The sequence below is a fragment of the Zootoca vivipara genome, chromosome 1 (assembly GCF_963506605.1).
Source record: "Zootoca vivipara chromosome 1, rZooViv1.1, whole genome shotgun sequence".
In the NCBI taxonomy this organism is placed as follows: domain Eukaryota; kingdom Metazoa; phylum Chordata; class Lepidosauria; order Squamata; family Lacertidae; genus Zootoca; species Zootoca vivipara.
In genome coordinates, this window is record NC_083276.1 from 52,442,986 (window position 1) to 52,587,164 (window position 144,179).

Consider the following 144,179-nt stretch of genomic DNA (forward strand, 5'->3'; position numbering starts at 1 on the left):
TCCATTAATGTTGCATACAAAAATCTGAATGTAAAGAATCAGGTAGCAAGATCAAATGTATTTGTGGTTATAACAGAAGGAACACGAAACACACGGCAAAGCAGATACGTCAAGGCTGGCTTTCCTGGGCAAGAAAGAGTTAATCCCTGTGGGGTTTTCATGTACGTCAGAGCAGGTTCCTGTCTGTGCAGCGCTCAGCTTGGATTGAGAGCTTTGTTCCTTGTTATTTTTCATGATTTCTTTGCATTTAGTGGTGTGGGTTCCCCTCCCTTCCTTTTTTATAAGAACCACACTTTAAAGCATGGCAACAGAGGTTAGATTTACGGCTGTCTTCTTTTTCCAATGAGCAGGTACTTAGTATACATAGGGAAGGCAGGGCACCACCAGCCTTGGTTCTCCACTGCTTACACCTTATGCATTACAGTGTTATCAGCACAGCCTGCAGAAAAGACCACACCTTTCCCTCCCATTTACATTTTATTTTAACTAAAAAGAGAAAAACGAACATTTTTTTTAAAATAAATGAACCAATGTATTCCATATCAGAAAAAAAACTAAAGTGACAGAATCATGGCATTTGTAATCTTCAGAGCGACTGAAAAAGTAACTAATATTGTATCGCAGAATAGAGGAAACTTTATTATCCTTATAACAAGGTTCTATAGTTTCTATACCAGTTGACTGCAAAGGGTGACCATTGAATGGCATTTCAGTCTTGGTGTTGCTCCAGATGATCCCTCACGTTCACTTACACTTCTTCCAAACGTCCAAAGCAATATTTAGATGTTGATACAACACACAGTTGTATCAACATCTGAAGGAAATCAACCCTGAGTGCTCCCTGGAAGGACAGATCGTGAAGCTGAGGCTCCAATACTTTGGCCACCTCATGAGAAGAGAAGAATCCTTGGAAAAGACCTGATGTTGGGAAAGATTGAGGGCACTAGGAGAAGGGGACGACAGAGGATGAGATGGTTGGACAGTGTTCTCGAAGCTACGAACATGAGTTTGACCAAACTGCGGGAGACAGTGCAAGACAGGAGTGCCTGGCGTGCTCTGGTCCATGGGGTCACGAAGAGTCAGACACGACTAAACGACTAAACAACAACAAACAACAACACACAGTGCAGAGATACATGGGCTAAGGAGATTTAGGGTCATTCCTCACATTAGGCTTTTAAGGCATACTGCACATCTAAGTTTTATGTATATACCTAATCATATAACGTGTGTGCATGACAGGTGTCTTTTTTTCAGCTGAGAGGGTGATGGGTGAACTTTGGCCACCTCATGAGAAGAGAAGAATCCTTAGAAAAGACCCTGATGTTGGGAAAGATTGAGGGCTGGAAGTGACTGCAACTCCACACCTTGTGTAGACAACAGTGGAAAACACACACTTGCTGCTATGTAATGTGTGAAAAAGCCTATCTGTTTCAATTGTTTCATTCAATGCAGAAATACCTGCCGTTGTAGCTAGCTGTGTAGCTTAGCTTCCATTAATGCCTAGTCACCTTGGTACCAGGTGTGAAATGGGGGGTAATTGGGTGTGGTGGCACTGTGGGTTAAACCACAAAGCCTAGGGCTTGCTGATCAGAAGGTCGGCAGTTCGAATCCCTGCGACAGAGTGAGCTCCCGTTGCTCGGTCCCAGCTCCTGCCAACCTAGCAGTTCGAAAGCACGTCAAAGTGCAAGTAGATAAATAGGTACCGCTACAGCGGGAAGGTTCCTGCCAACCTAGCAGTTCGAAAGCACGTCAAAATGCAAGTAGATAAATAGGAACCGCTACAGCGGGAAGGTAAACGGCGTTTCCATGTGCTGCTCTGGTTTGCCAGAAGCGGCTTTGTCATGCTGGCCACATGACCTGGAAGCTACACGCCGGCTCCCTCGGCCAATAATGCGAGATGAGCGCGCAACCCCAGAGTCGGTCACGACTGGACCTAATGGTCAGGGGTCTCTTTACCTTCTTTACAGCGGGAAGGTAAACGGCATTTCCGTGCACTGCTCTGATTTGCCAGAAGTGGCTTTGTCATGCTGGCCATATGACCTGGAAGCTCCCTCGGCAAATAACGCGAGATGAGCGCCACAACCCCAGAGTTGGTCACAACTGGACCTAATGGTCAGGGGTCCCTTTACCTTTATGTATAGAGTCTAGCATAGCTACGAACAGCAAAGCAACACGTTGTTTCAAGGACAGGAATCATTAGTTTGGGATAGCCAATGCAATGCCCTCTTGACGTTGTTGGATCCCAGCTTCCATCAGTGCCAGCTGGCATGGCCAATGATCAGGGATTGTGGTGGGCACCATATTCACTACCTGAACTGTAGCTGAAAACTATTAACAGGGACAAAGGGCAGAAGACCAGCTGGTAAATGTGGGCATGGAAGGGGTGAAATCCACAGGCAATTGCCTGAGGAATATATTGCATAGGAGGACAGACCTTTCCCGACCAGATCTCTTTAATTAATGTTTCCATTACTAAATTGTATGACTCAGTGGCGTCGGGGAGATTTTCACTGCAACCAGATCGTTCTGATTGCTTAAGCCTCTGGAAGGATTGAGTGTGTGTTTTAAACTTCAGCCTTTTCCCTCTTGGACTTGGTTGCACGAATCTTTCTCGTCTTGGGTACATGGGAAATAAGGAGCTCCTTAATATTCACTGGGCTGTTGTCTTCATCGGAGTTATGTCTTCTGTTCCGATAGAGCCAAAGCAGTCCTTTTAGAATGCTGCCCTCTTGCGCCAAAAAAAGCAACTCTTTGTGCAGCTAGGAACATAAATGCTCTATCAGATTATTCAAAACTTCCACATTCCCCACTTACCTTTTCTTACTGTTTTTTATGCATCAGATGCCCACAACACAAGACCGAATCATGCTGCCAAGAGTTGAATAAAAAAAAAAACCATTTTTTTTTAAAAGCATGAATTAAATGAGGTGAGATGGGAGGTTGTTGCTTGGGAACCAGGGAAGGAAGAGGTGGTGGTGAGCACTTTTAGGTTTCTTATAAGCAAGCTGAACAATCCTCTCTCACACTGACTCCCAACAAATGGGCAACAACTTCAACTATGAATGTTTTAGGAAAAAATGGTCACCTTTGACGCCTGTAAGATGTCTTTCATTCTTTATCAGTGAGATGAGGATGGAGGGTGGGAAATCCCTTTTCAGGCCACCTTCAACTAGATATGGCAGAGGAAGCCCAAACTTCAACCCCCTTTTTTTTGAAAAAGACCAACCTCCCCCCCCCCCCACCTTCCTGGTGTCTTTAACTGTAATCTTTCTACAGAGAGCAAAGAAGGGCAAAGCCAAAAACAAAATCTACACATTAGAATTTATCCACATTGCTAACGACCTTTCCCTGGCTTGGATTCTTTTTTATATATATAAAAAATGTTATTCCTCATGGGCTTAACGCTTGCAGGTGAGTAGAGGTGCTCGGTCCAGCTTTTAGATATGAGTATTTGTCTTTTCTGCTTAGATCACAGCTGCACTTAAAATATGATCCAGCCGCCACCTGGAGGATTCCAGAAGTGTTGACTACATTTTCCCTTCACCACTTTTGGCTGCTCTGCAGCCTCATAGTTTAATGTGGGGTTGGTGTGTGTTGGGGAGGAATTCTTCACATTTCTAGAAATCTGCAAGCGTTGGATTTTCCAAGATAGGGAGGCACTATGTATCCCTGGAGTCCTATATTGTTATGTGCTCCTGGCTTCTCTGAACTTTCGGGGTTTGTCCTATGGCATTTCTGTAATATTTATTTATAAATATACAAAGGTAGTGACCAGTAACAGCAAATCATTAGATCCTCAGAGAAGCAGCTTTGTGCCCCCAGTTAGGGTGGCTATTCATTAGTCATGGAAATCTAGTATAAAAGATTGACAACCCATACAGCCCTTGTGAAATGGCCACTTTCTACTTCTGTTATTTCCATCAAGGGTCCTTCAAGTTATCAAAATTCAGGAAGATGATGCTATTGTGTGGTCAAGAGTGTTTAAACTCAGATGCTCAGAGAAGGAGACTGTGTCGGATAGTATCTCTCACGTGTAAAAGAAACCCTTTCAATGGGAAGATCAAGTTTCTTCCCGTGGAAGGGGCATAAAGAAAAGATGAGGTATCTGTTTTTATGAGTCACTTATTAGGTTTGATAATAGAGTTCTGAAAAAGTGAACAGACCTTATTTTCCTGGAAAAATGAGCACTTTCAAATTCTTGAGTTTTATTACTTTCACTCCAATCTGTGGATGGTAACCATTTTATCAATAGATATACAACATGTCTATATATTGTTACACACTATCCCAATCTTCTCAGCAGTGAGATATTCCAGGGTCTGTGTTTCCATTTGGGAAAATGAGGCACAGCAGAGATTGTGGTGTCTTTATGATACAGTATATGGTTTATTTACACAGATATATAACCTGAGCTTTCGATGGAGAGGTTCCCAGTACCACACACTAGGAGCGTCTTGCTTCTTCCCAAGATGTAGTCCTGGATTCAAGTTGTCCTCAGGCATCTCTCTGCCTCCTGCTTGTCACATTACTCCTACCCTCTAAGCTTTTGGCCCACATTGCTTCCTCTTACTCTTCTCTTAAGCTTTTGGTTTTATCTCCTAAGTGAAAGGGGCCCCACCTCTCGGCCATCTCTCACGGTTTCTTTGATGCTTTGTAGTCCTAATGGCCCATCCCTCATGTGACTACACCAACACAGGAAGCTTAAAAAGGTAAAGGGACCCCTGACCATTAGGTCCAGTCATGACCGGCTCTGGGGTTACGGTGCTCATCTCGCTTTATTGGCCGAGGGAGCCGGCGTACAGCTTCTGGGTCATGTGGTCAGCATGACTAAGCCGCTTCTGGCGAACCAGAGCAGCGCACAGAAATGCCATTTACCTTCCCGCTGGAGCGGTACCTATTTACTTACTTGCACTTTCGAACTGCTAGGTTGGCAGGAGCAGGGACCGAGCAATGGGAGCTCACCCCGTTGTGCGGATTCGAACCGCTGACCTTCTGATCGGCAAGCCCTAGGTTCTGTGGTTTAGACCACAGCGCCACCCGCGTCCCTAATACATGCGAATTCCAGGGGATTTAGAAGTGTCCAATACACAGGACACATGCAGTTCGAAAGCACGTCAAAGTGCAAGTAGATAAATAGGTACTGCTCTGGCAGGAAGGTAAAAGGCGTTTCCGTGTGCTGCAACCCCAGTCATCCGCAACTGGACCTAATGGTCAAGGGTCCCTTTACCTTTAATACACAGGCTTAAATACACATAGGTGTAGCAGTTTTAACACTAAGCGTTAATTAGATTCTAACACCCACTGAACCCAGTAATTTAGGGTGTTTAGCACCCACAAACTCATAATGATATCTGAAGAAGTGTGCATGCACACGAAAGCTCACACCAATAACAAACTTAGTTGGTCTTTAAGGTGCTACTGGAATGAATTTTTTTAATTTTGTTTCGACTACGGCAGACCAACATGGCTACCTACCTGTAACTACTCATGATATTGTAACCTGATGCCTATCTTTGATTAAATTCTACAGTAGCCCCATACAGCATCAAGTAGTATGGAATCAAATCTCATGGACTCATAATATTCCTTAATGGCAGATGTTGTAGGCATGGGCAGACTTGATGCTTGTGGGATTTGTTTTTATTAAAACTCTTGAGATCCACCAAGCAGCGCTAGGTACAAGGTAGTGGCCGGCACAGGCAGAAAAATGGCTTCTCAAGTGGTGGAAGCAAGTGCAATGGGAACAGGAACCAGGGGCAAGAAAGCTGACCTCCAGACCATTTTCCAGAGAAGGAGCAATGACCTGATCTGCCAGAATGCCGTGATTGACCTTTCCTGCTCTTCAGGTGAAAGAGACTGAAAGCTTCTTAGTTATTTGGCAAAATATCATTTCAGTATTTCTCTCTGCTACATACAAATCAGCAATATGCTTCGTATCTGAAGAAGTGTGCATGCACACAAAAGCTCATACCAAAATATAAACTTAGTTGGTCTTTAAGGTGCTACTGAAGGAATTTTTTTATTTTGCTTCGACTCAGACCAACACGGCTACCTACCTGTAACTAGCAATATGCAAGTTAGGGATTTAGAAAAAAGGTGAAGGCACACAACCCCGAGTTTTACTGGTTACTTATCTAGCGATGCAATAGTGTGCATATCTCAATGAAAATGGAACTTGGTTCTTACTATTTCTATTTACAGGTTATGTTGCGGGACACTCTGGAGAGAGGGTGCCTCCCACTATACTTGGTAGGCAGGGTCTCCAGGGAGAAGAGTGGCACCCGAGACCAAACCAGCAGAGCCAAAATAAGCTCCTCAACCCCATGATGAACATGTCTACCCCACCCCTGGAATCCCAGGAACCATGTGGAAAATTCTAACAAGGTGTGGGGTGAAGAAAACAACCTCTGGACAAGCAAAGGCACTAAATATCATGTGCTATATGAAAAATAACCAAGGCAAAGAATCAGAAAAACATTCTAGTAGGTAGCAGAGGACAACAAGCTAGAGAAGGGGAGATAACATAAGGAAAAAAGAACAGCGATAAGTTGCAGGAAAGGCTGAGTCAGATAGATCCCCGATCCCAAGACAAGAAAGAAAAGGGTAAGTCTGGAGGGAAGGACAATTCCACCTGGAAAAGGACTTGAATAGCTTGAATTGGAAGGGACCACGAGGATCATTTAGTCCACCCAATGTGGGGCTCCAACCCACAACCCTGAGATTAAGAGTCTCATGCTCTACCAACTGAGCTATAGATGAACAGTTCCAATGACCCTCCCTACCAAGTCCAATGGGAAGGATCATCCTCACTACAGAATGTCCTCTGACCTAATCTGGCAAAAATGTAATACTACTAGTCCTCAATGCTTTGCGATCCAGCAATGGTAATAAGTGTTGGAGCAGATTTCCATGTGTGCTTATCTTGCTGAAGCTGAAGCTGCCGGCTGGATGTGCAAGGTATGTATGGTGATGCACCTGCCTACCATATTTAAAGGAACTTGTGAGCCTCTGTTTTGGACCATCAGTTGAGACCTACATGTACGTCTAAGCTCAGTGGGAGCCATTGTCATTTACGATTTCAAGCCTTCAGCAGTAACTAGGGTCTGGCATGCCTGATCTCCAAGTTGACATTAGGCATGCCAAAAAAGATTTTGCAATACATTGTTTGCTAAGGAGAAAAAGGTCTGAGGAGGAAAGTCTGCTCTAGGGGTATAAGCTTTCCCTGTGCCTTAAAGTTCAGACTGTGCTGCATTCTAATTTGCAGCACGCGGACAAGTGTGATCCTATTCTCCCCCTCAATGCAACTGGAAATGTGTGGAGTCAAATGCCCAGAGAGTCACATATAGAACACAATCCAAAGACCGCTTGTACTCCAGTGCAAAGCTGAACCTGTTCCCTATTGTACATTCAATACAACTTAAGGTAACTGCACCACGTTTGTTGTGAAAGACATTTGATTATATAAAAGGAGAGGCCAGCATTCTCTTCATTAACATAATTCTTTATTTTTGTTCCAAGTTATGTGCCCTTGTTGATTCAACAATGAGACATGGAGCTTCAAGTCCTTCACTGATCAAGGTGGGTACTGATTTGGAAACAGACTGTTTGCCTTGTTTGCTAAAATGCTCTCACTTTCTCTAACTTGTAGAGTCACAGAGCATGTGGACAAATGCCTTTAACATTTGCATCTTACACTCAGCTGGGTAAAACAAATAATTAGTAAAGACAGGCTAAGGGCTGCAGAGGGTTTCACATATATATGGATATAAAATCTCTTAAATAATGTTTTGTCTTATTTCCCTTTTCTTCAGGTAACCAAAATAAAAATGCTTTTACAACTAGATGTTGTGCTTGCCGTTTCTCCTCCCCCCCTTAAAAACAGTACAAAAATGTGTCTGCAGCCACCTGCATTCTTATCTCACAATCTCTGAGCTGGCAATGCTGTAATGTGGACTGGAAGAAATGGTAAAATGTGAGTTTCGGATGGATAAAAATCTTCTTCCTACATAGAGTGTCTGGTGCAATAATGTGCTTTGCATTTTCATAGATATGCTAGACAAGAAGCAGGTTACATTCTATGCTGGCACCAATTTGTTTTACGGAAAAAATCTAAGGATGTTTGGGTAACAGGCATGTGGAAAGTTTCTGGGCTCAATATTTAATCATACAGATGTTTAGTAAAAATGTTTTTTTTCTGTAATGCTTCCAAGGATGCTTTCGTTTCTGAACAATAAAAACAACCCCCAATTCTTAGTAAAAATCCTGGTTTCCCAATTTATATTAGCACACCTCATTACAAGCATAAAAGTGAAGAATGATTCGGTTGTCTTTTAAAAACAAAAGGGAAAAAATGAAGATTGTGATCTTTAAGGAGAATGTCTTTCTTTTTTCATGAGTAAATGACACTGAATGGCACGGATCCGATTCTTCGCTGGTGCAAACTCGGGTTGGAGTTTCAATGTTGATTCATACCATCTCATGGCTTTCTCAAACTCCTCCTGTAGGGCCCAGATGCAAAATGATTAGTGGTCAAAGTACCATAAGCCCCAGCAAAGCACCTACCAAACAGGTACCATGCTATCGATAGCAGGGCTATCGTGTTGAACATCAGGCTAAATTTCACACTGCTGCTTGTTGGATCGAGCCAGGAACAAAAACAACAGCTGAATTCTGGCACCTTTCAATAAGCCATAGTTTAAGGTAAGCTTGCTGGCCATAGCAAGAAACTATGTATTTTTAAAAAAATACCGGAAATAAAATAAACTTGGAAGTAGATGCTTTGAATCTCTTGCTCGCAGCAATGCTTCAAGAGGGGAAGGGGAATGGAAGTGTGTAAGGCTGCTTCTGCTCATTTCTGCAGTGCTAAAAAATGGTTAAGGGTTATATCCGATCAGGGCCTTTGTATAAAGACATTAACTAAGGAGCCTGGGACTCGATATCTTACTTTTGTGTTACGGTAGCCACTGAAAAATGGGAGTTGTATGCACACTGTTCCACATGAGCAGCTGTTTGTGCAAGGCAATGCACTGTATGCATCACACTGCATCAGCTCAAACTACACCAGCAGTGCATGCCAAACTAAACAACGCACACAACATGACAGGCAGTATGTAACTATATAAATTCTTTTTTTAAAATTCTTTAAAATTCTTTTTAAAATACGATTCAACATATCCTATCAAAATATGTGCTTCTGTAGACAGACTTATATAAACAAAACATTAAAAATTAAAAAGAATTTTTAAAAAGAATTTATATTGTTACATGCAGTCTGTCACATTGTGTGTGTTGTTTAGTTTTGCATTTATGTGGCAAAGTGTTTGGTAGAGTTTTGTGCATAAGCAGCCAACATACAAACTGCTTCCCCTGAGGACCAGGGTGGTGTTGTTTTTTGCCAGTGTCAGTGGTAACATAGAAATTGGCCTGAAATCATGGAATTAGTTTATGGGCTCTTCAATGACTAAGCACACGTTATTTCCAGTTTAGCACTACCTTCAGGAAATGGAAATAATATGGTCACGTTTTGCTGAGTGATGCAGATTTTTGTTTTTTTTGGTGCTTTTTTTTTAAAAAAAGGCTTAGCTTTTAAATGAAAATAAAATAAGAACGGTCAAAATCAGTTTATGAAGTATATTGTGTCAGGAAGAGATGGATCATGTGGAGTTTTACATGTCAAGATGGGACAACCAGTTGCATCATATTGGAAAACTAAAAGCCATAGAATTTCACGGCATCATCAGCTAAGATCTGTTTTCCCCTTTGCTACTCCTTGCTGTTCTTATACCGGAAGAGAACTCTTCTAACCTGCTAGCATTCTCATGTCAAGATGTTCCTCACATCCAATGTAGTCATTCATGAGGTTATTGTACTCCCTGGTGACCCAAATACTCCAGACTCAAACATTAGACTGGCAGAAGGGCATGGGCAGGTCATTGGCTAATCCCACACTCCACTGAATTTTGCCCCTAATCTATGCCTTATTTGAATGCACCTTCCTACAATTAAGGCCAGAATTTTGACATTGATAACACCTTTACATTTATCAAAATGCAGAATTGCTGCCATTTCTGCAATTGCTCCTATGTTGACCTGTCTTCACACAAAAACTTCTGTCAATGTTGGTAACACATCGCTTTTGCATTATGTGAACTTGCTGCCAGCAAAACTTCATGGATAGATGTTTTCCCATCTATTCACAACTGTGTGCATACAAATATGTGTAAAGGCATTCTAAGATATATCCCTTATCCTTGTTCATAGTAAGAATGACCCTCCCAGCAGATCATCCCAGACAGAAGGAGCTTTTTATTTATATTTTTTAACAAAGCCAGCCACTGCCTCTGGTGGCTGCTGGAGAGATGGTGGTTGCCAGGGCAACAGAGAGTGACATGGGAAGAAGAAGACCATGGTGCTGTTTCCAGGTTGCCAGTGATGCAATGCTCTCTTTGATTGCCTCCCCCATCAACTGAGATGCTTCTGCAGCCTACAGTGTCCTATCAAATGCTAGCCAGGCTTCATGCCAAGGGGGAACAGGTCACGTGCTATGAGGGTGCCTAAAACTACTACAGGAAGAAAAAGGAAGAGTAGCATGGCAAAGCACAGTGCAGGACGCTGCCCCCACCCTAATGCTAGGGACTGGGGCAGGCAAGCACCACGGGCACCAAACCAGAGGGCAACTTGATCTGAATTGGGAAGTTGGAGACACCCACATGGCCTTTTGAGAATTAGCCAGATGATATCAACCGCCAGAAACCAACAAAATCAAAAGGGACGAGACTCTACCTACCAGCTACATGACTAATTGCTGTCTCCACACACAACTGTGGTTTCTCTCCTTGTTCCTAAACTCTACTTATCTGTAACACAGGAGAATCAGGGTGCTACGAAAGGAAAGGGAACTGAATCTAATGATTATTCACTTACCATTGCTACATAGACATTAGCCAACGTGAAATGATTGACAACAAAGTGTGGGGCAATTTCTACTGCCATTGTAGCCACAATGATGGCATCATTCCAAAGCTTTGCATTGTGAAAGATGTTTGCTAGGCTTATGAGTGGCACATCCTGAAAGAGAAGAAAAGTGGAACAAATCTAGTGAGAAGAGTATGTTGCTTTAGGCTGAATCAGGTCATTGGAAATGACAGCTGCTGAAAGAACCGGCTTTGCTTATTAGGGTCAGCTTCTATTTTGGGGGCTTTTCTTTTCTTTTCTTGCACTGCCAAGGCAGATTTTAATGTATAATGGCAAAATGAAATGACAACTGTTTAACTGACAGTGTGCCAACAGAATTTCCTAAACAAATAAATCATGCTGAGATTATGAACTGTCCAAAAGGCAGTGCCTTTTTGTTGTTGTTGGGAGAAAGTGTTTGGTAGCCTGATATCCTGAAAAGTCCAGGTCATCTTTTCATTAATGTGCAGGCATGCAGCTTGCTTTGTGTTCCATCATGGGAGCACAATATTAGCTAGCCTCTGTTGTGCCTACTGCAAGCATACAAAACACAGGTTGGATCCAACTGCTCTCTTGCATTTTTGTTTTTGTTTTGGGAGGTGGAAGTTTTCCCAGCTATAATCCTCTACACTGCACACTGCCCTGTAGTGTCCTCTATCCAGAACAGATTTCCAGTGGGGGAAAGAGGCTGCAGCCAAGAGCTAAAACCAGCAAGCCAATCTAATTATTGTGAGCGGAAGTGTTTCTGCCACACTTTATATCTATTTTAAAGGCAACTGGAAGGCAACTGTAGATGATTGCCCTAAAATACTTTAAGGCTGTCTTGAAACTTCTGTATTCAGTTATTTATTTATGTGGAAGATGTTCTGGAGGCGTTAGTAACAGTGAAAGCACATAAACTTAGAGACACAAACTGAAAGCTGGAAATCACAGACAGGCACACAGGTAGTACAACACATACCTTCATATGATAGGGCGTATGATGCAGAGCTTGCCGGAGGCAGTCAATTGCTTTTTTCCCTTGACCTTTTACCCTCCAGTAAAGGGCTGCCATGCTGGAGAGGACCCAAGAGGTTTGATTCTGGTGTGGCATAAAAAACACAAGATGGGGTGGGGGTGGGGACATTATCATATATTCACATTTGCACAAGGACCTTCCTCCATCCTAAGCTTATTCAAAAATTAAGACACTTAACAACTTAGTAATGCAGATCTTGTCTATGCAGACAGCATATCGAAGGGTGCTCATGGATGTCTGCAATGGGTACAATGGCTATGTGCTTTCTTACAAGAGCAGGACCTCGTATTTTGCTTAGTGCAGAAATGCTGCCACTCTTTGGTGATTTTCAGTAACTATTTTAACTACTGGTTAAGAGTTCCGTTTCCCATGAGGTGTCTCGAAGGAGTTGGATGGTCAGAGATGGGGTGGTGGGGAGAATAAGTCTGGGATGAATGCCAGCATGCCTGTTTTTCAAAAGGACCAACAAAGACCCTATAATCTCTGAAAAGGTACATTTAGGGAGACCTGAGACTCTGGTACACTGCCAAAAGGAAACAGTAAATAGGTGCCCTTTGGCAGTGTAAGCGGTTTCTGGTCTAATCTGGTGTGTTTTGCGTTTAAAAAATAAAATAATATAATACTGAGATGGACACAAAGAAACATCCAATTTACACCATTTACAATAATGTACCACTTTATAAGCAAATTTTAAACAACTATGATTGCTATTACAATCCAGAATATAATACCCACAAATAAGAAAGAGAATAATAATGATTTACTAATGTATGTTGGCTTCTGCTTTCAATTGTTTTATCACTGCCTTTCCTCAACATACTGCGGAACCTCCTCTCAGACGTCCTGCCTTTATCTCAAAGACTCATAAGGGAATATCAGTTTGATTCGGAGGCTAGGCCACTTCTTAGAGAGGAAGGACCAGACTACTCTTATGTCACCCCTTAGAATGACTACTGCAGTGGGCTTTATTTGGAACTGCCCTTGAAGATGACTCAAAAGCTTCAAGTGGTGTAGAATGCTATAGCCTGCCTCCCTGAGAATGTGAGGAAGTTGGAGCATTTTAACCAGCTTCTGGGCTCAGTTCAAGTTACCGGCTTTAACTTTTGAAGCCTCACACGCCTTCAGAGATATCTCTCCACATATGTGCCCCTTTCCCACCAGTTAAGGTTTTCAACAGGTCCTCTGCTGGCATGGAATCATTTTGGGAAGTAAGGATGACCTCCACAAGAAGCCAAGCCTTCTCAGTCACTGACCCCAAATTGTGTTACCACTCCCCAGAAGTCTGCCAGAGTAAATCACATTAGAGAAGTTGCAGGAAGGTGTTCAGTTGATAAATAACGTTCCCAATGATGGCTTTACTTTTATATTTGTTGTTGATTTTTAAAAATGTGCCTTTAAAATGGTATTGGGAGCCACTTTATAAGAATATTTCCAAGAGAATATAGCCTTCCTTGTAGTGGAATTCAATGTAGCACTCACAACTGTTCTGTCTGTCCAAGTATCCCAGCTTGCCAGACAGAATGATACCTCCTCTGTGTACACCCTGTTCTCTGTGTACGCCCTGTTCTCCCGACCAACCCAGAGCCAGTTTTGGGGTGTATGCAGGATTAGTAAGGGGCGGGGAGCAGAAGCAGAAGTCCTGATATGTATCACAGGTATTGAGGCAATACTACTGGTTACAGAGATTGCTATTAACCAGGTAAATTTAAGACAATGTGAACTTGTAAGCTCTTAGTTGTGCACACCTACCTTTTCTAGAACTTTGGCTATTCGAGTCCCAACTTGTTCTAAAGACTGTGGTGGATAATGGTCTTTCCCAAGATTCTGCAACACCTGAGGAACAAGAGAAGACAACACCTTAGGGTAATACAATCAATGCCATCTTGAAATCTGGATATTCCCTTTTGAAGATATAATCTGTTCCATTCCGACAGGCAGCGTGCTCTTGTATCTGTGTACAGTGTTACCTCAAGTTACAAACTCCTCAGGTTACAAACGCTTCAGGTTACAAACTCCGCTAACCTGGAAGAGTTACCTCGAGTTGAGAACTTTGGCCCAGGATGAGAACGGAAATTGTGTATGACAGCGGCACAGCGGCAGCAAGAGTGAAAGCATGCCTCTAGTTAAAAGTGAAAGCACGCCTCTAGTTAAGAACAGTTTCAGGTTAAGAACGGACCTCCAGAATGAATTAAGTTCATAACTAGAGGTACCACTGTATAAGCTTTCTGGCATCCTACAAATGCAGCTACATGAACCAGAAGAAAATAGTAACTTCTATTCTGAAAGTGATGAGAAGCCAGGTCAGTGTCTAAACCAGGGTGTGGTGCCTTCCAGATTTTGCTGGACTACAACTCCCATCATTCCTGGCCATTGGCCACATTGGCTGGGGCTGATGGGAACTGGAATCCAACAGCTGACGAACACCATGTTTCTTATCCCTGACCTAAGACCATTCAGTTACTGGTACTTCTGCTACCGGTAGATAGTCTATATGTGGCAGCTAGACTGGTGACTGGGGGTGGCTGCCGAGACCATATAACACCGGTCCTGAAAGATCTTCATTGGCTCCCAGTATGTTTCTGAGCACAATTCAAAGCGTTGGTGCTGACCTTTAAAGCCCTAAATGGCCTCGGCCCAGTATACCTGAAGGAGCACCTCCACCCCCATCATTCAGCCCAGACACTGAGGTCCAGCTCCAAGGGCCTTCTGGCGGTTCCCTCCCTGCGAGAAGTGAGATTACAGGGAACCAGGCAGAGGGCCTTCTTGGTAGTGGCACCCGCCCTGTGGAACACCCTCCCATCAGATGTCAAGGAAATAAACAACTATCTGACTTTTAAAAGACATCTGAAGGCAGCCCTGTTTAGGGAAGTTTTTAATGTTTAATGTTTCATCGTGTTTTAATATTTTGTTGGGAGCCACCCAGAGTGGCTGGGGAGGCCTTGCCAGATGGGCGGGGTTTAAGTAAATAATAATAATAATAATAATAATAATAATAATAATAATAATAGAACTTTTGCACAATTTTATTTGGGTTGTTGGGGAAGTCAGGTTTATGGAATTTGAACTTCTGATTCACTTGAGTCACATGGCAGGATAGCGCAACAAAGGTTCGTTCTGTACAGGCACACCGTCTCCCACCACAATTTTGTGCATTAGCACACCATTGGCATGGAAGCAATATGAGCACACTTTTCATACTGCACATCCTTTCCCCACAGGTGTCCTGCACATCTGTTTTAATGCTAAAGTACAAGCTGGAAGTACAAGAAACCTTCTGCGTTGGCACTGCCAACTGTCAACATCTGTTTCACACATGCTGCTAAACTACCACTAGCACTGGGTAGACAGCAATAGGAAATGTTACCTGCAATGTGCAAAGAAGCTTCTTTCCAGCATGCGCGTGTGTGTGTGAAGCCCACAGGTTAGCCTACCTCTTTCAGCTGACTCTCTCCCATGTAATGAAGACTAGCCCGATTGGCAACACCTTGAAGGTGATCCAAAGTATGCATGCTGGCAGGTAAGTTGGCACTGCAGAGAGGTTCCACGGCAGGTTCTTGCAGCTGGGTTGCAAAATCTATGTGTTCCGTAATACTAGAAATGAAGGGAAGGCCAAATCTCATCACAAATGAAGTATTCAGAGAAAGAGGTTGAAGGAGCAACAGTTCCAGGGCAGCAATAGCTTCTCCACAACACATTGTATGTCTGCACCCTACCAGCTGGTTTCAAGTTATTTATTTAGTGTTTTTTTTAAAAAAAATCTACAGTGACTTATAACTGAACTCCTCCCAATAGCTTATAAATAAAATTTAAAACATAAGTGAATAAGTAGCAACATAAGTAAATAAGTAGCACTAAAACCCATTCTTTAGTCTGGATGTTAATTGTATCTTAATACAGACATCTTAAGAGGCACACTCCAGGGCTGGCTAGTTGCTCCTGTACCAGCCTTATATCGGGACTGAGGACTGGCATGTTCCTTTTGCTTCTACCGTTTGCCTCTGCATTCTGGAACAACCATTTGTACTGACAAAGTGGTCAGCATACCAAATTATTATTTGTATGCTTGTGTCAAAACTTGGAACATCTCAGCCCACTGTCTCCTCCAAGTACAGCTATACTTTGAGTAGTCTGTCTGTCACTTAATAATAGATTGATATGTGCTTCTATTTCATTGCCCTGATCCTCCAAATGAAACAAGTTCAGCTAATCAGCTTTGAATGCTTGCACAAGTCTTCTCAATTTTCAATGAGATTCATCTTAAGATAGTAAAGAAAAAAAAGGAGCTTCCTTTAAAAAAAGGGGAATAGATTTGATCTTCATTTTAAACAAAGAGCTTTTATTGCAAAAAAAAAAAACCTCTTATAATAATGCTTAAGGGAGAAGCAGGGTACTCAAAACTGTTACTACCATTCATTGCAAAATCCAGAAATTACTTATGGAGCAAGAAGACAACTGGCAGCTTTCCCAATCCTAGTATGTGGATATGTAACAGCAAGCTTCCAAATCTTTCATCATGCATTCCTTTAGCATCAGGTTTCACTTTCCCACAGTGAGATGGTATAAATGCTGAAACTGCCAGTGAAACTTCACGGGAGTTAAGAAATTTGTTAATAAGCTAGACAGTAAGTTCCAGAGTCAACAGATTGTGTTAGAAGATGACATGATTCCTGTTCACTCAGCATTGTATTATATCAACCGGGCTTAGGTCCTGGCTTTAGCAACAAAATTTTCAAGCCGGCTACCTGAGAATATATTATTTAAAAAGTGGCATTCCACACTGGGCAGCAACTCACACAGCTTTCAGGTTATGTGCTTCCGTAAGAGAGCTCCAAAGATGATTTAAAAGTTGAGAGGTACATATAAAAATACTCAAGGGACATTGCTGCTTTAGTGACATGCCACCTGCACTATGGCAATGTGCTCTATGTGGGGCTGCTTTTGAAGATGGTTGACAGATTGATACTAGGGCAGAATGTGGCTGTCATAACACTGAATTTACTTTTGGATGTCACCATCTTGAACATTTATCTAATAACTTTACCTCGCTGCTCATTCCTAACTCCACATCATTTACGAACTGTTAAGTCTTTTAAGTTCTGCAGGGCAGGAGAAACTGCTAGAGGGCACTGTTAACAGATGGTGACATATTGTGCGTTAAAGGAGACAAAGGTGATTATCCTGGGATACTATGGATGACTTGATTAGGTAAAAAGGTAAAGGTAAAGGACCCCTGGACAGTTAGGTCCAGTCAAAGGCGACTGGGGTTGTGGTGCTCATCTTGCTTCAGGCCGAGAGAGCTGGTGTTTGTCCACAGACAGCTTTCCGGGTCATGTGGCCAGCATGACTAAACCGCTTCTGGCACAACGGAACACCATGACATAAGCCGGAGTGCACGGAAACGCTGTTTACCTTCCTGTAGCAGCAGTACCTATTTTGTCTACTTGCACTGGTGTGCTTTCAAACTGCTAGGTTGGCAGAAGCTGGGACATAGCCATGGGAGCTCATCCTGTTGCGCGGATTTGAATTGCCAACCTTCTGATCGGCAAGCCCAAGAGGCTCGGTGGTTTAGACCACAGTGCCACCCGCGTCCCTTTTATGACACGATTAGCCTCCGTATAACAGTGTGGCTGGAGTAGGCAGAGTTCAGTGCACCAGCCCATAATATTTTAGAACACTGATCAGTCTTCACCAGCCTGGTGACCTTTAGCTGTTTTGGATTCCAATTCCCATCAGCTCCAATCAGCACGCAGGGAGGGCGCCAAGCTCGTGAAGGGCACCACAGATTACCTGTACTGGTTTGTGCACTAACCCGGTTTGTTTTCAAGAAAAAACACTCACTCGATATTTTTAGCAGAAACAGCAAGCCATGTGCTGGCTACTGTGGTAAGTTCTACTCTGCGAAGTTTTATGCACTCATCAGGACTTGGCCAACCCAAGCTGCGGTAGTCTCGCCTTTTCCCTGGAAAGAAGCAAACAAGTTTTTAGTATTAAGTCTGAACACAGCCAAAAATGCAGTGTACAAATCAAAATAAGGGATATTGCAGCTTGCTAACTGTTATAGATAACTGCTCATGTGAGTGTTCTAATCATGTGAACAGGTCAACATCTAAAGTGGGAGACATATAGAAGATTGTGATGGATACATTTGTGTCTGAAAAAAAATCGCAAGATGCATTTTCCTATTTATTAGACACTGCAATTTTCTGTTGCATCCCCTACTTCAGTCAATAATTTATACAGGGGAAAAGAAATGGATAATTAAAATACAAGTATCAACATAATTATCAATACTAGTCCTAAGGTAAGAGGTCAAAGGAAACTCCAAGCTAAAAGAACTTTGGGATCTATATCCAGAAATTCTGCAACCATACACACAATATGAAAAGCTTCAATATTTTCTTTACACAATGGTTGAATATATTTTGCAACTTTTTGAACAGCTAATTTTTTGAACAGCTAATTGTGAATAGACTTCTGCTGCTCAGATCCATGTATGGAGACATAGGAGCCAACTCCTAGAGGGCGAGGGGATCTTCAGCCCCCCCCCCCCCAATACAATATGTGAGGGGGCTCGGCCTCCGCAAAGTGGATGGGCATTGCCATTCAAATGGTGTGTGTGCACTGCACCATGCGGTCGATTATGTGGGGTGGGGCTTGCCTCCTCCCCAATATTTTCTTCAAGTTGGTGCCCCAGTATAGAGGTGTGGCTTGGTGTGAATGTTTTTTTTTACTGTCCAGCACAGGTGGATTTAGGGGAGCATGACCGGTTCAGCTGCACTGGGTAGAGCCTTGGGGGTGCCCCAACTATTATGTAAAGTGGAAGGCAAAAGGCAGGGTTTGGGCACTGAATTTTGGCATCACACAAGGCGCCACTCAGCCCAGTCTTAGTTCATAAGACCAAAAGCCCTGGAAGTCTCTGCTGCAAGTGTAGTAGTATTACAAAAAAGGCAGCAAATAGACAACACAGGTGGAAGAAGCTGGCAGACGTCCCTTAGGAAACAACAGTCCTATCCCTGCTTCGCCATAATTCTGTACATCCCATCCCTACTCTGGGGTTTTAGGACCATCTATTTTTATGCTCTCTTGGCCTTGCTATGTTTGTTAAGTTTGGCTCAGGTGGTGCCTTGCTCCCAAGCTGCATTCAGCCATGGCATTTGGCATGGTTGCTTGGTCTTCTCTTAGTCCCAGGATGGTAACATGAATGCTTCTCCAACAAAATCACGCTACTAAAGAGAGAATGAAAGAGACGAGGGTAGCTTAGGTGGCTCAGATCAAGAAGCATTTTAAATGCCCTCACCAACATGAATACAGCCCCCACGCCTTATTATGAGGTAAGTAAAAGGAGTAAGATAACAATTCTTCTACACAGAGATACACTCAGAAAACCAAATTTGACTCTGAGCTTTACTCTGAAGTAATTTAGACAAAAGGTTAATTAAGCCCTATGCCACATTTTAACCCATAGAACCTCACAGTTTTGTTGTTTGTTTGTCCCTAATTCATGTATGATGAATATAACCTGTGGAGTCCTCAGGTCTTAAGTCACACTTTTCTTTGTGTTCATTCCGCTCGCATGACTGTGACTTTGGCTATTGGGGAATATTGTATCATTATACATCTAACACAATCTCACTGACTACAGCAAAAGGCTACACTGTTGTTCCAGGACAGAAGTGTTAACAGACTTACATTCTTTTGTAAAAAGGTTCCCCACTCCTCACCTATGTAATCATTTCTTATGCTTCACTTGAATCAATCATGAATAAAACACAACCTGAAGCTCTAAAAACAACAACACAATCCTTTAAAAATATATACCTGGTGGTCCTGGGGAGGGTATTTTTGGCCCACTGATCTCCAATGCCATTTGGTAAAGGTTATCATTTTCTCCATTTACTCCCTCCTCTCCATTTCTTCCTGCTGGCTCTTGCGGATCTAGGTTTTCTGTTTTGGGTTTCTTTACACGTTTCACTTGGAATGTTATCTGTCAAAGAAAAAAAAACATCATGAGGGTTAGCAACCAAATATATCAGGCGTGCTGTTGAGAATAAAGAGATAGCTGGCTTTCGGTGGTCTGAGTTGATTTCAAGGACAATTTCCAGACAGTTTCTCTTTTCCCTGGAACTCCTGGCCCTCCTCCTTCTGATTGCATTTCATTCATCAAAAGTATATAAAAATAATTCACTTAACACAAGGTTGGGCAACAATTCAGCACTGAGGACCACACTTGCAACAGACAATCAACACTGCATGGAGAGAGTCTCCCGGGGGAGATAGAGAAGTTTGGGGGGCCACTGGGTCTGTGGTTCGTCACCTCTGTCATAGGACTAACATGGCGAGGGTAAAGAGAACCATAGGGTCACTTAAATTTTACTCACAGAAGACCTACTGAAACTAATAGAAAACTAACACAGTCATGTTTATAACATTTTATAACAATTGACAATTACAACTGATGAACATCAATGAAAACACACATTAGTACAGCTGAGAAACACAGAATTAATATACTATATATTATATACATCAGGCAATAATAAGAGGTCTAATAAGGAATGCTATATTCAAAATACAACTTGCTCTGTGACTGACATTGGAATGCTGAAGCAAAATGATCATTGCAGACTCAGAGGAGCAAACAGGGAGGGACTGTATAATGGCCTATGTTAAGCCTTTTCTAGCCACTTGATGTAAACTACAGGAACCAATGGGCAGACAATGTAACTAATATAGAATTTGAGTAATGTGTTCTGAAGGTTTGGCCCCCTTGTCATGGACTTTGAAGAAGCACGAACTCGGGATGAAAGGAAGAAATGAGCTAAGAGGAAGCAATGTCTGGCAAATCCTCACCGTGATCAACTACCACCCAGAAACCTATGTCCCATGGGACATACCTTGTGTGAATGTTCCCTCATGTGATTATCAGGGTGCCTGAGCAAGGCTATAGATAACCCAGAGACACTGTACAAGAAATATGCAGCTTGAGCATCTTGATGGGAGTTCTTACCCATTCAGTTTCATCATCGTCATCATCTCCACAATCTCCAAAACAAGAGCTGGGAAGTCCGTCCTGAGAACCTTTCTTGAGGACACGGATCCCTTGTAAGTCCATCCGATGGCCTTTTACTTCCAGTGCCCCCTCAAAAGCTTCAAGAGGCCACGAATTTTCAAACTCGTCAACCAATGCCAACATTTCTTCGGACATCTGAGCATCTCCCAAACTCTCCACTTCTTCTGAACCATTGCTTTCGGCAATGACGGTGCCTGCAAAGGAGGAGCGACAAAATAAATCACTCGAAATCAAAAGCTGTATTATAGTTAGGCTTAGATGCCAGACAGGTTGGCACCACACTTCTGCTTTTTCTTATGACTAAACTAATCCATAACCTTTCCTTGCCATACATAACAGTCTATATACAGTGGTGCCTCGCTTAATGAATGCCCCGCTTAACGAAAGGTTTTTCTAGTGGAGGTTGCCTCGCTAGATGAATTCGTTTTATGAAAAATTCGTCTAGCGAATCGCGGTTTCCCATAGGAATGCATTGAAATTCAATTAATGCGTTCCTAAGGGCAAAAAAAAATTCAAAAAAAATTCAATGCATTCCTATTCGCTAGATGAATTTTTCGTTATAAGAAAAGACCCATGGAACGAATTAAATTCGTCTAGCGAGGCACCACTGTATGTTGAAAAGTCAAGTCACAATATCCGATACATTATGGAAGATTAAATTTTAATTACAATAATGGTGTGAAAGGCATGACTGTGTGAACCCCCCCCCCCTGTAAAACAAGAACACATAAGAGTTCTTTTGCATAAGGATCCAATGCTTAAGAACTGATTAGAACTTTCAGCACTATGATATTCTCAAACCACCCATATGCTGTTTTTGTCTGAAACCAAGACTATGGGAATCAATTTTACATACCGGTATATATATTTTTACATGATATAAATGCAGGCTGTTTCTAATAAAACCTCTAAGTGGTTTATAATAAGTGTTTTAAAATATTAATAAAAGTTTGATTTAAGTAATTAAAAACACTTAAAAGTTCATTGAAACCAACAGTAAACTAAAGAGAGATTAAAACACAGCAGCATCTTTGTGTCTGGATAGACTTGCTTAAAGAAAGATGTTTTAGCAGGTGCTGAAAAGAGTAAAGTGAAAGAGCCTGCCTGATGTCAGAAAGTGATAGATTCCAAAGTATAGGTGTTGCTACGCTGAAAGATCTATTTCTTACAACTTGTCACTTTGGATTGAAAAGCACTGATCTTTCAAAGCCCTCTCATTAAATTGTTTGTTGGTTGGAAAGCAATAATTTGAAAAGCTCTCGGCAGCGATCTTGCTTGGAAAGTTTACATTGTAAGGACAGATCTAAAATGCTTGATTGGCACAAGCATCATTTCTTTCCACTGTATTTTCCAGGAATGAGCACTTTTAGGCAATCAAAATTGCAATTTTTTCAAAACCAGATAATATTCTGGTATCTGGAAAATACCCTTTCCCATTTGGGGGTGGGGAACTATCCAACCTGAAGAGCTCAGAACCTAAAAGGTATTAAAAATGTATTCACCTCATATTTCAAGCTCTCAAGCCACCATGCAGGGGATTCCATTAAGTTCCTCTAAAAAAAAGTCTCCGGTGAAGCTATCATTCAAGAGGCAAAATACATCAAAAGCAGCTGCATGGTTCTCTTAATGAAATCTGCAAGAAGTTCCCATTAGTTGAAGGGAGCAGCAGTTCCAGAAACTGAAGCATTTCACTAAGTCATGTAAGTGGGGGGTTTACACACAGGGACTGATCACAGAAAGGCTCCTGCTGGCATGACAAGAAGGAAATTTGGTGGACTTGCTCTTCCACCGAGCAGAGAATGGTAAGGACATTGCACACTGCTTCAGTATATGATGTGGCAACTACAGAAAGTGCAAATTGCTCATTTGTACAACTGGGGAGGGGAACAGGCAGTTGCTTGGCTCTGTTCACTTGACTGAGATATGGTTTGCACCTTTTGTGCCCTGATTGGAATCAATTCCCTTTTACTATTTTTATGCTGGGATATTGACTCAGAAATAATTAGCGAGTGCGGTTTCCTATTAGAAAGACTCATGTAAAGGCAAGAGGATGAATTTGGGTAGAGGGCATCAGGCAAGCATCCTATGTACCTACCAAGGCATGATCACTAAATGGGAGTCCCCAGAGTTTACTTGCAGTATGTCTCTAAACTGCGATTGCTGAGAGCTTAACAAGAGGAGTAGGGCACTTGTTGATCTCCCAGAAGCATGTGGTATGGTGGGCTACTATTAGAAAGTGGGTGCAGGACCAGACAGACCTCTGTTCTGACTGAGGATGGATCTTCGTCTAATCTAATCAGAGCAATGTGACACCATTAGCATGTCTGACAGATGGGAAAGTACTTTAACAATGGAATTAAGCTACAATCCCATGCAATCAAGCAATATGTCTCTCCTTTCCCTAATCGTTTTGCAATCAAATTGTATGCAGCTCAGTGAAGCCTGATTTATAGATGACAAGGATGTGTTCTTTTGGTGCTCTACTATTTTTTTAAGCACTCAACAGGTGCGGTGACTTATTTTGTGGTCCAGGCAGGTATGCCATGGACAAATGAACCAGCAGATATGGCAAGCACATTTAAACGTATGCATTTCCATGCAAGGGATTTATCTGTAGCCTGCTCTGCTAAGATGGTCAAGAGCAGGCACCCCCAAACTGCAGCCCTCCAGATGTTTTGGCCTACAACTCCAATGATCCCTAGTTAACAGGACCAGTGTCAGGGATGATGGGAATTGTAGTCCAAAACATCTGGAGGGCCAAAGTTTGGGGATGCCTGGTCAAGAGTGTAGGTACAGCAGAGGTGGCCAACTTCAACATTAAGGTCCTTGTATCCTTAATGGTTGTATCAACGTGGGAAGTTTCAAATTGCTGCAGAGAAGTTGCACACAGTGAAATTCCTTCTCTCATACACTTATTAATGCCAACAGTGAAAAAGAGGGGCTTTCCAAACTTAGAAACGTAGAAAGTAACTGCTCTGAAAAAGAAGAAAAGGCTCAACCGCCCTTTACTGTGCTCACTATTCCAATATTCACTTACTTTCTAAAGTCAAAGAGGATGACTCTGTTGTGGAACTGTGAAGAAGATCTGTAGAATCATCTTCAGTCACTGCCGCAAGATTTTCTTCCATGGATATGATCTCAGAATCGGGCTTGTCAAGGTACTTCTGCTTGGTATGGCTGTTGCCTTGGCTCTTCCCGTGACAGTGGCCTGTGAAACACACAGACATGACTCCCTTAGGCCAAGCTGCTATAATCATCTGAATTATTGACACATACACACAAATGGTCTGCAAACAAGGATGATCATGTACAATGCTTTGGAAATTAATGGCAGCCATTAAGTGACACACTTTCCGAAGTATCTCTCTCACCTTGTCAATCACAAGTGGGAAGAGGAGCACTTGGATGGGCTACGGAACAGAAAATCAAAAAGTGCAAAAGGAAAAGGGAGAACGATGGCAAGAATAAAAATATGGAATGCATTTTTATTTAGAAACCAACCCTACAGACAGTGCCCTAAGTCCTACAACATGGTAGTTGAAACAGAATTGAGAGGGGGACAGAAACCATGTCCCTTGATGTGCACACACGGAAGGCAGGACAGGACACCCACCCCAAACTCTAGCCAAGATCTGAAAGCTTCCTGAATGAGACTCTGAACATACACAGAATTCATATGTTGGACTACACAGAGAGCACGAAGATTTTCCTGCTCTTTCTTTCTGCTGCAGTATGAAGGCTGGGTCCTATTCTTGAAAATCCTGTCATTTGACTCTCACTTGGTTTCTACTGGGTTGATTTTGATTGCTAGGTTCAAATACTGCACTGTCTCTCTTTCTCTTTAACTGATACAAATCTGCTCAGGAAAGCCTTACAATGCAAGTTGATAGGCTTACAATGATAGGTAAGAGTTGTGAAATACAGTGATACCTTGGTTCTCGAACTTGATCCATTCCGGGAGTCCGTTCGACTCCTAAAACCATTCGAAAACCGAGGTGCAGCTTCCGATTGGCTCCAGGAGCTTCCTGTACTCAAGCAGAAGCCGCGTCGGACGTTCGGTTTCTGACAAACATTTGCAAACCGGAACACTTACTTCCGGGTTTGCAGTGTTCGGGAGCCAAGCTGTTCGAGTACCAAGGTACCACTGTAAATATCTCCTCAAGCCACATAATCCATGGCAATGTTGAATAAAATTCACAAATCTAATAAAAAACTGAGACTTTCATCCCCAGACTTTTGCTCCTCGTTTTGCACGAGTCAAGATTAAACCAGTTTCCTGTTTCAGCAAAACCATAGTTAACGATTTTGGAACAAGTCAAGTGAACTTCAAATGGTTTAAAATTTAATAATGTTAAGAAATGAGGTGATTTTTTAAAATGTGTGTGTGTGTGTGTGTGTGTGTGTGCATATGCATGGGCAACTAGATCAGTGAAAACATTTGTGAACTAGTCATACTGGGAACATGCTCAGCTGCTAAAATGCAATTTTAGGTTTGGGTATCCATTGCTCCAAGTGAAATAGGAGAAAGTATGAAGGCTCAGGATCTCACTTAAATAAGGCCAGACTTTTGTTACTTAGGAAGAGGCCAAAACGAAACAGAGTAAGATCTAAAGAACATGCAGTCTCAGTAAAAATCTCCCTCTTTAATCTGCTGGTGAGTGGTATTGTATTCAGTAACAGAATGAAGAGGGTAACCAAAATTATTTTACAATGTAGGCTAATGACAGAGTAGCATAAGCAGCTAAACTTCACACACTTTTAAAGCATCTGCTATACAATTACATTTGTCTTTGTCATCTCTCCCTGGTCTCAGCACTGTGCCTCCCTCCCCTCCCCCAACTCATCTCACCCTCCCCATTAAAATTTAATTGGTTTCATCTTTTTAAATCTGCTTTACGCAGCCTCATGTATAATTCATCAGAGATAGTGAGCACAGGACCACAACACGGAAATGCGGCCTTTTTGGTGACATCTGATCCAGACTACATTGTGAGATGCCCTTCAGCAGAATGAACCTTGGATACTTTAGCATTCCAAAAAAAATTAATTAAGTGGATGCTATGGAAAAGCCTTATGGTGCATGCATGTGTTTATTTACACCCACACCCACTAAAAAGAACACTGTGGAGAAGAGATGAGGGAAGGACAAAATGGGAAAATAATGAAATTCTAGAATAATGTGCTTGTTAAGTTAGCACCATATTTATTATTCATTTTAAATAGATTAGGGGTGAACAACTCCCAAGAGACTGCAATCTATGCACATAGTTAAAAACTGGCAGTGATCTACCCCCTTTTTTGGGGTTCAGGTCAAAGTCTACCTGTTGGACATGCCTGGACTAGATGATGGCATGCACCATTTTTGGAAGATGAAGCCCTGCTATACTAAGAAAGCCAAAGAACCTACTTTACAGAAGTAAAGCGGTTTTACTTTTACAAAAAAAGCAGTTGGAGTATTGAAAACCAGTTGTTGTTGTTGTTTAGTCGTTTAGTTGTGTCCGACTCTTCGTGACCCCATGGACCATAGCACGCCAGGCACTCCTGTCTTCCACTGCCTCCCGCAGTTTGGTCAAACTCATGTTCGTAGCTTCGAGAACACTGTCCAACCATCTCGTCCTCTGTCGTCCCCTTCTCCTAGTGTCATAGTTTAGAACTATACACTATGTGGAAGAAGTGCTTTCTTTCATCTGTCCTGAATTCAACTACATTGGATGTCCCCCAGTTCTAGTGTTATGTGAGAGGGGGAGAAACATATCTCTAGCCACTTTTTCCAACACCCAGCATAATTTTATATACCTCTATCATGCATCCTCTTATTCACCTTTTTTCCAATACCAACCGAAGAAACTGCATACTGTAAAAAACAGAGTTGGAAAGGGCCCTGTAGGCCATCAATCCCCTGTTCAGTGCAGGAAATCCAGAACTAGACTATCTCCAAGAGATGGCTGTCCAGTGTCTACTTGAAGATCCCCCAGAGAGGGATCTCCCCCTCACATGTATAAGTGTCAAACTATTTTGACTATGAAGAAGTTTCTCTTAATGTTCAACCAAAGTATATCCTCCTGCGACTTTATGAAAGCTCAAAAAGAAGAGTCCTAATCAGGATGTCAAATGTCCATGGAGTAGGAACCCAGCTCCCTGTAATATGCACCAGTCCCCCTACTATTCTGCTATTCCTGCAATAGGGGATCTCTAGCTTGTGATTCCAATTAGGCCTGGCAGGGGTCCTAATTCATGCCATGCTACAATGGAAAAACAGATCACCTGATGTCATGATGACATCTGGTGACTGACAGTTGAGTGGTCCTGCCCTTCTGTTAAACCTGCCCATAGGGGAGCTCAAGAGACTCTAGCCATTCCCCATCCCGTTGGTATTTCTAGTCCTTGTGTACCTTTCTTCCACTCTCCCATTCAATCCCAAACAAGACATCAGTAACCTAAATCTTGGAAGCAGAATCATACAATCAGTTTAGCCAACATTGTTTTCTAATTTACTTGACCATGGCTGTTTGGCTACACTACTGTGAATGCAATAATGGAATGCAGGGCAGTTTGATTGATACTACATACTTTGATCCAATATATTATTATGCAAACAAAACTAATTTAGTTGATGCTGTAATATGTGGTTCATTATCAATATAAATTTCAACAAGCGGATGTCCTCATATATATTGATAACAAACTTGTTATATAACAAACCAGTGCACATTTGTTTTTTAACTAGGGTGTTCTCACCCCTAACATTGTACGTAAATGTAGAAACAGGTTGATCCTATTAACGTATAGGACAAACTGTAATAAAACATCTATTACTCCAATATAACTTACTTTTAAATGTTACAGTTGTGACATTTCTTTTTTTGCATTAGAAAAGCAGCAGCAGCAAGGCACACAACCCAATGTCTGACCAATTGCATAATGGGCTCTGTTCCCAGCAACGATAGTGCTAAAAATTACCCTTATGAAATATAAACCATCACTAAATAAATCATGAAAAGAAAAAAGCAGGGCGAACGTCTGTCTGCTAAATTTGAACACAATGTGGCACAAAAGGGACACACGTACACAAACCCACCTCCCCAGAGAATGGCTGGCAATCCTATAGCCCCTTTAAAAATGCACAATTGATCTATGAATAATGGGCCAGGGGGGGCAGCTACCATAAAAGCCACCATACCCTAATCATTGTCCTCCCTCTCCAATGGTTACAACGTGAATTTTCTCCCTGTGACGTGGATGGAGACCACAGCGTGTTCTCAGCCCTGTCTGGGAACGAGGCCCAACATGGAAGACGGCTTCTAAATTTAACTCTCCAACATCGTCAGCAGATAAGAAAGACTAGGAAATGCTATTTGCAATGCCTCTCAGGGTACTCTGATGCTACATATAGAGCAGCAGGCTAAGCAGTGGTGTGGCCTGAATTTCAATTAGTGCCTCAAATATAACTTGACGTCCTTTAGAAGACAGGGGAGGGTGAAATGCACAGACCGTTAGAATGGCAATGGCATGTTCTCGGAAAACTTCTTTGGTTTTTGTATTACAGCTTCTCGTATGCATTTCTGTTTTTTCTCTTTCCAGAATAAAATATTATCTATGTCCACAACCTTTCTTGTATGGAGAACCCCCATCTTCAGCCATTATCTTCCTAAATACAGGCATACCTTGGAGATATTGTAGAACACTGCAAGAAAGCGACTATCGCAAGAAAGCAAGTACTGTAACACAATATTTTTTGTTCCCCGGTGATTAAAGTTATGTTTACCCTATGCTGCAGTAGCCTATTAAGCCAAGCCCCTGGCTGCAGGGGCAGGAAGGGAAAACCAGTAGCCAGCTCTACTTCTGTGGCCAGAAGAGGGGCAGCAATGGTGGAGGGGCTTCCTTCCCCTGGAAGCGGCCGGGCTGCCTGCAGCTGCACCCGTGACGTCATAAGGAACAATATTTGTGAACTGCAATAAGGCAAAGTGCAATAAAATGAGGTGGGGCTCTATGTCTCAATATTGGCCTATTTATGTAAACCAATTCTATCTACCTACTCCTGTTTACAGCAAGCCAGAACGACAATGGCTGTAAACCATGACTTGGCCTGAGTCCAACCCAACATTGCTTATTTTTAGGGTAAAATATCTGCTCAGTACTATTTCTCTTAAAACACCCAAGCAGCACACCTGAAAATGTTCCTGAGCCGTGGCCACAGGACCAGAAAAACCTCATCTGAGAGAGAAAAAGACAACTTCTTGGAAGCTGCATTAATGGATCTCTTAGTGTTAAGGCAGGTGGGCAACCTGTTCAACAATACAGACCCACCTCTAGGAATGTCTCATGTGATGGAAGACTGCCACTAATGTGCATTATATTTATATTTTTAAAGCAATAGATTTGCCTCTCATTTTCATAAATGTAATCGATCTGGCCTGCAGCATTATTTTAGGATTGTAACACTTAGAAGTGTAAAACTTCAAATCTTGAAAAGTATTGCTAAATAGACTGAAGAGTTGAAAGCAAAGTAAATTTGATCTTCTTTCTACTTGCCTTCTTTGTGATTCAGCAGCACTTCTTGTATCTTCAAATTCATCTACGTGGCCAGGAGAGCCACATTTCATAGTGGCTCCGAGAGAAACTTTAATAGCAAATCTGATGCACAAAAGCAAAATATACTCCAAAGTTTCACAAAATTCACTGGAACTTATTCCTAAATGTCGGTAATGTAGCAACCACAGACACTTTTGTTTGTCAGATTTGGGTTTGTTACATATTTCTAACAAGAGTCCTGCTCTTGGCAAGTTCCCTTGTGGCTGACTGTGGCTGGATAGCACCTGCTGCATGGGAATCCCAGAAGCACAATTTGAGCTGGTAGGTGATCAGGTCGTTTTCCAAAAGAATGCCTATGATAGCAGATTGCTTCCACATGCTGGTTGTGTTTTTCCTACCTTCTTACTCTAAGAAAGCAACTGAAAACTCTCTCATGAAGATGCTTTTAGGGATGCCCCACTTGGCTTCTACCTATTATCTTGTCCTTTCACCATTTTCCCTTAAAGAAATGGTTTACTATTTATGATGTTATTAGTAAAGGTAAAGGGACCCCTGACCATTAGGTCCAGTCGTGACCGACTCTGGGGTTGCGCGCTCATCTCGCATTATTGGCCGAGGGAGCCGGCGTATAGCTTCCAGGTCATGTGGCCAGCATGACAAAGCCGCTTCTGGAAAACCAGAGCAGCACATGGAAACGCCGTTTACCTTCCCGCTATAGCGGTTCCTATTTATCTACTTGCATTTTTGATGTGCTTTCGAACTGCTAGGTTGGCAGGAGCTGGGACCAAGCAATGGGAGCTCACCCCGTCACAGGGATTCGAACCGCCGACCTTTTGATCAGCAAGCCCTAGGCTCAGTGGTTTAACCACAGCGCCACCTTACACTTATGTTATTATACTGTGTACCGCACTCGATACAAGCTTTAAGTAATATCTAGTAAGGTATAGATTATTATATTTTTCTGAGTAACAGAACTTCTATTCTGAGAACTCTTACTCTATATACAGTGGTACCTTGGAAGTTGAATGGAATCCGGATTCCGGTTTCCGCCGGCAGGAATGGCGGACCTGTTTTCCATCTCTCTGACCTTCGTAAGGAATTTGGCGGTTGCTAGGGGAGTAAATGGCAACCCCCTACCCTCTCCGGGGGTTACGGAGAGGGGCCGCTGGCCCGCGATGCCCCCAGACCCACTCCGACTGTTTTTGGAGTGGGGGGAGCTTGGGCTGAGCACTTACGAGGGCCAGGACTCCCGGACGCTAATCTGCATGGCGGGGATTTCCATGGTTAAAGAAGATAATTAGGCTTAAATCTATGGACATACTTCAGAAGGAGGGGAAGAAGCGCTGTTTACTGCTGAGAAATTTATGCTGCTGAGGGAGAGGAGTCAAAGGCTGTACTGCATCTGGAAGAAGGATTGATGGGGACGGAGCGATAAGGGAAGTGAGTTTTTATTTTTTCTTCATATATGTTGCCTCGTACCTTCCCGGACGCGATGTCCTGGCTTGTTTGGAGTGAAAGAGAAGCAAAAGACTGTGTGAGTTGAACTTTATAACTGTTGTTACTGAGCATATTTTTTAAAGATGTGGAGTTGCCGATGAGAAAAGCCCCCCCCTAGTCGGACGGAAGGAGTTCTGGACGCGTTCGGAGGATTTATGAGCTGTGACGCACTTTAAATTGGAGCAGCGACCTGAAGTTAAGTTCAGGTATAGGGCAAGGAGATCCATTAATTTACCAAGAGTTTATGGTTTGATGTTTGGGTCTCCTGCCTGGAAAAGCTGTAAATTCTATAAAGATCGTAAATCTTCATGGCTATGAGAGAAAACGAAAGTGATTTGAGCTTTTTAAGATGGCGCTGCTTCGAGCTGCTTCGACGCAACAGGGAGCTCCACTAAGAAGATTTATGGGGAGGCTGGACTGATTAACTCACACAGGAGAAAGAACATCTGTGAAACTTTGTTTGATATTTATCTCAGCAGCTGGGAAACAATCGGTTGAAAGTGGAAAACATCTATGTGACTGTAAGGGGAAGATCTGGATTATTATGAACTTGGAGGACGATTTGAACTTTAGAAAAAAGACGGCAGTGGACGGTTGCGAGGAATTCCCAATTTCTTGAAGCATGGGAACCCAAATAAAAAATTCTTTAGATGATTTGGCATAACATTCGGTTTGATTGATATATATATGTGTATAATTTGAAATATTGAATGTGATATAATTGGTTTTAATTGGAAAATTAATAAAAATATTTTTTTTTAAAAAAAGGAAGTTGAATGGAATCCGTTCTGAACGTCCGTTCGACTTCCAAAACATTTTGAAACCAAGGTGTGGCTTCCAATTGGCTGCAGAAAGCTCCTGTAGCCATTCAGAAGCCCCATTGGATGTTCGGGTTCCAAAGAACATTTGCAAACCGAAACACTCACTTCTGGGTTTGTGGCGTTTGGGAGCCAGCACCTAACTTTTTTTTAGACATTATTGTGTTGCTAACTGTAGATCACAATATGATCCTGTTCTTCTTGTCCAAACTGGAAAAAAACAGGATTATAAATTACAATTTCTCGCCAGAACTTTGGGAAATCTTGCTTTTCTAAAAGAATGTTTGAAGGTTCTTCAAAGCCTCATGTGTGGTGTGGGTGATGTAAAATTGATAAGATACTAGTCTAAAAGTAGCTTCCTCCCATGTAAGATCCTAGTCTACCCTATTCTAAAAGCTGGTCGATACTGTATAAATTCTCCCAGTATAGCTCTGGAGAAAACAACACCAAAAGGAAACCACCTAAGGAGCTTATTCCAAAAAGCTCAAAGATATACATACTGCTGAATGGAAATGCGATACCTTATGCCACAAGAGGGCACCAGAAAACACAGCACTTTAAGAAAGCACAGTATAGATGCTTTTAAAGAAAAGATAGGGAATGAACAGGAGCTTCATAATAAGAAAAAACCTAAGAGAAACCATAACTAGAATGCTACAGAATGAGAATCACCATGTATGGGTGCATATACACAAAGTCTAAGCCAACCTTCTTCAACCTGGTTCCCTCCAGATGTTTTGGACTGCAACTTCCTCCGTTCCTGACCGTTAGCAATGCTGGCTGGGACTGATGGGAGTTGCAATCCAAAACAACTGGAGGCGACCAAGTTGGAGAAAGCTGTCCTAAAGAATGTAGAGGAAGCCACCATCGTGGCAGATGAAAGAGGGAGGTGTGAGCATGCCACCAAAGTTAATTTTTAAAAGTCCATCTGGGACCATCCAAGGTAATCCCCCGAACAATAGTGCTTGATATTCATGTTAACAAAGGAAAGTAGGTACCTCAAGGACTGGAAGTCAGAAACAGTTACTGTGGTTGAACATTTATTTTGGCCTACCAAACCTTTCTCCAACCTGTTGTCCTCTAGATGTTTTGGAGAACACTTCTATAAACCCTGACCATTTTTTGGCCATGGCGGCTGTTGTCCAAAACACCTGGAGGGCATGAGAATTGTCTAGCTCAAGCATATTTAAGGCTCTAACCCTACAGTTGCTTTACTGGGAACAGAACTTATTTTTGAATAAGCATGCACATAATTGCATTATAAACTTTCAACAACCTTTCTGCAAAACACTTAAGTGAAAAGGAAAATTTGGCAAACACTGTGACACCTAGGATATACAGCATTTTTCGCTCCATAGGACGCACCTAGTTTTTAGAGGAGGAAAACAAGATTTTTTTTTTTTGCTTTCTTGAATTGTCCTATGCATAGCAGCCAACTCCTAGAGGCCTAGGTGCCTTTGCCCCCCCCTCCCAAATTAAATATTTGAGGAAGCTTCTTTTGCAAAGGGGGAGAGCTCCATTTTTTTGAGGATCAGCTCAAAGTTGTGCTGCTTTTTTTGCAAATGGGGAAAGCCCCTTTTTTGGGGGGGGGGTCAGCTCACAGTTGTGCTTTTTTTTGCAAAGGGGGAAAGCTCCATTTTTAGGATCAGCTCATTCTGCAGCTTCTCTAGGAAAGGGACCCATTTCTACAGTTTCCAGACAGATAATCTAATCAGCCAGTCACGTCGCTGGGGAAGCAAACAGCCTCCCACTGCAGACAACAATTGAGGCCTGGGCGGGCCGGAAAGGGAGCTAGCTCCCTTATCTCCCTCCCCGATCTCTTGCTATCAGCTGTTGAGCGGGTTCCTTTCAACACTCTCTTTCCCTCTTGTTAGCCTTTAGCTCTTTCTAAAAAAGAAAGCACGACCTGCCTTTCGCCCCTGGGCAATTCGGCTCCAGGGACCACACATTTGCTCCATAAGACGCAAAGAATTTCCTCTTACTTTTTAGGAGGAAAAAAGTGCGTCTTAAGGAGCAAAAAATACGGTATCCTAAATCCACTTGCAAGGGAGTAAGTCCCACAGAACATGGAGTTACTTGTAAGTAAATACTGTATGTATATTGACATATTTGGAGCAGTTCTGGTGACCATTAATTTTTGCCATGTAATTCTGTACCTGGGACAGGGAGTGTCTAAGGGACAAAGCACAGCCCTGTGCCTAATTGCCATTCTTATGTTATTTGATAAATAAAATTATTTATTTACCTCAGATAAAAACCACCTATTATCACACTGCTAAACCAGCATGTCAAGGGAGGAATAGGATCTATTGCTACTGAAGCCCTTTCATTCTTCCACCTTTATAGTAAGAAACCAAAAGTAATGGGAGTGTACAGGCATACCTTGGAGATATTGCGGATTTGGTTCCAGACCACCGCAATAAAGCAAGTCAGACTTTTTGTTTTGTTTCCTAGTGCATGTACAAGTTACGTTTACATGATACTGTAGTCTATTAAGCCACACACCTTGCAGCTGCAGGGGTGGGGTGGGGAAAAAAAAACTAGTTCCAGCTCCAGCCCTAGTCAGTTCTACTCCTGTGGCCAGAAGGTGGATGGCAAGGGCAGGGCAGGGCTTCCTTCCTCTGGAAGCGGCCGGACTGCTTGCAGCTGCATCCGCATCTTCGTAAGAAGCAATCATCTGTTGAATGCAATAAAGCGAGGTATGCCTGCATAACATGTCATCCCTTTTCTGCAGTATGGTCAGTTCAATTAGTAGTATGCTGAAGAGTTGTGCTCAGAGAGATGGCAATCATCAATGCAATTAACTGCCACCCCATACCTAACTGGGGCAGCAACAAGTACAATAGTAGTGATACTCAACTACTCTGGGTATTTAGTTGTGTATTATTACTGAACCTTAATCTGGATGTGTTCAAGATTACCGGACGTGTGTTCCACAAAGTCATGACTTTCCATTAAATAGGAGTTAGCACCAGTAACATGTGGAATGCAAACAAACCTACATGTAGCTTTTATTTATTTGATTATGTAGCACAACACTACGCCAATGTTGCACTATCTACTTTTTGTGTATCGGTGGAGGAGCATATGCGTTACATGCTGATATCCCAGTTTCAATCCCTGGCATTTCTAGATAGGACTGGGAAAAATCCCTGATTCAATCCCTGGAGAGCTATTGGCAGTCAAGGTAGACTGGCATTCCTCAACTGGTGCCCTTCAGATGTTTTGAACTTCATCCACCATCATCCCTGCCCCATGTTCACGCAGGCTGGGACCAACAGGAGTTGTAGCCCAAAACATCTGGGGACACAATACACAATAACAAGCTAGATGGACTCAGTCAGTTCTGGGTGTCCCTGTGCTTGAGATATGCTCAAATATGTTTCAAAGGTTTGATTCCCATAAAGAGCCCCCCCCCCTTTGAGCCTATTAAGGAAAAAGGAAAAAGAAAAGATAACACAGAACAATGATCATCAGACATCCTGGCAAATTCCTGGTTTCTTCTTTTCACTTTCCATTTTTTTCAATCCCGCAAAAAATAAAATAAAATCAAGTGTCAGAAGCTGGAGTCATTAGAATGTTTATTTCACATTCTAAAAATAACAGCAACAAAAGAAATGTCCACACCATTTCTCATGTTCAAATGTCTAATGTTCTCACATTAGCAGGGGATAGACAAGATGACCTGAAGTGTTTCCCACCTTTGTAGTCTATAAAAGAAAGGAACACAGCATATGAAGAGCAAGAGAGAGAACAATGTCAATATGGAAGCTTCCAATATTGAATCCATGTTTTGTCCACTTTCCCACTGGTAGATCTTGATTTTTTCCCCTGAGACTTATTAATAGTTATGAACAGAGGGAAGAAATATCATCCTTATGAACCCAGATTAGTGCCAAATTGGGAACGACCACATTGGGACCATCATTCTTATGAACAGAGAGAAGAAAGCTCTTTACTTCCTTCCTACAAACAGTCATGCAAGCAAAATAACTAACATAGAAGAATGAATCAGTCCTTAGAACCCGTATTTCAATAAAACCCATACTCTGTGCATAATATTGTTGCCATACTTGTTGAAAATGTAACAGAAGATTGGGATTTTACTTCAAAAGATAGATGAACATGAAAAAATTCACATATTCTAGCAGTCATGAGAATCTTAATTTACAAAGGCAGAGATTTTGGTCAATATTCTGATCCTGCGCTTTCACAGTAGATGGCCTTGAATTTAGCAATCCTAAACTACTCAGAAGTGCATTTATGTGTGATTTTTAACACTTTGTATAACCAAGGGTTGAATCACAGTCAGTAGTGAAAATCTGTAACCAGCACTGAATGTAAAGGAAAGTTTCTTCACTTGGTTACGGAAGCTCACAAACATTTTCTGAATCTTTGGGTTCTACTTGCACCCTAAGAATCTGTTTTGACAATGTCAGGTATGACAAAAAGAAGAGAAGAGAAGAATGGAGGCTGGGTATTGGAGGACAATGAAGTGGAAGCCAACAGTCTTAATAGACACCAACCAGAGAGGAGAAAAAAAGCGCACTTGTATACTACAGGAAACTCTGCCTACCCCCCTCGCTATGGGCTCAGACTGCAAGAAGTCTTGCTCAGCACCACTGTGGGTTAAGCCTTGTACAAAAGCATAGCTTTAAATTTCTCCCTTCAACTGAAACAAAAAACTTCCTTTTTGAAAGCTGAGATTCTGAGAAGTCTGATTCTAGGTTCTGCACTTATGCTAAGAATCTGGATGCACATATGCAGTCCTGTTTCTAATCCCTAATCTCTTTATGAAACATGGGAAAATAAAATATTGGCATAGAGAAGATACTTAAGTAGGGGAATGCCATGCAATTCCATCCCTTAATTCAGCGTTTCTCAACCTGTGGGTTGTGATGCTTGTGCAAATGTGTCATCGGTTGTATAAGTAAACCCAAAAGGATTATTGCTTTTAATTCTTAACTGGTATAGTACCTCAGATAACATTTTGCATTTTTTGGCATATTATAATGCTGTGTTGATACTTGTAACCAAATGCCAGAAAGGGTCAAGTTTCACATTGTAATGCTAGTGAACTGCTCTCTGGTGGCTTGCAGCAGATCTGGTGACAACTTGGCACAATGTGCTTGTAAGCACCCACAAATCAGAGGATGAGTAAATAGTTGAGCCAAGGGTGATTTGAAATGTGCTTAGTTGAAATAAGAAATACCTTTATCCTATGTATTAACTGATGTGAGGCTATGTCTGACAACCATCAAAGCCTCCATTGACCTACTTGGTAATAAAATGCAAGCTCAAGCCATCCCGCTGATACTTGATAAAATGGGCTTATCGTAAATAAAACTTTAAGATGCTCGTAGTTCATTATATCTATCACTGATTGTGTAACTATGCTTTTAGAATAAAGTTTTACAGTTTATGAGGAAATACCCTGCAATCTGATGGTTGGTGTTCTTACATTCTCACAAACAAACCAGTAATAATTTAGTAAGTACTATAAATATTTCAATAAATTAAACTCCATATTAATAGGGGTATTGTTGAATTTTGCTTCGATGCCTCAAGTGATGGTTTAAAAGTAGGCAGACTTGCAATTGAAATGTACAAAACAGACAGCTGCTGAAGACCAAAGTCCAAAAGTCATGTGACAGTAAAATGATGGGTCACCATCCTAAGTAAATTTGGACTTATAGGTCGCCATATCAAAAAGTTTGGGAACCACTGCCTTAAATAATCCTAATGTGTTAGCTCATACGGATAATTGGATAGGGATTATACTAGTTCAGTTCCAATCATATATTCAAATAAAATTTAAGTGCTATTAAGGAGCAAAAACGCACCGGAGATTTAGCAGCTATAGGTGAAGACAGAATTTGTTTAATCTTTTCACAGCTTTACTTGAACAGGAAGCTAAATCTCTTCAAATATTTACAGCAAGTTCTGAACAACAGGGAGCCTGCTTTTATATAGTGGTGCAGATGGGTTTAAAGTGACATGTTATTCCATGTTTAGGGCCATTCTCTCCCCGTCTCCCTGGTTCTTGGTATTTGCTAAGAAAACAGATGAGGTGTAAACATGGGACTATTGCAGCAGCCCTACAGCAGAGCAATGCTCTTGAAGGGCTTGAAACTATCCTAGCATTCTCTATTTAGTAAACACTGCACCCAATTTGTAAGGAGAATTAGATAGGGAATTCTGGGAAGATAGCTTTCCAAAAATTACTCTCAATTAGATCTAACTGAAAAAACCCACTGTTCCCTTTTCTAGTTGGACAGAGAGAGAGAGAGAGCGTGAGCAGATGAAAAACAGATTATCAATGAGGGAGAGAAAGAGAAGTAGTCCAGTTTCTGCAGGTAGTGATGAAGGGATAAAGTTACTAATTTGGGGACTGTTTCAGCAGCTGCTTACCACTGCAGGCAGAAGAGGTGATGTTGTACAGAAACGGATAGAACTGCAAACAGCGGATCAGCTTCAGGCTCCTCTCACACTCCAGACACTTTGTCGCAATATCCAGGGCATGCCTGAAAGCCTGCAATGCCCCACTGACGTTCTTCAGAGCCAAGCAGGCATTTCCTAAGCTCAAGAAGGTCAGAGGCTAAAAAGGCGAAAGGCAAACTTCCATCAGCACAGGCATAGGCAAAACCCAGATTTCAGTTCAGTTGTCAAAAGAACTGGAAATTTACAACAAGCATGCTCAGATCTTGGGAGTTCTGTTTCAAATATGTGTGTGTATGTACGCATATGTACTTAAAGCCGCCCTTTAAGATATCAGTATCTTTTTACATTAAGACTGATAATACAGTATTCAAACCTATAAGATACAGTATAGACTTATTGGTTTGGCTCTTAAGCAGCTAAAGTAGAAGGAAACTAATTGAAGGGGACCTTTTCATGCCCTGCCCCATCTAGTTCCCACTGTTCTACAAAAGCTTCTCTAGGTGGTATAATAAGGATCCTCCGAACAGTTAGGGGTGGATTCAAGATTCCCACTTCTCCCAATTGTTCAAGAGGTCATTTGATCCTCTAGATTTTCTTAGGAAGGGGAACAGGGTGTTGGATGGGACCCGCCCGCCCCCCCCCCGTGTGAACTTCCTTCCACTCAATGGTTTATGAACATTATTGAAGTGTTCTGAAACCCTTGTATAAATATTTCTGACTAGTTAGGAGTCCTGGGCAACCATGTCAATTAACAGCAGCTGAACAAAATGAAGACAGGGTTTAAAGAATTAATTTGTGTGAAGTTAGCAAACAAGTGCTAGGCCCCTTTGAGTAAATATATTTTTACATCAATACATTCAAGCAACTTCCCAAGATTCAAATGTAACAAACCACTTCTACTAATTCACTTCTGGACACTGAGATGGGGTATGAAAGAAATACTTCTGCTTCAATCCTACTTAAGCAAACAGAACAGAAGAGAACAGGGGAAAAATGAAGACTCACCTCAGAGCCATTGATGGCTAAAGCTTTTCGGAGAAGTTTGCTGGCATCCAGATGAAGACCATAATGAATTAGAAGGTTGGCTAGATTGACTAAAGGAATATCCTGGAATTCATGTGGGGTCAAGTTAAAGGCCTTTTGTAAGCAAGTGAAGGCAAAGGTGCCATTTCCAAATGCACGCCAGTAAAGGCCAGCCTCATTGAGAACCAACCATAAGGGATCCCTTGCCTGAAATTAACCACAAAAAAGAAAGGCTACCCTCATTAATCTCATTCTATGCTTTACCATGTTAGACTACCACTGCCCCCCTAGATGTTACAGCAACAGATGTTTGCTGAGATCACTGCCGGAGGGTCATGCATATACCAATCAGCTGCACACAGCAAAACATTGATCTAACTACGTCCCAATATTCTATCACACCCTAGTGAAATAACGAACACAGGATGTGCTGACGCAAGTGATAACAAGCTTGATTATCAAGGGCAGGGAGCATGTTTAGCCCCCATCTCACAGCTATCTAAATGCTTTCTGCAGTATTTATGGCTTGCATTAAAAGCAGCAGTAACAATAAAAGAACAGATTTGCATACCTGCAGCTTTACGAGATTATGCTCCTATATAATGTGGAAGGTGTTACTGAGGTGTTTCTAAGGCCCATGTCTAAGGTCTAAGATCTGTTTAATATCTCATCAGTTAAGTGGAATTGTGAATCAGCAGGGAATACACACACACACACACACACACACACACACACATAAACAAAAGCTACATGAGAGTCTTGCTTAGAATAAAATATGTAATTAAATTGACTAAGAGTGCTAGTATTCTGTGAATCAAACAATTCACATTACAACATGAGTATCTATGTGCATGTATTTTCTGACAAGTTATGTCTCCTTTCTGTGGGTTCAAAAGCTTTTATGCTGCTATTTTAATTCTGCTGTTGTTATATTTTACTCTTTTCTATCGTGAGCTGCCCATAGAACATATGCCATTAGGAAGCCACTATAGATAAAGCAAATACACAATTCTATAGTCTCTGGGATACCTACCCTATCCTTCTAGCATTCCTGTATGGTTAAAATGCTATAATTCAGAATATACTATTACATTTCCAACATTTACCAGAGCTAGCACTGTACATTTTCTTTCCGGAAGGCAGCAGTACTGCAGCAGAATTTCTTTCCTACAATTTCCTAGATTGCTATATTTCTTGAAATCATAGATATAGTGTACAGCAGGAATATTGGCCTGTAAATCTCCTTCAGTATTTGTCAATCCAAGGCTTCACAGCTATCAATATATTTCTTGACAAAAGGACCCTGTATGTTTTCGACCATACCAAGAATAGCTTGAAACAAATTCAATTTCTAGTCATCATTGGTACTCGTGGTATTATATTCTTTGTTTGTCCTTATTTCACTCTATGTCAATCAGTCACGGAGGCTGTAAAATCTGACCAAATCAGCACTTTTCATGCATAAAAATCAGAAACATTTCTAACAAAAATAAAGAAGTGGAATGATTTACAGTTGACTTAAGTGGAACACTCTGAATCAATTAAAGAGATAATTGCTTTTGTAGATGAGGGCCCTTTGGGATTCTGGAAAAAAATCCATATACTCTAAGAGGAAAATAAAAAGCATACATTGCAGTCATTGCAATTACCTTTACAATGGCATGATAGATGAATGATCCTATTTGCTGCTGCGTAACTGATTGATTGTTGACACGAGAGTATAATATCTGTGCAAGACAGAGAAGTGTTTAAAACCATACATTTGAACCTATCGAATGCAAGACTTTAATGCAGAAAAGTTAGTTTGGTAATTCAAATTTAATGATCTAAAGGATCAACAGGTTTTACCACAAAATGAAAACCCAAGAGAGCCTACTTTTCTATTTGGATGGTTATGGCTAAATTGCAAAGACTGGAAAAATCATTGCAATTCAACTGGAAAAATCATCAGCTCCATGTTAACTTCATAAATTAAACAAATAATGTATTATGCTTGTAGAGACAATGATGATCATAGAACTGAAAACAAGCAACCTGAACTTTGGCTAAAACCAGATGAGTCTTACGCTATCTGCATGAAGGCTTACTGTTGGTAGAGAGTTTGGAGAAAACAACATAGTCAAAATCCAACAGAAAACAAACAGAAACCGCAAGTCTAAATAGTCCAGTAATATAGCCTAAGCTGGCTTGATTTAGCTACTTCTGGTCCTTTACAGAGGGAAAGGAGGTGATAATTTTGCCCATATTGCTGGGGTGGTTCAGTGCTAAGATTGAGAGAAAGTGGCTTGCCTTAGGCCAACTAGCAAGTTCACAGCAGTGGTAAGATGCCAGTTACGGATTTCCCAATTCACAGCTCAAACTCGTAGCCACCAGCTATAACACAATGTAAAGCACCACTAATTGGAAGTGCATAAATGCTTCCTTGCACCTGTATCATGTCAACTAACCGAATAAACCAAGTTCACAGAATCTGATTGTAATGCAAAAGCAGGGTGCTGCCTTGAACATTTTGCAGGTAGGTCAATTGAAACAAACATGTTGTAATGGCTACAGGCTTCCCTTCCGTGGTGACTTGGCCATTTCCAAACTGAATTTTATGTGGGAAGACCTCTTGCTTTCAAGAAGTTGTCAAGTCTGAAAGTGGCAATTTATAGGACAGAGAAGACCATAAGTATACTAACAATCTTCAAATATAATCATAAAATCTCTTACTTGTTTGGCATGATCATCTGGCATCTTTACTCTCAGATCCAGATGACTGTCTAGTTCTTTGATCAAAAAGTGCAAAGAGTCGCTGTTATGGGCATCAGTAATGGAAGAACAATCTGGCTCATAGATCTCTGTTTGTGCATCGTCATCCCCTGGACTGCTAAGTATTGAATGGATTCTAAGAAATTTAAACAAACACCACACAGGTATAAAAATATGTTTCAGACTACAGGACTACCAAATGAATAGAAACAATCCTAGTAGAATTAAATTGCTTTATAAATTAGAGAGGCAGAACAAATGTTCATTACTGTCAGACAAAAGTAGCTTTGGTTTGGCACTCTTTACTATGCCACAGCACTAAAGGTAAACCTTAAAAAGAAAATCCCACTGAACTCATTCTGATTTACTCTAAAGGTAGCATGCAAAGGACTGCAGCCTATTTTCCAGTTTTCTAACTGAACATCACATGCAACAACTTTTAGTCTCATTGCTGTTGGTTTTTCAGTGCTAGGCATATTACATGTTTCAAAAACTGTATTTTTGTATTATACTATTATTATGCTGCTGCTGCTGTGAGCTGCTCTGGCTACATTTGCATACAAATGACATATGAATTAATTTATTAACAGTACTCACCTTTGCCCCCTGCTTTCTGGATGCAGGAAATAAGTTGGTAGTTCTCCTGGGGAGGGGATAGCTGGGTAGGTTTTTACACACTCTGATCTTTTAGGCCACAAAATATTCTGCTTCTCCTGATCACAGAGAAAATATTTCTTAAGGTATCACAAAGTGGGTTTACCAGTTATGACTCTCTGATTTTCTACTTGCTAGAGAAATCTCGCCAGAACACAAGGAACCAGAACTTCTAAATGATTCCACTTTCTTTGGTCAGTTATTCCCAGTTTATCAAGCAAAATCCATGACAAATCTCAGGTGGCTGCCCTGCAGTTTTGAACTCTGTTCACCGTGGTTTACTATCATAACATCTTTGTGGTTTGTGTGGCAGACAGAGTTGTGAATGGAGAGACAAAACCAGAGTTGGAAGGAGAGACAAAACCAGAGCGACCCAGAAGGTACCCTGGGAGGAATCTAACGTTTTGAGAGTGGACTTTCGCTCACACAATGGGACTTCACCTTGAGAAGCAAATGGGGTCGGGGATGCAGGGGGAGGAGAGGAATGAGAAGTCCTATTGGATGAGTGGAAGTCCATTCTGCTTGTGTACAGACACCACTGCCAACAAGAGGCCAAAAAGTGATTAGCTTTATTTAATGCATCTTGTTAGTTATGTACTTGTGTTTAGCAGAACACCACTAGCAAACAATGAAACTGCTAGGAGGGCTTGCATAGGGAAGAAATGTCATAGCTACCCTATCCACTTACCCTGTAAGCATCAGATTCCAGGCCCCATAATGAGAAGACAGAATGGACCAAAGGGGAAGACTCCAAGGAATGGCCAAAGTCAGTGTGGTTGGCATGAAGTTCAGAATTCATGGATGTCATACTGGAAGTGGAAGAATCACTGCCAAACTAGAAACAGAAAATGCAGAAAAAAGGTTTGGAGCATGAAATTGACACCTCAAGACTTCTTTAAGAAAAAAAGCTACTTCCTTACAAACAACATTGGGTTGCATGCAGTGCTGCTCGGAAAGCAATTCTGAGCATGTTGGAAAATGTGGGAAGTCCACTCACGAGATGCTGAGAAAACCAACAGCCCTGATATTAATAATTTTAAGCAGCAGTGCAAATCACCTCCCCAGACTTCAGAACTACAGGTGGTAGGCAGGCACAATCTCTCTTCAAAGCATTAAAAAAAACCCCTTTTGCCAGACAATACTTTCAATTTCCTTCTCTTAATGAACAGTGTGAAAGTTAGTTTTCTTTCCCCTGAAACCTATTCATCACGTATCTGGTGTCTTAGCATACCATGAAGGAGTTTTTGATGATCAGAATCCAAAGATGAGGCAGAGAGCCACAAAGCAAGTTTGTTTCAATATTTGGGTGCTTTTTTCCATCTGATGCTCAGGACAAGATACAGTAATCAGCAACCTGGAATGAATGCATGTCTGTTGTGTTTAGGAGCCAGGCAGTTTGTGCCCTCCAAGATGGAAGATGGGGCTCCAAAGGGAACCTACATATTGGATTGACTGGAACTCAGTGCACCCCAGTTTTGTTTTAAAATCCTGTGCTAGAGTAAATAGAAATAGGTATAAACGGAATAGCCTCATCTTTAGACACCTCAGATCAGGCACCCCCAAACTTGGCCCTCCAGCTGTTTGGGGACTACAATTCCCATCATCCCTGACCACTGGTCCTGTTAGCTAGGGATGATGGGAGTTGTAGTCCCAAAACAGCTGGAGGGCCGAGTTTGGGGATGCCTGCCTCAGATCATGAAGCAGGGAGAGCAATGCTCTACAGACAAACCTCAACATATTCAACATTTTCAAACATGTCACCACGGTGATAACGGACAGGTTGGTCCCACTGGCAATGCAAACTGTGCTGCTGGTTGCCCAGGCGACAAATCTGATGGTTTCCTGCAGTATATAAACATAGAATTCGAGTTAAAGGCTAACAAAATTATGGTTGACAGCATTTAGGATCAATAAGATATACCTTAACAGATCTCTTCCAAGCATCTGAAAACAAATGATTCTAAATTTCCCTTTTTTATTATGTTTCTTGATTCTGCATGGAGGAAGAGCATTTTAGATAATCAATTACTATCTATCTTGGTCCACACAGAGCTTGTGCATATTGGCTATCTTGGCCAGCACTTCAGTTTTTGCCAGAAAGAAATGCATTTGCTAACCTTGGCTCCAGACTACAGGGCTCTAAGAATCATGCATTTTTAGTACTTTGGAGCACAATGAATTTACAGGCAGAATTCAGAGGCCCATGCATGTGACACATTTCTTTTGAACAAGGAAGGTTGCTGGTTGTCCTCGCAGGCGGAAGACTCTCATGTTTAACAGAATGTTACTCCAAAAGGTCCCGTGACCTTCAAAAGTGGCTTTTTGTAGTGGAGACAAGGGGCTGCATGCTGAAATGAGAGTCTGTTTGTTAAAACAGAGCAGAACACACTAAAATGCAACGTTTTGGCATTTTTAATATGGCGCCAACTAGTGTTCTAGTCAGTGTGTTGGTTTATTCAAAAGCCCTGGTTAATTCCTTGGACAAACATACAAATTTCATTTCGGCTTTTACATTTGCCATTGAACATCTTGTTACACATCAGATACCTAGTTGTGCCTCTTTCGCCATCTGTGTTTCATGGATAATGTTCCTCAGGATCTGCTCTTCCTGAATCAGCTTGTGCTTCTCTAAGATCTCTTGCTGCCTTAAGTAATGGTCATGCTGCTTCTGATATTCCTTCAGTTCATTTAATGTTCGCTGAAGTGATCTTGAAAAATTTAACACCAAAGAAAAGGACATTTCAGTTGCTTAAAATAGCTTTTGCTTATACACTTATGTCAGTACTTACTTTCAAGGTTGGTTTTTTCTGTATACTTGTTTCTTAGGTTTTATTAAGAGATACAGTTAAGTTACAGCATGCTACCATGCAGCTGATTTTTAATGCTGCAGTGCGTGCTTTAATTTTCCTTAGATTTAAAATTATGCAGTTTTATATTTTATTTTAAGGAAGTAGGAAACAAGAAAGTAAATCTGAACAAGCCTGTGTATGAATTTTGAGGATAAATTCACTACCTGTGCTGAGCCTCCAGTTTCTGCTCAAGCTTTTGCTGACATAGGACAGCATGCTTCCTTTTAATTGCTTGTTCAAACCCTGGTTTTGCCTGTAAAGCATGATCATAACATAGTACTGAGTGGTTGTATTCCCCAAGCATCTGAAAAAAGGGATTGAGGGAAAAAAAGGACATGTTAGCAGGATTCAAACGTAATATGAACATTTAATATAACTTCTGAATTTCATATTGATTACGAGCTTCAGCATGTGACTGCTCTGGAAATAGAATCAAGTTTGATACATTATGGGTGCTTTAGTGAGGCCCTCCAAAACAACAACAAGAGCAAAAATGCAAATAAATGTTATCTGTCGGTTTAAAGATCAACTGTTCTTCAAAGATAGCCAAATTCAAAACATTCTTGTCCTGAAGATGCATGAGTCTCACTGCTCAATTTGTAAGAGAGCTAACCAATGTGGTATAATCTTTCTAGATAATTGAAAAAAATAAGATATTATTTACTGCATATATGTTTCCTAAAGTATAATAGCTGGTGAAGACGTCACTGTAATCCAGAGCTGCATGGACCACAATGGCTGCATCAGCCGAGAAGTGTGCCCTGTGTAGCACATTTGCCAGGTTTATCAGTGCAACATCTTTATTGTGCCTGAAAGAGAGAGGAAAAACAAAGCAGTCATTAAGATGATATCCTAAGGCATTTCTAAGCAACTGGCAAGCCCCAGGCCCCAGGTTTGATGTCTGGTTACTTGCGTTTAGGAAAGTGGTAAGTATTGAGAAGCTACTAGCCAAAATCTGTGCAAAAATGCAATTCCAACATAACGATAGCCCAGAGCTTCCTAAGCTACTGGTCTAATATGAAGTGTATTTTTATATCCAAAAGCGTATACATCTATCCTGCTGCCTTATACTTTTATCTATTGCTAGGCATGTCAGTAGTCTAAAAGCGCATGGGTTGACTAAGCACAAAGGCTGCTGTTTTTTTTTAATAATGAAGAGCAATTCAGCCAGTACTTCCATCAGATGACGCACAATTGTGTATAAATAGTCTTCTTCCTTATTTGGTCCAAAAACCAGAATTAACTATTGTAGTTTGGTAAGTTATAAATAGTAATAATAATTTCAACACCATTTGCTGATAAAGAATAATATTCTGAAGTGAGTTATGACTAAGTAGCTTTGGTTATGGAGCAGGGAACATGCCAAAGCTAGCCTAAGTTATTCCCACACATCTTTGTATAAGCAGTACAACATACACATACATACTATTTAGCATTCACTGTTATATAGTTCAGATAAGCCAACAGCACAAAGCAAGAGCCACCCATCCAAAGAGGCTAGTGCAAGTCAAACAAGAGATGGCGGAGTCTCCAGATATGCCTCTACAACTCCATCATATAACTGCATTGGCCTGTCAATCCTAATAGGAAGCAACTGCCACCCTTGATTAGCTGAATTTTCAAGTTATACAACAGACTGTATTATGCTGGCAATAAAAATCCATTTGCCTCACCTTGTAGAAAAATGGAGAGCCCGCATGGCACACTCCACTACTTGGTATGGCTCATTCTTTATTCGCCAGTAGAAGGAAGCCATATTATATAATACCCAAGAAGAAGAATTCTGTGAAGAACAGGAGGCACAAGAAATGTTTACTTTTTTTTTTAAAGTTACTAAACTTTTTAGCTGTTGGTGGCTGAAACTGGATTCTGAACATACACACACTATCAGAATGCCTGTGGCCCCCAAATTCAGTTACGTGAACATAAAGAATTATGCCTGAACCTTGCTGCATGGATGGCTGATTCAGATATGAACAGCCAGAGTTTGCTCACTTCCTTACTTGTTTGTGCTCCGCCGGTCAGCAGGAGTCTTTTTCGGGCAGAAGCCATGTGGGGAGGAGGGAGGGATGGAAAGAGATTGGACAAATCAGGGAGCAGGAGAGATCAGACAAATCAGTTTTTCCTTTTGCTGGTTGGCTGCAGCCATTTCAGGAAGAAACCATGGATGAAGTAGGGAGAGAGACTGGATTAGAAATGTTCCCATAGGAAAAAGAGGAAATTGCCAGCTCATTATGTGAACGCCTAATGAACGATTTTATGGGGATGCATTGCATCCAGAAGCTGGGACCTGCATGTAATCCATTTTATTCTAGTCTTCATAGTATATGAAAACTGGGAGGGCTAATGAAATAAAAACTCTAGAAGAAATTTAACATGGTGCTGTGGCAATTGTTCTGTCAGTAGAAGCTCGTGAGATACAACAACTGCCCCTTGTGCACTGCTTAGGGATTCCCCCTCCCCGGGCCAATTTCAGGGGTGGGGGTGGGGAGTCCTGCTGTGCTACGGTAGTGGAAGTCATTGTACAAACTTCCACTAATGGAACTCGTTAACTGAGTCCTGCCCACTGATTCAAACAAAAATGAGTTGGCTATATATCTCCTACAGATAGGTATAAATGTGTCTGCATCAGCCACTACTCACTGCAATTCATACAAAGAGTACATCACACATAAAATGTAACAGAACACATAAAATCCCAAATTAAAAATTATGCAAATCAAGATATTCAAAGCACTATAGTGGTCCTCATTTAAATGGCCACTGGTAGAAATTTGCAGACATTACTGTCACCAGATTGTCTTGGTTCACAGGGAGAAAAGCCACATAAAAATCAGATGAGCACTTAGGGTAAGTAAGCATCCATTGGGATGTTTTTACTTAACTAGCAGACAGAAGGCATGTGAAGATTTAAGTGCCTGCTAAATGTAAACCATATTCATGTTGCATCAAAGCTTCTATACACTCATTTTGGGGACACACACAAGGTGGTTACCTTCATGAGACCTTCATAAATGCGATGGCCTATCTCGTCTATGCTTCTTCCTAACCGTCTTGATAAGTAGGTCAATATAGGATCTTCTTTTGGTAACAAGGGTGCAGAAAGATTAACTCTTTCTTGAATACCCTAAGTGGGGGACAGAGAGGATAGAAAAAGAAAAGAGTCAGTGACTGATAAATAAAATGGGATTCTCTACTATCAAGGTGGACAGACTTCAGTCTTTTGTTGCCTGCTTTTTTTCATTTTACAAAAACTTCTGTGGTCCAGTAATGTTTTCACATTTTCATAGCAGGAGTGTGCATTCAGAATTTCTAAACAGTTAGCTAATGTGTGAATATTGAGTATGAACTTCCGCTTAAGAAAATAAGTAACTCTTTGATACGTAGGTCCATCTATTTCAGCATTCTTTACAAAAATACCCAGGAATCAGCAGGAATCACTTATGATAAGGTGGTAGAAGGTAGCCAGTAATTCCTCATGTCAAATTTACCCACAGCTCCCCAATTTAGCAAATACTGCCCAAAAATTCCAACACATAAGGCATCACTTCTGAAAAGGCAATATCAAGTTTACTGAATCCTATAGCAGTCTACTCAGAGGTAAGCCCCACAACATTTAATAGGACTTACTTTCAGATAAGCGCACAAAATTGCTGCATCTGTTATTTAGAAAATGTATTGTTCTAGTATTCCATATAAAATCATGTTTAAGTAGTGTTCCATCAATACCTTCAGTTATTTTTATCCTAAAACACCCACATACAATTTAGGCTGCAGTTAGTGGGGAATTTTGAAGAACTTCAGCTGCTTCAAGTGCTGTAGCAGAATAACCATGCTTGTTACAATCAATGCATAAGATAACCAAGCCTACTGTGTTACTTGCTACCTTTTTAGAAAAATCCAAATTCTACACCAGCAAAACTTTCCAATATTTTTCTTTTAGGAAAAAAATCTGAACATTTTCTACAAAATGAGGCATGGGGAAGAAAAATGTATTAAGTGATAGAAACTGAAGTTAGGATGCATGTGGAGGAGGCAATATGAGACAGTAGTCATTGTAGGCAAGAAAGCTGGAGAGGGAATTGCAAGCATCACCACTAGAAGCTTTGCAATGATTCCTAAGTCTTGTCCAAAATGTTCAGTAATGTGGCTACAAATATTACTAGGCTGCCTTAAGAAGAAAGTTATTCAGATTTACTTCAATTAACAGATAACATACTTTAAAGCGACCGTAAGACAAAGCAGTCCTGACTACCTGAATCTACTTGGGCATCTCAGGAAGAAAGGCAGATTAGAGGTAAAGTAACAAAAGACTACACCATTAATTACTTACCCGTAAGTGCTGGAATGCATGAATGCTATATGGAAGATCTAGAATTTTTGTGCATTCTGGCTCTTCTAAGTCTGGAGGTAAAGGAGACTTTGTGTCTATGTAGTCCTCAGGGCTAAAACCAAATAGCAATGCAAACATTAGAATATTTACAGGTAGGTAGCCGTGTTGGTCTGAGTCGAAACAAAATAAAAAAATTCCTTCAGTAGCACCTTAAAGACCAACTAAGTTTTTATTTTGGTATGAGCTTTCGTGTGCATGCACACTTCTTCAGGTATCAGGAATTTTTTTATTAGAATATATGTTTGCAGTCGAAAAGATCACAAAATACTAGCAACGGGAACTAAGTCATGTAGGAATGCTGATTAACATTACCTGTTTTAAGTCAACTAACAAATTATATATTTTTATATCTACATCAGATCAACCTGCATTAAAATGGTATCTGCTGAGTCTTCAGCTTAAGACTATAAACTAGTACGGTACTAATCTCTTTCCCCCCCAAAGCAGGCACAAAATAATTCAGTTAGGATCCTATAGTGGGTACTTTCTGAAGTGCATATCCTTGCTCAAATAAATAAAATGAACAATATTCAGAATTAAGGAACTCTTTTGGATTCTGCCATACTGACACTGAATAAAGAAGGTTAGGAATCAAGTTCTGAAATACAAGTAACACACAACTTACACAAATTTAACTTGTGCGCATAAAGCTTTATGCCACTGACATAAAAAAATTAAGGGGGCAGACATCCAGGAAAATACTTTGGCAATTCATTGAACCCAATGGGTTTTGACTATATGCATTTTTGCCTTTATGTGCTATCCCACAACGTTACCCCTGCCTAAGTTGAGTGCCACCTGTACATTTGAAATCATGCTCTGGAGAAAGCCTACTTCACCAAGAACGAATGCAACAAAGTTTAGGAATGCCTAGAAAAGACACATAAGCAAATATTGTTGAGATGACTATAAATATCTTTTTTGAGAATATTCAGGAGAGCTACCTTAGCATTCACTTATTATTTCAACCTGATTCCCCATGCCACAATCATAATCCCACCATCCGAAATTACAGGTGTTGCAAAAATTCCGTACAATTAATCATCTCGCTACCTGATCTCTTTGCTCTCCAAGGTGATGTAAGTGCCATCATAGAGATCCAAGTCCCCCAAAGGCACCTTTGCTTTAATGCAATCCGGATCTTCCTTATTATGTCTTTGTTCCAGCCCTGTGTCTCTGTCTTCATTCTCCTCTATATGGATCTTCTGAGCAACCAATTGTTTCTAGGAGAGATACAAAAAAACAAAATATTGTTCAAAACAGAAAATTACTAACAAATATTCATGAACTCATCATGCCACTCTGTATGAAGAACTCAGTGGTCTAGAAATTTACACCGAGAAGTCCAATTATAAGTTTTGTTCTCAGAAATAATTGGGCAATGAGGTAGTGACAAATGTTGATTCGATCCTTATCCAACATGAATAACTCAATTCATTGTACAGACATGCAGAATTTAACGGCTAGTATCCAGAAGGCCCCTTGTGCAAGCAGAAAGGGAAGGTAGACGGCATTTCCGTGTGCTTTGGTTTCCATCAGTGTCCCGTTGCGCCAGAAGCGGTTTAGTCATGCTGGCCACATGACCCGGAAAACTGTCTGTGGACAAACGCCGGCTCCCTCAGCCTGAAAGCGAGATGAGTGCCGCAACCCCCCCCATAGTCGCCTTTGACTGGACTTAACTGTCCAGGGGTCCTTTACCTTTAACCATGCAATTCCTTCCCTCCTTTAACTGTAGCCACCTGAATTGCATACCAAAGCATTTCAAAAGGCTTCTTGGGGAGGGTTGCAGGGGGCTACAGTGAAAGTGGGAAGGTGGGTGAGCTCTGTTGCTCATGCTTTTCAGGATACAACTCTTAAGACTTTAATTTCCCCCCATCCCAGTGTAAATATTGGACACTTCTAATATTGAGAGCCACAATTAATCACTGCCATGTGAACAAGTCTTCATAAAGGATCAAGGTTGCTACTCATTCTTTTAGTGATTAAGGTCCAAAATACAGAGATATGTACGTACGTAGGATCATCTGCACAAAACAGGGCCAAGAGTGCTCTTAGCTGTACATACGGTAGTGACTTTGATGTATTTGACTAGGATGCAAATAAATTTCTTTATGTCTGCTGCAGGGGCTGGGAATTTGTTTTTGTTTCTTTTAACCAGCAGAACCCCCAATCCTAGCTACATTATAAACTTGCTAGCTGGCTTCTGACACGGGATGCTCTTTAAGAAAGAACTAGTGTGTTTTTTCTGGCACTGCTCAAGCTTCAGACTGGTACCTCTTTTTAGATGGGAGATACGTAGAAGCTGGTGCTACTGTAGTAAAGCACGAGCTTTCCTGAGCCTGTGCTTTGGTTCAGATACCAAGATACCATGTTTGGTGTCTGGAATATCAAAATGAAAAGCATGTCAGATATGGTTTCTGAAATGCCACTCAGTTTCAAAGAAACTGTTCTTCGGGGGGGGGGGGGGGGGGAGCTTGGAGCCCTTTGGACTCAGAGAACAAATTCCATGGTTCATTGGAACCTGACCACGCTTTACAGCTCCAATAGCAAAGGAAAGCCAAAAAGCTTCAACACTTCTTTTTTTACATTGCAGGTTTTATGCATAGAGACTGAAATAATAAATATGAAGAAAAAAACTATTGATGCTAAAGCTTCCAGCATCCGTATTTATCATTCTCCAAATGCACTTCCTTTATCAGGAAATTAGCATTTCATACTTTTCAGTACCTACAAAGCAGGTTTCCAAGACCATTTCGTTACACAGCCTCACCTCCAACTCTTTGAGGTAGTTAACAGTTGTTTCTTGTCTCATTAGTATTACTAAATCGTGAGGATGTTTCAGGTTCATTGGCGAGTCGACCTAGAAGACAGTGCAAAATAGCTGCATTATTAAACATCCTTAATGTTAAGACAACTGAATATTCAGGCATTTGCTAGTAACAGGCTATAGCCCTGAGGAATTTCTGAACATTATAAATTGCCAAATGGCTACAGGCAACTTTCAGAAGCTTAGGATATAGGGAATTGAAACAGAATGTTGTTTTTATTTCTTTGATTTCTTACATTTATATTCTACTTTTCTTTCCTCATGGAACCAGCGTACTGACAAGATCCAAACATGCTAAGCTTCAGTAATTACACAAATTACATAACGTTGGTCAATTTGGTATGAGGGTTGATTAGTTAAAAACATACTCTGTGTTATAATCTAAAGTGTGTGCCAACAATTGTATAGCACCTGAACATTTACATTTTGACAATATTTGTTGGGAGATAGGGTCACCCCAACTAGTTTGTCAAATCTCTTTCTCAGACTTTTTGCACTACTGAATGTAAGATTAAAATTTTATACTTAGTAAGGACGTAGGTCTGTTAAGAGTAAAATCTCACACTTAGTATAGTAGGTTAATTGTTAATATAGTTATCTAGCTATAAAAGACAAGTTAGATCCACATTGTTAACATGCCAGTGAATTGCTTTCCCCGATATGCACATTGAGTTTGCTAGTGCTGCTGTACAGGAAAGTAGAAGTTTGACTCCCATCATTTTCTGAGGGCTATTTATGAAGGGGGAAATCACCACTTATTGTTATTATTTATTAAATTTGTATATTGACTTTCTTCTGAAGATCACAGGGTGGTTCACAACATAAAAATACAAAATGAGAACACAAAATACTTAACGAAACACACACACCCTTCCACAAACACATCTAAAAGGACATAGAATGTTAATCAGCCAAAGGCCTGGTTATGGAGAAATGTTTTAGCCTAGCCCCCAAATTTGCCATGCCAGCTTCTCTGGAGAGAGCATTCGAGAAATTGGGAGCCACTGCAGAAAAGGCCGATTCTTGCATTGCCATCCTCCACAAGACATCTTGTGGAGGGGGCACATGAAGGGTGCCAGATGATGATCACAGGGTCCTGGTTCGTTCATATGGGGAGAGGTGGTCCTTGAGGTATTGTGACCCTAAGCCATTTAGGGATTTATGGGTCAAAACCAGCACACTGAATTGGGCCTGGAAACTAATTGGCAGCCAAAGCAATCAGGCCAGGATTAGCCTTATATGCTTAAACCACCATGCCCTGGTGAGCAAGAATTTTGTTCGCCAAATTCTGCATCAGCTGAAGTTTCTGAACCACCTTCAGAGGCAGTTCCATGTGTAACATATTGCTATAATGTAACCAAAGGTTACCAGAGCATAGACGACAGAAATTAGGCTATCCCTGTCCAGGTAGGGGCATAGCTGGGCCACCAGCCAAAGCTGATGGAAAGCACTCTGTGCCACCAAGGCCACCTGAACCTCAAGTGACAGCAATGGGTCCAGGAGTACCCCCCAAGCTGCATACTTGCTCCTTCAGAGGGAGTGCAACCCCCATCAAGAGCAGGCAACCTCCCATTCTAGAGAACCACCCACTTACTGTGTGTCAGCCTTATCTCAGCTTGCTGGCTCTCATCCAGTCCATTATTGAGGAAAGACAAAGGTCCAACACACCCACTGCCACATCTGCACATGTGAAGGAGAAGCAGAGCTGTGTGTCATCAGCATATTGCTGACAACATACTCCAAATATCCCTACACAGCAATTTCATGTTGATGTTGAACAGTATATGGAATAAAACTGAACCCTGAGGAACCCCACACTGAAGGCTCCACAGGGCCAAAGCAAAATCCCCAGACCATAACTTAATTAACTAGAACTACTGCAAAGTGGTGCCACACACTCCTACCTCGGACAGCCACCCCAGAAGGATACCATGGTTGATGGTATCAAAAGCTGCTGAGCTATTAATCACTTCCCTGGCCCAGCCAGCTGCCACATCCCTGCTAGTTTTTTATCAGCTAAGGGGGAAGGGGCCCAGAGCTAGAAAGTGAAGGAAGTGAGAGTGCTGTTGCGTTCAGGTCCTGTTAGCACATTCCCATAGGCATCTGACTGGGCACTGTGAGGATGCTGGATGAGGGCCACTGGCCTGATCTAGTAGGCTCTTCTTATGTTCCTACCCTGGAGGAAATATCATGTAGGCTAGGCTATTATCACATTTTCAATGAAAGCAGATGGCACACACCTAAATGGACCCTTGCAAATAATAACAGAAATAGGGAAAGGATTCTACTTCACAGTAGGCAGCAGGGTTCAATGGACATGGAATAATGCCTTTTAGCACGAGTCCACCTTTGTACCTTAGGGCAGAAATAGAACATCTATTTTCAGAAGATAGCTGATTAATCTTGTGCACAAATGCACACATCTATCTATCTATCTATCTATCTATCTATCTATCTATCTATCTATCTATCTAAAGGTCTTCACAGATCCTCTGGTTTTGAAGAATTATAAATATATATAAGCTTCCCTTTCCTCACAAATGAGCAGGGAAGGCAATTGTTAAGCAGTTCAAGATACTCCTGCTTGAAACAGATCATTCTAAACCAATTTCAATTAGATTTTTGGATGCAGTTGGGACTGATGTTGGCTGGATGCTGCCAAGAGGTGGGGGTAGGACCATGTTGAAGCTCCTGGGTGGCTTAGCAGTTTTCTTTTGAGTATTAACAAGATCATAAAGATAAAAAATAAAATATCCCAGCCTAAATCAGAAGATAGTGTTTAGGCAATACATGAAAAATAACAACCAAATAGCACAGTAGGTTCTCATGTCAGACTACTATTAACAGTTTATGTTAACCAAAAGGTTTTATAATGTGAGGGGAGTTATCTGTTTATATAATACAGTCTACTGCAGGCATCCCCAAACTGCGGCCCTCCAGATGTTTTGGCCTACAACTTCCATGGATCCCTAGCTAACAGGACCAGTGGTCAGGGATGATGGGAATCATAGTCCAAAACATTGGGAGGGCCGAAGTTTGGGAATGCCTGGTCTACTGGGATATGCTGCTTGTTTTTAGATTATTATTTTCTGTTACTTGTTTTGCTGAATCTTTTTTGGTAAATTAGTTTATAGTCAGAGGTGCTTTTTGAAAGGCCAGTCGCATGCTTAAAAATGTTAGTTTTGAATTAGTCAAGGATCTCAGGATGACTAAACACAGGTGGAGCCTTAAGTGCCAAGTTTTCTTATGCTACACATCTATGAAGAAGCATAGGCAGCCATAACATGCCATGAAATCCAGAAGACTTTAATTGCAGAGAGGCATTGCACCCCGTGCCTTTTTATCAGTCACCTTATTGTTAACTATTCATATAACCAAGCATGTTTAATATTTCTATCCTGTCTTATCTCTATTCTGAACGGAGTGTTCGACAACTATCCAGCTTTTTCATCACAACATAAAACTGCAAAATGTTCTCCATACTCTCTTTAATAATATCAAAATGAGCATGGTGGAACAGTATTTTAAAGGAACTATTTGACAGATCTTTAAGGCTATAACCCCAAGTGCACTTACTTGAGATTAGGCCCCACTGGGTCTTACACTAAGTAAATACGAACTGGACTGTGAATTTCTACAACTATTCTTTACTTACACAAGTAAAGGAGGTCATTTCAGTGAATACAGCAACATTTATAGAATCCATGAATTACGGGGAAAGAGTAAGTTTTATGTTGTGATGAAAAAGCTGGATAGTTGTCGAACACTCCGTTCAGAATAGAGATAAGACAGGATAGAAATATTAAACATGCTTGGTTATATGAATAGAAAGACCCACACAATCTGCCCCACCCATGTAATTGCATTATTCACATCAGTCCCCAACTGTGTAAAATTACATGATGAAGAAACAATCCCTATGTGACTGTGGGTGGAGAGCATCTCTGATCCTAATTACATCTGTGCAAATGTGCACTCTTGATCTTCATGGATCCAACTTTCAACTAAGAGAATGTAGGATTTAAGCCTATAAACATTTTCTCATATGCAAGTTCCTTTGGAAATCAAAAAGGATCACTAGGACTTGGGCAAAAGGAGAACGAGCAATTAAAACCAGCACAAAGTTGCAAAATCACTGTGTCCCTTAAGCAAAAACATCAGAGCTTGCTTAATGCAGAGGTCTGAGATTGATTAGGAAATTCTGTCAACACTGGAAACACTGTACGTAGTAGACAACATCAGCTGTGGTATGAATATTGCAAGACATTTGAATAGTTACAGCTGAAGATTTTGCAGCATCTAATTAGCATAATTTGACAATTATATTATTCCGATTCTTTTGGAATCTCCCCCCCCCCCAAATGCAATATTCACTAAGCTGATCTACCAATCAGTAATATTTGCAGTCAGGAGTGGGCCCCATGTAGTCCTAAGGCTACAATCTGTCTCTCCTTCAGCAACCTGCTGAGTGGAGAGGGAGAAAAGGAGATGTTAGAAACGGGGCCCCAGTCCACCTTTGCTGCTGACACCATTCACCGCCAACTTCCTTTCTACACATGATCTAAAAAAGAAAAGAAAAAGACTGTCTACTCATTTTAGGTGATTTTAACACCACAGCCCAGCCCGGGCACTGTGATCTGCTGAACAGACCTGGTTAACTTTACCATAGCCTGAAGATGTCTATGTACAGATAAGGGCTTTCTCCAGTGGCCCCTAACTTGTGGAATGATCTCCTTATGGAGATCAGGTGCACAGCAACTCCTGGAAGCTTCCTCTAACAATTTAAAACATAGTTCTTTACCCAAAGTTTTCCCGACTGACATACACACATACATAATTTTATTTGTATGCTGCCTTTCCACAGTTCAAACCATGCTCAAGATGGCTTACAACGTGAAAAAATACATAGCAAAAGTAGTTATAAACAAATACAACATTAAAAAGACAGAACCAAACTTAACAATATTTTCACATAAGACACAAGATCTAAAATAAAGATACAAAAAATGAACAGCAACATCCCCCCCCCCCCCGCAACAAAAAACCCCAGCCCAAGAGTTAATACTCATTATTGGCATTTCTGGCTACTGCAGCTGATCCTGATGTTTTATTTCTGCTTCATTAATATTGTTTTATCATATTTTGTTATATGCTGTTTGTTTTATTGATTTATAATCACCTCAATATTTCTTTTAAATGAAAGACGGTATACACATTTTAATAAATAAGTAAATATTAATTTTTCAATTAATAGGCATCACCACACCTGAATAGCGAATACAGTATGATATCCATTGGTATTTGATAAGTTAGAAGATAAACTGTCAGCAAGATTGGGTAGGGAGTCAATTTCAATTGTCCCCTCACCCCCTGAAGCTCCCCAGAAATCTGCTCCGAAGGGTCCCCTCCAGAGCAGATTAAGGAGGGGCAGCAGGAAGAGAACACCAAGTGCCCCCCCTCCCCATACTGCTGGCTAATTCTGTCCAGCAGCAGACAAACACTTGTTGCTTACCATCTATAGTGTTTTATATCTAAAATTCATGGTCAGGCAATAGCTTTCCTAGGACCAACCAAAACCTCAGGCAACTTTGCATAGCAGGGAAGCAAGTCTAACTCTCAGACTTTGTACCCTTTAAGGAGATTGGATTAGAAGCAAAATAAATACTAGAGTCACTTTCAATATCTCGTATGGTAAATGGTATGGATATTAATTATTATAGGAAAATCAGAAAGCTAGCAAAACTGGGAAGTGATCAGCAGAGGCTCTATATTAAGAACAGTTTGTAACAAGTAAGAGAGTTATGATTAGAAAACAAATTCAGTTGCAGACCTCATACAATGAAGTTTAAGCATAGCCAAACTTTCACCATTTTAAACTTACCTACAGATTCACGCCCCCCCCCCCAGCATATGACATACATTATAAAGCACAGAAGAGAACCAACAAATCTAGGTAACAACAAAATATGGGAAAACCAGGAAGCCCTATAAAAACAGATTATTATACTGTATGTAGATAACCATTGAATTCAATCTATAAAATGGAATACCTTTTATATCAAAGCCCATCAGCTTAGAACAAAAAAACAATTCAAATTAGATAAGTCCTTTTAATTTGGTAGGAATGCTCCAAGCTGCTGGCAAAAATTTAACTTATAAAACAGGGGAATCAAGCTGCAATGATATACTTTTTTCTAAACTACATTTCTGGTGAACTGTACCTGAATAGATTTATACATGTGCACCACCTTCTATACCTTGCTTAGTCATTGCTGTCTAGTGGACTGATGTCTTCCCTTGCCATTCAAACAGAAAATCTTCCTATTGATAAATGAGCTATAGCCCAGATAATACTTAAAGCAGACATAGGCAACCTTGGCTCTCCAGATGTTTTGGAACTACAACTCCCATGATCCCTAGCTAACAGGGCCAGTGGTCAGGGATCATGGGAGTTGTAGTTCCAAAACATCTGGAGAGCCAAGGTTGTCTATGCCTGACTTAAAGCTAGGGTTTGATGGCTCTGTGGTAACTTATAAAACTCACTCAAAAGCAGTGATGTGTGAAATACAGAGCGACATGGAACTTTGTCCTTATCAGCCTCTGCCCAAGTCTCTCCATCAAGAAAGAAAGAAACAGAACAAATTGAATGAGGACAAAGGTGAAACTGACAGGGCTGCCTTTGAAATCAAGCCTGTTATAAAGGGAGCCAGAGGGGCTCTGATAAATCACAGAACCACATATCCTAATTACTGTCCTAAGTAAACTAGTAGAAAGCATTACTGAAACTAGATGGTTAAACAACATTAATTAATTAGAATGGATTCTGCAAAGGATGTTTTGTTTTTCATTCTTCGAGTGTCAACAAGCATGTAAGGAAGGGGAGATTCAGTAGTCATACTTGGACTTCCAAAAAGGCTCCTAAGTAAACAGTAGTCATGGTTGTCCTGTGAAATGGTAATTGGTTAAAGATCACGCAGAAGAGAAGAAGAAGAAGAAGAAGAAGAAGAAGAAGAAGAAGAAGAAGAAGAAGAGGAGGATTTGATACCCCACTTTATCACTACCCGAAGGAGTCTCAAAGCAGCTAACAATCTCCTTTCCCTTCCTCCTCCACAACAAACACTCTGTGAGGTGAGTGGGGCTGAGAGACTTCAAAGAAGTGTGACTAGCCCAAGGTCACCCAGCAGCTGCATGTGGAGGAGCGGGGACATGAACCCAGTTCACCAGATTACGAGTCTACTGCTCTTAACCACTACACCACACCGAAGGAATAAGCAGAACATTCTGAAAATGTTCTGAACACATGTTCTGTACTGGGTCCATTGCCATTTAACATTCCTATATGATATGGAGTTAGGGTGAGCCGTGAGAGAGCCATGTTTGCAGATGAAATTTGAAAGAGATTTTGTAGGACTCAAAAAGGGCATTTCGGATGGAAGATGACTGTGTGCCACAGAAAACCTTAAATGAAAGCTTCAACAGAAGGTGCAGCATTGTAGGGTGGGGGAGAAAAAACTAAATGGTGGGAATTATTAAAGGTAAAGGTACCCCTGACCATTACGTCCAGTCGTGACCGACTCTGGGGTTGCGCGCTCATCTCGCATTATTGGCCGAGGGAGCCAGCGTATAGCTTCCAGGTCATGTGGCCAGCATGACAAAGCCACTTCTGGCGAACCAGAGCAGCACACGGAAACGCCGTTTACCTTCCCGCTGTAGCGGTTCCTATTTATCTACTTGCATTTGGACGTACTTTCGAACTGCTAAGGTTGGCAGGAGCTGGGACCGAGCAACGGGAGCTCACCCCATCACAGGGATTCGAACCGCTGACCTTCTGATCAGCAAGCCCTAGGCTTTGTGGTTTAACCCACAGCGCCACCTGGGTCCCTAGGAAATACTGGGAATTATTAGGAAATACTTAAAACACTACAGACAAGAGCAACTAAAGTGATCAGGGAGCTGGACTTCCAAACAAGGAAAGGCTAGCTAGGACATTTGGCAGCCACTGTGGTATAGTGGTTAAGAGAGGTAGTCTTGTAATCTGGTGATTACACTTCTCCACATGCAGCTGTTGGTGACCTTGGGCTAGTCACACTTCTCTGAAGTCTCTCAGCCCCACCCACCTCACAGAGTGTTTGTTGTGGGAGAGGAAGGGAAATGAGAATGTTAGCCACTTTGAGACTCCTTCGGGTAGTGATAAAGCGGGATATCAAATCCAAACTCTTCTTCTTTAGAGAAAGATGACTATGAAGACACATGACATGTTAATAAAATCATGTGGAGAAACTGAGGAGTCTTCAGTTCACCTCTCTCATTATTCCAGAACGAAGGTTCACCCAATGAAACTGACAGGCAGCTGATAGTACATTAATCTCTCTATTACATGAAACACACGGTTACTTATGGAATTCACCGCTACATAATAGCTTAGATAAATATCACCTCACAGTGATAGCTTAGATAAATTCACAGAGGTCAACCTTTACCATAACTAAATGAGAATGTCCATAAGCAGAGGCAGTATACCACTGAAGACCAAATCGTGGGCCACCCAGAAAGTGTGTGGGCAGAAAAGCAACAAGGAAGGCCTGCTGACTCTATTCCTACACCACTCTCTTTCCTCAGAGGCACTTTGCTGCCCTAAAGGGATCCTTGCTGGGCTCTTCACACAAACGCTGATCAAAGGAAGAGCTTCGAGGAGGGCAGCAACGAGGTTGCTGGAAACGACAGGAGGGAAGCTGCTTTTGTGCTCCAACCCCGCTTGCTGGTTTCCCACAGGCAAGGGCTCAGCCAGCCCCTGCGATAACAGGACGCTGGGCTAGATGGGCCACTGGCCTGATCCTGCAGGATCTGCTCACGCAGCTCTCTAGAAAGAACCTCGCGGCCACGTGCACTTGGAGACATGAGAGGGAGGGAAGGAAACTCGAGCCAGGAAGGGAAGCAGCGCTGGAAAGTGCCCTGAGGAGGGGAGGGATGGGAAGAGGCTGCACCGCGAACTCAGAGTGTCTCTCTCTCCTTCCCAACACAGGGGACGGACCCTCCTCGGCACCGGGAGAAGAATGCAGAGGGAAGGGGGGGGGGAGGAAGCGTTTCTATGGCGACGGTTCCCACAGCGGCCAGAAGAGCCCCTCCCTCACCTGCTGCTGGATCTTGCCATCCTCGGTGACCACCCAGTGGGTGGTGGCGGCGCCAGGCTGGGCCGCAGAGCCCAGCAGCAGGAAAAGGCCCAGCAGCGCCCATCCCGGAGAGGTGCACGCCAGCCCTCGACCATCCCGCCCGGACACTCCTGCTCCTGCTGCTGCCGCCGCTGCTACCGCCATCTTCCTCAAGCCCGGCCTACCCGCGCCACCCGGAAGCGGATTGGCCTCCATCGCCATTTTGGAGAAGGAAGTGTGTGTGCGCGCTTAGAAGTACGAAAAGGTGTAGACTCGCACGAAATCCGATTTTGTTTGCTTAGATGTTTCAAGCCGCCGCCGTGCGCGGAGGGATTTTCTGCGGCAGCAGCAAAGCAGCTTTTTCTTCCCTCGTTCAACTCGCCTTGCAAATGAAGTGAGGGAAGCCAGCTCCCTGTTAAGACCACAAGTCCTGCGTGCGCGTGTCACTCTAACATTTCCCTCTTTCTATCTCTATGTGACCGGGAGAGGCCGGAGGAAGGGGAGGAGAGCGATAGGTCAAACAGATGAGGACGTCTCGCGTGGCTGCGCCCCTGAGAACGGGAGGAGGCGGAGGAAGAATGTGGCGAAAGGGGGCGTGGCCTACGAAAGGAGGGCGCCGGGAGTGGAGAGGAGGCCACGCCCTCCCACGCATCCTCCGCCACGCCCTCCCACGTGCTGCTCAGAGGCAGCAGCCAATCGCGGGCTCGCAGCCGCTGTCATCGGAAGGTGAATACGAGCCGCGCTCTTTTTGTTCCGCAAAGGGAGCAACCGCCAGCTGGCTGACCGCGTTAAAGTCCTTCGTTCGGTTGCAAAGAGGAGCGCGTGTGCCTCAGGCTGCAATCCTGTGCCCGTTTTCCCGAGAGGAAGCCCTTTTTAACGGAGGGCCAGAGTAGACAGACTGCTTCTGACATGGGACCATGTGCCCGTTTGGAGGCTGCTGCACCTGCCCGTCCGGATGGAAGAACATTTCAGGCTGCCCCCGCATCTGAAACAAACGCCCCAGCAACAACAGATATACTGACACAGGGGCTAGAACCCGTGGCAGACATAGATGCCTACCCTGTCCCCTGTGTCCACTTTTACAGGACCAAACAGAATCGGGCTCACCTGCATTCTGCACAGGGAAAAGGGGCCAGATTCCAAAGAATAAATGCCCTTAGAAATGACAATATTCAAAAAGCAGCAGGGAAACATTTCAGTCTTGCTAGATACTGCAACTAATTTTAAAAGCTGTTAATCCAAAACAAGGTTCTTCCTCAACGTACAAAGTGAGTTATACTACTCCCCCATTCTGCACCTAATCAATTTTAAACTGGCATTTTTGTACTATATATTTGAATTTGTAATTATGACTTTAGTAAGAAGGAATGGACCACCTTTCCAGTACTGTATGCATCTATTGTTAAATGTGGCTGTTTAATGTGTCCCATGTGCACAACACATCAAGTTATCTAAGGCATAAACTTCAATAGCTTGAATACAGTGGGGAAGATGGGGTCTATCACTTGACAGGATGAACACTTGCACATGCACACCCCATTAACAAATAGGACTAATTAAAGATACAAGAATTTAGGGATTTTCAAACCAGAATTCAGCAATATTCCTAACCATCCAGAGATTTATGTAAGACATTGCATCACTGGGGGGGAAAAAAGAATAATTTGTCAATCGCTGAAGAATAAATTGCAGTACCAGGAATATAGCTATGGATTATAAAATACCCTTAGAAATACATAGAATGGGTGATTGAGTCAGTGGACATTATTACATGCCCTTTACCCTCCAATCCCTGGGGCAATTACATTAAAACACAGTACAGTGGCTTAACGAACGCCCTGTAAATTTTCGCTTAAAGGATTTTTCTAGCGGAGGTTGCCTCGCTAGACAAATTCGTTTTACGAAAAATTCGTCTAGCGAATCACGGTTTCCCATAGGAATGCATTGAAATTCAATTAATGGGGGGAAAAATTCAAAAAAATTCAATGCATTCCTATGGGATTCGCTAGACGAATTTTTCGTTATAAGAATAGACCCGTGGAACGAATTAAATTCGTCTAGCGAGGCACCACTGTATTAAAAACAATTTAAAACAATGTACCATCTCAAAAATATAAGGTGGATCCTAAAAATGTACACTGCAGGTGTCAAAAGCAAGGGTACGTGTCTTCCATGATGGGGCTTCCCTTCTCCTCCTCATGCAGCCTTCTTGCAACCCCCCAAATGGCTTCAGAGGATTGCTGGCAATCAGTAGAGAGTTAGAAGCTCCAATGACTTAATTCAGTTTAAGGCAGCGTCCCAATAATGTCTACCAACATGTTCTTCAGGCATGTTCATTCCTAACTAGTAAGGAAAAGAGAGAGAGAGAACCTTCCCGCACCTTTAATACCTGTAGTTGTGTAGAAGGGAGAGTGGCTTGTCATGCAAGCTACACCTGCTGAAATCCCCTCTTCACCTCAACAAAGTGCAGGAACCCCCTCCCTCACCTGGCCATCCTATTCACAATCTGCCTATCCAAGAGCACTGTAAATTTGCTGTGAATGATTAGGAAGAGAAAGGATGTTGCTGCTGTAGGAAATTCTCTATTGCACTCTACCTTCTTTGGATGAGCATTGCTTTTTCTATGCAAAAGCAACATGCTGCAAGTGCATTATCCCTTGATGTCTGAGCTAAGTAGAGAAACACCAACACCCAACCAAGCTCTTTTAAGTGAATTAATTATATTTAACTCTCTTTTGCATCACACCCAACTCGTAAGAGCACACAAAAATGGTTTACATTTAGATTATCCCTAAAACCTAGAGATGACATATTTTGTTAAAAGTCCAGTGTGTTTTCAGGAAGCTATCATTTAAAAAAGACCAAGCAACAAGAAGTCACTAACAAAATTACAAAATGGATTTATTGCAAAGGCATAAAGGAAATTTTACAAAGAGAATGTGATTAATGGGTGTCTCCAAAAAGAAGTCACTGCAGCCACAACAAAAAGTGAAAAAGCTAGCTGTTTCTAAGGACAATCTGCACATCATTTATGAATAGAAATAGTTTTAAGTCAAATTTGTTACCTAGGAGACCCTCCCCACCTCCTGTCCAAAGTTACTTCGGCACAGTAGTAATCACTGAATGCCCATCCTTAAAAATTAGGCTTTCACATTATTAAAGGATCTCAAATTGCCATTGTAAGCAAACATACTGAATTAACCAAAAATAGTTCAAAATCCATTTTGATCAATTATTTTTACTTTGACCTGGCCAGTTTCTAAAACAAAAATCTGAACAGATGTAGATGTTTCCCCTTAATTAGAATGTTTGTGGCCACTGAAAGAAAAAATTGTTTGTACGCATCAAGGCTTCACCTGCAGTTCCATACTAGTTTAAACAACCATGGTTTGCCCCAAAGAATCCTGGGAACTGTAGTTTGTTAAAGGGTCTGAGGGTTGTTAGGAAACATCTATTCCACTCACAGAGCTGCAATTCTCAGTGGTTTAACAATCAGTTGCTTTCCCTAGGGAACTCTCATCCTGCTTTACAAATTACAGTGCCCAGGATTATTTGGCAGGGGGAGGCCATGACTGTTCAAAGTGGTATGGTACTGCTTTAAATGCATAGCACAGATGGAGCCCAAAGAATGATTAAAATGATTTATTTGTCCAGTTTATAAATTGTTTCTCTCTGATATACATGAGGCTTGCTGGAAATATGCTTTGTACAAAATGTTGGTTTTCAGTACAGGTATCAAACGCTAGAGGGGAATTGGGGGTGATGCGAAGAATGAATATGCAATTTTTAAAATAAAGCCTGATATTGGGTAACTTAAACATTCTGGCAGTGTTATAAATTTTCCTATGATCTGTTACTGATATTGACATTTTATGCTGCTCACTCTTCCTCTTCCCATGCCCAAGGATCCAACATACATTTTTAATGGGAAATATTTTTGGGGGGAGGTGAGAATCAAGTTTGCTACATCATATTATTTTAAATAAAATATCTAGAATCCTTATCACTATAATGATTCCATTATTATGTAAGATTTACCAAGATGTTTTAACTTTTTACCCAAGTGCAACTGAATAGCAGTAATTTCAAGTGCCTAATGCCATGCTTAATATTTGTAAACATAGGTATCTAACTAATTAAAACAAAAAACAAAAGAGCTTCTTCTAAGGGCTAACTGATCCAAGCTCTTTAACAGGCGTTATTACAGCATCACAAATTTGCCATTCTTGGGGTAGCATTTCTAGCAGTTTTATTCTTTTTCACTATAATTTTATGGCACATATATAAATATATATATGCACACACACATTTATAGAGAACATTTAAAAAGCCATTTGCAAAACACACATTATGTTACAATATATGGAGAAGAGCAAAATGTGTTCACGTTAACACCTGGGCTTCCCTGCTCCCTCCCACCCTTCCCAACAAGTAAATGGACTGACTTATGATAAAGAGCACATATTCTTCTGCATCCATGTTGCACACTTTAAAAATCAAGGATTCCTATCAACAATCAATGCTACCACTGGTAGCCTATACTACTTTTTCTGCAATATCATACTTTCCCACTTACTGCAAAAAAACAAAAACAAAACAATTTTGTCTGGAGAAGGGTTACCGCTGATTTCAACTTCAGTTATAACATTTCCACCTCTTATCTAGCATATGAAAATTATTGTACACTAAGGAGCCTACTTTGTAAAGCCATATTTATAGATGAATGTAACGTCAGCAGGAAAACCCATGCTTTCTTCCTGAATAAGTCTTGAAGATGCTTAAAAAACAAACCCAGACACAAACTCAAACTGCCAGCTGCTAAACATCCCAAAATACAGTTGTAGCTTCACTGTGGGCGAGTCTGCAGTCCATTAGAAAAGTAGATCATACATACAAAGGTATAAGAACATTTAAATCAGTTTTTCGCAGAAGAGAGTTCTTTAAACAATGCAGCCCTCCAGGCAATCCATCAGACTTGAAAGATGATCATGACAATGAAAACACCATTGATTTCAGTAGATTCTTCCACGAGTGCGATTACCACGGCCACCCCATCCTCTCCCTCGTCCACCACGGAAACCACCTCTCTGCTCTGAAAATAAAGAGAAATAAAAGTCTGTTTTAAAACATATGGATCTCTGATTGACTAGAAGGAAAACAGCAACTACCCCTAGTTATAATTCTAGCTTTTAAATACAAGTGTCAGTTAAACAAACATGACAGTAAGAATTGCACCATACTCTCTAATCATGTAGATGAGGAACCCAACTGTGGAAGCAAGACTAGTAAGAACCACACCAGCTCCCAGCGCGTACTGCCCAATTCGCATAAGGCTTGATCCACAAGGTCATTCTCCCAGTTACACAACCACTCAAGGGATAGGACAGTGTGAACCTGCCTTTGAATAGCTTTTCCTATGGTAAATGTATTTCAAGTCAGAACATAAACCTGCTTGCCTGTGCCTCCCAACTCTGAAACAAGGCTGAGTAAGAAATATTTAGCATGTTCATGTGTGACCCCTCCTTATCCAGGGGTCTATTGTAACATCAATTGTCTATTGTAACATCAAAGTCTCTGATACACAGAAAAAGTAGCAGTAATCCGTATAATTACTCTGTATGTGCATACATATGTATGCACATATTTTACACATACTGCATGTCTGCTGTTATCATTATTTCTTAACCACCCTTTACTCTTAAGATCACAGGCTGAGTTACATTAAAACATACAAACCTGAGATAGTGGAAGGTATAGTCAGCAATTTACTTCAGCTGAACACAAACTTGAAAATAGGTGCTCTCCAGTTTACCTATGGTAATAACTCATTCCAAGAAAGGTTTTGCAAATGGCAAGTCAACTGGCTCTCTTCACTCCTCAATTATGCTACACAGGTAGAGGTAGGATAATCATTTCTTTGTGGACTTATTTGCAGAACTGGTTATGGAGCATGTGACTACCTGTTATTATTATGTCCGTGTCATAGTTTCCAGTGTTCCTCATTATGCCTGCAGCCATTTACAACACTAGACAAGCCACTTGCAAAACTCTGGGGAACTTCCGATGAAGCACTAATTGCAGATATACACTTATAAAACTCTTTGGAACCCAGACAATGTCTTTGTTAAGTAAACAGATGACACTGATTGCATATGAAAGCCAAAGTTTGTGAATGAGTATCAAACATACCATTTTTTCAGCCCTTAATTGAATGAGAAAGCTGAAAAATGCCTTTTAAAGAGAAAAAACATTGTGGGGGAAGGGCATTAATTGAAACTGCTTATAACTGATCTCTCCAATTCTTATTTCCTTTCTCCAGCATTATATTAGGCTGCAGTCCTACCTTACTGACCAAGAGTGGCAGAGATTCATGGAACAACACGGCCATTGCCACTCCTACAGCCCTGGCTGGGAAAGAAGGTGGGAGGACAGAACAAAAAGCCTTTGTGCTGCACCAGTGCTCAGGCTGGCAAAGCAAAGAAGCCTGGATCAGGCCCGTTGCTGTCATATGAGAGCTGCAGGGTCTGCACAGTATCTGGCATGGTGAACAGGAGTTTGGATTGCTCTTTCATGAAATAATTTAGTGATAGTATGGAATACCTTCCCATAAATCTGAATGTAGAGTTTCCTACCATGTTACAACCCCCCCCCCCATTCAATGTGAATAAAACCTGACTCAAGAATTGGATGCGACAGGTTGGAATTTTATACAGGTAAATGCCAATGGGTGCACTAATAAAGATCTTGTTCTAGACCACAGACAGGAGACCTGAGGCTATCCAGATGTTGCTCGACTAACAGCTGCAGAGCATCTGCAAGAGCATCTGGAGGGGCACAGGCTTGCTACACCTGTCCAGACATTGTTCAATATGATATGTAAAGCAAAATCATGCCAAGATTGTATCTCGAAAAAGCACACACAAAATTCATGAATAGAAATACCAGTGAACATCCCCCCAAAGGCAACAGAGCCTAGCAGCTCATCTTACAACACAAAACAGAATCCTATTTCTCCCCTGCACAGAATAACACAATCTATTGCAATGCTTACCATAAGAAAAATTTCCCAGGTTACTACTGTATTTCCCACTGGGTGGATTGTATATCTGCCTGGAATCCCTTTTTGGTCCTGGTGGAGCCTTCTTTGTTGGCAAGTCTGAAGCTGCATCATCACTTGCTCGTTTTTGCCTTCAAAGAAAATAGGATAAAAAAATATTGCAGAGACAAGTAAGGCTATAAAAAATGAACCCAATATGTACAGCAATGGAAACCTTAATGAAGGCATTTTGTATAAAGTTAATTTACAGACTTGAAACATTAATAGCATAGAACAGAAATTCCTAGTATTTCAAAGCAAGAAGATTCCTATTACTTTACTCTCTAGCCCATTTGTCTGTAAAATTAAAAATCAAAATAAAATGAGAGCGCTCAGGGCAGATTTCAGCAAATACGATATCACAAAATTGGTAAAATTGAACATCACTTTAATAATCAAAGCTTCTATTTTTCTTAGAGCAGGGCTAAGTAACCAAAGTGCTCTCCACATATTGCTGGGCTACATCTCTGCATAGCCCCAGCCAGCACAGCTACGGGCCAGGGATGATGGGAGTTACAAATCAAGTAACCTCTGGAAGACACAATCTTGGAGTTTGGAAAAGCTTGCTCCTCTGCAAGAACAGGTGGGCTTTTACTCAATTTCCAGACACCAATAGCAGAAAATTGTAAAAGCAGCTGCTTATTTTTTTTTTAAGAAAAGCCCACCACCTGCTTATTCTCAAGTAAAGAAGATATTAGGTAGCCTTATGTTTTGCCTAGAGAAGAGGTGACTCCTAGATTAGGCATCTTTTTTAGGACCAGGATGCCAAGGATCCCAGGCACTGTATATGGTATTCTGCTCAGCAGCAGTAGCCTTTGAAAGGTTAAGGACTCTTTGGAGCAGCTCCTCATCAGGAATGGGTACTTCTAGAAGGAACTCAAAGATTATCAGCCTCCTATACTTCTCCTGTGTGCATGGGAACATAGAATCATAGAGTTGGAAGAGACCACAAGGGCCATCCAGTCCAACCCCCTGCCAGGCAGGAAACACCATCAAAGCATTCTTGACATATGCCTGTCACGCCTCTGCTTAAAGACCTCCAAAGAGGGAAATTCCACCACACTCCTTGGTAGCAAATTCCACTGCCGAACAGCTCTTACTGTCAGGAAGTTCTTCCTAATGTTTAGGTGGAATCTTCTTTCTTGTAGTTTGAATCCATTGCTCCGTGTCCGCTTCTCTGGAGCAGCAGAAAACAATCTTTCTCCCTCCTCCATATGACATCCTTTCATATATTTGAACATGGCTATCATATCACCCCTTAACCTTCTCTTCTCCAGGCTAAACATACCCAGCTCCCTAAGCCGTTCCTCATAAGGCATCATTTCCAGGCCTTTGACCATTTTGGTTGCCCTCCTCTGGACACATTCCAGTTTGTCAGTATCCTTCTTGAACTGTGGTGCCCAGAACTGGACACAGTACTCCAGGTGAGGTCTGACCAGAGCAGAATACAGTGGTACTATTACTTCCCTTGATCTAGATGCTATACTCCTATTGATGCAGCCCAGAATTGCATTGGCTTTTTTAGCTGCTGCATCACACTGCTGACTCATGCCAAGTTTGTGGTCTACCAAGACTCCTAGATCCTTTTCACATGTACTGCTCTCAAGCCAGGTGTCACCCATCCTGTATTTGTGCCTTTCATTTTTTCTGCCCAAGTGTAGTACCTTACATTTCTCCTTGTTAAAATTCATCTTGTTTGCTTTGGCCCAGTTGTCTAATCTGTTAAGGTCATTTTGAAGTGTGATCCTGTCCTCTGGGGTATTAGCCACCGCTCCCAATTTGGTGTCATCTGCAAACTTGCTCAGGATGCCCTCAAGCCCATCATCCAAGTCATTGATAAAGATGTTGAATAAGACTGGGCCCAAGACACAACCCTGTGGCACCCCACTAGTCACTACTCTCCAGGATGAGGAGGAGCCATTGATGAGCACCCTTTGGGTGTTGCTGAACTTCTCTGGATTCCAACCCATCTCTCTCTTTCTCTCCAGAGTAAAGTTATTACAATTGCTGAAGCGACTATTTGTTTTGCTAAATAAAGTATATCCTTTTTAAAGCAAAGGTTAGATGGCCATCTGACAAGTACGTAGGATCTAGCTGAGATTCCTGCATTGCAGGATTGGACCTGATGACCCTCGAGGTACCTTCCAACTCTACAATTCTATTATTCCTTTTAACTTAACTCTCCTTTGGATGTTCAAACACACTGATTCAACCAATGAATGTATACAAAATCATAACTTGTGCAGAATAACATTTTTGGCATAGCTTTATAGATGTTTAAATAGATTTAAAAGAAGACTCCAATATTACATTAACAGAGATCTGCTGGAGCGCAGAAAGACAAGAGAGAAATACATAAATAGTTGGAAGTCATTCACTGCTAACTTACCCAGCTTCAGATTTCTGTACTGGTTTCCATGACAGTGTAACTGTGCTCTTGTATGAAGGAGGAATGTGGAAGAGATCCTAGAGACAAAATAGGAATTATATGTTTCTGGGAATAGTACTTTAAACAAATGAAGAATAGATGTTAAAAACTAAAGTTCCCCAAATTTAAAATTTCTTGCATGATGACACGATTTCCCAGTTTTTTTTTAAATCACTCTAAAATCCACATTTGGGGAAATCCATTATTAGGATCAGCATTAAAGTATGAATTCGGCCTCTCTCTCACTCTTCTCTTTTATGTTCTTGTAAAGTATTTGATGGAATTCCATTTTTTTCTGCACTGTTTGTGAAAACAGACTAAATTTCCCTACAGGTTTGGTGTAATGCTCAAACACAACAGGGTGAGGAAAGAATCTACTACATTTAACAACAACAAACAAACAAACAAACAACAACAACAACAATAATGCTGCAACCCATCTGACTGGGCTGTGCCAGCCGCTTTGAGCAGCACCCAGCAAAAGTTATTGGAACAGTATTACTGTTTCCAGAAAGAACAGAGTTAGGGCCACAGAATTGATTGGTCAGAAATAGCTTCAGGACAAATATCTTCACCTAACCATCATTTTTAAACAAATCCAGTAATAAAATATAGAAGGGCTTACCTTGATTAAAACATTGATGTTATTTGTAATTTTCAGTGCAACCACTTTAATTTTGTTCTGCAAAAAAGGAGAAAGGCTATTTTAGAAATGTTAAAGTTAAATTGCTTTGAAGTCTATATTTAAGATGTTTCCAATGAAGCTCAGTGCCTTCTTTTCTTTTCTTTAAATGAACACCAACACGGATAACTATTTTCCATCTGAAACACTACCAGTTGCTAGTCTGGAATCGTTCATGCTTAATATCTTTAATCACAAGCACTGAACGTGTAGTTTAGTTATGGCCTTTTGGCTTATGTGGAGGATTGGTACAGAACACCCCCCCCCCCCACTCTTGCTACACTTCTAGCAACACACTGCTTTTCTGTTCTCTATGAAACAGAGTGGATGCATAAAAATAGAAGCAATACAGTGGCACTCTTCAATTAGTTCAATCCAAGGGTGCTTGCTTAAGTGGAGAGATACTTCTGCTCATGGAAAAAGACATCTCCGATTTTCATCAATTCCCCTTTTGTGCAGCTCCCATATCACATCCTGACAGTCTCACAACCCTTGGGAGCAGATTTTCAGAAGGCACAGAATTTGGAAAAACTATTTTTTGTGAGCAACACACCCAGTTACTATTGATCGAAGCCACTGTCACAAGCTTTATCCATCAACTATACTGTGATAAAATCATTATGGTAAATTCAGCTAAGGTACTGCCGTCACAGAGGACTACATACCTCTTCTGTCTTTAATGCTTCTCCTGTTTTTCCCTGGAGTGCCAAACGAAGTTGTCGGATGTAAACCTGCAGTCCTCTAGCAAAATACTGTAATCTTTAACAAAAGAGAACAGCTGAACAGTAAGTTATGCAACACACAGTGAAATCTAGAGGATAAAAAGGAAAACTGCTAGTATCTTGAAAAAAAGAAAAGCCTCAACAGAAAGACATTTGGCAAACTGAATTTGCGTAATAGACCATATGTAGAATGACCTAAATAAAGGTGTCTCCATAGAGAAATAAACATTGGGGTAGATTTATGAATCAAGACTCTTTAAATATCAAATGTAATTTAACCATCAATCAAAACCAAGAACATTTTACTGAGAGAAGCAGAACTTTGATCCGAAACCTTCACTGCCTTGAAGGATATTTCCAGGAGGAGAAAAGGCTAAGGTGTAAACCCTACAGAAACCCTGAGTGGAGTCCCTTTGACAGTTGGATAGTGCCTTGTATGTCTCCTTCCGGCATGCTTTCATGAAAAATTTCCCATAATGGAATTCTAGGTTACCATGGAAGGCAGTGGATGGAGAGCTCTGATTTATAAAGGGATTTATATGTTTATGTTTTTATTTCATTTGTATATGTAAAATAGAATATTCAAATATATATGATAAACTTCCAATAATGCCCACTTTAAATGCTGGGTAGACTCTGTGCTGCTTGGATCACTGGGCCGGGGGCGAATAGGAATCAAAGTGTCTAAGCTAGGTGTTAGTGATGGATCCTATCCCCAGGATGCCAGATGCTGTTACTGGCCATGGAGAGGATTGTTCTGATGCTGAAGAGAAGTCTGAAATAATTATGTAGTCTTTGGCGTCTAACCACTCCTTTATCAACTTTAGAAACTGATGATGGAACAAAGGCATGGAGGAAATCTCACATGGAGGTTAGCAGAAAGCCTCAGAGCAAAGCCCTAAGTTAGGGTCACCATAGGACACAAATGTTGAGATCCACTAAAATCCACTAAATAATCCTTAGACTCATTTGGGTTACTATTGGTCAAAGTGCCATTTGATCTGAGAATTCGGAACATGTGAGCCCTTTATGAGTTCTTCAAGAGCAGCTTAAATTGCAGTTCAGTATTAATATGCTACAGGTCATGAACGTAAAGGTAATTCTTTGTTGGAAGCATTACAGCTTTTACACAAGATAAGCCTTTGATGCATATTAATAAGCTAAAGGCATTTTGTTTCACTGCCTAGTAAACTATTCATTTCATTGCTATACAAGTATAGGCTAGTTTGAGTTACAGAAAGACAATATGACATATCCAACAAGTAAATTTTAATAAGAAAACTGAGAAGAATACTCTCATTAATTTTTAGAGGGCCAGAAGCAATTTTGAAATATCAGTTTGGGGCTATACAGCTATTCTGACATAGACATTTCACTATTGCCTGAAAACTAGAACAGTATCTTCAATATTTTCAGTCTGAAGTTTTAGTTAACCTTTTCTATTATTGGCTAATGCTTGCTTATTAATCATATGGTTAATTATAATTGGCAGAGGAAAGATCAGCAGAATTCTACATGACTCCATTACTGCTATTCTAACAAAGCCTGCACACCTGCACACACTTTAATACTACCGTACCTGATTTTAAAGTCTTTCACTTTCTCTGTGTTCAGCTTGGCTGTCAGGAAGTCTGGAAGTTTTCGACCTAGTTGATGAAAGCTATATAACAAACACTCCACATAGCTGAACTGCAATTTTGGCTCTTCATTGCCAGCGTTCTCCCCATTCTCTGCTTCTTCTGGAGGGAGTGGCATGTATTCCTGAGAAACAGAAACCAGAAGAATTGACACGTTACTTCATCTAGTATTTAAGATGTCATTGCCTCAACTATGTACTCGTTACCAAATCTCCTTCCAAAAGAGGTCCACAAACATGGTTGCACAGCCAAGTATGTAATCCCAGCTGTCAGAATTAGGGTGCAATCTCAAGCCACATTTGTCCTTTTAAAAACCAGAACACACAAACTGCCAACATTTTCCTTATAATTCTGTTCCTGCTCCTCCCTTCCATTTCTCTGACTGAGTGAGGATAAAGGTCCCCTGACCATTAGGTCCAGTCGTGGACTATGGGGTTGTGGCACTCATCTCGCTTTAGTGGCCGAGGGAGCCGGCGTACAGATTCCAGGTCATGTGGCCAGCATGACTTAGCCGCTTCTGGCGAACCAGCGCAGCACACGGAAACGCTGTTTACCTTCCCGCCGGAGAGGTACCTATTTATCTACTTGCACTTTGACATGCTTTCGAACTGCTAGGTTGGCAGGAGCAGGGACTGAACAACAGGAGCTCACCCCAACACGGGGATTCGAAACACCAACCTTCTGATCGGCAAGCCCTAGGCTCTGTGGTTTAATCCATAGCGCCACCCTGCTCCTCCCTTCTATTCCTCTGACTGAGTGAGAGTAGGTAGCAACATTTTAAACGTTCCCTTTTTTTCACCCAGTCAAGATTAGTCTGCTTTTTGTCTGCTGTTTTCCACTGCATCTTGACCTCTGCAGAGTCTTTATCCATTCCAATGTCCCTGCTCTCCTCCTGACACTCTCCTCAGCAGCAAGACAAAGACATAGTTATGTATTCAGATGGAATCTATTCCCATTGCCTACTACAGGGGTGTGCAGACTCTGCCCCAATTTCATGTCAGTGAAGGGAGCCCAGATGGAAACATGGGGAAAGGGAATGATTAAAGGGGGGGGGACTCCCGACAATCAGTTCAGACCACAGGACAGAGACATTTTAAAAAATTGTGTGGGGGTTATTGTTAGCTATTATGCTATATATTTTTGTGTTTTTATATTGTTAACCACCCTGTGATCTTTGGATGAAGGTCAGTATACAAAATTTTATAAATAATAAATCCTCCTCTTGCTGCCCACTTAGAAGACAGAGATGGGAAGACTACACCCAGCCCCACACATTTATGGCTCCCTTACAGATTACACCAAGGGGGGGGGGGCAACGTTGGAGGATGACAACAGTACCTCACCTACGGTTTGGTGCTCTAACTACCAAAGCTGGACACAATTTGTGAGCCCCTGCCCTTTACTACTGAAGCCAAGCATGTATTTCTTCCCGGCTGCTGTTCAAGCATCTTTCAAGGGCTGTGCTATCCACAGAGAATTGAACTTCTTCACACTTGTAAACATGTTGTGTATGAAAATTAGTCAACATCTGGTGTTCAAATCCGCTAAAGCAATTAGCTATTATAACACGGTTATCCCTCTGGAATTACTATCATTACACCAGGTGCTTTTCAATTCAAATAAAATAAAAGGCCTAATGAAATCTAATTACAAACTTTCACTCTCTCTCTTAAGACTAATAATCCTCTTACCAGTAGTTTATCAAAAAGCTTCTTCAAATTTGATTCTAGCTTTTCCATATCTCCACAAAAGGAGCTCATCTCAGCAAGCAGTTTCAACACCTACAGTGGGTGAGGAGAGAGGAAAAGAGCCATTGGAAAATTAACAGTTGCAACTTTATACCATGACAATTTTAAGTAAAAACAGATTTTAAGACAGAAAGAAAGGGCTTATTCCTGGATGTTGTTGTTGTTTAGTCGTTTAGTCGTGTCCGACTCTTCGTGACCCCATGGACCATAGCACGCCAGGCACTCCTGTCTTCCACTGCCTCCCGCAGTTTGGTCAAACTCATGTTCGTAGCTTCGAGAACACTGTCCAACCATCTTGTCCTCTGTCGTCCCCTTCTCCTAGTGCCCTCAATCTTTCCCAACATCAGGGTCTTTTCCAAGGATTCTTCTCTTCTCATGAGGTGGCCAAAGTATTGGAGCCTCAGCTTCACGATCTGTCCTTCCAGGGAGCACTCAGCGCTGATTTCCTTAAGAATGGATAGGTTTGATCTTCTTGCAGTCCATGGGACTCTCAAGAGTCTCCTCCAGCACCATAATTCAAAAGCATCAATTCTTCGGCGATCAGCCTTCTTTATGGTCCAACTCTCACTTCCATACATCACTACTGGGAAAACCATAGCTTTAACTATACGGACCTTTGTCGGCAAGGTGATGTCTCTGCTTTTTAAGATGCTGTCTAGGTTTGTCATTGCTTTTCTCCCAAGAAGCAGGCGTCTTTTAATTTCGTGACTGCTGTCACCATCTGCAGTGATCAAGGAGCCCAAGAAAGTAAAATCTCTCACTGCCTCCATTTCTTCCCCTTCTATTTGCCAGGAGGTGATGGGACCAGTGGCCATGATCTTGGTTTTTTTGATGTTGAGCTTCAGACCATATTTTGCGCTCTCCTCTTTCACCCTCATTAAAAGGTTCTTTAATTCCTCCTCGCTTTCTGCCATCAAGGTTGTGTCATCTGCATATCTGAGGTTGTTGATATTTCTTCCAGCAATCTTAATTCCGGCTTGGGATTCATCTAGTCCAGCCTTTCGCATGATGAATTCTGCATATAAGTTAAATAAGCAGGGAGACAATATACAACCTTGTCGTACTCCTTTCCCAATTTTGAACCACTCAGTTGTTCCATATCCAGTTCTAACTGTAGCTTCTTGTCCCACATAGAGATTTCTCAGGAGACAGATGAGGTGATCAGGCACTCCCATTTCTTTAAGAACTTGCCATAGTTTGCTGTAGTCGACACAGTCAAAGGCTTTTGCATAGTCAATGAAGCAGAAGTAGACGTTTTTCTGGAACTCTCTAGCTTTCTCCATAATCCAGCGCATGTTTGCTATTTGGTCTCTGGTTCCTCTGCCCCTTCGAAATCCAGCTTGCACTTCTGGGAGTTCTCGGTCCACATACTGCCTAAGCCTGCCTTGTAGAATTTTAAGCATAACCTGGAGAAGGAACTGGCAAGCCACTCCAGTATCCCTGCCAAGAAAACTCCATTATTCCTGGATATGACAGTGCAAATCAGAAAATGAGCCTAGAGGGCAGAAGGATCCTGTAGGCATAGCTGCCAAGTTTTCCCTTTTCTCACGAGGAAGCCTATTCAGCATAAGAGAAAATCCCTGTAAAAAAGGGATAACTTGGCAGCTATGCCTGTAGGATCTTAGTTGAATAGCATTCTTTCAGGCTGCAGACTATATGCATAAGTTGTTTTGTTCTGCATAGCAGCATGCATGATGATAAAAAGGCAAATCTATTTTAGGAGAGAGTATGTTGTTGTTGTTGTTGTTTAGTCGTTTAGTCGTGTCCGACTCTTCGTGACCCCATGGACCATAGCACGCCAGACACTCCTGTCTTGCACTGCCTCCCGTAGTTTGGTCAAACTCATGTTTGTAGCTTCGAGAACACTGTCCAACCATCTCGTCCTCTGTCGTCCCCTTCTCCTAGTGCCCTCAATCTTTCCCAACATCAGGGTCTTTTCCAAGGATTCTTCTCTTCTCATGAGGAGAGAGTATAAGATAAGTCAACCGGAATCAGCCTTGTCAGTGGTCCAAATTAGCAATAAATTTCTTCCTATCTTCTTTTGGCAAACCTTGGATAACTATAATTCAGGCTCCATGAGATACTTCCAGATTAGCTTACCTCTAACTGTATATCAAGGCCTTCAACTGGGGTGGTCAGGGAACTCAAGTTTGGCAGCACATGCTCACAGAAGTAAGTAACAAATCTTGTGGAGTGAACATTTTTCTGTAGAAAAACAAAATAGCAGTTGTAACAGCAACAAGTTAGCATACTACTAAGTAAACATGGCATTGTTTTCCATGACTGAAACATCTTCAAAGATTTTAGACAGCAAGTATGCTCAGATAAAACAGTGGTGCAATTTACATGCAGTGAGAGATAGGAAAGCTACAACTCAAGCAAACAGGTATCTTAAATTGCTTGGTTTCCTTTCTTTAAAGCTTTGAACTCAGCTTCTAAGGTCTTTTAATTCCACTTGGTTTTTAATCTGATTTGAATTTTGTTGTCTCCTCCCTAATTTGTTATGGTTTATTTTATTCTGCACTTGATTTTAATCTATCTTAACTAGATTTTATTGAGTGATACCAAACATTAAGCATACTCTGGCTGGTTGATCCAATGAAATTGATGGTCTTGCTTTATTTATTGGGATAGTCCTTGGGAGAGTCCTTGAGGGGTCAAAAGTAGGATACAAGCTATTTTATAAATATATATCAGCTACACATGCAACACGGGTGGCACTGTGGTCTAAACCACAGAGCCTAGGGGTGAACTCCCGTTGCTCGGTCCCAGCTCCTGCCCACCTAGCAATTCAAAAGCACATCAAAGTGCAAGTAGATAAATAGGTAGCGCTCCGGCGGGAAGGTAAATGGCGTTTTCGTGCGCTGCTCTGGTTTGCCAGAAGCGGCTTAGTCATGCTGGCCACATGACACGGAAGCTGTACACTGGCTCCCTCAGCCAATAAAGTGAGCTGAGCGCCGCAACCCCAGTCGTCCGTGACTGGACCAAACAGTCAGGGGTCCATTTTCCTTTACACATGCAACCGTCTTGCAGCTTTTCACACCCATGACTTGTATTATGGGATAGTCATTCTGACGCAGCCAATACAGCCATGCTGTGTTGACACAACAGTCACAACACTTAAATAAACCACACACCATACTGCAAATACTTACTGAGAAAAGTGGGACTGCTTGACGAGTACATTGTAAGAGTCTATCCACACAATCAGGGTCAGATGGATTGAAGGTCTGCTCAAGATCAGCTTGTTCAGCCACTAGTTCAACTAGCTGCTGCCGCCCACTCACAGTCTGCAGGCTTTTCAAGCCTGATAGTATCTTCATAAATAAGACAAACTCCTCTCCTGTCACATCCTCAAGCACCTTAAGAAAAGCAAGAGAAAGAGAGAAAAGAATGAAGAATCATATCAATGCAGGTGGGAACAGGTGCCCATGTGTTCTTTTTCCTTGCAAATTATCATTCCTCGCTTAATTTTTTTACAGGACATTTCAGAGTACAAACCATTTAAAAAACCTCTTCCTTTAGTATTAAAGCTTCCATGCATTAAGTCAGATGGAACGATCTCCCCCAATGCTTCATATCTGAGCAGAATTTGAATCTTGGTTGAACCTTCTAAATCCAACCTAACTGCTGTTGCAAATTAACTTGTTTTATTTAATACAATAGGTCTAAGGTTGCAAACCTTTGTAAATTTACCTGGGCCCAAGCCCCTACTCTACTCAATGGGACTTTTGTCTGAGCAAATATAAAATGGGATTAAGGAACAATGGCTCCTCCCCATCTTAAAATAAATGCCAGCTGTCACTTGGATGTGTCTCCAGCACTAAATGAAAAATGACCCCTATGTGGCTGTGAACAAAAGTGAATATGAAGATTATCGTCTTTTTATTAGCAAAGCCGATATTCAATTTTAGATAATGTAATATGTAAGATTCAATAGATGTTAGATAGGTAACATTATCAAGAGGCTTGACAACGTGTTTCCTACACATATGGTATGACAGGTAGTAAAAGTTATTCCTCCAATTCCAGTATCATCCTCCTAGATAGCTAACTTAGATATTCTCCAAAGCAGACAAAAATGTTTGTAGTCTTGATAGTTCATTGGCGGTGGCCAGGGTGGGAGAAAGCAACCACCCCACAGTAAAAATAGCATACCTTTGTTAGACTAAAATGTTTCAGAATCTTGAATTGGTGAAGCTACACTATTAGCTGCATTTTTCATTTACACCCGTGGGTGGTACTTAATGTGTTCTGATAGGAAGCAATTCTGTTATGAAGTCCGTAATTGAACTAAACTTATGTACTCACTTTCTTCGATTCTGTTAGTACGAGTTCTTCTACGTCTTTTGTTAACACCTCTTCAGGCAGAGTTTTGAGTTTAGTGGAGAGGAATTTGATGGCTCTTTCACGTACAATATCCTCTCCTTGAAGAATCTGACTAAATAAACCACCCAGTGTTCCTAAAATAGAAATAAATATCACATAAGCATCCCTTTACAATGGAAAGAAATATAATTTTGTTAGATATTTGAGTATTTCAAGTACAGTATATGTTATATAACCTATGTTATATGTTATAAACATCACCTCCAACTCCTCGAAAGATTTCGTCAACCGTGTCTCCAAATTTTTTTTACACATCACTTGGGATGACAGGCGAACTAACGCCAGTGTACTGGAAGAAGCAAAGATCATCAGTGTTGAAGCAATGATTCTTCAACATCAACTTTGTTGGACTGGTCATGTTGTGCAGATGCCTGATGATCGTCTTCCAAAGCAACTACTCTATTCCGAACTTAAAAATGGAAAGCGTAATGCTGGTGGTCAACAAAAGAGGTATATAAACTCTCTCAAGGCAAATATAAAAAATGTAGTAAACACTGTAAACACTGACAACTGGGAAACACTGGCTTGCGAGTGCTTCAATTGGAGAACAGCCTTTACCAAAGGTGTCATGGGTTTTGAAGACGTTCGAACTCAGGACGCAAGGGAGAAACGTGCTAAGAGGAAGGCACGCTTAGCAAACCCTCACTGTGATCACCTCCCGCCCGGAAACCTATGACGCCACTGTGGAAGGACATGGGATCCAGAACTGACCTCCACAGTCACTTACAGACTTACTGTTAAAACCGTGTTTATGGAAGACAATCTTACTCAGCTACAAGTGATTGCCAAAGAACAGCATGAGTCAGCTACATGGAAATGGCATAAATATGGCAAATGTTATATACCACATTAGTAGAAAAAAGCCTGTTGATTCTAAAAGAGCTACACCCTCCTCTGGAATAGCTATCTATTGTAATACACAAAACTATATTCTTTGTATCTTTGCAAATTGTCCTATTATTGTCAAAAAGGTATTCAGACTGGTAACTATTCCATATCTCTCAAAAGATAGTCAATTCTCATCCCAAAAGAGCCAAAAGAGTGTACAAACAATTTATAAATGTCAGGATATAATGCATGCTTTACCTTTAGCATCCATCTTAAATATGCTTAGCAAAGCATTGTTAACCAAGTTGAATTCTGCAGAATCATCTGGGGAAAAGAGAAAATTAAAGATGAAAAATATTTTTAATTCTAGCTAAATAAAGTGAAGCACTGGAAATCGACACAAACTAGAATCTCATGTGATAAGAAATTATTCAAAGAACCAGGTGAAGAATGAAAGTGGCAAAACCATTGTCTGAAAAACAGAAGGCAGATAAAAACAGAAGGCAGATAACATAGCAGTACAGTACAAATACAAAGCTGCATCTGGCTGACTTATGTTTATTTCCTTACAAGAAGCATATAAAGCATTCCCTGTAAAACACCATGCACAATGATAGCATAATAACACTGCTTATTTTTTAATAAGCTTTTAATTAGTTTTCTTACTTAACAAACACACACAAGAAATTAACAAAAATGATAAAATAATAACAAAAAACAAAAAACCATACATAAAAGCAATGCATAAAGCCTATGTTCTTACAGAAGAACTTATGCCACCATGTTCTTAATTCCCAATTCCTTATCTTCCCCAAGACTTCAGTCTTCCTGAAAGTGGGTCTGTATTATCTGTTTAATAAACTGCTTCTATAATCATTTAGTCATTTCTCCTGTTATCTGAATACTATACTTATAATCCATATTGTGGTTTAAGAAAATTAATCAATTAATCAAAGCATGTCCAGGTTTTAACCTGAGGGCACTGTTTTTTTAAATATTCTTTATAAGTTATAAATTCATAAAGAATTTATAATTTATAAATAACACTTCTTATTTTACATCAAAAACAAACAAAAGAAGCAGAACACAACAAAAACAAGCACAAAGTCAACAATTCTAGATTCAGGTAGGTAGCTCTGTTGGTCTGATACAGTCGAAATAAAAATAAAATAAAAAACTGTCCGGTAGCACCTTAGAGACCAACTAAGTTTGTTCTGGGTATAAGCTTTCGTGTGCATGCACACTGAAGAATATCTGAAGAAGTATGGATGCTCATGAAAGCTTATATCCAGAACAAACTTAGTTGGTCTCTAAGATGCTACTGGACAATTTTTTTATTTTTTTTATTAAAGACAAGAAAGTTTAATCAATGGGCAACATACAACACCACACAAGCAGACCTCCCCCTTCATTTCCACCCTCCTGCACCGGCCCCTCTGCTCCAGAGGGAATCCAATGCTTTAGGTGATTAGGGGCAGGAGAAGGAATTCTGTCTGCCAAAAGTGTACATTCCACCAGTGAATGACCACCACTGGATTTCACCCAACGTCTAGAAGCCATATACAGCTATCTATCCCACTTAACTGTGCCAAGCAAAAAGTTTCACTGCAACGTGTGAAGCAGCATTGTTTCCAACAAACCTATGCAGCTTTTAAGACCTAGAGGTTGTGGATAGTCACTTCTTCCCCAAGAAGCTAGCACGAAGAATTCCTGCACCAGCCAGAGTAGCAGTACCACCTGGTGAAAGACACGGAATGGTTGGGCTCCATCTGGTTCTGAGGCACGCAGCCTGTGCTTTTCTGCCTGCAATGGTACATTAGCACAGCCCTTTCCTGCACTATGGGCTATGCACTTTTTAGCACGAGTCAAGATTGACATGCACCTTTTAGAATGTACAGATTGCCAGCTCCCTGTACATGTTGAGTTTTCAATCAAAGGAGGTTCAGAGCGTTTAGGAATTTGAACAGTAGGTAAGACAGCAAAAGTTATGGGGTGGTGAAGACTCCTAAAATATAGAACTGCAAATATTGACATGGAAAAAAACAAGATGGTTGAGGAAGACAACCATAGCAACGAATCTATATCCTTGCTCTGATTACACCTTGTAAGAAGGTTACAAATACAAACACCAATCTCTTCTACCTGACTGAAGAAGTTGGGTGAGTATGTCTGCCACTCTGGGGAGGTTGTCACCGGTAGCAAATTGAGGTAATTCTTTGATTGCTTGGCGCCGGATCTATAAACAAAACAAAGACACACACATTCACCAACCAATGAATTAAAATTCTCTTACACAGATGATACAGCTTCAAACAAAAGGTTGGGAAAGTCAGACACAATATATTGTCTGATTTTGATGTCAGTGTTTTATGTTCAGCGTTACTTAATTGCTAAAGGCCTAAGGCTATCATGAGGCTCCGCTAAGGGATTTAGCCTGAAATCCTACATCAATCAATGTACCTGGGAGGAAGCTCCTCTGAAAATGGGACTTACTTTGTGGTAGATATGTAAATATTACATGTTTATCCGTCATTAGATCGTCACAGTACAACAGATGAACAGTCTAAAAGTAACATCAATATCTACTGTGGTTAACTCACACCCAAATAAAACTACAACACAGACAAGTTTAAAATGACAAATTTCCTCTCGCACTGTTGTGAAACATTTTAACAACTAAAACAGACATGAAGAGCTAATGTAGCCCTGCTCAAGCTACAACTCATATGGATGTAAGGATGAACCTTTTCTGTAGAACTTTCTCACTTTATGTCATTGTTTTGTAAACAGGCAAATATTATGTAGTTTCATCCTGCCTTGGGGAGTCACTCCTGTTTTGGTTTTGCTAGTTTGCATTGTTCTTTTGAAATTGGTATTTAAATTATTTTGTTAATTCATTTTAAATTTTACACCATATATGTTGGGAGCACATGTTGAAGAGAAGCTTATAAATTCATAACTAAACTATATGAAAATACTTTTTGAAAAGGGATGTCTGTGCCTAAATTAAGTCTGTATGAACCCCAACTCCTGATGAACAGGTAAAAAGGGCACCCACACTCTGATTGCTCCCAGATGATTATATGGTACAATTTTTTTTTAAAAAAAACACACTATCAACTTGCCATAATTTTGTTTCTTAAAATAATTTACCAATCAATTGACAAGCATGCCAATACTGGTTAAACAAACCAAAGATGTAATACCGGTAGCTGTTTCTCCTGGTTTAGACCTTATGATTGAAAAATGTTCTGTTCCCCCACATTTTTTTAGGGTCAATCTGATAGTGGGGTGGGGAGGAGAGGGGAAAGGATGAAATCAGAAGGAAGAAGAGGCAAGTGCTAAATGCCAAAGAAAAATTACTTACAGAAACATCTTCATCCTCACAAAGGTCCAGTTGGGCATTGATAGCTGAATCTGCCAGTTCAGGGAAATGTTTGAAGAATTTTGGAATAAATTGTGCTGCTAATCTCTTCTCCTTGGCACCTCCCTTGACACCATCCAAAATCACCTGGTAAGCATCTTTGTGCTAAGACAGAAGATAAAAACTCTCCGTTAACAAATGTTATCCACTGAAGATCTCACCACCACTACTCCTGTGCCAAACAACACCCAGAAAGTTATTTTTGGTGTCTGTTAGATAACTATAAAACCACCTTTCCTAAAAGTCTAAGGTTACAAACCAATGCACATGGACATGGGAGTAAGTTTCACTCAATTCAGTAGGCCATGTATAGGATTGCATTGCAAACATCTTCTCCGAATACTGCAATATCATCCTATTTGTCCTAGCTTTTGGAGAACATGCTTAGTCTGGGAAAGAGCTGAACACTTTTACCATTATGTTTGTAGCGTTTAATTTTAGATGGATACTTTATATCAGGCATCCCCAAACTGCGGCCCTCCAGATGTTTTGGCCTACAACTCCCATGATCCCTAGCTAACAGGACCAGTGGTCAGGGAAGATGGGAATTGTAGTCCAAAACACCTGGAGGCCTGAAGTTTGGGGATGCCTGCTTTATATGTTCTTCGTAACCTACTGCTAGGTGTCCCCAAGAAAGTGTTGGAGGAGACAGTGCCATGGATCATTGCGGGTGGCAGTATAGTGGAAAAAAGAAGGACCCCCCCCCCCGGTCTTTTACACATCAAGGTAGAACACAGCAAACACAGATGCTTACAAGAAGAAGAGTTGAGGGGGAAAACCTGTGTTTGTGAGTACAATACACCACTGGGGAAAGGGCATCCCTTGGGGCAATGGCGTTAGAAGAGGATGCATGGCACATAAGTCTCTAAGGCCACAATTCTAAAACACACACAGGAGGATTGGTAAGTAAACATGCACAGGGCTGAGCTGTAGGGATGCATACGATAACGTCAGGGTACATGTTATACAAAATGAGATGTTATATCGCATCACTTGTGACTATGTATTTATGAATGAACGCCCACGTAAACACGACTACAACCCTGCCTCTATAAGCAAGCGCAGCAGGCAGCACATGGTATGATGCTGCGGCCGCAATTCTAAGCAGGCTTACTTTTGAGGGGGGGGAACCCCCGTTGAACTAAACGCACACTGGGAGAAGCTAGCACGGGATTATTACGCTGCACGTCCCCCCCCCCCTCACAAAACAGCTTTTCTTTATCCTTTTACAACCGGATTTTTATTCATTTTATTTTTTAAGCATGCCTTTGCCAAGCTGCGAGCCTTCGGCCCACCCGTGATTTCAAGCTCCTACCGTCAGGTTGTTTAGCTAAGTAAGGAAGGGGCACCTTCTCAATGGAATATTTCTAGCGGAGGGGGAGGAGATGCCCCCAAAGGGGGGGGGTCGAATCCAGACTCATGACGGGGAGAGGGAGGTGAGCAGAGGCAGAGAGGTGGGGAGCCTGGCCCGTCCTCCCCCCCGCAATAGCCGCCTCCGCCGCATAAAGCCGCCGACGTTCCCCGGCCGCCGCCTAGGCCCAGGAGCCCCGCGCGCAGTCAGAGCCGCCCGCCCGGTCGCACCTCGGCCGCGGTCTCCTTGGCGTCGGCTAGGATTCCGTAATTACGGTACAGCTCCTCCACGGTGGGCATCGTGCCGCGGATGGTCCTCTCACGGCCGGCCTCTCTCTCTCTCAATCTCCGACTGAAGCTGCGACGAAAACAACCGCTTTCCCTTTCACGCCACCTCCAACCCGTGGACGGAAGCGAGCGGAACCGCCTAGTCAGGCCGCGCGCGGCTTCCGGCGGTGGTGGAAAGAGGGCGCATCTGCCCCCGTCCTTCCTACAGCGGCCCCTGCCGTCGCGGAGGTGTCATTGCAGCCAGCGCAGAAGCGGAGCGGGTGAGGCCAGGAGTCTCACATTCTTTCCCGGTCGCCCTTCTGATACGGTCGAATCAGGAGCTGCCTTCCCGCTAGGAATGCTGATATTCGTCATCGTCAGTCCCTTCTTACGTATAAGGTTCAGTGCTACCATTCTTCCTTATTATTATTTTAAAAAAGGTATCGGCTACTTATCCTGCATAGGCAAAACAGGAAGAGTACAGCTTGGGAGCAGGGATATCTTTTTCTCAGAGGCAAAACATTGCTCTTTGAGGGCTGGGAAAATAGCAAAAGGAGAATGATTGTGAGGAAAGCCATCCAGATCCTGCACCAAAACTGCACAGTTGTCCTTTGAAAAGGCCCCAGGGCTAATAAAAATGTTAAATAAAGGCACTGGAACTGTGGAGTGTGTGTATTCTTTAAGACCCAAAGTACATGGGTTGCAATGGCATTTGAGTTGTAACAGACACCCACAGGGGCATACCCAGGATCAAAACTAGAGGGGGGCAAGGGGCGGGGCCAAGGCATGGGAGGGGAGGGGCCACAAAGTGGGAACATGGGCGGGGCTACGGAGCCCAGGTGAAACTGGCTCCGGTCTCACCTAGGTGCCGCGATTTCAAAACTTGAGATGGCAGAGCCTTCAACCTTCTGCTTAGTGAAGTTAAGGAAGATGGTGAGACTTGGCTGTGGCCACGCCACATCGGCATTCTGGGACAGAGCTAAGGTTTTCCATCCCAGGGATGTTGATGGGATCAATGGAGGAAAAGTTTACTCAGATTCCAATCCTGCTCCAGAAGCGATGCCAACTATTAGGGTGTATCACAGGGGTCAGCAAACTTTTTCAGCAGGGGGCCGGTCCACTGTCCCTCAGACCTTGTGGGGGGCCCGGACTATATTGGGGGGGGGGTGAACGAATTCCTATGCCCCACAAATAACCCAGAGATGCATTTTAAATAAAAGGACACATTCTACTCATGTAAAAACATGCTGATTCCTGGACTGTCGCGGGCCGGATTTAGAAGACGATTGGGCCGCATCCGGCCCCCAGGCCTTAGTTTGGGGACCCTGGTGTATCAGGAGCAAGTCTGTATTGCCAGCTGCTTTAGATTCCTCTACCCTTCTTCAAAAGAGAAACCTTTCACACACACACACACACACACACACACACACACACACACAGCCAACAGGCCAGAGAGCCTCCTGGGTTCCCCCTTAAATATGTGGTATAGCTTCTCTCTCCAGCCCTGATCATAAAAAAAGGGTCACATGATGCCCATGCACTTTGGGCCAACTCAATCCTGGACACGTAGGGTTGGGAGAGGCAACAAGCCTCCCCATTCCTTATCTGTAAGCTCCGCCAAGCCCTCCCCACTTCGGCTGCACAACTGCAGCGACATGAACTGGAAGGGAGGGGAGGGAGAGAGGCTCCGCAGCAGCAGCCGCATCTCTCTCTCGCTCGGCCCGCTCTCCTCCTCCTTGCCTCGGCTGGGCGGCGCGGCGCGGCTGACGTCAGCCAGCCCAGCCTCGCCTGTGCAAGGAAAGGCAGCCCTGGCGCACTCGCCCTCCCTCCCCGCTCGCTCCCTCCTCCTCGCCTGGCTGCTGCTGCCGCGAGCTCGCGTCGCCCCTTTTTGCATTTCAATTCTTGCCATTAGTATCGGCTGAGCGATGCGATCGCTCGCAGCCTTCGCCGCCGCCATGTGGCGTGGCGGGCGAGGGCTGAGCAGAGCCAGCGGGCCTGACGACACCGTGGCGGTGGCTGCAGCGGCCGCCAAATCTTCACTTAATTTTTTAATTATTATTATTTGCTTTTGGGGGGCAGCTGCCCCCCTGCCCCGCGCTGGGTACGCCCATGGACACCCACCCACCACTATCTGTTTGTATGTGTGCGTGCGTTTAAATAAAATATGTAGTGGGAACTGGAATTAACCCCAAGTTACTTTATGCACATTTGTTTCAATGGGTCTGCTCTGAGCGTAACTAATTTTGGATACAAGCCTATGTTTTGTATTTAGGTTAAGTATCTATTATGTTACTATGTTGTAAACTGCCCTGTGGCCTTTCAATGAAGGGTGTTGTAGACATTTTTAAAATAACTAAATAATAAAATAACTTGCAGCATGAGAGTGCTTCTTTTCAGAGTTGCAACCAAATTCCCCATACCCTTAGTTTATTCGCCAAAGACTGTCTGCGTTCCATAACCACTGAGCATGCTCAGTCCTCATTGGGGATGTCCTTCTGGATTTCCCCCCTAAAGGTTTCCTAAAGATTTCTGCTGTAAATCTCAGGATTTCCTCAAGCCTGTAGATACCTCACTATTGTGAGCAGATAGTACATTATCGGATCCAAAGGAACACCAATATTAAAAAACACATGAATAACAACCTTTAAGTGTATTACAAGAAGTAATACGTACAACCACTACAACCCTATTTAAATATATAAACTTCATCGGACGGACAAGCAGAAACTGTTTTTTTAAAAAATTAGAAGGCAAAATATGTTGTTACCATTGTGCAAATGAAGTGTGAGTGACCATGGCATGATCTCAAAATGCTTTTGCCATAGACGCTGGTATAACCTGTACTTTTTGGTAGCATTTGGTAGCATTTTGACATGAATAAGCAGAAATAGGCCGAATGTAACTGATTGTCCCTAGGTGGCAGTAAGAGCCCATGGCAGTCTTCATCCACCCAAGCATTGGCACTGTATCAATTTATCTTGTGTGGAAATAATGCACTAGTGGGGAGCAAAACATTTAAATTCCTTGCCTGGTTAAAAAATCACAAAGAAACAAAAACTTGCAATGGTGGGTTCTCATGGCACTTTTGAGCTGCATTGTTGGAAACCCTCAGAAGGAAATTTCAAAGCTGCACAGATACATGTGCTGTGCCACCTTAATCAAAGGATACCTTTGATAAATTCAGTTACGGTTTATAATTTAATAAGGTTTAATTATACATTTTTATGCTAGGTTTTGACTTTTAAACAATTAGCACCTTTCCTGCTTTCTTCAGGGTAATGCAACAAAACCCTATAAGTAAGTGAATGTTCAATGTCTACCTGCAATTAATCTCCAGCTTTACTAATATAAAATAGAACTTCGTTTCTTTTTTTACTTCTGTTTGCTGCTTCACAAGGAACCTGTATTCCTTTCACTTAGAGCTGGAGATGGGTCCAAGTACTGGCTGGATTTCACATTTCCAAAAAAAATGGAGAATATGTAATGGCTATTTCTTTGTCTCTAAAACATGTTAGCAATGGAAAGGTCACAGCTCCCTGGTAGAGCACCTGCTTTGAGTGCAGAAGTTCCCAGGTTTAAATCTGGCATCCTATCTACAACGGCTGACTTCATGGCTTTAACATCATACCATCTTTCTCCTCTCTCACCACCATTTTGCTGGACACCCAGCCTGACAAAGGGTTCCAGAAAGCTTGTTCTCTGTTCTGTGCCATTACGCTTGGTCCAAATAAAGTCACTGCCCTATAGTACATTCTAGATTTTCTTCCTCTGCGCCAACACAGTTGTCTGCGTTCCCCCACAGTAATTTATGCCACGGTCCTGCCCCCAAACACTACAACAGCAACTCCTACTTGTAAGTCAGGAGGATGTCTTTGTTCAGATTTATAGTGGTACAGGCTCAGCACAAGCACAGGGCCCAGAAGTCAAGATTCAAGGTGTGTCAACTCTAGGTGTCTTCAGCCCCCTCCATGTCGAGGGGGAAGAGGAGGCCGAGCATGGAGCCAAGCACAGCTTCAATGGCTGACTCCTTCAGAGTGTTTGGCCTTTTCCAGACTACGTGACGTTGCACATGCAATCCGTGTGACATCACACACACCGTGCACCGGATCACCTCAATCTTGGGGGCAAGTTGGTGCCTCTGCAAGATTCTAAGGTTCAAGAGCAATGCAATACATTTACAGTCGTACCTTGGTTCTCAAACTTAATCCGTTCCGAGAGTCCATTCAACTCCAAGGCGCGGCTTCTGATCGGCTGCAGGAGCTTCCTGCAGTCAAGCGGAAGCCGCGTTGGAAGTTCAGCTTCCGAAAAACATTCGCAAACCAGAACACTTACTTCTGGGTTTGTGGTGTTCAGGAGCCGATTTGTTTGGCACCTAAGCCATTCAATAACCAAGGTACGACTGTATAACATTTGCTGGGTTTTATTAGAAAGGGTATAACCATTAGATGCATAAGGACCAGATTAAATCATGAACCTGATTTTCTGCAAGCTTCTAGCACATTTCTTAGGACATTTCTCCCAAATGAGACAGCATCTTATCAACTCCTAGATGATCATTGGTGATTATGCCAGCTATGAATGTATGACTGTTCATTTTAATTTTAAAAGCAGTATTTCTGGGTGAGTGCAAGACATTAAGGGAGTATTAGGCCTTTCCAAGCAAAGGCTTTTGCACACTCACTTCCAATAAACGTTTTAAAACACTCAGATAATTCTGTGCTACTGCTCTGGAGTGTGATATCAGATTCATGAGGTCGTAGGGAGATATTAAGAGATGCTCTAGGAGTGCTAACTTGCTTTACTTGTAAACAGTAACTTTATTCCTTCTTCCTCTAGTGCTTCCAATAATTGCTATTACCATTCGCTGGAAATTTGCTATTCATATTATGTCTCTTGAAGATGAAATGTTCCAGACTATATGAATTATTCAAAGCAAGGGCATAACATATGCTCACAGTAGAGTGTTATGATACTTTGCTTATTATTCCCTCACTTCTTGTTTAATACAACCAATTATTGTGTTGCTTGCCCACTGAATGAATCCCTTCATTGACTTTTCTCTAAGGATATTCCAGTCTTTGTTCCTGAAAGGCAGCTTCTATTTATTTATGAATCTATTCCATGTGCCTGCTACCAGACACGAAGCTGATTGCATGCATACTTTCTTTAAAAATAAAATATGTATTTATTGATTTTCCAGTATCGTTCCAATAGCAGCCTCATTATAACAATACCAATTTTATCCAATTAATGCAAATTATTCCAATGTCAAATTATACGATTTAATCAAACTGGCCTCCCTGCGTGCAAGATTTGATGACTTCATTCTTCTACATTTTTTCTGCATTCCAAAATCTTAATAGTTTCCATTCCATTCCGATATAATAATCCCTTATATAACAGCTACAATCTTGTGTTGGTATATTAGTTAATTTATAAAGTTTCAAGTGAGGATCTCTAACTGTAATCCCTATTCTTTCCTGAGTGTGTCAGCCCCCCCCCCCAAATGTTTTCCCGTCCATATAAGGTGTTAAATCATTCATTGCTACAACTGTTGATAGTTCCCATCATGCCTCGGGAGAAGTGGTTATCTCACAGTATCCAAAAGTCTCTGCATCACTTCGCCTGTGATTTGGCTTCCAGTAAACAAGCAGTCTAGGGACCCAGGTGGTGCTGTGGTTAAACCACTGAGCCTAGGGCTTGCTGATCAGAAGGTCGGCAGTTCGAATCCCTGTGACGGGGTGAGCTCCCGTTGCTTGGTCCCAGCTCCTGCCAACCTAGCAGTTCGAAAGCACGTCAAAATGCAAGTAGATAAATAGGAACCGCTACAGCGGGAAGGTAAACGGCGTTTCCATGTGCTGCTCTGGTTTGCCAGTAGCGGCTTTGTCATGCTGGCCACATGACCAGGAAGCTATACGCCGGCTCCCTCGGCCAATAATGCGAGATGAGTGCGCAACCCCAGAGTTGGTCACGACTGGACCTAATGGTCAGGGGTCCCTTTACCTTTACCTAAACAAGCAGTCTTCGCCATTTTTACCGCCCAGGAAGAATGGTCTGAATCCAGACTGCAAATAGGTTCTGTAATTAAGCAGGAAGAACCAGATGCACAAATATAGGATGGGGGACATCTGGCTTACTAGCAGTACATGTGAAAAGGATCTGGGGTCTTGGTGAACCACAAGCTTAACATGAGTCAACAGTGTGATGCAGCAGCAAAATAACTAATGCTATTCTAGGCTGCATAAAGAGAAGTATTGCGTGCAGATCAAGGGAAATAATAGTACCACTTTATTCTGCCTTAGTCAGGTCACACTTGGAATCCTGTGTCCAATTCTGGGCACCACAATTTAAGAATGATGTTGACAAGCTGGAACATGTGCAGAGGAGGGCAACCAAGATGACTCAGGGCCTGGAAACTAAGCCTTATAAGGAGCGCTTGAAGGAGCTGGGTACGTTTAACCTGGAAAAGAGGAGACTGAGAGGAGATACGATAGCCATCTTCTAATATCTAAAGGGCTGTCACATGGAGGAGGAAGCATGCTTGTTTTCTCCTTCTCTGGAGGACTCGAACCAATGGCTTCAAGTTGCAAGAAAGGAGATTCTGACTAAAAATTCGGAAAAACTTTCTGACAGTAAGAGCTGTTCAGCAGTGGAACAGACTCCCACGGGAGGTGATGGACTCTCGTTCCTTGGAGGTGTTTACGCAGAGGTTGGATGGCCATCTGTCATGGATGCTTTAGCTGAGATTCCTGCATTGCAGGGGGTTGGACTAAATGACCTTTGGGGTCCCTTCCAACTTTCTTCCAAGATTCTATGATTCTATGGAATAGTTAATCCAAAAGCTTCTATTCCCACAGCTGGTAGACTCCTTTCTTCCCTGCTGCTTGATTTATGGCCAATTGTCCTTATCTCAAAAGCATTCCTTTGTGGATAACCAGATTAGGCAGATTAGGGAGGACTTTGTTCCATATTTTCAAAGCATGGGGTTTCCTCCCCTTCCCTCTCAGTTCCAGTTTTGTTAAATTCTATATTTATACAGTCATACCTTGTTAAATTCTATATTAATACAGTCATACCTCGGGTTGAGTACGCTGTGGGTTGCATACTTTTGGGTTAAGAACCGCGCGGACCCGGAAGTGTTTACTTCCTGGTTCCGCTGCGCGTGCATGTGCAAAAGCGGTTTGCACACTTTGCAGATGTGCAGAAGTGGTCTGAGCACTTTGCGCATGCGCGGAAGCGCCGCCCGGGCTGCATACTTTTCGGGGTGCAAACGGCACCCCGAAACGGATTGAGTACGCAACCCGAGGTACCACTGTATTCCAATTTCTTCCTTCACTTGTACAGATTTTTTTAAATAAAAAATCTTGCATTCCAGGGATGGTTGCCATATCATAAATGTAGAGAAAAACTTTGATATAGGCAAACCATGGGCTCCCCTCCCCCTATCATCTCTTTCACCGAATGAAATCCCCTCTCAATCCAAACCTTTTAAATCCTTGTAGCTGGGTTCATTTTCGCAGTTTCTTATCTTATCATGTCTAGCACGCGCCTTTAATTTACTCTAATTTTTTTTAAAAAAACCCAATTAGCAGGATAACCTCTGCTTCCAGGAATGGGATTGGGGGTGGGGTGGGGTGTTGCAGCAGCCAGAGTGCTCCTTGCACCCAGTGCCTTTGCCTGCCCTCATGTTCCATGGGGAAAATTCCTTCAGTAGCACCTTAAAGACCAACTAAGTTTTTATTTTGGTATGAGCTTTCGTGTGCATGCACACTTCTTCAGATACTGAAGATATTCTTCAGATACTCTATTTTTTTTATTTTGCTTCGACTCAGACCAATACGGCTACCTACCTGTAACTAGTTCCATGGGGAAGTGAGTGCCAGACTTCCAGACAAACTGCCGGTGAGAGCCATGTTCCTCTTCCAACTGAAGAGGAATGCAGAAAATGCAATTTCCCCATCATATTCTGATTATCTGTCTCTCTCCATGGTGTTTGGATAGGTTTCCAACCCCTGGTGCACAGGAAACAGGACGCTGCATGCATGTTCTTGGCAGTACGTCATGCTGACTTTTTAGGTATTCCTTTATACCTGATCTTAGCTGTCTAGGGTTTTAAATCACATGGGGTGCCTACATGAGTACAAGAGGCTGCCTGGTGTGGAAGTTCAGTCCCCAGTGGCTTTAAACTAACTGTGGCCTTTTAGAAGTGGGTGGAATGTTTTAAATGTATTTCTTTTTCCTCCTGGTATTTAGGTGAGGTATGGTATTTTTTGTCTGCTTGGTTGTAAGTGGCTTTGGGTTGCCCTGGACAAGACAAAGAGACCAACAAATTCAATTACCAACAAACAACAACAACAACAACAACTACTGATGGTGAATTGCCCTGGAAAGCATGGATAATAACCGCTTGACCTAATGTTGTATAACATCCCTGCAAGCAAATCAGAATGAATGCATAAAAAGTAGTTGCTGCCATCTGATCTTCCTACAAACTTTGTGCAAATCCAACAAGACAAATGTTCAATAAACAGGTGCTCTGAACTTGACCTGGGCTGTGAAAGCGGCACAGAGTAAGATTTGGGTCCTTTCTGTTCTTGCTTATTTGCCCAGCAGGGGACACTCAATATACACATTTCCATCTCCATCCCTACTACAGACATCTCCCAAGAAATATGATACAAACCTAGAGAAAAGATTGTTCAGACTTGGAACGAACAAGCTTCTTTTTTCCTTTCTTTCCTGATCTAAGATTACCTAACAGTACAGTAACAATAACCATTACTTACCAATAGCAATATAGTAAGAGCAACATTTGCTTAATTTCTATTCCAAGAGATAAGTGAGGACGACAGTTTCAAAACTTACATTCCTTTATTGTAGGAAAGCGTCACACTCAAAATCAGACAAGGGAACCTGAAAATGAAGGTGAAAAAAGGACACACTTCTTTTTAAAACAAAGGCAGCAAAGACACACAACAATCACCTATATCCTCCTACTAAACCACTTTCTTGCCCTGTTCTCTACCCTGCCCTTCTGCTCATTACACTACATATTTTCTGCTTGAAGGCCTTCCAAAATTTTCTTATGTCATTAGAGGTGTGTCTGTTCTCTGCCTCTTGATTTTCTGTTTTGACTTATTCCCTCCTCCCTCCCCTATTTCTCAAAGCTGACTGAAGTCCCTCTGTGACAATTAACCTCCTAGGTAGTGGCTGCCTCTAGCAATTGTAATTAAGTGGCCAATCAAGGAGCCAATGGATCTTTCCTCACAGAGATGAATGAGGCGGTGAAAGGCATGGTTATTTGTGAGATTAAAAATCTGATTTTTCTTTTTTTTTAAAAAAAGTTGTTAGGAATATAGTGGCAAGCAAAGTCTTTCAGAGTTCTTTTGGGGATGACATTGACACTGCCCGGAGAACAACAACATGCAGTAAAGAAGTCTGACTGTGACAGAATATCTTGACCCTTTGCATGGGAGGCAGGCTCACACTGAAAACAGAGGGGAGAAAGGACAGAACCACCACAATTTATTCAGAACATTAATAAATATTCTATGAATCAAGAGACTTTTCTGCAACTTTACAACTTGTGGATTGCAGACTTCAATGTGTCTGGCTATTTCCAGAGGGGGAGGTTCTAACATTTCTATCCCGGAGAGTCCATATGCAGAACAATCCTAGCATACATTCATGGCGGTGTAGGGTAACAAGGAATCTGCTTGTTTCAAGACTCAAGACTACCACATCCATTGCCCTGCCATTTTGTAAGATGTAAGAAGTGGGCGTTGTCATGGCTTCCTGCGCCCTGTTTTCTCCTAGTCTGCAAGTGGAACACTGCCTGCATACCCGTCTACAATGGTGCAGCTTTCCACCAGCATGCAGGTGGTTGAGGGGCAGGGATGCGACTTCCAGCAGTGTGTTATTGTGCCAGCATACATCTGTCTCTGACAGAAGAGCAGCACTTACACCACTTCCTGTCTCCTCCTCATCTGACTTCCTGGCAGAACTTGGATTGCACCCTAAGCCTGACATCATGATTGCACTTGATAGTGATCCTATGATATATTTCAGTGAGCTTAGGTACGCCCACCTCCACAAAGGATTGTGCTGTACATTTACAATCCTATGTATCACTCTCTGGGAATAAGCCCCACTAAACTCTGTGAGATTCCCTCCTGACTGAATGCGCATAGTCTCCTGCGAACATAATTAGAAATCACATTTTATATTTTTTTACTAAAGGGCCGGACCATACATGATGTGGGAGATCTGTGAATGGCTCTATTTTTTAAAATTTAAATTATAGGCAGCTGGGATGCTGGTCCAAATTTGATCAGAGGAGCAACACTGGGAGAACCAATGTTTCATCCTTATACACATCATTTTCTTCGTCTAAATCGCCCTCCTCTAGTTGTCATTAGCCCCACAGCGAAAAATACCTTTACACAGCAGGACAATCAGCAGCTGGAAGAGGATTCAGTTCAGTGTGACTATGTGTGCAGGTAAGAAGAACATAGGAAGAGTCCTACTGGACCAGACCAAGGATCCATCTAGTCTTGCATTCTGCTTTCGCAGTGGCCCACCAGATGTCCCTGCCACACAAGCAGAACCTGAGTCTAATAGCACTCCCTCCTCTCCACCTGCTTTCCCCATAATTTCAATTAGCATTCCAAGTCAGAGGAGAACTTCTGGGGGTGGAATGGTGGCCATGATCCAGATGAGAGCATTATGAGCTGGGTAACTTTGTATTCTGACCCTGTGCTGACAAATTTCGGCATTGCAACTTTGTTCTTGCTTTGGGGTAAGCAAAGGAGCTGCATGGACTGCTGGGTGCCAGATCTCAAAATTAATAAATTATATTGCTGAACTTGTCCCTTTCTTCTGCATTATGGAGAACATCTCAGCAGATGGGGGTCACCTGAAGTGGGCTACACAGGTGAATCCGTGCTATCTGTGAATCTTTAGCCGCTTGGTTTGTTTTTGACGTACATTCGAGTGCCTGTTAATCTCTGACAAGCTGACTTTCTACCGTCTACAGTCGGTTTATCCTTTCTTCTTTGAAGGGGACTTGCACAGGAGCAAAGCTGAGGAAAGAAATTCAATTAGTAGGAAAATGTGATTGAAAAACCACAGAAACTGACAGGGGAATTTAAGGATCTGGAACTAGTTTGAACTTAATGGCTTTCCTTGAATGTGGTTGACAGAGGTGGCTCCAGAGAGTCATTTCTGGCACTTGTCCTTTGCTACTCAACCCTGGATGTGTGAACTAGAGCAGCAAGAGGCACACAGCCTCAGATTTATTTTCTGATTTTGGCCTAAACTTCCACAGTATTTATTTTATTTTCCTTGAAAAGCAAGGCAACAAGCATATATAGAATCATAGAACTGTAGCATGTAGAAGGGACCATGAAAGACACCTACCCCAACCCTCTGCAATGCAGGAATATTTTTGCCCAACATAGTACCTTGTTTCCATTTCCTGAACCTATTTTGCAATCCAGGAAAATGCTTTCTCCAATAGCCCAGCTATTGCTTCTAGATACACTGCTATCTCTACACACAGGCTCCTTCCCAACACGTTCATGAACAAATTCATTGCTAGAGGAACAAAATCATGTTTTAGGAACTCATCAAACAATTCTGAGATTATGCCCTTTTCAAGGATTCCCCATTCCATCTCCTTGGTTTTCAACCACACCCCAGACAATTAGTCATATTCCCATGCCTGCTGAGCATGTTGAGTCCTCAATGGACTAGTTTTTTGGGGGGAGGGCGGGGAAGCCCCCCAGTCATGTCCCTGTTACGTTCTGCATATGGATAAGTGCTTGGAAAATGAGTTTGTTATTGGTATATAAGATAGGATGCCCAACCTACATTTGCAAGTGGTTTGAATCCCTAAAGTGCTGTACCAAATGCAAGTGTACAAAACACATGGATCGGCCCTTCCCAATTTTCAGCCAAGTCTGGATGAAAGCCCTGCCAGTAAAATGTTGACAAGACCCTCTCCTGACTTCGCTAAAAATGGATTCAATAAGAGACAGGATCCCTAAGTGCTTTGAAACAATGAAGTGGCTTTGAATTAAAACCATAATTTTCAATTAGCTGCCAATTCGGTGGAAAGTGGGTGGGAATGAGCCAGCATGTGAAAGGGATGGGATAGTCTCGTATTCTTTGTAGCTGCTTGTCAACTAACAGGCTTTCCCCCTTGTTAGAAATCACCTTGCTGTAATTTGGCAGTGATCCATAGTCACAATATGTTTTGTTTCTGAATTACCGCTAAGCAAGAGCTCAGACTGAAAGGAGGTAGATCTGAGCTAGTCACCAGCAGAATAATTTTCTTTGTGTTAATGGGATGAGAGCAACATCTTCCATGGCAGGGTAAAAGTGCAGGGTAACAGTCGCTTAACTTGACTTTGTGCAACCTCCCTGCAAACTAATCAGAACGAATGCTCAGTTAACAGGGGATGTCATATAACCTATAAACAAACTTCATATAAACAAATCAAGGTAAATGCTCAAGAAATGGGTTGCTTGGAAGTGATCAAAGAACACTGAATTCTAATCTGGAAAAAGTGTCATGCAGGAATTTTGCTTCATTCTGAAATAATAATTATGGAACTATGGGTTTGGCTTTACACGTTGGAAATGAGAACCCACTGCCTCTTCTTTTTAAAGTGTTGTGGAACTTTTAGTGACTAACTATGATACCCAGGTCCTCTGTTTTATCTCATCTGAAACACATTTAGGCTTCTGCTTAACCACATTCACTTGCTTTATCGTTGCATATTATAGTTTGTAGAGGGAAAAGAAAGACTTATTTTACACAGTGCTTCTGGAAGTTTAAGACTACAACCCCTGTCAACCCACCACCGTGTGGCTGATGGGATTTGTACTCCAAAACTTCTGAAGAGCACCTGGTTGGGGAAGTCTGCCTTATGATATGCTGCTTTGCTGAGAAGCCTTCCAGGCTTTCCTGACCAACTTTTCAAGCTTCTGTTTTCTTGCGTTTAGTCTAGTGTTTCACATCCCTGTTTTCTCTTACCCCTTTTCAAGTTCTGTGTATCATTAATCCGTGACCATTGGAAGTGGCTGCTCGAAGGGCCAGATTGAACAGCTGGAGGTGGGGATTAGCAGGAGTGCTTCACTAGGGCTGATAAGACTAATGAGAAAAAAACACTTTGTATTGTGCATTTCTGTAGCAAAAAAACCACCTCAAGCAGTTGGGCCTTGGGCTATTTCATTGCCAGTCACTGGATCTATGCTCTCTCCCCACACATAGGAAACATCTCTTGGCTGGAGATGCATTTATCAGTAGGGACTCAACAAGTACATAATAAAGGCTTGCAGGCAAAGGCAATCCAAAAGCCACTGATTTTTCTCCCAGATATGAAAGCTGGGTTACATTCTTCCTAATTGGAAACATCGGGTGCTCTAAGGATGGCGTCAAGACGCCACATGGAGAGCTGCGTGGTAGATGTGAGAAACTAATGACACACTTTCACACCATAAAGGTTTCCTCTAAGAGTTTTGAGGCTAATGTTATATATTAAAACTCTCCTGCTAAAATGAATTTGGTCTGTAGTGGGAATTCGCTAGAATGGCAGGCCCCAATGGGCAGCAATGTGCCATTATTTATCCTACTTGCTATTTATCCCATCTACAAATATTCTTCCAAAATATGCTGCAGCACATATTTTGTGCTAGCATATTTATGACTTCTCTGGCCCAAACACGTCCATTAGAAAATCATACCTGATTATTTTTTTAAAAAAGAAACTTATTTAGTTGTTTCCAACTAAACACTGTCAGAGTAGACCCATTAAAACCAATACAACTGAAGTTAGTCATGCCCATTAATTTCAGTTGGTTTACTCTAAGTATGACTTAGGTACAATCCTGTGTATTTTGGCAGAATATTTAATTGCGTATTTAAACATGGAATATTGTGCAGATTTTTTTAAAAATTGCAGATTAAATTGTGGAAATTGTGACATAGAATGGAAATAGGTCAATCTACCCATCCTTGATATAAGCCTTTTTCTCTCCTGCAATTCAGGTATCCTGGACAGCAAGTATTGTAGCTTTATAATACCCATGGAAGGACAGGAAGCTAGAGCTGCCATAAACCTGGAGCATCATGAAACATTCCATACTTTGCAAACCCTAACTCTTTAGGCTTGCAACACTTTGTCTAAGAGACTTGGAACCCTGTTTGCATCTTAAGCAGACCTTCCCTTCTTCCTTCTATACATGCTGCAGGTGGTAGTGGTAGAGAAGGAATTGTTAAATATTCATTCCCCGTGTTTGCATTCATGGGATTGTTGTCTATCACATGATGGTATATGTTTTCATTCCAGAGTGGGAAGTGACAAAGGCAGGATGTTTGTGTTACTGTGTTTCCTGGAGTGGGACTATTGTCCTTTGTTCATTCTCTTTGCTGTCTGATACTAGAGAGAGAGGGAGCCATGTTGCAGTGCTCTGTGTGTGTTTATATGTAAATAAACATAGATTAGCCAAATGCTGTGCTACTGAGTTCTGTTATGCAATTGCAGAAACTTTGTGGATCTGTAAGTGTGCTAATGTCAGTTGGCATTAGTCGCTGTGATGTTTGGGCTGGAGAAAGCTTTTGAAGCTCGCGAACGATCGACCAGGAGGAAGAGAACATGCCAGTCGGGCATGTGTCTCTACCAGGGTCCTACTTGTGAGTAAGAGATCCTAACAGGAATGACAGCACTTACCAATGTGTAGATCAAAGAGGGGGAGCCTGTGTGCCTCCAGATGTTGCTAGACTACAACCACCACCATTCCTGATCATTGGCCATGTTGGCTGGGGCTGCTAGCTGCTGGAGTCCAACAATAGCTGGAGGGGCATGGGGGTCTCCATTCCTGGTATAGACGAAAGAACACATGATTCCCATCTTCTCCAGATATGCAATTTCTTTGCAGAACATGGCTTCCTATTGCCCCAAGTCCGTTTATTGGTAAACCAGGTCTATCATTAGTTTGCATGTTTTAAATCTGAAATATGGGCACTGGTCTTGGATGCTGGGTCATTTTAGCTATATATTTGGATAGGATACAATAGGTAGGGGACTATTATGACACTTAGCATAAAAAGTGAAAGTTGTATCTTGTATACATTCTGTTTCTGCCTTGTTGTTATACAATAAAACTCTATACAGTTATAGAATAAAACTCTATTTTGCTCTAAATAATGTGCAGTTTTTACAGAGAATCTGATCAGATACAGGCAAATAGCTTTCCTTCCCCGCCACAGGCATAGAGAAGCTGCACTGATATAATCTGAATGAGTAAATATTGAGTCCTGGTTAAGTCATTTCTGTGTAAACATGGATTTTGGCGATATGACTGGGAGCTTTCACCAAAGCAATAAAATGTCTGCAATACAAGGCCCTTGACACCACCGATGGGCTCTTGTCTGCCTCATTCCTCCCGGCTGCATACGTTATGAAGTTGAATCCAAAAACCTTTTTGTATCATCATATAGTTCTACCATACTTGGAAGGAGAGCTGCACTTCAGACTCACAACAGAAATGTATAGCAATTCAGTGATCAGTTGCTATGAGGTTCACTCCTAGTTCTTGTCCTAAATATCTGAAAGACAGCCTCCTTCACTACAGACCCTCTCAGGTGCCAAAATTGACAGAGGGGCCCCTATTGGTAGTTCTGTCACTCTCAGAAGCTCTCGGGGGTGGTGGGGGTGGGGGTGGTTGTGGTGGCCTGGGAGAGGACATTCTCCATGGCATCAACATCATAGTAAGCTAGTTAGTGTTAGCCAAAACTGTGCCTCCCTCCCTACTGACAGGGGAGCATACATTAGAAGGGGATAAAAAGATACAAAATTATGTTGGAATTAACATAAAGGGTAATTGATTTTCCACAGATTAGTAAGACCAACAGGGTTGAATCATAGGGCCAGATTCAACAAAATAGTTGTGCTAGTGGCAGCTAGAGTCTATTCCCTCATGTGCCCCTGTACTCCTCCCCCCCCCCGGCCCCTATGGCTCTGCAGGGTGTCTGGAGAACACCCAGAACAGAATGGGAAGGGGCAGGAGAGGGGAGATAGTTCCACCTGGCAAACTGAAATGCTTGCACAAAGCAAATGAGTAACTGTTAGACACTAACTTCCACCTACAGAGTGGAACTGCGGCTTAACCATTTCTTCTCCAGGCTGTACACTCCCAGCTCTTACCACCTTTCCTCACAGGACTTGGTCTCCAGGCCCTTCACCATCTTTGCGACTATTTTCTTGATAAGTTCCAGTGCTGATATGCTTCTTCAACTGAATTGCCCAGAATTGGACACAGCATTCCAGGTGAAATCTGATCAAAGCAGAATAAGTTGGTACAACTACTTCTCATGATTTGGATGCTATACGTTTGCTGATGCCACCTAGAAGTGCATCGGCATTTCCCCACTAACTGCAGAGTAAAATGTCTACAGAATGTGGCAGCCTACAAAGAACCTTACTTTATCTTGGGATTTCAGCAGTTTTGGTTTCTCTCAGGTTCTCTTGTTTCACAAGCTTTTTTGTTTTGAAGTTCTTACAAAAATTCACCTGCATTTTAGTGCAAATTTATCCTAATATGCACGTTTAAATGCAATTTTGCTTAATGCAAGGCATATTTGTATGCCATCTTCATGAATATGTGCATTTGCTTGGTCCCAGCTCCTGCCAACCTAGCAGTTCAAAAGCACGTCAAAATGCAAGTAGATAAATAGGAATCGCTACAGCGGGAAGGTAAACGGTGTTTCCATGTGCTGCTCTGGTTTGCCAGAAGGGACTTTGTCATGCTGGCCACATGACCTGGAAGCTGTATGCTGGCTCCCTCGGCCAATAATGCGAGATGAGTGTGCAACCCCAGAGTCGGTCACGACTGGACCTAATGGTCAGGGGTCCCTTTACCTTTACCTTACTATATGCATTTTTGTGCAATAACTTTACTGAAGAGCTGAACCACAAAATTCAGAGAAATGCACATTTAGAAAGATGACTGTGGTTTGGTTAGCATACAGTTCCAAAAGTGCAAATTAGGTAAGTTCATCTTTAAATCTTAACTAAATCAAATTTCTCCCCCATCCCTGGATTCTGGGAATCTTTTCCCTCTGAGACATATTCAAGAATACAGAATACCATCACTACAAAGTATACACCAATAAAGACACATCTAGTAATTCTTGCATTCTTCTAAAGTACAAAGCCACATAATTTGCAAATGTACGCCTTGGAAATGACAATATCATTAATCTGTCTAATCTAATATATTCTTTTCAGACACTGGAATGATCTTGAACACAATGTTTTGCTGCTTTAAACTGATTATTTAACCAATTGCGACTTTTAAATTGCATTGCTTTTAAATTTATGAAATTATTATTTTGCAATGTATCTAAGTTGATCTGAGTGCCTATGAGCTGAAAAGCAGGAGGAGGGAAATGATGCTAATAAATGCTGAGATCCCATTTGCCTTCAGTTGGCAGACACTAAGGGCTTTGCAAGGATTGGGATGGTGATTTGATGCAACGTCTCATTATTGTTGCTCCCTTCCCTAAGAAGCCCCAATGGAAGACTGCTTCTGTTGTTGCTTTTCAGCATGCCAGAAGCTTTTATGGAACCCAACCTGGCCTGCCTTATCACTGAACTTCTTACACTTTCTTCTTTTCTACACAAGGGTGGAATTCTGGGCAAGTAATTGCTGCCTTGTCAAAATAATTTGGTGCCTCTTCGTTGCCATGTGCCTGTACTTTTATCTTCACTACCTTAAAGAGAAATCACCGTTCTACGTGGGCATGTATATTACAGACCCAAGTCATTCCCGACAGGGAAGAGGGCAAGGCCAGGCTTATCAGTCCACAGCACACCTCGTGGTCACGAGAATCCATTCTGAGACACCATCCATCACTCAGGAGTGGCTAGGAACTGCAGGTGGAGAGAAGTACAATATTGTAGCATATGTTTCAAGATAACCTTTGCTGAGCAAAAACACCTTCCTGCTCCAAATACCAGCCAGTCATCATTGTCAATGGGATGATTTGCTCTCGCTCAGTAGACTCAGTTTCCTGTTTGCTTTTGTTTTCCGTTTTAAAAAATTTAAGATGTTTTGATGTTATCAGCAACAGTTAATTCAAAGATACAGTACTTCCTGCAACCGTCCCAATGCTACCATTTCATAATGACTCACCTTGAACTTGAATTGCATTACTATGGGCTCCTCAGTTCACACATCTGAACTGCTCCTCAGTTCACTGCATTGACATGTTGAGGCCTAGTTACATCTTAATTTTAATGTGGACCCTAAAGAGACAAAGGCTTTTAAAAAACTGAAACCAAGTATGAGGCTCTTGGACCAAACAGACCACCGCATGCAGGGAGTGGAGGTTTAAGCCAATGGTAGTCATTAAAAGAATTCCCAGTGGTGCCCATGGAAGTGGGTTTTTAAAACAACAAAGCTTAAATTATAGTTGCTATTTGCTTTGTGATGGTGACAATTTTTTTTCAGGGTCATGGTGGGGGAGGAGAGAGTTAAATCTCCCCTCTTTTCATATTATGGTCCTGATCCAGGTTAGGGACCCCTTAGGTTAAAAAAACCAAACCAAACCTGGGATCACAATGCATTTTAAGTAGTGTGTATTGAACCCCTTGGCTGTATCCAACTAAGAGTAAACAAATTGAAGTGAATGGACTGAAGTGAGTCATGCCAGTTGATTTCAATGGGTTTACTCTGAGTATGACTTAGCTGGATACTACCCTGTGACTCAAAGAATTGTAGTAACAGAATGGAGTGTTTATTTTCAATGAAAAATGTATGTGAAGTATAGGGAGGGTAAAATCAAGCAATTTCTACCTTACACACACACACACACACACACACACACACACACACACACACAGCAAAACTATTAACCATGAGGCTATTTGTACAGACCTATGTATTCTGAACAAATGACAATTTTTTTGTCCCCTTTCCAAATTCTGATGAATTGCTCTTGCCAGTGAATTTGTTCCTCAACCCTGGGTGGCTGAGAGACCTTTAAAAGATGTATATGTGCAAAACGTTAAGCTGGTTTGAGTGAAAATCAGATAGGACTGGAATTCCTCAGTGTTCCAGCTGTCAAGCTGGAGATATGGGGGACAGCAATATGCCTGATTTAGTGCCAACAAATCATAAGGTCTTGAACTGCTGGCCATGGAGATATAGGAGAAAGATATGAACATAAGAAAAGAGATACACACTCTTATTCAAAATGTGGGGAGCCTGCCACACACTATGCTGCCTGGAAAAAAATTAGAACACACCAGGGGACCATAGAGATTGTATTGGATTGAAAATTTACTTAGCCAACCTTCGGGGACCCATTCTTGCCTGTATGAGCTGATTTCACTGCACTATTTGTCTTGGTAATGCAACCAGAATAGCTTTTGCCCTTCTGAGAATTCAAGTGCCTGTTGCTGTAACCTCTTCTGAGCTAAAACAAGTACTGCATCAGACTGATCTGCTCCTGTGAAAACCCAAACCTGTCCTACATCCAAAGCTCAACTCCAAGCTAGCTGGGCTAATGTTTGCATTCTAGCAACCAAGAGCTTCTTAGCCCGAGAAAGAGGCTGTCATGTTTCTCACCGGAATATGTTTGGCTGGGCAATGAAAGGCAAAGCATCTTATGGTTACCTTAAGGGACATCATCACATCCACAGGCAATGCCAAAATTTGTAAGAAGTGACGTGATAGAAGCTTATAAAATTATGCATGGTCTGGAGGAAGTGGAGAGAGAGAGAGAAGTTTGCCTCCTTCTCCCATAATGCTGAAGAAATACAACCTGTGCCGTTAATAAAGATTGTGCACACAGGCGACAATTATTCACACAATTAATATTCTTGTTCAAAAACAATTTTTCACCATTTATCAAGTTTGTGAGAATAAGGCAACTACTTACAAAGTGCCATGAAAACTTATAAGCTATAAGCCCTAGCTAAGCTATTCAGTTCTTTATGCTTAAGCCAAGAAATTGTTTCCCTAACTACATTTAGCACTAATAGATACATTAATGGTTCGAGACTACTGAGGAAGCCCAGAAAATCCACCAACCCCAATAAATTGGCCCTATCGGGGGGTGAAATAGCAGCTCTTCTATTTTATGGACTGCTAGGGCGAAACGGGGATAGAACGCGGGCACCCTGTCTTCCATCTGCACTTCACAGCTACCGGGAACATCACTGAACTTACCTACCTTCTTCTTGAACTTACCACAAAAACAAGAAAAAACAAAAAAATGAGTCAAGAAGTTGTAAGAACTTCTTGTTGCAACAACCTCAAGATGGCCTGAAAGAAGAGGCAAGTCTTTAGCACCCAATGAAACTAGAGTAAAGGTGATAGACAAATGCATGAAGGAAAAGGCTATTCATGGCTACTAGCCACAATTGTGTACTATGTCCAGTATCAGAGGTGATATGCCTCTAAATACCATATGCTGGGAAGGGTGGGATTGTACTAATGTTCTGCTTAGTAGCATCTCATAGGTATTTGTCTACGTGTTGTGAGATGGGGCTTTGGTCTGATGAAGGTCAGCCCTGATCATTGGGTCCCAAAGCCAATATAAATGAGAGATGGGGTGACATATTATTATTGTCAGTGGAAATTACAATATACTTCTCTCATTCATTCATTCAAGCCAAAACTTTATCAACTACAGCCACAAGTGGGGTTGGCATGACAAGGATCCTGTTCCTCATCCTACTGCCCCTTGTTGACGTAATGGCATTCGGTTGGGGTTGAAAAGTGCTCCAACCCATCTCACATGAGAATCACTCAGTCTTGAGCTCTGGCATGGTGGAAGCCAAGCATCCAGGGCCTTACTGAGTGACCAGGGCAAGAGATTCCAACCAGGAAGAGGCCCCAACCCAAGCTTAGCACATGTCATAGCTGTTGTAGTCCTGTGCTGCCAGCCAGGGCAGAGCTCAGTGGAGGGAGAAGCCAGGCAACCAGCCGAGACTCAGGGGGATACTTGCCTGGTGGCAGAGTCCATATGCAAGGTTCAGTCCCAGTCGTAAGGTCAGGAGTATTTCAGTTCACGTCAGACGATCTGGGGATCAAGAAAGCCGAGGGTCCAAGGTCACGAGAAGCAAGAAGTAGCAAGGTCTGGCCAGGAACAATGGCTGGAGACCCTGCTTAAGAAAGCTGGAGCCAGCTGGTTCTCATCAGCAGGTAGAGTCACTTTGCCTTCTGCTCCTTCAGGCTGCTGCTGAGCAGGTGAAGCTGACTCCTGGCCCATGACAATAGCCAATCCTCCCCCTAGGTCCCTTTAGAGGATCTCCTTTACTATGTGGATCCTGCCCAATGCCATTTCCATTATACAAAGGTCCAATGAAAGCCTAACTAAGCAAGTCTTAAGTCATTGAGGGAAAGGAAGGGACAAACCCAACCAAGGGGGCCAATTAAGGTTGGGAGAGAGGAGAAAAATATTTTACGTATGTGTTGTTGTTTTAAAATATGTTTATACTTAAAGTTGTATTTTAAATTGTTTTTTGTGCAATTGTTTTTATGCCTGTCATTATATTGCCAAATGATTTGACAAACCTCATGGGAAGCGACTCATACAAAAAACAAAACTAAACATTTGCTTCCCAAGTCCAGCTCTCATCACCCCAGTCCTTGCCTGGATCTTTCTTAGAGCCCTGTCCCCATGAGATGGATTTTATCACTCTCTGACTGGGAAATGCTCCGCTGTCCACTTTGCACAGGTCTCTAGTTTGGGCAATTCCTCAACCTCTGCTGCTTTGATCTATGATCTATGGGCACGAAATATATATTGATCAGTGACTGGACATGGAACTGTGTAAGGCTGAAGGACGCTTCTTTTATTGAGAGCCAATTCCCTGCTTGCTCCATTTTCTTGTTATGAGCATCACAAGCAGAGATTAATGGCAGCCGTTCCACTTGTTTAAGCAGCTGATGTCTCAGCCCTAGATCCCACCTGGGGCTCCCTGCTGGACAATAACAACAGGCCGTTTCAGAGCTTAGCAAACAACCCATAAAGACTGGTATAGTTTGAGCTTCTAGGCAGGTAAAGAAAAACAAAGTCTTATTCAGAAAAACTGTTTAGAAAACAACAATAACCATCTCCCCGTGGACACTGAAAAATCACTAATTAATTGAGACCCCTAGAAGAATATCCCATTAAAAAAAAATCAGGCATATAGTTTCTGCAGGAATTATTGAAAGGCAATTGATTCAATTCAATACATTATGGAATATGCAGAAGTGCAACAATGCAAAATTTTAATACCATTTACCTTTTTAATTTCAATTCCATTTTTTTTATAGATCTATAATTTGTATGTCAAGGCTAATTCACATAACCGGTTTAACATGATGAATTAACATGTTAGTGAGTTTTGTTAAATGAAGTAGTGTTGTGTGTGCATGTGTGTGTGAATCATGATCTGTGTATGTGCTGAAACACAGGGCAGATTTAACACACAAATATCACTGGAAAATAAGCGGCCACCATGTGCATCTATAATCAGTGTGACTCAACAGGTCTGACCTCCTCTCCACTGTGATAGCATCAGCAACAAGCCCACATTCTAACAGCTTATTGTCATATAGAAGATTGAACGAAGCTGAGAACATGAATCTTCTGATAAAAGTAAAATATAAGAAAACCATGCCATCTATTAAACTAGGGATACTGTTAAGAACCTGAAAATCTAAATGTTGAGGTGGGAGGAATAAAGGGTAGGAATGGGTTTCTTGCAATGGTAGATATCTCCCACTTGTTTTAAAAAGGGGGGAGGGCAACATAAGCGCTGTAATTCTATCTCCCAACCTCCAAAATCAGGTAAAAAAATAGGGGTTAGCATGCATTTTTGCCACCATTGTGCCACTCACTAACCTTGGGAGCTGTGAACTGTACAAAGATATGGGTCCTCAGCCAGCCAGGGCTGGACGTTCAAGAGGCAGAAGTGAACCAGGCAGCTTCAGTATAATATCTAAATCTACAGAAGACATCGTCCAGAAAACAGATAATCAGTCCGTACTCTTCAGCTTAGCAAACTACAGGTTTTTCCAAGCACAACAGATGAAGAAAGAAGTCTGGGATGGAATAAATGTGAATTGGAATATGTTTTTGGAATATATATTCCCAATTAGCATAGAAATTATTTTAAGGGTAATGTGACACTGAGCAAAACAACATGCTACTCCCTGCCAAACCAACTCTACAGTTGATTATAGCAGTAACACAGACTATCTCACAATGGTTCAGATTTGAATTGTGGGCCTCTCTTCTTGTGGCATGGGTTTAAGAATGCTGGCCAATCTCTCCTTGGACTTTATGTTTAAAGTTTTGGAATATATGAGCTGTGGAGACACTTTTATAAAAGGAGTTAAGGCAAAATTGATAGTCAATAACGTATTGACTGAGAATTATAAGATAACTAAAGGTGCTAGACAAGGTTCTCCACTAGTTTTAGAAGTTTTGGTGCAAAGAATAAGATGTAATCAAGAAATTAAAGGAATAAGGGTTGGACAGAGACAATACAAATTAAAAGCATTTGCAGACGACGTGGTGATATCTGTAGAAGAATCACTAGAGTCAATTTCAAAAGCATTAGAAGAGATAAAAGAAATTGGAGAAATAATAGGTCTTGAAATTAATAAAGATAAAACCAAGTTCCTGGTAAAAAAAACCATGAATGATGAGAGTAAAAATAAATCACAAAATATATCAAATTGAAGATTGAAAAGAAGGTCAAATATTTAGGTGTATGGTTAACAGCAAAGAATATAAATATCTACAAAGATACCCATAGGAAAACCTGAGAGGATATTAAAAGAAATTTGCATATTTTGCTTCAACAAATGGCAAAAGATATTTCTAAATACATATGGCAAGGGAAAAACCCAAGAATAAAATATAAAATACTGATAGACACGAAAGAGAGAGGAGGTTTCTCCCAGCTGGATATGAGATTATATTATGAAGCATCTTGTCTGTGCTGGTTGAAGGAATGGCTGTTATTGAAGAATCCACATATCTTAGACTTGGAAGGTCATGAAAATATTTTTGGTTGGCATGCTTATCTGTATGTAAAGGTGAAAGTACATAAAGGTTTCACAAACCATATAATTAGGAAAAAATTGTATAGAATATGGGACAAATATAAAAATTTATTGGAAATTAAAACACCACTTTGGCTTTCACCTTTGGAAGCCATAGAAGATATATATAATGAAATAAAAAAGATGTTGGGGTATACAATAAAAAAGAAACTGGAAGCCTTCCTCCTGGGAATGGTCGGAAAGGATGTACAGAAACATGACATAAAAGTGTTCCTATATGCAACTACAGGTGCAAGAATAACCTTAGCACAAGTGTGGAAGCAAAATAAAATTCCAACGTTACAAGACTGGCACAGGAGAATGATGGAGTATATGGGAATTGCGGAATTGACATCTAGACTGAGACAGCATGGTAGCGAGCTGTATGAGGAAGAATGGGGAAAAGTAAAGGCATATATGGATAAAGTAACTGGGTAATGGAAATACTGGCAAATGAATATACCTCATAGTTGAAAATGAAAACTCTTTATTGGTTTAATTCTAGAAAAAGACAAAATACAATGTATATATATAATAAAGAAATTCAGTGATAAATGGATGTTTACCTATAAAAAATAGAATATAGTAATTAAAGTATAATAATTTTAATAATTTATTATTTATACCCCGCCCATCTGGCCGGGTTCCCCCAGCCACTCTAGTATGAAGGAGAGCAGCGTAACAATAAAGAAGGGAAAACTGCATAAACTATAAAAATTTCAAAAACAAAACAAAACAGCAAAAGGTAGTGTGGAAGTCCAATATTTGTTTTTTGTACCTTTTTTTTTTGTCTGTTTACGTGTTTTTTCTCCCCCCCCTTTCTTTTTCTTTTTTCCCCTTTTCTCTTTAGGTGGGTTACGGGTATGAAATGGTTGTTGGAAATTCATACATGTGTATTAAGATAAGAAGCGATATAACTTGCCGAAATTGTCAAAATGGTTACTTCTTTTTTATGTGGAAAATGAATAAATATTATTACTGAAAAGGAAGCCATAGAAGTGAAAAAGAAAAAATATGACGGAAAGTTGGGTGGCATAGAAATTTGGTAAGAGAGGAGGGTGGAGAAGTTTAAGGATTTACCAGGAATGTTAACAACATGGTTACAATATCATCATTTGAATGAAATATTTTAAAAGGATATGAAGCGGGGGTTTGGGGAACAACTATCACAATTAGAGAGAGACCTGTTAAATTGTAATGTTAAAGTGATGTCCAAAATGTACAAGTTGTTATTGGAATGGGAGACAAAAGATGAACTAGTGAAATATTCAATGACACGTTGGGCGATAGATATTGGTCATCATATAGAAATGGAAGCATGGGAACGATTATGGAATACGGTTATAAAATTTATGTGTGTTGTGGTTTAAAAGGAAATTATATGACAATGCTATATAGATGGTACTTAATACCTAGTAGATTGGCAAAAATGTATAAATCAAACTCAAATAAGTGTTGGGAATGTAAAGAGAAAGAAGGCACTTATTTCATAAATAGAGGTCTTATAATAAGTTGAAAGCTTAATGGTAAATGGTAAATAATGAATTGAAAAAGATTTTTAAGATAACGTTCATTTTTTAAAAAATCCAGAAGCTTTTGTCTTGGGAATTATGGAATTAGAACCACCCAACCACCCTTTACCTTTAAACACCCAAACACCCTTTACCTTTAAACAGCATAGAAATTTATTTATATATGTGACTACAGCTGCAAGAATGTTATTTGTCCAAAAGTAGAAGGATGAAGAGGTCCTGACGGAAGAAGAATGGATACAGAAACTAATGGAGTATGCAGAAATGACGAAACTTACTGGAAGAATAAGAAATAAAGACAACAAACTTTTTAGAAAGGAATGGAAATAGTTTGTTGAGTATTTACAAACAAATTGTAAACGAATCAAGGAGGAAAAGATGAGTAAAATAATAAGTTAAGGCAATTTGGAGTATACAAGAAAGGACAAAAATAAATGTAAGGAACTGCAGAAAGAGGGGGAAGGGAGTTGAAGTTGAAAATGTTAAAATTATGGTTAAATAATTGTTGGAATGTATATAAATGAAAATTATTATTAAAAAGAAAAAAAACAGAATGCTTGTCAATCTGACTAAGATTGTGAAAAGTTCTTTGAACATACAAATATGTTTTGTGCATGTACAATATTATATATGTATTTATGTGTGTAACAATTTTTATTAATTTTTCAGTTTATACATCTCAAAATAAACATTTTACGCAATACCATGTAAAACTGACTTCCCTCCTTCCTCTTTCATGGTTCATTTTACTTCTCTATCATTCCTGCATATTTTAATATAACCAATCTAATCGTTTCTCCATTTTACATCCTTCAAATATTTACCATACTGTTGAATTTATCTAAACTCTACCAGCGTTTTCAATTGACACGCAATTGTGCATGTAAAATATTCTTAGCACGCCTCAGCTTCCTGAAATCTTTGGATACCACAAAAACATAACAGGGAAAGAGAAAGTATTAGGCAAGTTTTACTTTCTGTCTTTAAAGACTACAGCAGTGGTTATATCCACATACACTCTGCTGAGACCTACCCTGAAAGCAATTTTGAGTAAAGCAATTCCAATCCTGAAGTTGAGATTCCCTGAAATAAAGTTTGGTTGATCCCTCTCGGACCATTCAACCAGATCTAGTCAGCTTTTAAAAATAGCTTCTGATAAAGCTGAAATTCAGGTTTGGGGATAAGTCTCTTACAGTCCTGCATCCTTTGCAAACAATATAAATGTCAGGGCACATTTATTGACCTCTGCAAATAATTGCTGGCAGAGCATGTGGAGAGGAGGCAAAGGAAGATTGCTTCAAGCCAGTAGGATTCAGCCTATTACATTATCATATGACTGCCGGGGCAAGGGCGGAGGAAGACCCAGAGGAGAGGTTACAAGCTAAGCAGGAACATGCCTAGCCTTGTCAACTTTTGCTGTGACAGAAATAGATGGAATAAGAATAAAAAGGCTCCATTTTCTATTCCTGGACTGTGCAAGCTGAACAGAGAATGGGACACTTCACTCCTAGTCGGGGTACTTTATACAAACAAAATGTAGATGAAGGAAATTTGCGTGTAAGAAAACAAATGCATGAACGATGTTATGGATGGGATGGGGAGAAATTTGATTCAATTTGAATTTAAAAGTGAACCTAATTTCGACCTTCCAAAACAATACACAAATCAAAACACAGCCATTGCTCAATATTCACATTTCTCCGAATTTTGCAATGCAGTTCTCCAGCCAAGTAATGTACACAAAAATGCATATATTAGGGTAAAATGAGAGTAAATATGCATATAACAGTGAAAATAACTTATAAAATACATTATATTTAGAAAAAAATGCTTTGCAGAAATGTGTATATTAGGCAAAATTGTAGATAAACATATATATTACGGTAGGAGAAATTCGCAGTAAGATGCTGATGAATTTCCATACTATCCACCCACAAACTGACGTGGAAAGGTTGAGAAATGAATTTAAGGCTGGAAAATGAAAAAAGTGATAAAAAGTGAATTTGACAAATTTGCCTGTGCCTATGTCACACTGTTTTGCACAATTTAGGTTCCCTGAACTAAGAATATAATCCAACCTTTAGGCCAGTGGTGGTGAACATTTGGCCCTCTGGGTATTTCTGAACTACAACATCCACCAGCCAATGACCAAGGATGATAGAGGTTGTAGCAGTGGTGGTTGGTGTTCATCCTCTGACTGGCTGCAACTAAGTATGCAAGCAGGTGCCACACTTGCCCTAATGGAACAGCCTCCACTGGGTTGCAGTCCAGTGATATCTGGAGGGTGAAAGTTCCCCCCCACCTGCTGTAGGCCAATGAAAGTCTCATACTGTCTTCTGACTTTAGCAAATGATTGCTTGGTTCACATTCTACGACACTTGAAGCAAAGCAGCTGAAAACCATCCTTGTATCTTTATGCCCCTCTTTCTAACCAAGAGGATCTGTATCTTGCTGTTTTCAATGTTCAATAAAAGAGCATTATTCTGTTGCAGCCACAAGGAATTCTTACTAAAGGCCTTATCTTGTGATTTGTGATGTTATCTTATCGTTGCTTTGCAAATCGCTGGTCTCCTACATCTTCCCAACATTCTGAAGTTCACAACACTTTGAATCTTTATCTCAGAGCTACAAGGAACATTTCTCCTACAACATTCTTACAAAACTAGCTCAGCCAAACAACTGGTTCTTTTCTGTGGTCTCTTGAGTAGTGGCTCTTAATTTGTTTAATTTTTGCTCTGCATCTTATAACATACCTGCCAAAACCCAAGAGAGCTCATTAAAATGCCTTTCTTCTGCCCTCTATCCCAGAGGAGAACGTGGGACAACTGTATTAATTACAGTATAATTAGATCCCAAAATCCCATTAACATTTCCCAAGAGACTCTTAGGCACAAGACTCTCACCATTTACAATCCCCCAGGTAGAAAATTTATTTATTTTGCTGTCTGCAGCGCTCTTGGGATTGTTGTTGAAGAACTCTTAGATAGGAGGAAAGCTGTGCTACAGCTGTATACTGCTATTCAGGTAAGTCTGTTGGAGATTTACTCTGTTGGTCTCATTTAGAGCCATGCTAGAGCTGGGGAAAATGTACCAATATGATAGTTTAAAAAAGAAGACCTCCACCACCACCACCACATGAGCTGAAAGAATGTCCTTGAAGAGTCGCAATATTGGCACAGTAATAATGGAGTTTTAGATACCAGCTGTGGAGTAGAATTATACACAGATCAAGGAACAGGGCAAACTGTACTAGTAAGTGATGGGCATAAAAGATGTATACAGTGGTACCTCTGGTTACAAACTTAATTCCTTCTGGAGGTCCGTTCTTAACCCGAAACCGTTCTTAACCTGAGGTACCACTTTAGCTAATGGGTCTTCTTACTGTTGCCGTGCTGCTGGCGCCCGATTTCTGTTCTCATCCTGAGGTAAAGTTCTTAACCTGAGGTACTACTTCTGGGTTAGCAGAGTCTGTAACCCAAAGTGTTTGTAATCCGAGGTGTTTGTAACCCAAGGTACCACTGTATAGGGCACACACACACATACAGAAACCTACTATGATGTATTCTTTTCTGATTTGCATAAAACCTGCAAAGTAGAATTGCAGTTGGGGAGGAAAGGGTTAACCCTCATGTCCCCAATGCACTGCCCCAAAATGCCCCTCCCATGAGGCAAAAAGCTCTTTATGAGATCCAACAGAAGGCTTTTTTTCTCCAAGCCTAATTACAGTACAGCATGTGTATGTGTGTGGAAAGGTGCAGGGGTAGGTCAGGAAGCAGGAAGCAGAGTTTGCCACAGAGGTTAACTCTGTATTCAAAGCATAGCTGCCAAGTACCCCGTTTTCCCCGGGAAACCCCCGTTTTTACTTACCTTTTCCCGGTGGTCCCCCATATCATGTTGTCTCCCGTTTTACTTCGTTATTTTCTCCTGCCGGCGGCCATTTTTTTCTTTCTGATTTGCCCTTCTATGGGCACCAAAAATGGCTGCCGCCGGCTTCAAAAGTTGCATCTACGCTTGTCCGAAAGTACATAGACGTGACTTCCGGTGTCAGCGGCGTCCATTTTTGGTGCCCATAGATGGGCAGAGCGACACCGGAAGTTGCGTCGACGCACTTCCTGACATGCGTAGAAGCGACTTTCGAAGCCGGCGGCGGCCATTTTTGGTGCCCATAGAAGGGCAAAACGACACCGGAAGTTACGTCGACGCAACTTCTGGTGTCACACGGCTGCCGGTCCCGGATTCTGCAGTCCGGGACTTGGAAGGTAAGATTCAAAGAAACAGCATACAACTCAGCAATGCTTCCCAGTAAGTCTTGCCCCAGTGGAGCAGTTGCCAGGACTGACAGCCTTCAATCCCCTCTAAGGCTTCTCCTCTGCTGGATGTTTCCCAAGAAGTCTAATATCTGTTCTGCGCTATGCATCATTCTGTGCGCCCTTGGAGACAAAGCGGGAGGGGAGCTTGTCACAGTATGCGGCCCCTTCAGCACCCAACAACTCCTCTCACTCTTCTTCCTCTGACCTCTACTTGGCGTCCCACCACCAACCCACAGGCTCTGAGCCTTCCTCCTTTGGAATTTCCCTTGGGGGGGGGGTTTCCCTGGCTGGTGCCTCCCACCACTCCTTGTCATCCAGCCGGTCCCTGACAGGTGCATTTGGTTGGCACAGTTGGGGAGGGAAGGGTTAACCCACTCTTCTATGTGCACGTTGACCTCCCCCAATTAGAGTGGAAAAATTAATTTTGGCATATATATGTAAAGGGTGGAGCGGGTAGGCTGCAGTGGCAGGATGTTCTTCCTGAAGAGGGCTGCTGTTAACTCAAGGAAGGAGGAAATAGGGAAACTCAGATACAAGTTCTTAGTTAAAAGTTCTTCTAAGGACCAGCTGGCCTCTTGGCTGCATTGATGAGGTGCAATGGTAGACTTTGATAATATTTCACAATATGGCACCTGTACGAGCCCAAAATTTGGCGCCCCCAAATGGATCTTCTCAATTATGGATCTTCTCAGTTTTGTGCCCCCTTGGCTCAGTGCCCTGTGCGGGGGAACCACCCGCACCACCCTAAATCCAGTTCTGTGGGGTGGGTCCTCTGTCCCTTTCCCTCCCCATCTCTGTTCCGGCCTGATGTGGAATGGCTGTGGACTAGCGACAGCTGCTGGAGGGAGGAGCTTGGGTACCTCAGAGTCATAGCTGCCAAGTACCCCATTTTCCCCGGGAAACCCCCGTTTTTACTTTCCTTTTCCCGGTGGTCCCCCGTATCACTTCGTCTCCCGTTTTTCTCCGTTATTTTCTCCTGCCGGTGGCCATTTTTTTTTCTGATTTGCCCTTCTATGGGCACGAAAAATGGCTGCCGCCGGCTTCAAAAGTCGCATCTACGCATGACCGGTAGTACATGGATGCGACTTCCGGTGTCGGCGGCGGCCATTTTTGGTGCCCATAGATGGGAGGGGCGACACCGGAAGTTGCGTCGACACACTTCCGGTCATGCGTAGAAGCTACTTTTGAAGCCGGCGGAGGCCATTTTTGGTGCCCATAGAAGGGCAAAGCGACACCGGAAGTTATGTCGATGCAACTTCCGGTGTCACACGGCTGCCGGTCCCGAATTCTGCAGTCCGGGGCTTGGAAGGTAAGCTCAGAGTTGGTTTTAACAGCAGCAGCAGATTCAAGAAGAAGAGGATGTGTGACTTTCCTGATTGCAGTTCAAGGGAGGTAAAGGGGATAAAAGTCAAAAGAGAACCATTGGTCCCCAGTGGTTATTGGTAGCTTTTGAAAGAGCACTTGAATTAATATTCTATAGTCCCCATTTCACTAAAGATGGAAGCATTTGAATGCTAGAGCCCAAACAGATAAAATCAAGCCTTAGGTACACCTCTCGGAGGAGCCATTAGTTTCTTCGTCCCTGCATCTGAGGATGAGTTATTACTTTTAAGTTAATATTTTAGATGATAAAAAGAACTTGATTGAAAAAGAAATAAAAGGCAATCAAAGGTCCTTGGAGGCAGAGAAGAAAAAGGAGGAGGAGAAGGAAAAAATGAGGGTGAGGTAATGAGGTCACTTTCTTTATTATAAACTGGAAGTAATTCCACATTGATGCTACAGCAATTTTGCCACTAGAACTGCAGGCAGAATGCGTCTGGAATCTGACTGTTCTACAGCAAAAGCTTGTGGCAGCCTCGTAGCTCATTTCGACATCTGAGCTCTGTGTCCTACCTGCATCTTTCACGTTAATGCACCACGAGGTCCCTGGCAAATGGATAGAAAAGTCTTCCCCTGACGGGCTCCTGATACATTGGGGTTGGTGCATTAGCTCCTTGTGCAGCAGGCTAATGCCGTTTACATTTTGATTGAGACATTTTGGCTTTTGCTCTTTCCCTACTCTCCTAAAAAAGAAAAGAAAAAGGAAATACTGTAGCACAAAACATACAGCCACAGTATTGTCTTTCCACCTTGCAACTTGTTCTTGAGTAATTGCTTCAAAAAGTACGGAGATTAAAAGTTAACAGAAGATATCAGCCATCAATATTTTGCTGCAAGTAATTTGCTGTGTGATGTGGTTGTGGGGAAAAAAGACTAATTCATAGTTCCTTCCTGTTTTGCCTTCCCCACATTTATTCAGCTATGAGAGCAATGTACTGAATGTACCATTTATGTTCTTCTACTTACATATAGGACTCAAGGACCATATTGACCTACGAGCCTTCTAAGTGCTTTATTTTTTTAACTATTCTGGTTAAAACCTAATTAGACCAGCTACTGGTTTGTTAACTTTTAACACTCTTAGTAAGTCTACATTCCTTGCCCTTTAGTTGTCAGGAAAGAGATCTAGCAATTGGAGTCTATTTTAGCCTTCCAAATACAGACTTCAGCCCAAACTTAACAGTAAAGGATATGTTAAAAAGCCCACACATTCTGTGCTTAAGGAGATTTGCTATAAATAGGCATGCCACAAGGTGTGGATTTAAACTAGGGTCACCATATTAAATGCAAATGAACTTCTGATACACATAGGTGAAAGCTACTGTATGGGAACTATTTAAAACTGACAACCAGGCTTCTAAGCATGTCATAATTTGGGTTACCCTGCCTTACAGGGAGGGAGCAAGAGAAGAAGGCTTAAATTCCACCAGTCCCCTTATCCCACACCATTCAGATGAGAAGGGAGGTCTTCCTGACCCATGTCCCCTTGGAGCCCCACAACTCAGGGTGAGTGACACAGGCTGGCCTCAAAAGCAATCTATCCCGAATCCCTGTGTGCAAGTCTCCAGAATCACTATTCACCTGAAAAGTGCCTTAAGGTAATCACCATTTGTGCCAACCTATTTATTTCCCAGCACATTCAGCAGAGACCAGTCCAATCCACTTATTTATGAAGCTCCCACCAATAACTACACTAAACCTGCACAACAGCATGGAGCAGGTGGGGGAAGCCCCCCCCCCCGGTAGAAGCCAGCTGCAGGTGAGAATAATAAACTCTTACTTGTCCCTAGCATGGCCAACTGCTAACCCCCCACTTTGCATGCGGGAGAGGAAGGCAGGGTGAGGCTGCCTTATATAACCCGCCCACTCCTCCAAAGTCCTGGCAAGCGTCTAGGGGGAGACCAGGAAGTGGCTTCTTGCCCATCTTCTGGAGGAACGACATTTTCACACAGCTAGTAGAAGCATCCAGAGACACTCCATTCTATTGCACTTTCAACATCCCTGTTGCTTTATCTAAGCTTGCTATTCTGTGGCAACTACTGCTCCTTTACAACCTGGCCATGATGGTTGGGGCTGAGGCAGGTTGGGTTACATCCACACCACACTCTTATACCACTTTATCAGTCATGGCTTACCCCCAAAGACTCATGGGAACTGTAGTTTGTGCTTTGTTAAGGGTGCTGGGAAATGTAGATCTGGGAGCGGTCTCTGTACTACAGTTCCCATCGGCCCCAGTCAGCAGGACTTGTGGTTATGGATAATGGGAATTGCATTCCAACAATATCTGGAGGGCAGCATTTTGGCTGCTCCTGATACACAGCATTGGAAAAACCCACCCGTGATTTCCAGGAAGCCAGACGTCAGTGATTCATAATTTTTGATAGCGAGGAGAGCCATCACAAATGCAGTCTGGGCCAAAGTAAGATGCTTATACAGTATCTGCAGCAGCACACCAGACTGATTCTGAAGTTATTTCTGTGCAGTTTGGAGGAACTGGGATGTTTTAATGATCAGGACATGATTGTATGAGAAGTTTGTATCACGGCTCTGCTTCCGGAATGTCCGTTCATTCCTCCCTCGCCCGCCTGCCTGCCCATCTCTCATGCCAAGTTCTATTGTGGTGGGTTTGATAAACAGCCTCTTCTTAGGCTGCTGCATTTCTGAGCCAAGTGTGTTTGGAGCTGATGTGGCATCTAAAGCCTTCCCTAGACTTTGATGATATTAACAAATCGAGTTGCTTCAGTGGGTTGACTTTTCCCCTCACTTATTTCAAAGAGCTTTTTGGAATGAAATCACCAAACCCATCACAGCTGCCATTGTAAATCAAGCTGACAGTCAATTACAAGACCGACAATGTATTCGAACAAGCCTTGCATTGAAAACCCAGCCATCTCTAACATGCTTATGGAACTGTAAATAGTTCTTGTTTTGAGGGCACAACTCGCCCCCCCCCTTCCTCCAGCAAAATCCTTTCCTTCCTTCCTTATGTACAACTGACACTGAAATATGGGCTAAGGAGTCAGCAGAAGTGTGAATGCTCAAGAATGCTTACAGCAAAGCGGTTAGGTCCATCTGCCTTCTGGAATGGGAGAGGAAGTAGGTCATCATGCTAGTTTTTCTTTACCTTCTGAATTTTACATATTAACAATTTCATTGCTCCTTTGATTCCCTTGTGAAACAAGTGGAGAATTTTTACCTGAGGTTTTTTCCAAAGCAGTTGCCAACTCAATCTATAGCTTACTTGTGGGGATCACCTTATTCTATAATATGCCCACTCGAACACTTTGATCTTCAGAACTGGCACTATTACATGTCGGTGCCACATTCTCCCCTGGCTTCCAGTGCATTTTCCTGTTACTTTCCTGATCGCAAAAAGGGGGTTGGGGTTGGGAGGGGAGCAGGTTTGTTGCTTAAGAACACCGAATCAACTTTAATTGTGCAACCTGAATTTTTCAGTATGTGACTAAAACCCACCCAAAATAGTGACAATCTGGAAGGGCTTGGGATTTCGGTGTGTGTGTGTTGCACACACAGCACTACTCCAGTCTCGTGGCTCTTTGAGGTCTGGCCCAATCTAGTTAATGGCAACTCATGCCCATTCTCCACTATTCCATTTTCCATCTATTCTGTTATATTTTATAAAACTCACCCCCCACCTCGATTCACATTCCTGTTTTCCAACCATCTCATTGTTTTATCCCATTTTCTCCCCATCTCAGCCTACAAAATACTGTACCTGGTTGGGTGTGGGAGTACATTTCCATAGCTGTCAAGTTTTCCCTTTTCTCGCGAGGAAGCCTATTCAGCATAAGGGAATTTCCCTTTTTTTAAAAAGGGAGAACTTGACAGCTATGCATTTCTCCCAACAGACTGTGATCCAACTATGGCTCCTTCCCCCACCACACAAAACCCAATAAACAAAGTGTTAAAATCACAGCTCTTAGGGTTGTGTGCAAGCAACTAAAGTTCAGCCTCCAGTTCTCCTGGCTAAGGTTGCCGTATGTCAAAAGATAAAGGGACGCGGGTGGCACTGTGGTCTAAACCCACTGAGCCTCTTGCACTTGCCAATCGGAAGGTTGGCGGTTTGAATCCGTGCAATCGGGTGAGCTCCCATTGCTCTATTCTAGCTTCTGCCAACCTAGCAGTTCCAAAGCACCCCAGTGCAAGTAGATAAATACAGTAGGTACCGCTGTGGCAGGAGGTAAACGGCGTTCCCTTGCACTCTGGCACTCATCACAGTGTCCCGTTGCTCCAGAAGTGGTTTAGTCATGCTGGCCATGTGACCCGAAAAGCTGCCTGTGAACAAACGCCGGCTCCCTTGGCCTGAAAAGCGAGGTGAGCTCTGCACCCCATAGTTGCCTTTGACTGGACTTAACCGACCAGGGGTCATTTACCTTTTTTCACCAAAATCTACACTTTCGACATGAGTTGCCATACATCCAGATTTTCCCCTGGACATTTCAGTGATTTCTGCCCGGACACAGTTTCCGATGGCTGAATCCCGGCTATATCTGGGAGATTACAGATGTGTGGCAACCCTACCTGACCCCTCCGAGCCAATTTTGTGGGGTGCAGGAGGAACACAGGGGGAGGAGAGGAGGGCTTCCACTGCCAGAGTTTGTTAGGTGAATCTCAAGTGATGGGTGCACTTTCCTTTCCCAAGTCTTAGATGTCTGAATAGTTTCTCTTGTAAGTTCCAAAAAAAACCCTCTTTGTGCATGGGTTAGAGAGCTGCAGGGAGCACTGTGGCAGGTATTGGAACAATTGCTCAGGGGTAGTGGTGCTGTAGATCCCTAAAACCTAATGTCCTATCTCCACACTTCTATTTCAGAGTTTGTCCTGTCACTTTGAGGAGCTTTACTGGATTCAGGTGCAGAATGCTTGTAAAAAGAAGAAAAAAGAAGTAAATTCATGTTATCAGACCTAGCCATCCTGAGGGGCTGTGTGGTTGGATTTAACTATTCAACTATGAATGAATAAATATCCTCTTTCTGACAAATGAGAAGTCTGTTAGGTTGTGCTCCTTGTTCAAAGTTATGAAAAATTTGCAGAATTCTGGGAACAGCATCTGTTGGTTAATGCATTGCTGTCAAAGGAGCCCAGGAAATATAGCATTGACCACTTTTTCTTTTGCACAGTGCCTATTAAGAGCAAAAAGCACATACATTTCCCCTGCACCTGAAAAACGTGGCAGAGGGAAGGCGTATAAGTCTTCCTGCCTCTGGAAACTCAGTTGTGAGGCTCTCCAGGCAAAATAGGGGCCATCAATGTGGCAAATAGTTATCGAAGGAACGGATGCGTGTGGCCTAAAGGCTCTTTGGGATTCCTCTGCTGTTTCCGAATTTCCCATGATAAACTTGGTGCCTCGACAGGAGCTCTAATGATAATCCCAGAAAAAAAAAATAAGGGCATGAAAGATTGTGTGGGGCAAAGAGTTATGTGCTGATAATTTATGGATGTCAAGGAACAGCACAGGGGTGACCAAAGGAAATCATTCACCTTAACAGTAAACACGCATAACCTGCTATTTTCTCCCACACAGCATGGGATGAGTACAAAGTGGCTGGTGTTTTTCTGACAATACAGGACTTGTCTTACCACTAAAGCCTACAGTTTAAATGCTACCTGGTAGGTAGTGAGGAAGAACATTATCCAGTGAGTTGTCACAATTTGACCTCAACCTCTCCTTTATTCTTCAGGAATGTCCAGCTCCTGCTTTTGACAATATGGATGGTGCCGGGGGGCACAAAAAGTGTGACACAACATTAAACTGCACAGAGATTTTGATTTATTGCAGAGATCCCAAGCAAATGCTTCTGAGCCTCCCCCCTTTATATTACGTTCAATAGATCTGGTTACACACAACAATATGTTATGCTATGAGCATCTGAGCAGGCTTTCAAAGTTGGCTTTGCGATTCTCCCTCATCTCACTGCCCCCTCCGCTGGTACAATTCTCTTATTCTCTGACCCAGCATGCTAGTAGGCCAGAATACTTTGACACTTAGTGGTGAAGGCAGTTCCTTTCCTCCAATGAACCTTGCTTCGTGAAGAAGCCAAATCCACTTTGTTTTCAATTACGACTTCAAAGAGAACCTACAAATGCCTTCTATTATTTGATTGTCTTCTACAAGAACTAATTCTTTCGGAGTTCTTTTTGTAGACAGAGGCAGCAATGGAAAGGGCTCTGAATTGCACAGTGTCACATGTATCCATTTGTTATTAGAAACTTCAGTCAATTCTTCTCAATGCCAAATAAGTCAGTCTGAAGCTGGTGTTGTTTCTACACCAGGCCTGTATAATGCTACTGAAGCAGTGCTTTCCCCCAATAAGCTGCAGACATGATTTAAATTGTAGTTAATATAGTGCTATATTATCTGTCTGTGTCTGTTCCTGTGACCAATATCCTTCTCTATTGTTTATTTTTTAAAAATCTCCTATAGCAGAGGTCCCCTGCAACTTTTATGAGAAATAGCCACCTTGCTTTATTTCTCTCTCGTTGATTCATGTTACAGGTAGGTAGCCGTATTGGTCTGCCGTGGTCAAAACGAAATAATTTTTTCCCCTTCCAGTAGCACCTTAGAGACCAACTAAGTTTGTCATTGGTATGAGCTTTCGTGTGCATGCACACTTCTTCAGATTATTTCGTTGATTCATGTTCAGTGTGCCTGAACATTAGTGATGATTTGCCCTTCGTTTGCACCTATCTTAGTCAGTTTCTGTTTCCTTTGTCCCTGTATGTATGGAGACTTTGATCAATGGCTTCCCTCCACCAGCCTTTTTAAAAATCCTGTTTTGCAAAAGAGCATTATGTCACAGAGCACTATGTCACAATAAAAGAAAGCGTGACAAAGGTAAGGAGAGAAAGCGGCTAATTAAGCCTGGATTGTAGCCATTTAAGTTGGATCACACTTCAAAATGACTTTAACAGATTAGACAACTGGGCCAAAGCAAACAAGATGAATTTTAACAAGGAGAAATGTAAAGTACTACACTTGGGCAAAAAAAGAAAGAAAGGCACAAATACAGGATGGGAGACACCTGGCTTGAGAGCAGTACATGTGAAAAGGATCTAGGAGTCTTGGTAGACCACAAACTTGACATGAGTCAGCAGTGTGATGCAGCAGCTAAAAATGCCAATGCAATTCTGGGCTGCATCAATAGGAATATAGCATCTAGATCAAGGGAAGTAATAGTACCACTGTATTCTGCTCTGGTCAGACCTCACTTGGAGTACTGTGTCCAGTTCTGGGCACCGCAGTTCAAGAAGGATACTGTCAAGCTGGAACGTGTCCAGAAGAGGGCAACCAAAATGGTCAAAGGCCTGGAAACGATGCCTCATGAGGAACGGCTTAGGGAGCTGGGTATGCTTAGCCTGGAGAAGAGAAGGTTAAGGGGTGATATGATAGCCATGTTCAAATATATAAAAGGATGTCATATAGAGGAGGGAGAAAGGTTGTTTTCTGCTGCTCCAGAGAAGCAGACACGGAGCAATGGATTCAAATTACAAGAAAGAAGATTCCACCTAAACATTAGGAAGAACTTCCTGACAGTAAGAGCTGTTTGGCAGTGGAATTTGCTACCAAGGAGTGTGGTGGAGTCTCCTTCTTTGGAGGTCTTTAAGCAGAGGCTTGACAGGCATATGTCAATAATGCTTTGATGGTGTTTCCTGCTTGGCAGGGGGTTGGACTGGATGGCCCTTGTGGTCTCTTCCAACTCTATGATTCTAAGATTCTAAGTTCTACTCAGTGTAGACCCAGTTATATTAATGTCAGAAATCAGATTGTGCCCCAGGGAGCAGAGGTAAGCTAAAACTCTGTCCAGTTAGGAAACCAAAGACATCTGTCTGCCAATTTTGACCATTGCAGTTGTTCAGCCTGGGATTTAATTATCCTTTCTCAACCCTATCACAGGGCCTGTGTACAGCAGGACTTTGTGTTGAGCCTGCCATAACATAGACAGATGAATGGATGGACAAGTATGTTTCTCATTTTTCCATTAAGTTCATTATAAAAAGCCCAAGGTTTTCCCAAGAGTTATCTAAAATGACTCAGAAAGACCCAGCCGGCTCCAAGCACTTTGATGTGCCACTAAATTCAATTCACAAAATTTGATCTGAAGCAACTTCACCAGCATACTGTCACATATTGGTGTAGATCCCCATTGTACTGTGGTGAGTCCTCTCGTCTTATGTGCTGCCACCACCGGTAGACCTGCAGATCTGTGTTGCTGAAATAGCTATCGAGTGGACCAAGAGACAATGCCCTCCAAAAAGAAGTGGAAAGAGGTTTGTACACAGTGGTTTTTTAAATAAAAAACCCCCTAACCATCTGGTACATTGATTCACAGTGGGATATCAGTAAGGCTTTTGGTAGCTACATCTCCTTTTAGTTGTAAATCAAATAAGTGTCAGTTGATCAAACTGGCCACCCTATAAGAAAAAGAGAGAAGCAAGCAAGCAAGCCCTCAGAGCACAAAAGGGATATAATTCAACTGTGTAGAAAGCCAGCCTAAGGTCCTAACTGAATCCCTCAATCTCTTCAGGGCAGGCCAGAGCTCAGCAAGAAAGCATTTGAAACCCTGGGCTCAAATAGATCCAGGCCTCAGCTGGCCCCTTGTATCTATTGACTTTTTGGTTTCCTGAGCTTGGTCTTCAAAAGCAACATCTATATGGACACCTGTGGCTAAAGCTTAATATAGAAAAGAGGCTTCCCAGGCAGACAACAGACAAATTGCTTATGGCCCTGCTGTGTGCAATTACGTTGTCAGGAAAGATGGGTCCAGCCCTCCTTGACTCCAGCTGCTGAGCTATGTGCCTTTTTATTCTGAAAGAGATTCATCTAAGTGTATCAAAGATTCCCATTAGTGCAATTGGTTCCATTCTTAACCGGTATTTTTTAAGCACACTCCTGGGGAGAAAAGCTTTTAGAAACCAACAGGGTGTTTCGAAACATAATTTTAAATCCTTGGCCAAAATGCCAGTCAAATCCAAACACATCACCTGCTTCTTCCACCACACAAGGCATCTCTGTGAGAGAGTGCTGGCATGCACACACATTTCTAGAATTAATTCTTGAGAAAATTTTCTATTGCTAGTTTGGTTTCCCCAGTCCCAAGCCATGGATTTCCATTAAAAATAAATAAATAAATAAATAAATAACAAAAACCACTGGTGTTTTTAAATGTCTCTAATCCAGTGTGCTCTTCCTTAATTGTCTTTCCCCATAGTTTTTCATTCTCTGGCACAGTCAATCTGCATCATGGGATTTGTACTCTTAAATCTGTGTTAGCACTTGCAGCGCAATCCTATACATGTTTACTCAGAAATAAATCCCATTCAGTTCAATGGGGCTTATTTCCAGGTAAGAGTATATAAGACAGCAGCCGCAGGACCTCTAATTCAGAGCAAGTGCTGGTACTTCCATGGAAGACTCCACACAACCTAGCTGATCTACATGGGCAAAGAGTTGACAAACATGATGGCCCAATGTGGAGCCACACAACCATCAATAATAGTGTCCACTGATGGTTTAATGATGAGAAGCAGTCTTCCATGTACTCTGAGCAAGCTGAATCTAGCCATCTGAAACGGCTGCCATTCCACAGAGGAATTATGTTCTAATTGCAGGATTTTAATTTACAGCCAGTAAGTGGAGCTAAAGTTCTATGAGAAAATATATTGCTATAAATGCTACTGGAACATTTCCCTCCCTCTTATATCTATTTAGCTTTTCTGTTGCACACAAACAATTGCACTGTGGGTGCTTAGCACGATGTGTTAACTTTTCTGTTTCATTCAACAAGTCAATATATTTGCTGTATTAACGGGACCTCGAGCAATATTCCATGCTATTTATTTTTTTATTGCTATTTCCTCCTTTCCCTGCTAACCTTATTCTTGACTTTATACATTTTTACATTAAAACATTGGATTTCTGAATACTTTCTTTCTCTCAAAGAGGGACAACTAAAGACATATTTTTCTAACTAGTTGTCAGGCTTTTGAAGGTTTTCCTCTCCTCATAATAATAATAATTTTAATATATACTTATAAAATGCTATCTATATAAATGGGATGTAACTACAACATTCCTTCAGTACTTTCCTAAAGATGGTTTAGGACAGTGGACAATGCAGCATACTTGCAGAATCAAAATTCAGGAGGAGGAGCCCCAGCAAAGCAGATACTCAACAGCCATGGTTCCTTGGTTGCATGATGCTCAGTCACCTAACCTTGGTAGATGTGATGCTTATCTGATAGTCAAGGTTCCAGTGTGGAATTCTTGCTTGCATGCCCATTGCTTTTGAATCCAATTGCAGAATAGTGGCTTGACCTTAGCAGCTGATTTTCTTCTACTTACTGTAGCCCTCTGTGCCCATTCCATTTCAGAAGGTTCCACAAACCACAGGAGCAGCTTGGGGGGAGGGGGTATGAGGAGTCCCAAGAACTTGAATGGGTGGATGGAGGAATGGGAAAAATCAGGCCCCCCTGCCTTGACCCAAATCCATATTGCAGTTGAGGATTTAGCACCATAATTAGTGAACTCTTCCTAGATCTTTCTATAAGGACCAAATCCACGTGTGACATGAGTTAATGTTTCACAATCCTAGTTTCTTTGATATTTATGCTTTGGAGACCACTCTATGTGGTCTTCTGTGTTGTTAGATTGCAGTGCTTTTGCTACATATTCCTCAAGGAATTATATATTTTCCAGACATAACTGACTTTAAAAATATTGATTCTTCTCACCAAAAAATATTATGCTAAAGTTGGATCTGCTGTAGTATGTTCTGATGCTGAACCATGTTTTAGGATGACTGTTGTACTTCTGAGATGCTATCAATTTTGCCTAATTTTTTTTACAGAACCACACCAGATGTAAGCATCAACTCAATGTACCATTATTATTATTATTATTATTATTATTATTATTATTATTATTATTATTATTTGTATACCGCCCTATATCCATGAATCTCAGGGCGGTTCACAACATGAAATCAAAATTAAAAAAACAACAACCACAACTCCGTTGCAAAGCTTTGCAGCAAAGAAGGTCGAAGGTTTAACCTCTCCTCTGCCACTGAATTTCTCCAGAAATTTGTCCGTGGTTGCTTCCACTTCCCTGCTGCAGGATTCTACAGCCATGTTTCAAAGGTAAACATGGGCCCTGAAAAGCCACTGGGAGAAGAGGGAACGTAGCTGGCAGAGGAAGGGTGAAGCACTTTCTCCTACCTCTTTCTCTGTTACAAAACAGCCTCTCTGAGAGTACTTTGCAACGGGGGGAAAAGCCATCTAGGCTAACATTATACACTGTTGTAATCTGAGGCATTGTGTGGTCTGAGAAGTTGCAAATGTCAATGTCAGGTATTTCTTAAGCCAGGCATAGGCAAACTCAGCCCTCCAGATGTTTTGGGACTACAGCTCCCATCACCCCTAGCTAACAGGACCAGTGGTCAGGGATGGTGGGAATTGTAGCCTCAAAACATCTGGAGGACCGAGTTTGCCTATGCCTGTCTTAAGCTATGATCCCAGCAGATAGAGCAGGACGGTCTTACTCTCCAGACACAGAAGCTCTTAATAGTACAGTAAATGGAACCTTGTTCTATGGGTTACACATTTTTGCAAGCAATTTCCCCTAACACATTGCTTTTTTTTGGTATATTATATTCATGCCCACTTTGCTTGCCTGGAGAACTGCATTGCAAAATTCAGAGAAGTGCAAATTTTGAAGGATAGCTGTAGTTTAGTTCACATGTTGGTTGGTATTCAACTGTAACATGTGTATATTGGAATGCACATACATTTCCACCATGCATAACTAACTTTTTGCATGTGCAGAACAAGCTCTGCTAGGGCAATGGGATTTTAGTCTGCTCTCCTCTCCTGTGCATCCTGCCCCCCCCCAAAACATAGTCTTGAGGATTGGAGGAAAACCTAGAAAAGGTTAGAGGGTATGCAGGAGGAGGGGGAAAGTCCCATTGACCAAATGGAAGCCATTCCATATGCACACATAGTCTTGTTGTTGTTGTTTAGTCGTTTAGTCGTGTCCGACTCTTCGTGACCCCATGGACCATAGCACGTTGTCTTTGTCCATGGAGTTTTCTTGGCAGGGATACAGGAGTGGCTTGCCAGTTCCTTCTCCAGGTGGATCACGTTTAGTCAAAACTCTCCACTATGACCTGTCCATCTTGGGTGGCCCTGCATGGCATAGCTCATAGCTTCTCTGAGTTATTCAAGCCCCTTCGCCACGACAAGGCATTGATCCATGAAGGGGACACATAGTCTTACTTAGTACCGTACTATATTGAATGCAACCCCATTTCAGAAAGGGCAGTTCAGGTCGGTCCCGGTTAAAATGTGAGTCAAATTCCTTCCTCATCCCTGGAAAGCTACAAGGGATGTTCGCAATACTGCAAAAGCTGTCCAGTATAATCTTTGCTTTAACAAAGCTGGATAATCAATAGATCAATCTTCCTTCTTAGAACAATCTTTAATTGAATATGCTTTTTGTAACTTGTGGCTAAAGTATTTCTCTCCCCACCCCTCCTTCCTTACCCTGTTACTGCTCTAGGCTGCTGAGATGCCAGCAGTATAAATGCCAGCCTCTTCCCATCTCCATTCCACATAAGAATTGTTTATGAGCTACTGAAGCATTCCTTAACCTTTTCCTGTTAATGAAATGTAATTTGTGTTACAGGGTTTTGATCATCATATCAGCAAAGGCAGCTGGAATACATTGTGCCATGCTTAATAATCAGGAGGTTGGAGCTGACAAAATGTGAAATATGTTTACAATCTAGGATCACCCCTGCAAGGCTGACATGGATTTCAACGTAAGCTTTCTAGAATTGTACTGTTCCTAAATTCCAGACCCAGCCCACTCCTTCCCCTTCCATCATGAAAGGAAAAGAAAAACTAGTCCCCCATATCTAGGGGATGAAATCATATGGCCATTCCCCACAACCCACCAAGACAGGACTCTTTTTTTTATGCCTCTGATCTCAAAATGTTAGTGCTGATTTCCTTGTCCATAGGCTTTGTGGCATTTCAGGAAGTCCAGGCAATGAGGTCTCTGCTTGCCCTTTCTCCCTATCCACATCTCTCATAACAATTGCATAATACCCCATTTTGGAAAACAAGACTGTGAATGCACATGATCTCCCCCAGAGTACTGGGGGAGTACTCCCTCCAGAGTACTGGAGTAAATGCCTTTTAGCTGTCGCCACTCCTCCATTCTGTGGACAGAAGATAGGTCACAACTTTCTCACCTATAATCAGGAAGCTAATATCTACTTCATACAGGTTAGTAAAAACGTATGATCATGTGTCAGGGAGTGGACTGAAGAGGAATGGTGGAGGCTGCCCCTCCTTCACCTGAATCTTCCCAAGAAGAGGAGGACAGTACAGTGGAACCTCGGTTTATGAACATCTCGGTTTACAAATTTTCGGTTTACGAATGTGCGGACCCATCTGGAACGGATTAATCCACTTTCCATTACTTTCAATGGGAAAGTTCGCTTCAGTTTATGAACGCTTCAGTTTATGAACAGCCTTCCGGAACCAATTGTGTTCATAAACCGAGGTACCACTGTATAGAATTACAACCGTGGTTTGCAGAAGGTCATGACTCTGAGACAGAAGAAAGACACAGCTGGGAGATAATGGAAGGGGAGGAGGGGGGTGCAACAGAGCCAGAACAGCTGGCTAACACGTTATCATTAGAAAGCATTCCAGGCCCCTCTTCTCCTAGAACTAGGAGAGCAGAGAAAGTGGAAGAGCAGAAAGTGAACCGACAAAGGGCCTTACGCAGCCACTGTAAGTTGCTGGTGATGACACGGAGGGAAAGGGGAGAGGAGATTACTTGGAGTAACGACAGTGATGGATAGGGACTGCATTTCTTTGTGTCTTTCTGTAAATCCTGAATAAATTATGTGGCAAGGACTTATCTTGTTACCTGTTTTTTCTTGCCACCATCAGGGGAAGGAAAGGATTCCCTGGACCTTGACATCACAGCTCGTCATTCCCAAAACCTTCCAGCAAATGGTTTGGACAAAGTGAGACAGGAACCTTAGATTAGTTCACCGTTGCTGGGATTTATTGGCAATTGTCCTTTTTTGCTGCTCCGTCACGCACATGGGGTGAGACTGAAGGTTCGTCGCAGGTGGGAAATAAAAGAGCACTAAATATTTAATGCCAAAAAGTTAAATATTATCATAAAAGTAGTTTAATATAAATGGCTTTCAGCAAATCCTTATCCATATTTCATGATTGGAATGGTTGGCTGCCTTCTAATGTTTGCATGCAATTAATTTTAATGGGCGTGTCACATTAATTCTTCCCTCCTTTACCCCAGAGACCCTGGCCCCATCAAGAAAGCAAATAGCAGGACATCAAATGTCACCAAGGAAAGAGAAGGTGAGGCTGTGCTCTGTGTGTAGACCTGGAAATGACAAGTTAATAGGCTATTGATAGTTTCCCTAATACATGGAAAGCAATTACTGTGCTTCTGTGGGGGCGGCTGAGGTCTGGCAGGGGGTTCTTATGCAAGCCAAGGAAATGTGATATTACAGCCATTTAAATCAATCTGAGGAACTCGGGTTGGCTTCGGCTGCCCTTCATGGATTTTTCCGTGAACACTGCAAATGTTTTGCCACATGAAGCAAAAGTCATTGCTTTGCTCTGTATCTCAAATCTCTGTGGAGGTTCTAAATGTAGAAGAGTAGCTAAATCCCAGTCGAGAACACACTCAAAGTCAATAGAAGCTACCGGTATGTGTATGCTGGAGGTATTGATCATTGATGATATCTTCTCCCTTGTCTGCCCCAGAAACTTTCTGAACCATTTTGAAGCATCAGTCGCCCTGGGTTGATTAAAGGTGCATAATGGTTTGATCACTGTGGTCGGATCCAGCAGGTCTTTTCCTCCCAAGAAGCTGCATAGCTACTAATTTATTATATTGTCAGAGCAGTGTGCTGGGCAGTTTTGAACTGGAAAATCGTGGTTGAAATCCCTGCTCAGCCACGAAGCTCACTGAGTGACTTTAAACTCTACAACAAGCAATACCCACCCCACCCTTTATATATTTTAGCTTGCCAGTCTAATTGTTTTTGTGCTCTCAGGAAGAAGGACCTCCCCCCAAAAAACCCCCGATAGAGCTGCTGAGAATTATTCTTTATCTGATACAAGGGTATTCCACCTTTCTTCCAAGGGGCTCGGGACGGCATACATGAGGTTCTCGCACCTTATTCATACCCCTGTGAAATTGTGAGCGACAGCAGTTGGCAGAGTGGCCCGACACACCTGGATTCCCAACACTGAGTGGTGTTGCAACAGCCTGAGAGGGAGAGGGGCAAGATAATATGGGGAGCTCAGCATGGTGTGGAAGTGGCAGCAGGACCATTGGATTTGCTCTGCCATCGTGTCTGCACCTCACTGAGCTCCTCACCCCTCCCACTCTCAGTAAGCAACAGTGATGCTCGGTGTTGGGAAGCCTGCTGTGCATCACCACCCTGCCTGAACTGCCAAGCTGCCTGCTGCTGGTGGGATAAGTATGGCGAACAACAGGTTTATAAATAAGGTAAAGGTAAAGGGACCCCTGACCATTAGGTCCAGTCATGACCGACTCTGGGGTTGCGGCGCTCATCTCGCTTTATTGGCCGAGGGAGCTGTCTTACAGCTTCCAGGTAATGTGGCCAGCATGACAAAGCCGCTTCTGGCGAACCCGAGCAGCACACGGAAACGCCGTTTACCTTCCTGCTGTAGCGGTACCTATTTATTTACTTGCACTTTGACATGCTTTCGAACTGCTGGGTTGGCAGGAGCTGGGACCGAGCAATGGGAGCTCACCCCACCACGGGGATTCGAACCGCCGGCAAGCCCTAGGCTCAGTGGTTTAACCCACAGTGCCACCCGCATCCCATAGGAAGAGAGAGAGATAGGCAGTAGGAACTGACCCAAACCCTGTGCATTCTTGTGTTTAGTTGTGCAGACCTGGATTACACAAAGGGGACCTTCATTTTAAAGCTATACTTCGGAGCACCAGAAGTACAAACCTGGGACAAACCTTGGGGAAATTACCACCAAGCCCTCTGAGGAAGCTTATAGTGGTTTCTGTCTGGCCCCTGTGGAAAAGAGAACCATGAGCTAGGAGGAGATAGCTCTAAAGCTTTATCAAGTCATGCCAAAGCTATATATTCAGCAAAAGGCTGCAATCCTAGACAAACCTACCTAGAAGTAAGTTCAGCCCTGTTTAGGGAAGCTTTTAATCTTTAAGAAATTAGTGTATTGTAATATTTCTGTTGGAAGCCGCCCAGAGTGGCTGGGGAAACCCAGCCAGATGGGCGGGGTATAAATAATAAATTATTATTATTATTATTATTATTATTAGTAGTAGTAGTAGTAGTAACTTAATGAGACCTACTGTTTAAGTTTGCGTTATTGATCAGGATATTCCCGGAGTCACCTGAAGACCAGCTATTTATGTTAGTAAGTGACTAGGACCAATGGCAAAAAAATAGATCCTGTATCTTCATAGCAAACTCATTATCTAAGTGTGGATCATTATATAGCCAAAATAGCACCATCCACAGACAAGAATTTGGGTATCAGAAGGCTTTGGGGAACCCTGAGATTTGCAGAAGTTTAAAAAGAAAGCTTGGAAAAATGTGTTAGAGTGGAAGGAAAGTCCCTCAAATAGTCCAATGAGGACTGAGCATGGCGTGCTTATTGATAAGTGTTAGAAGGTGGATGGAATCCCATGGGAAGGGGAGGGGGAATGGAGTGGAATGGAATATTATGAAAGACAGGCTAGCTGGAACCTTGAATTGGAGCAACATTTTATATTAGCCACTCTCACTTGCCTCAACCATTTATACATCTCCTGTGTTTGTTCTTGCCACAGCCCTCTTAAGTACCATTTGGCAAGTTGCTTGACCTTTGTTTGCTTCAGTTTCCTCAAAATGAAAGGAAAATGCAATTAAAGAAAAAGGACACATCTCTCATCACTTTAAGTATTTCACAACTTTGAGATAAGCCCTTCCTCTCTCATCGGAGCACTGCAACTAAGTGCTGGAAGAATTCTTCCCTTTGCTACCTGTGTACAGCAACCCTCTTCTGAAGATCCACAATGCAATTTCCCTGCTTGGATACTTCTGAGGATGTTTCACTTTTAAGAGCTCATCACTTCTTAGCTCCCATTTGCAAGAAGTGATTAAAGCAGACAAAAAACTAATTATTGGAAGTAATTCTGTGGCTTTAAACACCCCCCCCAATGGATTCCGACCTAAACAAGTTCCAAAGAGTACAGTGGTACCTTGGTTTGCAACCGTTTTGGATTACAATCATTTTGGATTACAACCATGTCAAACCCAGAAGTGTGTGTCCCTTTTATTGGATTACAACCCATTTTTTTTTGAGGCCCCATTGGTGAAAGCGTGCCTTGGGTTACAACCTGTTTTGATTTACAACCGGACCTCTGGAACGGATTATGGTTGTAAACTAAGGTACCACTGTATTGTAAAGAGAGAGAGAGAGGGAGAGAGGAGGAAGGAGGCTGTATGCAAGACCTTTCTAGCCCTTTGATCCAGGAAGTGTTGAAATATAAACCAGGCTAGCTTCAGATGAGGTGATCGCCTGGGTGATGGGCCATTAAGGAAAAGAAAGGAAAGAGGCTCAGTGTGAGATGGCAAATGGGAGCGGTTCCTTTCTCAGCTCATGGTTAGTTAGGAGGACAAAGCTAGAGTAGGGAGTTGAGAGTGCAGAGGTATGACCTAGAAGTAAAGCAGCAAGCTGGAGAGAGAGAGAGAGTCAGAGAACGTTTGAGAGCAATGTTTGATTACTGTTTGAACCCAAGGCTGCAGCTATCCCATACAAGAAACAAGACCCCTGCATCATAGGCTTAGGTTGCATATATGTGTAAATAAACCATATATCTTAAAGATACCACAATCTCCTCTGTGCCTCATTCCAAAAGGAAAGACAACCCTTGGGGAAGTGCCTGGAACCCCAGGAATCTTGCACCCCTCAGAGACGGGGTGGCATGCAACATAATTTTAAGCCAATAAAGTTTGCTGCCATTTTAAACTTAAGATAGTTGAAAAATAAATAATTCTAAGTTCATGCTGAAAAGTAAAATGGCTTTTTTTAAAAAAAAATCCTGGAGGAATTGGTACTTTACGTTTGGTGACCTGCATGCAAAACAGTATGAAAAACAAGGTTTTTTGTTTTTTCTTTTGTTTTGTTTTACTGGTCTCCAGACCTAGACTGATCCTCTGTGCTTGCCCATAGTTTGCGGAGATTATGCAGATTTTATTATTTATACCCCACCCATCTGGCTGGGCCTCCCCAGCCACTCGGAGCTGCTCATGCATCTAAAAACATCAAGCCTTAAAAACCTCTCAATACAGGGCTGCCTTCAGATGTTTTCTAAAAGTTGTGTAATTATTTTTCTCCTTGACATCTGAAGGGAGGGCATTCCAAAGGGAGGGCACCTCTACTGAGAAGGCCCTCTGCTTGTTTCCCTGTAACTTTGCTTCTTGCAGTGAGGGGACCAGCAGACCCTTGGAGGAGGACTTCAGTGTCCAGGTTGAACGATGGGGAGTGGAGACGCTCCTTCAGGTATACTGGGCCGAGGCTGTTTAGGGCTTTTAAGGTCAGCACCAACACTTTGAATTGTGCTCGAAAACGTACTGGGAGCCAATGTAGATCTCTTAGGACCAGTGTTATGTGGTCCCGGAGGCCACTCCCAGTCCCCTGTCCAGCTGCCGCATTCTGGATTAGTTGCAATTTCCAAGTCACCTTCAAAGGTAGCCCCACGTAGAGCACATTGCAGTAGTTAAAGTGGGAGATAACCAGGGCTTGAACCACTCTGGTGAGATAGTCAGCAGGCAGGTAGGGTCTCAGCCTGCGTACCAGATGGAGCTCATAGACAGCTTGAGGGCACAAGGAGAAGGGGACGACAGAGGATGAGATGGTTGGACAGTGTTCTCGAAGCTACGAACATGAGTTTGACCAAACTGCGGGAGGCAGTGGAAGACAGGAGTGCCTGGCGTGCTCTGGTCCATGGGGTCACGAAGAGGCGGACACGACTAAACAACAACAACATTGTTTTGGAAAGTATGAATCAAGTTTCTCCCCCATCGGTAATGGGGGGCCCCTTATCTCCCCATTTCACTAGCCTTAGACTCAGTCATAGATGCTGGAAGCACCAGCCACAGGCAATAAAACAATACCTTTATTAGGACCAACTAAGAGTCATAATGTGTGAGTTCATGAGCAGCACTGAACTAACTCACAGGTTGGATGTGCAATAATTTTAAAAATAATATAAAAATGAGAACTTGTTTTTCTCTCTCTATTGATTTTATACCTATTGTGTTATCACTTTGCCAATATCAGGACTAACACATTTTTCTTTATATCTGTTCTCCGCCTTGGAAGGGGCTTGTACACTCCAATTAGGGCCAGAGATGAATTGGTATTACTGGGTTTTATAGCTTCATGTTTATCTTTCCCACTGTACTTTTTCTAGAAAACTTTTGCAGTTGCTACAGGCTTACCTTAATCTGTGAAAGGTTATCTCCTTACAGTCTTAAGTGCCAAACGAGATGGTACCTTAAGGATGTGATTGGCTTTTGCCTGTTTGTTTTTTATTTACCGGTACTAAGCAGTAGCTGCAGAGAGATGGATCCATATTGAGACTAGGGGTGAGAGAAATCTGAAACAGTTATCTGAAACAGCATATGATCCAAAATAAAGATCTCTTTTGAAATTCACACTTCTTAGAATCATAGAATTGTAGAGTTGGTAGGTATCCCGGGGTCATCTAGTACATTCTCTTGCAATGCAGGAATCTCAACGAAAGCATCCATGATAGATAGCCACACAACTTCTGCTTAAAAACTCTCCAGTGAAGGAAATCCCACTACCTCCTGAGGGAGTCAGTTCGACTGTTGAACAGCTCTTACTGTCAGAAAGTTCTTCCTGATGTTTAGTTGAAATCTCGTTTCTTGTTACTTGAATACATTGGCTTGGGCCCTAGCCTCCAGAGCAGGAGAGAGAAAGCTTGCTCCATTTTCTTTGTGACAGCCCTTTAGATATTTGAACATGACTATCATATCTCCTCTCGGTCTCATCTTTTCCAAGCTAAACATACCCATCTTACTCAACTGTTCCTCATAAGTCTTGGTTTCCAGACCCTTGATCATCTTGGTGACCCTTCTCTGCACATGTTCCAACTTATCAATATCCTTCTTAAAAGGTGTTTCCTTCTTAAAATGTGTTGCCCAGAACAGGACATAGTATTCCAGGTGTGGTCTGACCAAGGCAGAATAGGGTGGTACTATGACCTCCCTTGACCTGGACACTATATTTTGGTTGATGCAGCCTAGAATAGCAATAATTTTGCTACTGCTTTACCCTGTTGATTTGTTTTACTTATGGGCTACTAAGACCCCGGTATCCTTTTCATGTATACTACTGGTAAGCCAGGTGTGCCCCATCTTATATTTGTGCATCTGGTTCATCCTGCTTATATTGAATTTGGCAACACAGTATTCCAGCGAGTGAAGTGTGAAAAAATTATGCTAGGGTAAAGTTGGCACAAAATACTTATACTGTATTAGTTAAAATAACATAGAAAAACGTGTTATGCTAGGGGAAATTGCTTGCAAAAATGTCTATATGCGTCAGAACTGCATTCAAAGTGTCTGGATAAATTCACACTGACCAATTTTCAAGAGGGTTTTGTATAGAAGAATTTACAAATTACTGCAGGAATATGGAGAACTAAATTTAAGACTGAGGGAAATGAGCAATGGTGAGAAAATGAAATTGATCAATTCACCCATTCCTAATTGGGACCATGGTTTAGTAGGGAGAGAGTATTATTTCCTCTTGCAGGGAAATGGGGTTGTGAGAAATATTTCCCAAACCAAATGATTTTGCTAATCCTGTCATTTGTATTCCTGTATGGTTTGAATATGGATGTGTGCCCTTTCAGTCTAACCTTGCCAAAACCACAAGAACTGAGCTCTCTGCAGCTGGAAATGTCTCTCATCAACTGTTTCAGTAAACACAGAATTAACTTTATGGTCTGAAAATGCCAAGCACTGCACATTTAGAGGAAAGGTAATGAAAATCACACTAATGCTTCCATTGGCCACATTGGATATTTAGCAACTTCTGTCAAACTTCATCTGTCTTTTGTCATGTTTGGCAAATCATTTCCCATGTATTTATGATTTGGGTGTCATTATCAACATGGAATAAATGGAAGCAGGCTAATGATTTATCACCAAAAGCATGTTTTTAATGGTTAACTTTTCCTATGGTCTATGTGACTTACTAGCCCATTTTAGGTTGTGTGGGATACTTTCAGTTCTACTCTACTCTGAACACAATGTAATTTTCATCTCTGATATCTATGGTCTGTTCAAGTTGTAAGCTTTAATTTACATAAAACGTTGTGCTTGAATTCATTGTATTTAAAATGCTGTAAAGGAATGTTTACCTTAGGCAAGAGGTTCCACTATGGCAAAAATATCAGAGAAGGATGGCATTTTTTCCATTTCAATGAGCTAAGCTACCTGATAAGTCATCACTGGAAACATCACTGCTGAGTTCTCACAGCAGGAAGCTGAAACTTGAGAAGTGTGTGTGTGTTTTGTTGGACGTGGCAGCAGCAAGCAAAGATCTACTAAGAAGCAAGCCTTCTGTACAGTCATACCTTGGAAGTCAAACGAAATCTGTTCCAGAAGTCCATTTGACTTCCAAAACGTTATATTTTGGTTGATGCAGCCTAGAATAGCAATAATTTTGCTACTGCTTTACCCTGTTGATTTGTTTTACTTATGGGCTACTAAGACCCCGGTATCCTTTTCATGTATACTACTGGTAAGCCAGGTGTGCCCCATCTTATATTTGTGCATCTGGTTCATCCTGCTTATATTGAATTTGGCAACACAGTATTCCAGCGAGTGAAGTGTGAAAAAATTATGCTAGGGTAAAGTTGGCACAAAATACTTATACTGTATTAGTTAAAATAACATAGAAAAACGTGTTATGCTAGGGGAAATTGCTTGCAAAAATGTCTATATGCGTCAGAACTGCATTCAAAGTGTCTGGATAAATTCACACTGACCAATTTTCAAGAGGGTTTTGTATAGAAGAATTTACAAATTACTGCAGGAATATGGAGAACTAAATTTAAGACTGAGGGAAATGAGCAATGGTGAGAAAATGAAATTGATCAATTCACCCATTCCTAATTGGGACCATGGTTTAGTAGGGAGAGAGTATTTAGCACTTTGTTACACTGCCATGGTCCCAGTCCTGCTGCTGTCATTTGCCTCAGAAGCACATAGCAGTGGTTCAATGGTCCCGATCAGGACCAGTGAGGAGAAAACTTTCACCCTCTCCCCAACCATGCAGTTCTGATTTGCTTCACCCCCCCCCCAATGACTGCTACTTAGGAAGCCAGGAGTGGGGATATTGTGGCTAGGGTTGCCAGACTCAATAGTGGACAGGACTTCTGTGCCTTTAATTGCCCTGCTCTCTTTTGAGTCTGGAAACCTTAAGGAGAAACCAGCAGACCCTTTGTTTAATTTCCAAGCAAAGGGTCTGCTGGTTTCTCTTTAAGGTTTCCAGACTCAAAAGAGAGCAGGGCAATTAAAGGCACAGAAGTCCTGCCCTCTATTGAGTCTGGCAACCCTAATTGTGGCCCTTCAGACATCTCTCATCATCCCTGACTGTAGACTATGCTGGCCAGGACTCATGGGAGTCCAACAAATTCCTCTTCCTTGTAGTAAACAAAAGTAAGGCATAGAAAGGCTAGGAAATGCTTGACATATGCTGGCCCCAAGACTGAAACAAAATGCAGAGGAACTTAAATACCAGAAATGGTGTTTTGCTTATTTTTTTAAATTTTAATATTCTGCCCATGAAAGACTTGAAAGGATGCACTCCATATTGTGAATCATACCAGGTTCAACTTGGTAAAGACATTGTTTTTCTGACCCTATTAAGTTTCACCTTCCTGCCTCACTGTGCCAGGAATACTAGGTGATTCTCACCAACTTCTACACAACCCTTAAAGACCTGGCCATGGCACAGCAATATTAGTAGGCTATAATTGTGCAGTGGACTGGCAGCAAAAGAGCAGTTGGAAAAGGAAGCACGAGCTCATTGTTCAAAGCAAGGAGAGCTTAATGCTTCTGTTTTTCCAGCCACCAGTTTCACAAACCCATTAGGGATAGCACAAGAAGGCTGGCTGGCTGTTTTCTGTATTATCTTCTAACAGGTGAACAATTAGTTAATTGGTGCTGCTAATTACAGCATCCATTAAGCAATCCCAGGTGGCACATTTACCCTTCACATACATATCATTGAGACATTCCAGCAAGAATTGTCACACACAACGGAGACAATAGCTTCTTTATGTACATGTTAGGCACAGCCTGGCGCAGTTGCGTAAAGTGATACAGAACATCTCTTGCCACGGGGTTTGATTATGTGCGGATTATTCAGAACAATTTCTGACCTCAGTCGGAAGGAGTGGAGATGCTAGAAAAATGCCAAGATATAGACATATCAGCAGATGTCTCTTTACTTGTGCTCTCGTTCCTTTTCATTATTTATTTATTAGAAAAAAATTTGTTAAGGGTTTTCTTGGTTTACAAAGATATGTGCAATGTCTCTCTTAGCATTTTTACAAATCAGTTTCATTTGTTGAGACATTGGTGAGGAGAGGGGAAGAAAAGTAGATGGGGGGAGGGTGGGGTGGGGTGACAATGTTTCTATTTTGCTTAATAAGTGTGGGGTTTTTTTTGTCAGCGTCGCTTGTGTAGGTTCTCTGTTGTTCACTTGTTTTCCTTTGATGGTGAGAGATGTTGGGGTTGGCCTAGGATATGGTTGTTCCTTTTGTGGTTGGCTGTGGTGATCTTTGTTTTGTGTGTGAGTGGGGTGGGTGAGTGTTTTGGGTCAGGTTAACCATATTGATTCGTATGCTGTTGGTGGATTTTTGTCGTTGTGTTGTTGCGCTGTGTATGTGATAAAGGTGAAGCCGTCTTCTTCTATTTGTTCCCGGTCGCACAATGGCGGTGGCGATCTCAGCGGCTCCGGTGGTCCAGAGGCTGTCCAGGCGGCACGGGCACGTTGCTTGCTCTCAGGAGCTTCGCGTTGCCGTGCCGCGCGCCATCTTGCCTCCCGGAAGTCTCACTGTCATTCTTTTTCAACGGTTTTGTACATTTGCATTGCAGGTTAATAAGATCTTGTAGCGCTAACACCTTCAGGGTATAGAGATTGCTACTCCTCCCCTCCTACAAGATGCATTTGACTCCTTGTACCCCGCATGGCTATGACTCTGGACTAGCGATGGATGGACTTGCCCGTTATGGTTCTCTCAGTTTCTCATTTTTCCAATCATAAATTTAGTTACCCACATTTCTGCAGCAATTTCTTAATGAAAATTACTCAGCAGTTTAGTGAAAAATTCTACAAATACATGTTTGTATGCAAATTTCCCCTAATATACACATTTTTACAAAGCAAATTTCTTGAATATCATGATTTTTTTGCATGTTCTTTTCACTAACATAAGCACTTTTATGAGCAAATTACTCTAGTTTAGGCATTTGTGCACACATTATTAGGCAGGAGAACTGCATTGTAAAATCCAGAGGGATGCAAACTTCTAAGGATGGTGTGTTTCAGTTTGTGTATTGTTTCGAAAAGTGTGGATTTGATAGGTTTGCCTTTCAATGCAAATTAATCAAAAATTTCTCCATTTCTACCCTGGACAAAGTTTCATGGATCCCTTCATGTAAATGTTGGGACTAAGAAGACCTGGATCATAGGCAGTAAATATCTGTGTGTCCTCTCTGCTCAGTGGCAGATCATATGCTTTGTTTATAAAAGGTTCTAGGTTCAATCCCTGGCATTTCCAGGAGGACCGGAGGGCAGGAGGGGGCGGGAGGAAATTGAAACTTTATTTATTCCCAAGAAAATGTAAGAATATTTTAATGGTGAATTATAAAGCTGATTCTGACGGGGAGGGAACAGGCAACAACTGATTAAAGGGTTGGTTTCAGTAAGGGCTGATTTCTCAGTAAGATAGTTGGGAGAAGTAGCAACTTTCTTCCAACAAAACCAAACTTCAAGTCCTTTGCAACTGGCTGCATTCCTGCTCCTGCTCTCTAGAATAGAATGGAGCCAACATCTGAGTAAGCCTATGTTCTTGCCTGTTGGACTAGACACTGGGGAATTTTAATTGGGAATATAGCACTCTATTAAGTGCCATGTGGTTTCACAGCTTTAATTTCACTTCCCGCTCATTAGCAAATGCCTCAGCAATGCTAAAAGGCCACAGTGTGGAAAGAATCCTGGCCTGTACAACTTGTGATGCACCCAGCTTAACACAGCACACTAGCCAGGCATGGCGACCCACTAAGGTTTAAATAAATTTGTTTTTGCTCCCTGCCTAGAAATGCAAAAACAACATATAGCTTGGAACTCTTTGATGGTAGATCACAAGTTGTGCAGGGCTATGGACAGAGAGGACCATACCCAGTGCTATTTTTCTAGACGAAGAGGTGCCATGAACGCCTCCCTGACAATGGTGCTCACCTGAGAAGTGCTGGAACTGAGTTCCTGCTGAAAAAAGGCGACGGACCTCCCCTCAGACTCTCAAATTCCCCCTGTTGTCTTTTGTTTCTCTGTGGCGAAGATCGGGACTCTCTGAAACTCCCTTCTACACCAGCCCCTTGAGGTCCGCCTAAAATAGGAATCTCCCTTTAGCCAAAGGGTCTTTCAACAACAAGGGTACTCCTATCCAGCTAACGTGGCCAGTTTCAGGCTTGGCTCTGGGTTACTAGGAATAAAGCTCCTTTTTGCCTCAAGTCCAGGACTTCCTTTGCCTAGGGTCCCTCCCTCTTACTGTTACCTCAGCACACAGGTCAACAATGTGGCACTCCTGGGCTTTTTCGTCCCTTCACCCCTCTTTTGGCTGACTCAAGGACCTGACTTATCACCTTGTAAGTCTTAGTGTCCCTTTCTTCGAGTTCACCACCTTTTGAGGCCACCCACCTTGCTGGATCAAACAGTCGACAATATTTCTTAGCGCAACAAGTTCTAAGCTTTATTTTTAATATAACATAACTGTTTGTTTGCAGTATGCTTTCTTCATCCAGATGTATAACTGTAATTCCTACTTGTTCTCTCCTAACCACCACTATCCTGGCCCCACACCCTCTGCTTCCAGTCACCACTCTCCCCCGCCCTCCCCTCCTGACCTA

The 144,179-nt window shown here is 41.9% G+C and overlaps 2 protein-coding genes across 3 annotated transcripts; both read right to left on the reverse strand.

Moving 5' to 3' along the window:
• Positions 1–7,659: 7,659 nt before the first annotated feature.
• Positions 7,660–62,200, reverse strand: TTC17 (tetratricopeptide repeat domain 17). Of its 2 annotated transcripts, none has more exons than XM_035116059.2 (25): positions 61,961–62,200; positions 52,773–52,862; positions 51,056–51,225; positions 49,943–50,054; positions 48,605–48,736; positions 47,283–47,392; positions 46,274–46,418; positions 45,774–45,913; positions 45,308–45,468; positions 44,490–44,602; positions 43,449–43,595; positions 42,704–42,819; positions 42,068–42,242; positions 41,005–41,082; positions 39,338–39,562; positions 38,303–38,489; positions 24,082–24,252; positions 20,982–21,238; positions 19,793–19,958; positions 17,813–17,933; positions 15,406–15,565; positions 13,724–13,807; positions 11,918–12,037; positions 10,927–11,070; positions 7,660–8,501 (listed from the first exon to the last, which is right to left on the reverse strand). In XM_035116059.2, exons 1-25 carry the CDS (start codon positions 62,198–62,200, stop codon positions 8,370–8,372), a joined length of 3,696 nt encoding a protein of 1,231 aa, XP_034971950.2. In that variant the 3' UTR covers positions 7,660–8,369. The 2 variants fall into 2 exon arrangements, with proteins under 2 accessions (XP_034971950.2, XP_060130728.1); XM_060274745.1 differs by having other exon boundaries at positions 45,774–45,862; positions 61,961–62,175.
• A 2,661-nt stretch (positions 62,201–64,861) lies between these two features.
• API5 (apoptosis inhibitor 5) lies at positions 64,862–86,711 on the reverse strand. Its single transcript, XM_035116074.2, has 14 exons — positions 86,514–86,711; positions 84,876–85,037; positions 83,651–83,744; positions 81,767–81,832; positions 80,603–80,754; positions 79,447–79,653; positions 78,392–78,496; positions 76,235–76,324; positions 74,486–74,667; positions 72,850–72,943; positions 72,128–72,184; positions 71,464–71,540; positions 69,030–69,166; positions 64,862–67,070 (listed from the first exon to the last, which is right to left on the reverse strand). The coding sequence occupies exons 1-14, from the start codon at positions 86,580–86,582 to the stop codon at positions 66,991–66,993; spliced, it is 1,572 nt and encodes a 523-aa protein (XP_034971965.1). The 5' UTR covers positions 86,583–86,711; the 3' UTR covers positions 64,862–66,990.
• Between the last annotated feature and the right edge of the window lie 57,468 nt (positions 86,712–144,179).

Coding starts and splice junctions, on each gene's coding strand:
- TTC17 (XM_035116059.2), bottom strand. CDS start 62,200: ATGGCGATGGAGGCCAATCCGCTTCCGGGTGGCGCGGGTAGGCCGGGC. Junction 45,914..46,273: donor CTTTAGGAAACATATATGCA/GTAAATAATATC, acceptor CCCTTTTTTCAG/ATGCTTGGGGAATACAACCA. Junction 44,603..45,307: donor GGCGAAAGAGGCACAACTAG/GTATCTGATGTG, acceptor TATATACTGCAG/GAAACCATCAGATTTGTCGC.
- API5 (XM_035116074.2), bottom strand. CDS start 86,582: ATGCCCACCGTGGAGGAGCTGTACCGTAATTACGGAATCCTAGCCGAC. Junction 81,833..83,650: donor CACCCAACTTCTTCAGTCAG/GTAGAAGAGATT, acceptor TCTTTTCCCCAG/ATGATTCTGCAGAATTCAAC. Junction 72,185..72,849: donor AAGCATTAAAGACAGAAGAG/GTATGTAGTCCT, acceptor CCTTTTTTGCAG/AACAAAATTAAAGTGGTTGC.